Genomic DNA, 144,179 nt, shown 5'->3' with positions numbered 1-144,179 from the left:
GGGGCACCTTATTTATAGAAAAGGCTCGTAAGAGTTCATATCAAGCTCCACAAATGAATTTACTTTTGAGCCTACTTAATTTACTTTTACAAAGTTTTGATCCACTTTTAAAATAAGAGAAAATAATAGTTTACCCTTATTTTTTGAATTGCTAACTGGCCTGTTGAAGCCCCCTCCGTCGAAGCGGGCCATGTTCGCCTCAACAATCCTGAAATGCCTGCCTCATGTTCGCCTCAACAATCCCGAAATGCCTGCCTCAATAGGGGTTTTTTTCCACTAGTGAGCATGTAGGACACTTAAGGCCACTGTTAGCTACATTAAGGAGAAATTAGTTGTATGTTAAGTTCTCCAAGTGAGAATTTTGGTTGGAGAAAGTCGCATTCTTAGGACATTTCGTGTCAAAGAAAGGAGTTGAGGTTGATCCAACAAAGATCAAGGCAGTTAGTGAATGGCCTAAACCCAAGAGTGTAACGGACATTCGGAGTTTCTTAGGCTTATATAGCATGCTATTATAGAAGGTTTGTAAAGGATTTCTCGAGGATAGTGAAGGAAATAATGCCCTTGGTCCAAGTATGCATTCAATGATAAGTCTAATAAATGCGGTTCAGTATTAATTAACAAGTTAATAATTCAGTGAGATCAAGTGAGCTGAATGCCTGGCTAGAGGCCGCTTCAGTTCAAGTGGAATTAATGATATTAATCCACAGCTTACTCTTGACTGAACCCGTAGGGTCACACAAATAGTACGTAAACGGATCAAGTATTTAATGGCATTAAATACTCCATCTATGGATATTCGGAATCGACGGATCTTGGTTTCAGTGGGAGCTGAGATCGTCACAGGCAAGAAATGAATACTCCGGAAACGATGATATTGCCGGAAACGGAAATATGGATCGTGTCGGAAATATAAATATTATCCAAGTCGTAGATGTTGCCGGAAACGGAAACATGGAAATATTATCGGAAATAGAAATATTGCCGGAATCGGAAATATTGCCGGAAACGGAAATATTGTCTGAATCGGAAATATTATCGGAATCGGAAAATAATTCCGGAAACGGAAATATTAAATATTTGTTCGAAACGGAAATTAATTCCGGAATCGGAAATGTTAAATATTGTTCGTATCGGAAATGAATTCCGGAATCAGAAAATTAATCGGAAGCGCGTCGTACGAATTAGCATCGGACGAGCTTGCTAGACGAAGGCCCAGCACGAAGCCAGGCCCACGTCCAGCAAGGGAAACGCGCGCCACAACACGCCAGCCCAAGGCTGCGCCAGGCCCACCGCAAGGAAGGCCCAGCGCGCGCCCAAGGCTGCGGCAGTCGTGGGCTGCGATGCTCGGGCTGTGCGCGCGCACGCATAGCACCCCTCGTGGGCTGCTGTCTGTGCGTGGGTGTTTGTGTTCACATACGAAACCTAAAACGTACAGGATTCGTTTAATGATTAAATTCCTAATTCTATTTGATAAATTAATTAAATAAGAGTTTCATTAGGATTCTAATTTAATTAATTCGTATCCTAATTCGATTCCAATTCTCTTTCCATACCCCTATAAATATGTGGCCTGGGTTCACAATTTATAACAAGTTTTCAAGTATTCAAAGTAAGTTTTGAGAGAAAAATTCAGTCACATTCCTTGTTCAAAAGTGCCGAAATTTTTAGTACCTTAAGGGCGATTCTAGTTGGTCAATCTTAAGGCGGATCCGGACGTGCTGTGGACTATCTACGGAGGGACGACACTTGGAGTCCTAAAGACTTGTTCTTGTTCGGTTCGGGCGCAGCTAGGGAAGGCACGCAACAAAGAGTATGCATCTAAACTATGCTAAATGATTATGTGTAAATAATATGTATTCCTGGCTAAATGGTTTTTCCGCATGATTTATGAATAGTCATATGTATCATAACCTAACAGTGGTATCACGAGCCTCTTATTATTTTCATAATCTAAATTGCATGAACATGGTTAAATATTACAAATTTGCAAGAATTAAAAGGGGTGATTAATTTTCGTAATTGTTAATTAATTGCAAATTGCGTTTATTTGATTATACGTACGCAGTTTTTCGGCAGTTTCTTCGTTACTCATCCAAATCGAGTGATTTTTGTGTCAATTTCGCATGTAAAAGGCATTCTAAAATTTTGACAAAAATAATTTTTTTCTGCCGAACCCAGAATTCTCAAATTCGAAGCCTAACTATGACTTTTCGAAGGTTTTAGTTTTTCGAATGCAAAATTTCGTAAATTTAAGATGTTAAATTAAATATTTGCGATTCTTGTTGATAAATCTTGAATTTTTGATTGACCTACTGTATATGTTTAACAAGTTTGAATGCCTAGCCTTGTTAATTATGCAATCTAATTTGTAATTATGATTAATTTGTTGAAAATTAGAATAATTTAGAATTAATTTAATTTTCATAATTAATTATAATTTAATTAGATACCTATGATTAAAAACCACCATAAAAATTGTAAATTTATGATAAATTTTAAATTTTTATGACCTAGACTTGAATCCATGTTAATCGGAAATCAATTGAATAATAAATTTTCGATTTTTCGCCCTAAAATTATGAAATTAATATTAATTTATTAATTTGTCATTTACTTTTAAATATAAATTTTAAATTTTATGCGATTCGTTCATATAACTTGCACGCACAAAGCAATGGACGCTACGTGTAACCCTTAAGGGGTGTTGTATAGTGCGGGCATGCGACGACGAGCAAGGGAGCTCGTCGCCCATGCGGCACGAATGCAATGAGCAAGGGCATGGTGCACGAGCACAAGGCAGCAGCCCTGCCTTGTGTCGTGGGCCACGAGCAATGGACGAATGGGCATGGGCGAAGGCAAGGCACGGCAGTCGCGTGTGGGCAGCAAGCGAGCTGCGCCACAACGCGCACTGCCTCGCGCAAGCGCGCGCAGCGAGCGCAAGCTCGCGTGCCACGAGTGCAGCGCCCAGCGTCGATGCCTCGCGCAGCGAGCGCTGGCGAGCGCGCGCAGCGAGCACTGGCTCGCATCAAGCGAGCGCTGGCGAGCGCGCACATCGAGCGCTGGCGAGCGCGCACAGCGAGCGATGGCTCGCGTGCATCGAGCGCTGGCGCGCGCGCAGCGAGCACCAACTCGCGCGATTGCTTGCGAAGGGTAGAAGCAGCAGCTATGCGACGCAGCGTATGGGCTGCGCGCACATGGCCAGCGATGGCTGTGTGCGTGTGGCCCATGGGCGTGCGATGCGTAGGGTGCTTGCGTTGCGATTAGACCGTTTTGAATGTTTAATTTGAAATTTTCAGTTTACGTAATTTTAATTAATTTTAAAATTAATAATTTAAATTATTTTCTTGGATTTTAATTTTGAATATTGTAATTATAATAAATTTTATTTATTCTAATTATTTTACTAAAATTAAAATCATGAATTAATTTAAATACGACTGAAATTAAATTAATCCTTTTTGGATTCAATTATAAATTTATATGAGCTTTAAATTTTAATTAAATTTGTATGTTTCCAGTTAGACTAGAAATACATTTTTATGTTTAAAATTAGTAAAGCATATGAATTTATTGGTTTGAGTGGGAGCCCTTTTAGTCATAAACTCTTGATTAGGTCTACAAATCCTTAAGGTTAAAACAACTTGATTAGAATTAATAAGGACTGAATAATTTGTAGATTATTGGTGCCCTTGATTAATTGCTGCAAATGTTTACGTGATGCATAATGTGTTTTACTAACCAGCTATGTGGGCCATTCATGATAATGAATGGGTGAATGGTATATATTGTATATGTACTGTTTTGCAGGTTATGAAGTGACTAGTATGGCCCAAATAGGATAGAAAATATGGTCTGCGTACCATTAATTTGAATGTAATTTGTCTAAAGTACCAAAGTCGTTTTTCAATTCAAATATGGTCTGCGTACCATCAAATAGTTGTAATTAGTTTTAATTATAGCTTATCCTATTTGAAGAAAATGGTGCCTCCCACGGAGATTTTCAAGACGGACTTTGAAGTCAAAGCTTCAAGATGAAGTCGGGCCATACTAGATCACATTTATCTTATGCATGTTTTAAGTTATTTATTGCTTTTAAATATGTCTTAAAATGCATGAGATCAAAAGCTTGATTATGTTGCATGATTAAGGATTTTAGTTCACTTAAAATCTAACCAACATAGTAAGAGCCTTAAGTTCCAAACTTAAAAATTGAGTTATAAGGTGCCATGCCAAAATATACACTTGCTTGGATATCCTTTACATCAATCTAGTAATAGTTTTCGCTTAGCGAGGTGTTACTTATTGGTCCTAAAGGGGCAAGGTACACAAATAATTATGAGTACATGTTAGTTTTGGTGAAACTCAACGATATAAGTAAGGAGTCCTTTTATGTCGTGGCAAAATCGATAGGTTTGCCTAATAAGTTCTTAGACGTACCTATCAACCAAGAATAGTTTCTAGACTATTAGCAAAAGGCATTTGCTTACCTAAGATGTTTTAGGATTAAGTCGACAAACTGTGCTTAGTTCTTCAATGATTTTAGGATCTTGGAATCATTTTATTCACACCTGCCGGAACACATAACTTGAATAAAATGCTTAATTAACATTGAATTATGCATGTATGCTAGAATTTAAGTTTATTAAGAGAAACTGTGAATGGTTATTTATTTGTTTATTCTTTTCAATTGTAGTTTTTAATATGGCAAACAACAATTCATTCAACATTCGATCAATTCTCGAAAAGGAGAAGTTGAACGGGAAAAACTTCCTTGACTGGCAAAGGAACTTGCAAATAGTTCTTATGCAGGAAGAAAAGGAGTATGTCCTAGAAGAGGCGATGCCCGAAGCCGCAGGCGACGGGGTCACTCAGGCAGCCCTCAATCGTTGGATTGATGCCAACAAGGATGTGAAATGTCTAATGCTCGCCACCATGAGTGCGGATCTGCAGAAAACGTTCATCAACTCAGATGCTTTCACAATCATCAGTGAGTTGAAGAACATGTTCCAAGATCTGGCTCGAGTCGAAAGATTCGAGACTCATAGGCAAATTCTTGAGACCAAGCTTAAGAAGGGCGAGCCCGTAAGTCCACATGTTCTCAAAATGATTGGACTCATTGAGAATATGAGTCGGCTGGATCAGCAATTTTCTCAGGAAATGGCTATAGACACCATCCTCCATTCTCTTCATAGCGGGTATGATCAGTTCAAACTGAACTACAGTATGAATAGTCTGGACAAAACGCTCACTGAGCTTCACGGTATGCTGAAGACCGCTGAAAAGACGCTCAAAAGTGATAAGCAGGATGTGCTTATGGTGCGTGGGGGCAAGTTCAAGAAATCTGGAAAGAAGAGGAATGCTAAGAAAGGTGGCAACAAGGCCAGCCCAACTAAGCAAACTGGCGCCAAATCTGTAAAGAGGAAGGTCAGTCAACCCACTTCTGAATCCGAATGCTTCTACTGCAAGAAGAAGGGGCATTGGAAGAGAGATTGCTTGAAGCTAAAGGAAGATCAGAAGAACGGAACAGTCGTTCCATCTTCAGGTATTTTCGTTATAGACTGTATACTTGCTAATTCAACTTCTTGGGTATTAGATACAGGTTGTGGCTCACACTTATGTTCCAATCCACAGGGACTAAGAAGAAGTAGAAAGTTAAGCAAGGGTGAAGTCGACCTACGAGTGGGAAATGGAGCACGGATTGCTGCATTAGCTGTAGGAACTTACTATTTGTCGTTGCCCTCCGGGCTAGTTTTGGAACTGGAAGAATGTTTCCATGTTCCAAGTCTTACTAAAAACATCATTTCAGTTTCTTGCTTAGATGCTAAGGGATTTTCCTTTTCAATAAAAGACAATAGTTGTTCGTTTTATTTTAAAGAGATGTTTTATGGATCTGCTAGATTAGTCAATGGACTTTATTTATTAGATCACGACAAACAAGTATATAACATAAATACCAAAAAGGCCAAAAAGGATGATTCAGATCTCACCTATCTGTGGCATTGTCGATTAGGCCATATAAACTTGAAACGCTTAGAAAGACTTCAAAAGGAAGGAATTCTAGAACCATTTGACTTAGAGGATTATGGTAAATGCGAATCATGTTTACTTGGCAAAATGACAAAGCAACCTTTCTCTAAAGTTGGAGAAAGAGCAAATGAACTATTGGGTTTAATCCATACAGATGTATGTGGACCAATGAGTACAAATGCTAGAGGTGGTTTCAGCTACTTTATCACTTTCACTGATGACTTCAGTAGATATGGTTATGTCTACCTAATGAAGCATAAGTCTGAATCCTTTGACAAATTCAAGGAATTTCAGAGTGAAGTAGAGAATCAATTAGGCAAGAAGATTAAGGCACTGCGGTCTGATAGAGGCGGTGAATATCTGAGCTATGAATTTGATGACCATCTGAAAGAATGTGGAATTCTATCAGAATTGACTCCTCCTGGAACACCACAATGGAACGGTGTGTCGGAACGGAGGAACAGAACCTTGCTAGACATGGTCAGGTCAATGATGGGTCAGGCCAAACTTCCATTAGAATTTTGGGGACATGCACTAAATACAGCTGCACTCACTATAAATAGAGCTCCGTCTAAAGCTGTCGAAAAGACTCCATACGAATTATGGTTTGGAAAGCCTCCAAATGTGTCTTTTCTTAAGATTTGGGGATGTGAAGTATACGTCAAACGATTAATTTCAGACAAACTTCATCCAAAATCTGACAAATGTATCCTTGTGGGCTATCCAAAGGAAACAAAGGGGTATTACTTCTACAATACATCTGAGAACAAGGTGTTTGTTGCTCGAGATGGTGTCTTTTTGGAGAAAGATCACATTTCCAAAATGACAAGTGGGAGAAAAGTAGACCTCGAAGAAATTCGAGTCGAACAACAAACTCTAGAGAATGCTCAAGATGACATTCAGGATGAAACTCACAGATCTTTAGAAGAATCTGGTGAGAATCATGGTCAAACTAGAAATGTTACCCCGCGTAGATCGCAAAGATATAGATCTCAACCGGAAAGGTACTTAGGTATTTTGACGAACGAGAGCTATGACGTTCTATTACTTGAAAGTGATGAACCAGCGACTTACAAACAAGCTATGACGAGCCCTAGCTCCAAGCAATGGCAAGAAGCCATGCAATCTGAATTAGACTCTATGTCTGAAAACCAAGTATGGGATTTGGTCGATTTGCCAGATGGCTACCAAGCCATTGGAAGCAAATGGGTTTTCAAACTGAAAAAGGACAAGGATGGGAAACTTGAAGTTTTCAAAGCTAGATTGGTTGCAAAAGGTTACAGGCAAGTCCACGGTGTGGATTACGATGAAACCTTTTGACCAGTTGCAATGCTAAAGTCTATTCGGATAATGTTAGCAATCGCTGCATATTACGATTACGAAATATGGCAGATGGATGTCAAAACTGCTTTCGTAAACGGCGTTTTAACAGAAACTGTGTTTATGACACAGCCTGAAGGTTTTGAGGATCCAAAGAATGCTAAAAAGGTATGCAAGCTAAAGAAATCAATCTACGGATTGAAGCAGGCATCCAGGAGCTGGAATATACGTTTTGATGAAGCAGTCAGTGACTTTGGTTTCATCAAGAACGCAGACGAATCTTGTGTATACAAGAAGGTCAGTGGGAGCAAAATTGCTTTCCTAGTATTATATGTCGACGACATATTACTTATCGGAAATGACATTCCTATGTTGAACTCTGTCAAGATTTGGCTTGGGAAATGTTTTTCGATGAAAGATCTAGGAGAAGCACAGTACATATTGGGCATCAAGATTTACAGAGATAGATCTAAAAGGATGATTGGACTTAGTCAAAGCACTTATATCAATAAGGTGCTTGATAGGTTCAAGATGGCGGACTCCAAGCGAGGCTACCTACCCATGTCTCATAGAATGACTCTAAGCAAGACTCAGTGCCCAAAAACACTTGATGAGCGTAGACGAATGAATGGGATTCCATATGCATCATTGATTGGTTCAATAATGTATGCTATGATATGTACACGCCCAGATGTTGCGTACGCACTCAGTGCTACGAGCAGATACCAGTCAGACCCAGGAGAGGCGAATTGGACTGCTGCCAAGAATATTCTGAAGTACTTGAAAAGGCACAAAGATGACTTCCTGGTCTATGGTGGAGATGATGAATTAATTTTTAAAGGCTATACGGACGCAAGTTTCCAAACCGACAAAGATGATTTCAGATCACAGTCTGGGTTTGTCTTCTGCCTCAACGGAGGAGCAGTAAGCTGGAAAAGTGCTAAGCAAAGCACCATTGCGGATTCTACAACTGAAGCGGAGTACATTGCTGCACATGAAGCAGCAAAGGAAGCTATATGGCTAAGGAAGTTCATAGGTGAACTTGGTGTAGTCCCCTCCATTAAAGGACCAATAGCCCTGTATTGTGATAATAACGGAGCTATTGCACAGGCAAAGGAGCCTAGACACCACTAGAGAGTCAAGCATGTACTTCGTAGATTTTACCTTCTACGAGAGTTCGTTGAAAGAAAAGAAGTCGAGATAAGAAAAATTGGAACTGATGACAAAATATCAGATCCATTGACTAAACCTCTGCCGCAGGCGAAGCACAACTCGCACACTGCAGCTATGGGAATCAAGCATATTGGAGAATGGCTTTGATGTCTCTGTTTAATGTTTTAAAGTTTAAATCTTTGTAAAACATTATTGGTTAATCATTCACAATAAATGAAAAGAATTCATTTTTCCATTTAATTTGTGGTTTATTAAATGACGAGTCCCTTCAATTTGACGATATATTCAAGATAGACTGTCAGGACCAGTCCTGTGACTAAGAAATGTCTATCAAGTGAACTTGAATGTCAAAGGTTGAAAATGGTCCCTAGTCGGAGTTTTCTATAAAATTGGACGCATAGAAAACATTAGACGATTAGAATGCAAGATGACTAGTAGTTCTGTTTCTTAAACTATGTGGACATGGCAATGTCATAATCATTTGCATAGATACTTACTTTGGGAAGACTAGTATCGGACAAGACCTATGAAACTTTACTGTAAGAGATGAAAATCTGTCATAAGTAAATTTCATTAAAATTATTAGACACTAAATCCTCAATACCTGAGTGATTTGAGATTACTTGTTTGAGAACTGGTTGCTTTGACGTTGACCAACCGTCGCACCGTAAAAGGAGTCTATAAAGGCAACGCTCAGGTAATCACCTATCAAACGAAGTCTAATCTCAAGATCGCAAGATTGGGATTGTCCTCCCATAAATCGGGATGAGATGCTTAAAAGTTGTACAAGGCCACTCGGAGAGCTAGAAACTGTGAAATGCATGGCCGTTCTCGGATGAATCATAGGCTATGATTATCTGTTTATTTGATCAGTTGAACTCTGAAACCGAGGAACACCTCTGGACATAATAAGGATGACAACTCTTACCTTATGTTCAAGAGCAAGCATCGAGCGACAAAGGAATTAGGAAATGCACACTTGTCCCTAAGGACAAGTGGGAGACTGAAGGAAATAATGCCCTTGGTCCAAGTATGCATTCAATGATAAGTCTAATAAATGCGGTTCAGTATTAATTAACAAGTTAATAATTCAGTGAGATCAAGTGAGCTGAATGCCTGGCTAGAGGCCGCTTCAGTTCAAGTGGAATTAATGATATTAATCCACAACTTACTCTTGACTGAACCCGTAGGGTCACACAAATAGTACGTAAACGGATCAAGTATTTAATGGCATTAAATAATCCATCTATGGATATTCGGAATCGACGGATCTTGATTTCAGTGGGAGCTGAGATCGTCACAGGCAAGAAAGGAATACTCCGGAAACGATGATATTGCCGGAAACGGAAATATGGATCGTGTCGGAAATATAAATATTATCCAAGTCGTAGATGTTGCCGGAAACGGAAACATGGTACGTATCGGAAAATATTATCGGAAATAGAAATATTGCCGGAATCGGAAATATTGCCGGAAACGGAAATATTGTCTGAATCGGAAATATTATCGGAATCGGAAAATAATTCCGGAAACGGAAATATTAAATATTTGTTCGAAACGGAAATTAATTCCGGAATCGGAAATGTTAAATATTGTTCGTATCGGAAATGAATTCCGGAATCGGAAAATTAATCGGAAGCGCGTCGTACGAATTAGCATCGGACGAGCTTGCTAGACGAAGGCCCAACACGAAGCCAGGCCCACGTCCAGCAAGGGAAACGCGCGCCACAACACGCCAGCCCAAGGCTGCGCCAGGCCCACCGCAAGGCAGGCCCAGCGCGCGCCCAAGGCTGCGGCAGTCGTGGGCTGCGATGCTCGGGCTGTGCGCGCGCACGCATAGCGCCCCTCGTGGGCTGCTGTGTGTGCGTTGGTGTTTGTGTTCACATACGAAACCTAAAACGTACAGGATTCGTTTAATGATTAAATTCCTAATTCTATTTGATAAATTAATTAAATAAGAGTTTCATTAGGATTCTAATTTAATTAATTCGTATCCTAATTCGATTCCAATTCTCTTTCCATACCCCTATAAATATGTGGCCTGGGTTCACAATTTATAACAAGTTTTCAAGTATTCAAAGTGAGTTTTGAGAGAAAAATTCAGTCACATTCCTTGCTCAAAAGTGCCGAAATTTTTAGTACCTTAAGGGCGATTCTAGTTGGTCAATCTTAAGGCGGATCCGGACGTGCTGTGGACTATCTACGGAGGGACGACACTTGGAGTCCTAAAGACTTGTTCTTGTTCGGTTCGGGCGCAGCTAGGGAAGGCACGCAACAAAGAGTATGCATCTAAACTATGCTAAATGATTATGTGTAAATAATATGTATTCCTGGCTAAATGGTTTTTCCGCATGATTTATGAATAGTCATATGTATCATAACCTAACAGATAGCTAAGCCTATGACTTCGTTGATGAAGAAAGAGTCTAAGTTCATTTGGAATGACAAGTGTGAAGAGGCATTTCAGATTCTGAAAACCAGTTTAACCTCTGCACCAGTGTTGACCATACCAGATGGAAGTGATTGTTATGATGTATATAGTAATGCTTCGAAGAATGGATTGGGTTATGTTTTGATGAAAAATGGGAAGGTGATTGCATATGCGTCTCGTCAGTTGAAGCCCTACGAAGCCAATTACCCCACCAACGATCTAGAGTTAGCAACAATAGTCTTTGCATTGAAGATTTGGAGGCATTACTTGTATGGTGTGAAGTGTAAGATCTACACAGATCATAAGAGTCTGAAGTATATCTTTATACAAACGGACTTGAATATGCGCCAAAGGAGGTGGCTACAGTTGATAAAGGACTACGATTTAGACATCTAGTACCATAAGGGAATAGAAAATGTAGTTACGGATGCTCCAAGTAGAAAGTCAAGTCATGGAAGAACTCCCTGGTAGTACCAGAAAAGTTGTGTAAGGACATGGAACGGTTAAGCCTAGAGCTTGTAGAAGGTGAGGTGTTGGAGAATGTGTTGAGCGTTCTGACTATTCAACCAAAAATCTTTGATGAGATCAAGGAGAACCAAGTAGGCGATGTTAAGTTGGATCGAACCAAAGAGAAAATTTCGCAAGGACAAGAGTTGGAATTCAAGATCCACGAGGATGGTGGCTTGAGGTATAATGTAACACCCTAATATTTCCTTGCTTTTATAAAACTATTTTCCAACTTAAAACAAAGGAATTACTAAAGTATTACAGCCACCGTGATAACGGTTAAGGCTAGTACCAGAATTACGCAGCGGAATTTAATGATAACTAACTTTCAAACCGACATAAATAATAATTGAGGCCTCCTACAAATTGGAACCATAACGGCCCAAAACCAAAGTATTGAAAATCCGACAAACTCAAAACATGATTAAAGTATAATTTAAACCACAAAGGCAATACGAAATCAAAATATTAAAATAGTTTCCAAAGCACAAAAGAATGCAACTCTCAGCCATCCCAAGCTACATGATTTCGATCGTACTTTGTTCTACCAACCTGCTAAATCAAATCTACTCCCCAACAATGCAAGTGCAATGATGGATCATCATAGGGTCATTAAGGAGAAGGCCATGACCAAGAGACATGAAGCACGTAGTCAGCAAAAGCTGAGTACTTACAAGGCTAGAGTGAAATAAAATTATAAACATGCATCACTCGCTAAAGTACTAATCCACACGCAAAAGCCATTTAATAAATAACAAGCAAATCATGAATACAAGACTCGACTCTTGACTCACAATTTAATTAGAATAAGCTTCGAACGGGCCAAAAGAAGTTTCCATAAAGGAAGGGTGTTGGGAGCCCACCAAACACCATAGTAAATAATATAATGAATATCGGACCATACCGAGTGTCGGGCCATACCAAAGGAATTCCAACATAAATTAAATGAAACAACGTCTTGTATCATTAGTAGGAAATCGAGTTTTCGAAAAGTCTCCCCCCATTGTTCATACTCGAGGTATATACGTTCCAAGAGTTTTGAAGCTTGTTCTTGTTGCACTTTACGTTTATTAATATTTTATTAATAGTGAACTCGAGACTCAAACAAACACACATACACTTAATAAACGACAACCAAAACAATCTCATTTTAATCCTTTAGGACTTGTGATCAATAAATCAAGACGTAGTGAAATTACTACCAAGTTCCTTCTCACAAAAGGTGAGATTCCACATCATGCCTGTTAACATGAGGGTTGTTCCCTAGCACGACAAATCCTAATTCATTTCATATAAAATATTCCCAACTGAACCCTACATGTGCGGTGGATCACGCGAGCGAACCCTTCACATGTGGTAAAATAAATAGTACAACGAGGTACGAATAATTGGCTCAAAAGTATGCTAGACATCCCGTACAATAGCATAACAATAAATAATCCATCCCTTGCATGTGAAAAAAACCATACATGCATAAATATTGAACAACATGATTGACAATGAAATCCATACTCACAATAGTCCCAACATGCTTGTTCAATCAACAAATCAATAACTTCAATAATAATAATTCACATGATCGTTCACCAAATCAAATATGAATTCACCAAGTTCACGTAATATAGTTCACATGAATAAACAATCACGTAATGTCCCTTGACAAATAATGTGGTCCCCCTAGACTTATACGTACCTTGAATATCTAAGCATAGGGGCCACTTTGCAAACACGATCACTCACTTAGAAATCACCTCCTATCATCAAAATAATGAAACTTTAATTATTTCCATGTTCATTAAATTTCCAGCAACTTTATGAAATATAAAACCTTGACAATAATTAGAATTTAATCGTTCTTTAATAAATTAACCGTCTCAATTTGAAAAACTACTCCCTAGTATGAAAACATACTTTTTCCACCCTTAAAATCAATAAAAATTGACACTTTAAACCTTTTTATAAATCTGAAAATATAATTGATTATCATAATTAAATCAATCACCTGATTATGCTAATCAATTGACCCTTTAGGTCTAGGTTAAAACCCTAACTTTAATCTCCAATAAAATCAATTTAACACCATAAAAATCAAGTCTTTATTAAATAAACGAATCTGAAATTTCATACTTTAATAATTAAAATACGCCTCAAGAATCAAAACATGTAAAACATCACAATACAGTGTTCATAACCGTTTCTCAGCATTTTAATTATTCAAAACAATAATAATAATAATATAATTTGAAATACGGAATTGAAATAGAATAGGTAAGGAAGAAGAGAATTATACCAATCCGGCCTATAGCACGGAACAATCACGAATTGAATGTGATTGGGCGAAAAATTGAACGAACGAACAAAAACAACACACACACACACATACAACTCGTGTGTGCGCGCGTGGACAAGGAGCAAAGGCAGCAGCAGTGCACGCAACAGCAGCGCGGCACGAGGGCGAGTGCGCAAGCTGGGCGAGCAAGAGAAAGGGGTGTGCGCGTGGCTGGGCGAGCAAGAGAGAGGGGTGTGCGCGTGGCTGGGCGAGAGGGGCAGCAGCAGTGCACCACCACCACAACAACAACAACAACAACAACAACAACAACAACAACAACAACAACAACAACAACAACAACAACGCGCAACAACACTTGCGTGCTGCGCTCCGCGAGGGCGAGAGGAGCGACGAGGTGTGGGCAGCGATGGGCAAGGCACGACGAGCACGGTGCTCGGTCGTGTGTGGGTGAGGGGGAGCCGGGCACAAGGAGAGAGAAAAGAGAGAGGAGTGTTGGGCAAGAAAGGGAGGAAGGGTTTAATGAAAAATAAGGGGATCATTTAATTAGGAGAGTCCTATTTATAGGCTCCCAAATCCCTAGTGGGCTAGGCTTAGGAATTTGATATTGGGCTTAGAAATTAAATGATTGGGCTAGCTTTAGAGTTTAGAATTAAATTCTTTTGATTGGGCTCGTTTAATAAAACGAGTTGGACTTTTATTTAAAAACCCAAACCTTTAAAATTACTTGCGACTCCATTAAATTTCCCGACTCGAAAATTAAATTCGTTTCACAATTAATTAAAATAATAAATATTCTAATTAATTAAAATACATTTAAATAATATTTAAATGCGAAATAAATTCTAAAAAATCATAAAATGATTTATAAATATAATAAAATATTTTTATAATTATTATAAAAATACGAGGTATTACATATAAAGAAAGGTGATGTGTACCACAAAAGTGTGATGAATTAAAGCAAAAACTTACGGAGGAGGGGAACAATACACCCTATTCAGTGCACCCAGGTGGTGATAAGTTGTATAAGGATCTTAAGAAGGTGTATTGGTGGCCTAGAATGAAGAATGAAGTTGCTGAATTCGTATCTCGATGTTTGACTTGCCAAAAAGTCAAGATAGAGCATAGAAGGCCTCAAGGGAAAGTCCAACCACTAGATATTCCAAGTTGGAAATGGGATTGTATTTCTATGGATTTCGTCACGTGTTTTCCGCGATCGAAAGCAGGAAACGATACCATATGGGTAGTAGTAGATAGGCTAACCAAGTGAGCAATGTTTATACTTATGAGGGAGACTTAGAAAATGGAACAGTTGGCAAAAGCTTGTATCAAGTATGTTGTGAGACTTCATGGAGTTCCAAAGGATATTGTTTCAGATATAGATTCTAGATTTCTTTCAAAATTCTGGAAGAGTGTTCAAGAGCACTTCGGTACTACATTCAAGATGAGTAAAGCATTCCATCCAGCGACAGGTGGACAAACAGAAAGAACTATTCAGACACTCGAAGACATGCTTCGAGCTTGTGTCATTGATTTCCAAGGAGGTTGGGAAGAAACTTTGTATTTGATAGAGTTCTCATACAACAATAGTTATCATGCCAGTATTGGAATGACACCATTTGAGGCATTATATGGACGGAAGTGTAGAAGACCACTGTGTTGGAGTGACATTAGTGAGATAGTTGTTCTAGGGCTTCAAATAATAAAGGATACGATGAACCAAGTAAGGGCTATTCAAGCAAAGATTCAAGCTGCCCAAGATAGGCAAAAGAGCTACACGACAATGAAGCGCAGAGAGAAAAAGTTCAAAATAGGGGATAAGCTAGGTGTTACTTAAGGTTTCACCCATGAAAGGAGTCATGAGATCTGGGAAAAAGGGAAAGCTTAGACAAAAGTATATAAGACCCTATTAGATTCTCAAGCGAGTGGGAAAGGTAGCCTACCAGTTAGCATTACGAATGGACCTTCGTAGAGTTCATAATGTGTTCCACATCTCGCAGTTGAGAAAGTATATCCCAGATAAGTCTCATGTGTTGCAACCAGAAACAGTTGAGTTAGACTCTAGCTTGACGTATGAGGAAAGACCTGTCAAGAATCTAGATAGCAAAGTGTGTAGTACACGCACGAAAGATGTGAAAATAGTGAAAGTTTTATGGTCTAACCAAGAATCCGAGGAAGCAACTTGAGAAGTAGAAGAGGAAATGAGAAAGAAATACCCAGAATTATTTACGAGGTTAGTTGAGTTACGGGGACGTAACTCTTGTCTTTTAAGGGGGGTAAAGTGCGGTAGAATTTCACGTTTTTTAGCTAAATTTTTGCCCATTTTAGACCTTTTGTTGCAAATATGCACTTGAAAGTTTTCTCTTGCACAGTAAATGTGTAAGGAATAGTAGTAGAATGTAGTGAAAGTTGTCTCTTGCACAGTAAGTGTGTAAGAAATAGTAGTAGAAGAAGTAAAATAGCCAAAAAGTTTTGGCAAAGTAGAAATCTAGCAACTAAAAGATAATTAAAGCATAGTAGTTTCCAAAGAAAGCATCATAGTTTTTCAAATAAGCATAAAGTTTTCAAGAGAGAAGCAAAGTAGCATTCAAAGTTTTCAAGAAAAAGTTGTTTTTCAAGGCCAAGTTTTAAGTGGGGTAGACTGTAATACCCCGTATTTTTAAATAACTATAAATATATTTAATTATATTTATAAAGCATTTAATAGTTTTTATAAATCAAAGTTGAATTTAAATATTTTTATTAATTAAAAATATTTACCCCCTCCGTTCTTAAATATTAGTCCTATTTTAATTATTCAACTCGTTCAACTCAATATTTTAACGTAAATATCTCCAAATTCGTATGTTAAAAAAATATAAAAATTTGATATTGTTAAACTACACATTAAGACGAACAAAATGAGATCTTGTTTTGAAGTACGTATTGGAAAGAAATTAAAAGATTCTTTTCAATTGTGAATAGTGTCAAGATTCCAGAAGGGACTAATATTCGAGAACAGAGGGAGTATTATTTTTTGGGGGAGAAAATTATTTTTATTTTAAGGTGGAGAATTTAAATTGGGTTTTTGAATAAGTGACATTTATGTCACTCCTAGGGGTAGTTTTTAGGTATTTTTCTAGGTTATTTTCTTATATTTTAGTCTATTATTATCCCTTTTAACACTTGTTTATTTTATTATTTTATAGTTTAACTTATATTTTTATCGGTTTTTATTAAATTTTAGGACTAATTTTCGTAATTTATTTATTTTCTTTGTTTCGATAATTTTATAGATAATTATTTTAGTTTTCGTTATTCATTTTGTATTTTCTCTATTTATTATTATTATTATTATTATTATTATTATTATTATTACTATTATTATTATTACTATTATTATTATTATTATTATTATTATTATTATTATTATTATCTTTTTCTTTGTTTATATTTATTTGCCTCGTGCTTGGAGTTTCGGATTATGAGTTTGGGTCGTGCATTAAGGGCCAATAAAAGTGTTGATCTTATCATGCACCACACTCCTCTATCCTACACCACACCACACAACACCACACCACACCAGTTTTCACCCACCAACCGTACCAGCCACATCATCTACCACCTCCTACAGCGCCTCCACCGCAAACACCACCGTCACACAATCACCATCGTCATCAACAACAACTATGCAACACACAACCAACAACAGCATCAATATCAATCAAAATCGAACCTAGAAAACAGAGCAAAAACAGAGTAATTGGTTCGTTCGAACCCGTAAATTGTTTCGGCCGAACCGAAAATTTAGAGTTCCTGATTGTATGAGGTTCGGTCGAACCTCAACGGTGTTCGCCCAAACTAGAATTGGGTTCGCTCGGACCTTAATCGGGTTCGACCGGACTTTTGGGCGCTCAATTGTTGTACGGATTAATGATGATCGGATGGCTGCGATTGAATGATTGGGACACCGATTTAGAACCACCGGATTACAATTAAAGCAAGATGGTGATGGAGGTTTGACGGCTTTGATTCGAATCGGAGCAGCGATTTGATGATGATGATGATGGCCGTTGATGTTGGCGATGATCGATGATGATTTAAGGTGATTGATGATGATGGGGATGCAGCGAGGGAAGCAGCGAGAAAGGAAGAGTAACGAAGGGAAGGATCTGATGTTTTGTTTTGGGGGTTTTGCCAAAATATGGTTTATACACTCGGGTGCGCAATGCTCACTGTGCACCTTGTTTTACAAAGAACATATAGTTCAAATACAAAGAACATATTATTCATACCTAAAGAACATATAGCCTATGAACATATAGTTCAAATCCATAAAACATATAGTTTAAATATTTCACTAGTACATGTACATTGAAATCGTTCTCAATGTTCATTAGATTTTCAATAAATGTTCAACAGGGTGCACAATGAACACTGTACACCCGGGTATATAATCCAAATTGCGGGGTTTTGCTCCTTTTTTTTCTTTTTTTCTTTTTTTCTTTTTCATTTTTCATTTTTCCTTTTCTTCTTTTAACTTTTTTTTTACTCTCTTACTTCTTCTTTTCTTTTCTTTTCAGATTTTCATTCTAATTTTTTTTTTAACTTTCTTTTCTCTTTTATTTTGTTTTTAAGGATTAGAGTATAAATAGTAATTTTAGAAACCAACTCATTACAATGTACATAATTAAGTTTAGCTCTCCTTTTCTCTTAGGGTTTAGGGTTTTAGTTTAGCTTTTTGAGAGAGAGAAAGTGAGGAAAATCAATGGAAAATTGGGGCTTTGCAATTTCAAGTGTGGCAATTTGTATTGAGCAACCAACAATCAATGAATGAGAAATTTCTATCTCTCTCTTCATTTATTTCTTCATTTATTGCTTTATTTATTTGTCGTTTTAATTAGTTTAATTGTTTTTGTTTATTTTAATGATTCATGTTTAGGTTAGTTGTTGTTATTGTTTAGAATCATGTTTTTAGTTGTTAACTTCAATAAATTTCATATTTTTATGATTATGGAGTAGTGTTGTTGGTTAGGGTTTTGGTGAGAACTCAACATTGATTGGTTTTGGTGTTTGTGATTGGAAATTAGGGGTTTTCATGATTAAATTATTACATGTTTGAGCATTCTCAATACTTGCTGCATTCAAATTAGCTACTTGGGTGTTGCATGATTTCTTGAGGTAGTCTAGTTGAGTTGGAAAGGGATTAAAGATCTAGCCTTGAATATTTGGTTGAATTGGACTTTGACTTACCCCGGGATGATAGTGTAGAACGGGAGTTCATGCTTGATGCTTAGGGAAATTGCTAGATATCGGGAGGTGGATGGAGCTACTCGTGAATTCAACGTTCATACATGTGGTGTTCATGTTATATCCTCTATTTCATGTCTCTTGTGCTCATTCCATGATTCGTTGTTGTTTGACCCCAATCCCTAACCTCGTTTGTCCTTGGTAGTTAGTTTAGTTGATTTAGTTTTAGTTGGTTAGTTGACTTTCCCAAAACCCCGTTCCGACCTAGCTTGTTGTTCGATTAGCATAATCTAGTGCACCTTAGTCCTTGTGGATTTCGACCCTTACTTATCACTTTGCTTGTGTTTAGTGGTTAGTTTAGGTAATTTGTTTGATTAGGAGAGACTGGTAACGATCTAGTTTTCCCCTTTTGATCAGTTTTGAATCATCAAAAGATTTTAAAGTATTATAGCCCAGTCCAATAGTTATTTCAAGCTCGAACAAACTAAAGCAAGCCTAGTCTTATGTTTAATGAAGCCCCAAAGGAAATCCTAAAGCCTAGCCCATCTTGTAGTTTCCTAAGACTATAAATATAAGTGATCACCCTAAATCATTGAATTTCGCCAAAGGTTTCTTTCTTCAAAGTTGTAGATCTCGAAAAATTATTGAATTTCGCCTCATGAATCATTTGATTTAGAGTTGTAGATTGAGAGTTATGGCTAATTTAAAATTCTGCACCCTTAATTCTTCATTTTCTTCTTCTTTCTTGGGCGCCGCTGGCAACCACCGACCAGCAGCACCTCCAGCCACCCTCGGCGACTTTTCTCTCTTTCCTTCTTGTCACTATGCCGCCGTGCACGTGGTGAGTTGTTTCCCTCTTCTCATCTTATGCGCTTTGCGCATAATTTTGTAAAAACAAAAGGGAATTTTCAAAGCTTGATTAATTTAATTGATTTCAAATTTATGTTATTAATTAAATTAATCATATTTCATAGTTATCATGCATAAAAATTCAGATTTATGAATTAATTGAATTATGCATGTTTGAAACCCTAAAGTATAGATTTTTTTTAATGTATTAATTGCATGAATTGCCTAGGATTTTGACCATGGTGATTAATTAACATTAATAGTGGTTTATTAGGATTTTTAATGACTTTTAAGGAATTAAATAGTTGCTGAAATTTTATTAAAGGATGAATAATAATTAGTTTTATTATTTATTTTAGGTGGAAGCTTTGATTGATTAAGTGATTGAACAAAGTGACACATTTGAGAACGTACACAAAGTACGTATATGTGTAGATTATGCTTGTGTATGCAGTATTATGCATAGGTTTTTATTCAAGTCATTTAATATCATGTCGTATGTGAATATGGTGATTATTTGACTCAAGGAAAGAAATATGATGCATATTTTAGTATGTATTCGTTAGTAGCATGTTTGTCATTATTTAATTATGCAAGCATGTAGTATGAATGGTGCAAGAGTCTTATTCATGCTAGAGTCGAGAGAATTAATATTTGCATGTGAGTTTATTGTCCATGTAAATCAAGGAGAAGTATTGTTTAGATGCGAGTCAAGTATCCATGTAAATTAAAGTATATCATTAATGCATGTGTGTCAAGGTACCCATGCTAAGCAAAAAAGTTTAATATCACATGTGAGTCTTTATACCCTTGTATTCCGACACGATACTAGTAGCGGGCTAGGGCTTAGCTACTTAGTAGGTGACTATCTAGTAGTAGTAATAAAAGAAGCATTTAATTAATGGATAAGCACTAAAAACTCTTGGATCGTATACCTTGAGTGAACATATGGGGGAGGTTCATATGGTGTAGCCCTTTGACTTCCGTCGTGGTACAGGACGTTGTTCCATATTTGTTTTTAATGCCCTGGAATTCCATAACCGAATTGTGACATAGTTGGTCTAATGGGTAGCTCTCGTGACTGTCGTCCCTTTTGTGGACATAGTAGTAAGAAACTCGGTTCATTGCTTATACCAATTATTCTGAATTTAATATTCCATCAAGAAGGAAACAAGTTATCAAGTAGTAGTAAAGTCAAGAGTAAAAGTCAAGAGTAAAGTCAAGAGTAAAAGTCAAGGGTATTGTTATTCATTCAATTATTCATCGCATAGTAGTAGTTGTTAGTGATAATTACAGTTGTCAAGTGAAGCATGTTTAGTTGCATTTCTATGTCATATATGTACTCATCTTTGTTGATTCGTGCTTTGTTGATTGTCTTGGTCATGGCTTGCCTTAATGACCCTATTATGGTGAGCAGTTCTCACAGGTGTTAAGTGAAGAAGCATTCCATTATCTTTGCATTCGGGTTGAGTGTGAGTGATTCATTATGCTTTGAACGCTTTTAAAGTATTTCTTTTAAGTTTGATTTCAAGTATGAATTAGGATTTTGAACAAATGTTTTGGTGGGCCTTTAATTCAATGGTTCCAAGTTGTTGATCTTTTAAGACTTTGCAAAGCATGATTAGTAGTAGTAGTTAAGTTTCCGCTGCAAAATTCTGATAATAGGCTTAACCAGTTTCAAGGTGGCGGTGATTCCTTGATAATTCCTTATATTTATTAAGAAAATAGTTTTGAAAAGTAAGGAATTATTAGGGTGTTACAAGAGAAGGAAAGCACTGGACTATTGGGTGTGTATTCTGGAAGGTGAGAGAAAGAAGGAAGGGGTATTACTTTTAGATGGGACTTCTAAGGAATATTTTAAAAAGGAAAGGGTATTTTAGTCCAAAAATCATCTCATTAAACAGGGAAAATAGCTCCCCGAGAAACACATTGGAGAAGCTCCAAATTGGTGTTTCTCCTTCTCTTCTTTCCTAGAAGCTATTTGGGGCTTTTCTAGGAAGTATTGCTGTAACACCCCGACAATTCTCCTTTTTCTAAAATAACCCTTTTTATAAATATAACTATAGAGAATTATCAAAGTATTATCGCCCGTGTGAAAACGTAACGGCTTATTCAGAATTTTGCAGCAGAAAACATAAAACAAACTTTAGGTTTATAAATAATCGATTACAGATTTAATCCCAAAAACCAATCAACGAAATTAAGGAAATGTAAATAGTACGACAAGTTTAAAGTCCAATTTAACAAACCCAAATCACTTAGCAAAACAAAAAAAATACAATCTCTCTAATCCCGATCCCAATGATGCATCATCTTCAAACTTGTAGATGGACAACGCTTATTGATCCTTAGAGACTGCTTACCAAAATGGGTCATCACAGGATCAATAAGGCATAGCCATGATCAACACACACAAACAAAGCACGTAATCAACATAGCTGAGTACTATATACTAAAACAATAATAATCCTAACATGATTCTATTAAACGAACAGCCCTAACATGATACTAATAAAACATAAGTAAGGATAACCAAAACATATTGACTTGAAGACTATATTTGACTGAAATAGACCTTTGTATCATTAACATTATTTTAATTGAAATAGTCATTGGACCGAGTTGCTACTAGAAGCCTTCATTAAGAAGACGAGGTACGAGCGCGACTCCGTAACCCCAATGACCTGCGATATCGAGGAACTTTTGAATAAAATAGAACCGATGATCAATCCGGCCCCAGAAAAAAGCTATAGGCGACCTATGACCCCAACTCCTGATTGTCCGTCACTTCAGACGTGCACAGTCTAAAGCTATTGCTACTCAGTTTTACTTTATATGATTTACAGATTAATACTTTGTTATGACCCAACAACCACATAAGTCATACAACGAACAATTAATCACAACTGTTTTTATCTTGGAATTAAGTAGGTGATCACAAAGGTATAAATCAAGAACTCATTCCAATTAATTCAGTAGATATGATTATGTCTACCTAATGAAGCATAAGTCTGAATCCTTTGACAAATTCAAGGAATATCAGAGTGAAGTAGAGAATCAATTAGGCAAGAAGATTAAGGCACTGCGGTCTGATAGAGGCGGTGAATATCTGAGCTATGAATTTGATGACCATCTGAAAGAATGTGGAATTCTATCAGATGTGACTCCTCTTGGAACACCTCAATGGAACGGTGTGTCAGAATGGAGGAATAAAACCTTGCTAGACATGGTTAGATCAATGATGGGTCAGGCCGAACATCCAATAGAATTTTGGGGACATGCACTAAATACAACTGCACTCACTATAAATAGAGCTCCGTCTAAAGCTGTTGAAAACACTCTATGAGTTATGGTTTGGAAAGCCTCCAAAAGTGTCTTTTCTTAAGATTTGGGGTTCTGAAGTATACGTCAAACGATTAATTTCAGACAAACTTCAACCAAAATCTGACAAAGGTATCCTTGTGGGCTATCCAAAGGAAACAAAGGGGTATTACTTCTACAATACATCTGAGAACAAGGTGTTTGTTTCTCGAGATGGTATCTTTTTGGAAAGAGATCACATTTCCAGAATGACAAGTGGAAGAAAAGTAGACCTCGAAGAAATTCGAGTCGAACAACAAACTCTAGAGAATTCTCAAGATGACATTCAGGATGAAACTCAGAGATCTTTAGAAGTATCTGGTGAGAATCAAGGACCATCTAGAAATGTAACCCCGCGTAGATCGCAGAGATATAGATCTCAACCGGAAAGGTACTTAGGTATTTTGACGAACGAGAGCTATGAAGTTCTATTACTTGAAAGTGATGAACCTGCGACTTAGAGCCCTAGCTCCAAGCAATGGCAAGAAGCCATGCAATCTGAATTAGACTCCATGTCTGAAAACCAAGTTTGGGATTTGGTCAATTTTTAGATGGCTACCAAGCCATAGGAAGCAAATGGGTTTTCAAACTGAAAAAGGACAAGGATGGGAAACTGGAAGTTTTCAAAGCTAGATTGGTTGCAAAAGGTTACAGGCAAGTCCACGGTGTGGATTACGATGAAACCTTTTCACCAGTTGCAATGCTAAAGTCTATTCGGATAATGTTAGCAATCGCTGGATATTACGATTACGAAATATGGCAGATGGATGTCAAAACCGCTTTCTTAAACGACGTTTTAACAGAAATTGTGTTTATGACACAGCCTGAGGGTTTTGAGGATCCAAAGAATGCTAAAAAGGTATGCAAGATTAAGAAATCAATCTACAGATTGAAGCAAGCATCAAGAAGCTGGAATATACGTTTTGATGAAGCAGTCAGTGACTTTGGTTTCATCAAGAACGCAGACAAATCTTGTGTATACAAGAAGGTCAGTGGGAGCAAAATTGCTTTTCTAGTATTATATGTCGACTACATATTGCTTATCGAAAATGACATTCCTATGTTGAACTCTGTCAAGATTTGGCTTGGAAAATGTTTTTTGATGAAGGATCTAGGAGAAGCACAGTACATATTGGGCATCAAGATTTACAGAGATAGATCTAAAAATATGATTGGACTTAGTCAAAGCACTTATATCAATAAGGTGCTTGAAAGGTTCAAGATGGCAGACTCCAAGCGAGGCTACCTACCCATGTCTCATGGAATGACTATAAGCAAGACTCAGTGCCCAAAAACACTAGATGAGCGTAGACGAATGAGTGGGATTCCATATGCATCATTGATTGGTTCAATAATGTATGCTATGATATGTACACGCCCGGATGTTGCGTACGCACTCAGTGCTACGAGCAGATACCAGTCAGACCCAGGAGAGGCACATTGGCTTGCCAAGAATATTCTGAAGTACCTGATAAAAAAGGCACAAAGATGATTTCCTGGTCTATGGTGGAGATGATGAATAAATTGTTAAAGGCTATACGGACGCAAGTTTCCAAACCGACAAAGATGATTTCAGATCACAGTCTGGGTTTGTCTTCTGCCTCAAGGGAGGTGCAGTAAGCTGGAAAAGTGCTAAACAAAGCACCATTGCGGATTCTACAACTGAAGCAGAGTACATTACTGCACATGAAGCAGCAAAGGAAGCTATATGGCTAAGGAAGTTCATAGGTGAACTTGGTGTAGTCCCCTCCATTAAAGGACCAATAACTCTATATTGTGATAATAATGGAGCTATTGCACAGGCAAAAGAGCCTAGACACCACCAGAGAGTCAAGCATGTACTTCGTAGATTTCACCTTCTACGAGAGTTCGTTGAAAGAAAAGAAGTCGAGATAAGCAAGATTGGAACTGACGACCACATCTCAGATCCATTAACTAAACCTCTGCCGCAGGCGAAGCACAACTCGCACACTACAGCTATGGGAATCAAGCATGTTGTAGAGTGGCTTTGATGTCCTTATTTAATGTTTTAAAGTTTTAGAGTTTAATAATTTGTAAAACATTATTGGTTAACCATTCACATTAATGAATAGAATTCATTTTTCCATTTAATTTGTGGTTTATTAAATGATGAGTCCCTTCAATTTGACGATATATTCAAGATAGACTGTCAAGACAAGTCCTGTGACTAAGAAATGTCTATCAAGTGAACTTGAATGTCAAAAGTTGAAAATGGTCCCTGGTCGGAGTTTTCTATAAAGGTGGATGCATAGAAAACATTAGACGACTGGAATGCAAGATGACTAGTAGTTCTGTTTCTTGAACTATGTGGACATGGCAATGTCGCAATCATTTGCATAGATACTTACTTTGGGAAGACTAGTATCGGACAGACCTATGAAACTTTACCGTAAGAGATGAAAATCTGTCATAAGTAAATTTCATTAAAATTATTAGACACTAATCCTCAATACCTGAGTGATTTGAGATTACTTGTTTGAGAACTGGTTGCTTTGACGTTGTCAACCGTTGCACCGTAAAAGAAGGCTATAAAGGCAACGCTCGGGTAATCACCTATCAAATGAAGTCTAATCTCAAGATCGCAAGATTGGGATTGTCCTCCCATAAATCGGGATGAGATGCTGAAAGTTGTACAAGGCCACTCGGAGAGCTATAAACTGTAAAATGCATGACCATGCTCAGATGAATCATAGGCTATGATTATCTGTTTATTTGACCAGTTGAACTCTGAAACCGAGAAACACCGCTGGATATAATAAGGATGACAACTCTTACCTTATGTTCAAGAGTAAGCATCGAGCGACAAAGGAATTAGGAAATGCACACTTGTCCCTAAGGAAAAGTGGGAGACTGAAGAAATTGATGCCCTTGGTCCAAGTATGCATTTAATGGTACGTCTAATAAATGCGGTTCAGTGTTAATTATACAAGTTAATAATTCAGTGAGATCTAGTGAACTGAATGCCTAGCTAGAGGCCGCTTCAGTTCAAGTGGAATTAATAACATTAATCCACAACTTACTCTTGACTGAACCCGTAGGGTCACACAAATAGTACGTGAACGGATCAAGTATTTAATGGAATTAAATACTCCATCTATGGATATTCGGAATCGACGGATCTCGATTCCAGTGAGAGCTGAAATCGTCAAAGGCAAATTATGGATACTCCGGAAACGACGATATTGCCGGAAACGAAAATATGGATCGTATCGGAAATATAAATATTATCCAAGTCGTAGATGTTGCCGGAAACGGAAACATGGTACGTATCGGAAAATATTATCGGGAATGGAAATATTGCCTGAAACAGAAATATTATCGGAATCGGAAAATAATTCCGGAAACGGAAATATTAAATATTTGTTCGAAACGGAAATTAATTCCGGAATCGGAAATGTTAAATATTGTTCGTATCGGAAATGAATTCCGGAATCGGAAAATTAATCGGAAGCGTGTCGTACGAATTAAGCATCGGACGAGCTTGCTAGACGAAGGCCCAGCGCGAAGCCAGGCCCACGCCTAGCTAGCCCAGCGCGCGTCACAGCAGCCCAAGGCAACGCCAGAACCAGCGCAAGGTCAGGCCCAGCGCGCCAAGGCTGCGAGCACCAAGGCTGTTGGGCAGCGAGCTCGTGTGGGCTGCCAGCGAATGGGCTTCGCGCGCGGGCATGGCCTGCTCGCATGTGGGACGTGCTCGTGTGCGTGTTGGAGGTTGTGCATACTTCGAATCCTTAAGTGATTAGGATTAGATTAATTTTCTGAATTACTAGTTTTTGTGGAACTCTAATTCTAATAGAGTTAGAATTCTTGAGTCCTAGTAAAATTCTAATTCCATATTCCTACTCTATAAATATGTGATGGCATTCACAAATTTATAACAACATAATTTTCAATCATACACCTAGTTTTAAGGATTAAAACTTTTGCCAAAATATTCGAACATATTCATAGAACCTTAGGTGCAATTCTAGTTAAATAAAATCTAAGGCGGATCCGAACGTGCTGTGGACTATCTACGGAGGGACGACATTTGGAGTCCTAGACTTGTTCTTGTTCGGTTCGGGCGCAGCTAGGGAGGGCACGCTACAAAGTGTATGTGTCCTAAATTGCGCTAATTGTTATGTGGCAATTAATTTGGATTCCTGACTTTATGGTTTTTCCGCATGATTTATATTCAGTTATATGTATCATAACCTAACACATTGCACCAACATGTATAAGTTACTAAAAAAATGAGCATAAAATGCATAAAATTGATATATAAATAGGTAAAAAGCGCGAATTTCTATCGCATTCTACCCCTCTTAAAGAAAACGAGTTACGTCCTTGTAACTCATCTCAGGGAATAACTTCGGATATTTCTAATTCAACGAATCATGTCCCCAATGCTATATTTCCACTAAATTCGTAGCAAGTGGGATTTCTAAACTTCTTTCCACACAATGCCTCAACAGGTGCCATCTTAAAGCTCACATAGTAACTATTTCAACCGACTCTAGGTGGTTTTCCCAATTACCCTTAAAGTCAATAACACAGGTTTTCAACATATATTTCGTTAGTAATCTCAATCTGTCTATTGATTGCATGGTGGAAAGCAATACTCATTTTCAATGTCGTCCCCAAGATTCACTGTACCTTTTTGCCAAAATTTCAGACTTTTATGGTCGGTAAAGATCTTAGTTTTATAAGGTTCTTAAGGATCTTAGTTCCAAATCTTCAATAACGGTTAGCTCTAGATCATGGGTAGGGTAATTAGTTTCATAAGGTTTCAATTGACGCGACAACAGTTGCGGAGGTCAAATGCTCTTTTAAAATCTAGAAGCTTCCTCACTTTTCTTACTTCACTCGAATTTCGATTCCTTTTTCAACAAGTTTGTCATTGGTTTTGCTCTCTTCGAAAAGTCTTTCACAACCTTCTATAACAGTCAAATAGGCCTAGGAAACTTCAGATATCAGAGACGTTCTTTGGAGTAGGTCACTCACTCACAGCTTGAATCTTAGCAGGATCTACAAAGACTCCTTTTGCTCAAATTTTCTTTTTACTAAATCTCATAACGCCTTTCATGGATGCACAACTTTTGGGCTTAACTCTTATCTCTTTCATTAATTCATATAATTCCTCCCATCTTTTCAAGACAACAACCGATTTCTAACGATCCTGGACCACCCGAATCTTCTCTTAAATTTATTCCTTTACGTAACGTAGTTTTCAATCAATTTAGTCCTTCACTTTTCCGTCGGCGTCACTTATACACACATGACTTCAAGATTTGTATGCTTCATTTAATAAAACTATATTCTTTCTAAGCGTCTCCAAAATAATCCTCAAGTGTTTGTCATGCTCTTTCTCATTCCTTGAATAAATCAGGATATCATGAATAACATAATAACGAACTTAATTCGGAATTCGTGGAAAATCTTATTCATCAAATCCATAATTATGGCAGGTGCTTTGGTTAACCCAAAAGACATTACTCTAAACCCATAATGACAATAACGAGTCCTAATGAGGTCTTAGGCCCTTATCAGCTATCCTCAATTGGTGATACTTCAAACACAAATCAGTCTTCGAGAACACACTCGCCCAATTCAATTGATCCAATATGTCATCTATCCTAGGCAAAGGATACTTGTTCTTGATGGTGTTTAGTTCCGTAAAATCGATGCATAATTCCATACTCTTTTCTTTCTCCTTAATAAACAACACAGGAGCTCCCCACGGTGATGCACTAGGCCTAATATACCCCTTAACGAAACAACTCTTGCAATTGTGTCTTAATTTGCTCATTTCAGGAGGTGGCATTCTATATGGTGATTTAGATATAGGTGTTGTTCCAGGAACTAAGTCTATAGTGAACTCAAAGGCTATAATAGGTAACATACTAGAAATTTCATTCGGAAACACATCAATGAATTCACTCACAATGGCAACATCCTCGATTTTCACTCTAACTTCTTTACTCACCTCTAACACACTACCGAAAAATAGTGCATACTCCCTATTCATCAATTTCCTCACTTGCATTACGGAAATAACTAAAGGTTCTTGGACTTCTCAAAACATCTATATGAGGTCAACCTTCCAATATGGTTCCTTAAACTTACTTTCTGAATTTCACAGTCTATCTTAGCCTTGTACAAACTTAGCCAATCCATCCCCAGAATTACATCTAGGTCCCTCAGATTAAACTTTTATCAAATCAGAAGGGAAAACGCAATCTTTTATCTTAAAAGGCAAGTTCTTAAATAATCTTATACACCTTATGGTTACACCAGTAGGCATAATAACAGGTAAATCAATCATTCAAAATCTACTAACTTCAGACTCTTGATAACAGATGACAAAACGAAAGAATAAGTTGCTCCCGAATCAAATAATGTTTTAACTCGCACGAAGTTAATAGAAAAAGTACCATGAACTAAGTCTGCAGAATGTTCAGCTTCATTCCTACTCATCACGAACAGTTTACCCGGAGCCTTATTATAGTTGTTGTTCTCATTGGCAGACTTATTGTGGTTCCCCTGATTATTGTGCGACCCTATAGGCTTTGAACTCTGATTTCCGGATTGGTTAAACCCTGGTTTCCCTTGGTTACCACTATCACTACCATTCTGCTCCCTCTTCTGCTTATTGAAGCACTCAAACTCTCTATGCCCCTTTTTCTGACAGTAGTGGCAATTCACCAATTCTCCCTTACAGTCCTTCCCAGGGTGGTTATTGTTGCACCTCTTGCAGTGGTACGCTCTCTCAGATTGGTTTTTATTGTTGTAGATATTCCCCTGGTTGTTTCTCCCCTGAAAATTCCCATGTCCATTCCCATTTCCATTCCTATTCCTTTTGAAGTTCTCTTGACTTCCCCCAGCATTAAACTCTTTTCTTTTCTCCCCAACAACATTTTTCTTGTCCCTTCTGGACTGCAAACCATAAATATGAGTAGTTCTCTCATACACATTATCTAAAGATGTAAAGGTTTCTCCACCTAATCCCAACTGGATCTCATTTGTCAACCCTTGCTCAAACCTCTGAGCCTTTATCTCCTCTGTGGCTACAACCTCAGGTGCAAACCTCGACAGCGCTATAAATTTGCTATAATATTCAGCGATGGTCATACTCCCCATCCCAAGGTTTATGAATTCCTGCCCTTTTCGTTTTGTTATAAGAGGAGGATAAAACTTTTCCCTCAATGCAACAACAAATGAGTCCCAATTAAATCCTTCAACAACACTTAGCCTACCATTCTCTTTCCACCACAGATCGGCCTCATCTTTTAGGTAAAGGACAGCTTGACCTACTTTCATGTTTTCAAGACAGTTTACCGCCCTAAATAGTTTTTCGAACTCCCTAATCCAGTTTTCTAGGAAGGTCGGATCTGCTTGCCCCTTTAAGTATGGGGGCTTAACCTTCGCAAACCTTTCAAACATGTCTCTTGTAGAATCGGGACGCTCAGTTCTTTCCTGGGTTAGATTTTCCGCCAAGAGGCGAATATCAGCAGCTAGGTCATTAATATTGGTCATCCTAGAGCGCGACCTGAAATTAATACATTCTACTTTAGGTTCGAAACATCACTTAATAGTGTCCTAGCAACGTAATATCACACCAACAGCCAGAACTCACATAAAAAGAAACAACCATTTACGAATGCGCAACAATTATTTACGAAAGTAATCCCCTCGATCATTTACGAATGATATTCACATAAAGGACATTCAATTGAGAAACAAGTAACAAAATTCAATCATCACGAATAATAAGGTAGAATAAAAGAAGAAAACATTCCCCTTTGCGTGCCCAAAATCAACTCTTGATCCTTTGGATAATCTATAATCTAACTTTTATTCCTCAAAAGAATGTTTATAACAATCCCTAAATATTAACAACACAATTGTCCTCAAAATAAAATAAAAGTTCTATGATATAGACATAAACTATTGTTGGCAAATTATGGAATTCTCAAATTGGAAACGAATACACTACTAGAATTAACATTATTAACGACAAATCTAAATTTGTGTCGCTGGTATTGAGGTTTAACGACGACTTTATGTTTTTGTCGTTATTTACAAGGTGATTAAAAAAACAGAAAATAATAATAATAAGATAATTCGTCGTTGATAGAAATCCAACGCGCAATTTGTAAAACTTTATGGCGGAAGTTCAAATTTCAAGCAAAATAAAATGAGTGAAAACCTAAATAAGAAGAGGGGAAATACCGAAATATCTTCTGGTTCTTGTTCTCTTGTTAATCGCCATTCCAATTAATCGCAAATTTCTATCATTCCAGGTAATATATTTCCTTGTTTTAAATCTTCCTCTTACTTTTTTTTTGTTTTCTTCTTGGTTGTTTAGAAATTGGTAGAATTTTATACTTCCAATTTCGTTTTCTGGGTTTTATTCCAATTTTTGTTAGTCGATTTTACCTCCAATAATGTTTTTAGGCTTAATTCCAATTACGAATCGATTTTTATACCTTTGATTTTGATGGGATTCCTTTAGCTGGGAAATTGGCTAATATTGATTGAGATTCGTAGCTGGGAAATACATCAAACTCCGAAGTGTTGGTGATGGAGTTCTAATTTACCTCGCCACCATTAATGGGTACTATCTCTGAGGTATTTTCTCTCTCCTTACAGTGATTTCCATGTTTTCATTTTGCATCGTTTTTATATTATTTTTGATGAATCTAGGGTTTGATTGTGTGAATTCGAGTTTTATTTTGCGATTGTTTAAACATTAATTTTAGGATTGATTTCAGATGCGTCTTGTTTGCTATTGATTATGTTGAATATTGGGTCTCCAGCAATTATGTGACGGTCTCTAATTTATTCAAACTCTGAATTATTGTTTTTTGGTCTTGATTAAGTTAGAAGATAAATTTGGCTTGCAAATTGCAAGTGTTAGTTAGTTAGAAGTTTTATGAATATATTGAAGTTTTGCGTAAATCTGGAGTACAAAGCCTCCAAAATATACTTCATGTTAGACTGGGTGTGTTCGCATAAACATTCCATAAAAGGATTTGTCTTTTGACTTCAATATATATTCTCGAATTATATATGGAACGTTATATTTCTTGGATGAAGTTATTTAAGAATTCATGATGTCCTTTCCTGATCATAAAACACGTTCATAAAGGATAGCATTATATCTGGTTTACCCGAGTTTGTAGCTGCAAAAATATGACATATTGGGACAGCTTATTTTTATTATTCAAGTATATATTGGGTGTATGATCTGGAATGGCAACTTAATTGATACAAACAGGTTATATAACAAGGGGTTAATTGTCCGTATTGCAGCATCAGTTGGGCGTGTTACGTTCTTCTACACGAGATAAATATTACTGAAAAATTGATCAATGTGAAAATTATATGTTCTATTTTCAGGTGAAATTAATCAGCAGCAGTAAGGTAAACAGAGGAAAATGAAAATAATTCTTTTAGTGATTGTCATTATTGGAATAGCTACAGCTGTTGTACTCATGTACTGTATATGGAGGTGGAAGTGTCGAAGAAATGGCATTCCCCCCTTTTAACTCATTTGTACTGCACTATTTTGAAACTTGATTTCTGGCTATATTTTCTGAAAGGACATTGTTGTTGTAGTAATGATGAGAGTTAAAAGCAAGGATACGCTATTGCAAAACTCAAAACCTAAAGATGGAACGTAGACACGTAGTAAAGTGGAAGTTGGACATTTTCCACTGTTCGGATTGGAAAAGTTGGCAATCATGACAGACAATATTTAGGAAATTAACAAGCTTGGGCGAGGTGGTTTTGGCACAGTATACAAGGTAACTGCAAAAAATTTGGCAATCGTGACAGACAATATTCAGGAAATTAACAAGCTTGGGCGAGGTGGTTTTGGCACAGTATACAAGGTAACTGCAAAAAAGTATAACATCCTCTCTTATGTACTACCGATTAGCCTAATTTTAACTTGCAACCCTATGTGTGTAATTTGATTTTCAGGCATTTTTGAGTGAGTTGCTTGGAGGCAAGATGATGTAGATTTTTCAATGACAGTCTAATTCATCCGCATTACTACAGTATGCTTTTGTTTGCAAAAGTACGAATCAAATTATCCTACTTGCTTGGGGTTGATTTCCTGCTCTAGTGCTCTTTGTGAACGCCTATGGAAATGTGGTGCTTAGGTGCTATTTGTAGTTTCCCAACAACAGTTCCTTATGGTTTTCTAAATTGGGGAAAGTTTCCGGTTTTCAGAATCTGACTCGAACCATTCTTGTCGTGGGTGTTTTTCTGATCTCCACCCCTATTAATCTGTTATTGTAAATTATACTACCAGTGCAATGTGTATAAGCAAGCAAGTCAGGTTGTGCGAATGTGTAATGCATGTTAATGTTGGTAAATAATTGTGACTGTAAGTAGCATCAACACTGAGTTTGTACCCATTGCAGTTGCAAATGGCCCAATACTTAATTCATTGCTAATTTGCTACCAATGGTAAACAAAGAATTTTTAGGGAATTCCTGTTCTTATGTCAGCAAGCACACAACAGTTTTTGTTGTTATATCATAATAAGTATTATATTCTGAGCAAGAAAGGATTCTTCAGCAAATATCAAGATACGTTAAGAAATAAAGGCTTACTTATTTAGCCATTATAAAAGATACATTATTAGAAATGGAAATTATTAGAAGTAATGCCAATAATTTTCCGATTCCAAGTTGGATGATCTTTTAGCTTTTGGAATAGAATAGAAGTCAGTTGTGCTTACATAATACAACACACCACAATACAAAATTTAAAATATCAACATAATAGTTTTCTTACATATGCAGATATGCTAGATTGGGCTAGTACTACTTCGTATATGATATTAGATATGATGTCAGATATGTTTGCACTCTCACCTTGCATTTCAGTTTGAGATTTAATAAACTATTTAAAGCAAACTACATTTTTGGTAGCGTCATGTGGGTAAATTTGTTGTAGGATGACTGCGTTTCTAAGAGTCTTTTCCTACCATCATATTCAAGAATAATATTATCGAATTGGAATACTTCTAGAAGATACCAGTAGTGCGATCCTTTCCTTCTCTCTTTTTGTCTTCTGGGTGATGTTTTATGTCTTTAGTAATCTTTCAATGTTGCTGCAAGATTTTCCTCATCTGGTTTCTTCATTCGTGACATTTTTATTTATATTAATTAGAACACTAAACATCATATATTCTAGATGCAAAGTATTCTAGGAGTCAAAAGGGCTGGGTGATTACATCACCTTATTCTGTTTTTCCTTTTTACCTTCCTTCTTGCTGCCGCTCTTCAACGTGACAGGGTTGCGTGAAATCAGCTTCGAAGGTTCTTGTCTTTCTTTATTCACCATTAAGGGGAATCTAGGATTATCTTGAACCTTCATTTCATCATTTGTCTCCTTGATCCTTGTTTTAGTGTTGTTCCTGTTGTAGAAAAGTTATAACCTTAAACAATGAGGGAAAATCAGATTAAGGATTCCTTTTTCGTGTCTCCTTAGGCTATGTCTTTGTAACGTACTTAAGGAATGGATTTAATATAAAGGTTTACATGACTAAGAAATACAAGTACTTCGTAACTTTTACCTACCTTCTTGACTAGTTGCATTAATTTAGTATAGTAAACTGAAGTTTAAAGTACTAATATTTATATAATCTTTGCTGCTTGTTCTCCTTCTTAAATAGATATTTTCGGAGAGCTATTCCTTTTTGTATCGCGTATTGTCTGTCTTTGTTCTGCTAGCTGCTGGTGTGCTACTGTTGCTGCTGATGTGCTACTGCTGCTGATTCTGATGTGCTACTGCTGCTGATCTTGTCAGGTAATGGTAGCGACTCTTGTGCTTTGCTATTGCTGCTTTGGTACTGCTATGCTTGTGTTGCAGCACCCCTTTGTGTTGTTTCCCCCTTTTTGTTGCGTCTGCTATACACCAAATTAGGTGGGTTGGGTTGATTCATTACTTTTTGTTGCATCTGCTATACCTTTTTGTTGCGTCTGCTTTATTCTGCTATGCTTGTGTTCCATCCAGTAGTGTTAGTTTCTCTTTGGTCTCACAATCACAGGGCATCCCCTAATATTAGCCTTGCTGATGTAAAATTCATTTCGAGATTAGAGTTTGTTTTCTTTTGCAGCTTTTAATTTACGGATTTTTCATGAAATACCCCCGAGTTTTTACAAAATTCACCAAATGCCCCTCGACTTTCAGAAATTCACCAAATGCCCCTCACAAATAACTTAATACGCAAAATACCCCTACACTTAACGGACGTTAAGTCTCCGTTAGCATAACTTTACTATTTTACCCTCATTCTATCACACATTTCAATCTGCATTCTCTCTTCTAGCTTTAAACAAACTCCCCAAAAGTCTCACTTTCTCTCTCATCAACAACTATGGCAGCAAAGGCTGGGAAGAAGCCCGCGGAGGAGAAGAAAGGCCGTTGTCGCAAAGAAAGCTCCGGCTGAAAAGAAGCCAAAGGCCGGAAAGAAGCTCTGCTGCCGCTAGAGACAAGAAGAAGAGCACAAGAAGAGCGTCGATACTTACAAGGTCCACATCTTCAAGGTTCTCAAGCAAGTTCACACTGACATTGGAATTTCCAGCAAGGCGGTGAGCATCATGAACAGCCTCATCAACCACATGTTTTTGATTTTGATGTTTTTAGGGTTTGTAAACAGTTGGATATGGGGGAAATTGAAAATAAATTTGAAGGTGTTGGTGGATTTCGGTTTGTAAAATTGATTCAGGTTTCGTTGTTTAGATTAGTAAATGTTAGCATTTTAGGTTAATGTTGATGTTTGTTGAATTTGCCATTTTGTTTGCAGTAACTGAAATGATCAGAATAGTTTTCTTTATACCGATTCTATCGCTCCCTTTCAATTGATTCTCAACATTTTCTGTTTTGAATTGGCCTTTAACATGAACTTCGTTGTTGATAATTCATCAGTTGAATAGAACTTTTCATTTAATATTTTTGTGGGAAATGAATTTTTGATCATTCTTAGTTGGTATTGATATAGGATTTTATTAACTCAGTGAATTCCCTCAAGAAGATACAATATTGATATTAACTGGTTGAATTGTCGGTTGCAGAAGAATGTCCTGTCCTCGTATGATGTCACCACCAAACGTGTAACACTTGCTGCTGGTGATCTTGCCCAATAGCAGCCAACTGATGTGTCTTGTTAACTGTTAAGCTGGAAAGGATTTATATGGGCTTGCCTCAAATACCATTGCATTGATGGAATCTTCAAAACAGATAAAGAAGCCTTAATTAATTAAAATGGTGAAAGAAATCTTCAATTCAGTTGTTTCTGCCCGATGCTTGCCAAAGATCCAATCACATTTTACATATGAATGGCACAACCACCCATTTTACATATTCAGAGTTTAAAAATTTTCTCATGATAACTTAATTGGAGTTAGGGGATGCAGCTATGTATATCGTGGTCATCTTAAAGATGGTAGAACAGTAACTGTGAAACGACTTAAAGCTTCTAAGGGACTAGCTTCTGACAGAATTCTGTAAGGGGGTATAAGCAAACCTGCTTTTGCAATCTTCCCAATCCCTGATCTATTGTGGGAAGCCTTACATATTAGTAATAATTTAACAGCAATTTAAAAACAAAATTAGCCTAATTAGTGTTATACTTGTGCAGGTTGAGATCATATCAAGACTACTCCATTACCATATTGTGCCACCATTACCATATTGTGCCATTTTAATTGAATGAGGAGCGAGTGTGAGAGGACTTGTTTTGTAATTGGGCATACCCTTAAATTAATACTTCCTATTAGTTTTGTTATTTGAATCACAATTGCTCACCTAGTCACCTAGAGATCAAGAAACTCATCAAAATGAGTAATTTTAAGTTATGGTATTTGGTGAATTAAATTTCAGAATAAGGGTATTTAGTGAAATAAGTATTAAAATAGGGGTATTTGGTGAATTTGAAACTAGACTAACGGAGGACTAACGGCGCGTCATTAGTAAGGGTACTTTGGGTATTAAGTTATTTGTGAGGGGCATTTGGTGAATTTCTGAAAGTCGAGGGGCACTTGGTGAATTCTGCAAAAACTCGAGGGTATTTCATGAAAAATCCGTTTAATTTAATCTGTTATGCAGTCAATATATACTCTATACTTTTTCATCTCATATGACTCCATCTGCATGTGTTCTCTTGTATCATATTTTCATTCTGTCTCTTATACTTCCAAAATTTCCATATACTTATAGCTATTATATAATCAAAAGGAACATTATCTTTTCGAGACGTACATCCAATATTTCATGTCTATGTTTTAACACCTTAACTGATGCATTTCTTGCTGCACTCTACAAATGCATTTTTCATGTTATTAATGTAATTTGTTTTTGTTCTGTTAGGTAGTACAACAGGTTTTTAAATCAAAATCTCGAGATCGGGTTGTAGGCTTTGGAGGAGGAATAAAGCTTAAAGATATAAAGGGACCACAATCCATTGGAGTAGAACTTCAAACTAAATTGAATGGTGACAATAAAAAGGATGAAGTTCTTGCAAATTGCATGGAGGAAGTACAAGCTGACAAAAATGAAATGAAGAAACATGTGAGTTTGGTTGAGTCTAAAATGAAAATATTTCAAGATATGTTGGTCTTCACACGCTGGATCAGAAATGCATAAATAGGCTGAAGCTGCTACACATCAGTTTTAGATATGCATAAATTTGCATAAATGATGCAAATTTTCTTATTTTTTGTTTAAGAACAAGGAATTATTTAGATTTAACTCTTAGTATAGAACAAGTTCTTTGATCTTCTTAGTTTGGTTGTTTTGACTCAGTTAATTGTTTATTATGAATATTTTATGATTGATTTGTTTAATATAAATTTAGTGTATTATTCTATATACTTTTTATGATTTTAAATAAATTGCAGGTTATAAATATTTTTCATATTAACGACAAAGTATATCTATTTTATATAGTCACATTAACGTCGAAATATTTTGTCGTTGTTGGACGATAATTAAAATTATTGTGCCAATTTGATTCTCTTTTTACGTCAACTTTGTTGGTCGTTATTTGTCGTTTGTTCGACGTCATTGAATATATAATAACGACGAACAATAATTTTGTCGTTAATAAATAACGACGAACAATAATTTTGTCGTTAATAAATAACAACGAACAATAATTTTTTCGTTAATAAGTAACGACAAACAATAATTTCGTCGTGTAAAATTCACGACGAACGTTGACGTTAATGTTATTAACGTCGGAAGCTATTACGACAAAACTAACGACGAACTTGGTTCGTCGTTAAAAGTTTTAACGACGACATTTTGGACTTATAACGACGAAAAAGTTCGTCGTTATAAACCCTTTTTCTAGTAGTGATACTTTAACTTTTATTGCTAACTCTATAAAGGTTTATTACATCCTTGAAAAGAATAAAGAATAACTCAAACTCCTATTACTTTAACTTTAAACTGTTGTAGCTTTGCTACTTATTTTCCAAAACATAAAAGAACTAACTAACTATTGCAACTTCAAATGTTTAAGGCATCTTGCCTATTTGTTCTTTCCTTGGAAACTTGATCTTCAGTATTCATCGAACTCTTCCTCCGGGTCTGAGTCTTCTTCCATGCCTTCATCTTGATGAGGCTCACTTGTCATTTCACCTTCAGCTTTAGGCTTCACATCTGAATCACTAGAGATCTCAATGGTAGGCTCATGGACCTCTAGGTTAGGATTTTCTGCCTCAATCCCTACATTCTCATTCTCAACGGCTACATCATTTCCTTCTAGATCGTTGTTTACACCAATTCCCATAGGCTCCTCAATAAATGCGTCCCAAGCATGACTCCATATGTCTTTACCCTCCTTGAAACTACTTTCTACTACTTTAATAGTGGTTGTCATAATCTCTGTGTCGTATCTCCACCTACCATTCCTAGTCCCATACTTGGCCAAATTTGGTGTTCCATCCTCAAAAAGCATGTCTTTAAACCTATCCTTGAGCTCTAGGTATGACATTTTGTTAGGTAAACAATGAACGATAGTGGATGCTATGGTGTCTTCCCTCATTAAGATGGGTTGGTTTTGTATCCTAGCAAAATATTCACATCTAAACACGACTTTCTTTACAAATAGACGAGGTGTTTCTTCGCCGATCTTCTCAAGGGATCCTATGTTGGTGTACTTGGAAAGAAACATTTTATTCCTAAAAGAGACAACTTAAGGTCTTACTAACGATTTCTCAACCAAAGCATAATCAAAATTCAATAAAACAATAAGTTTGGTGGAATCAAACAATTTCTATGCACATCTAAATGCAACACTTAAACATTTAACACATGCACGTAACAATTAACTTCTTATGCTAGCAATTAACTACTAATGCACATATAATTCTTTCCTATATGCCCTTTCCTATATTACCATCTCTCGTAATAAATCAACATAAGTAAAACATTGAAACACTTAGAATAAACAAGAACGATTAATAAGAAAGAAATTTTTATTAAACGAATAAATAGAATAAGATTCTTTTTTTAAAAAAATTTCAAATATATTTAATTTAAATTCGAAAAAAAAAACGTACTGAATTCACATAAATGAAAAGTTTCGAATAAATAAGTTAATTTCGTACTTAAATAAGAAATATTAATATACTTTCAAACAAAATAAAATGAATTTGGTCCCCCAAAAAAGGAACGCATTTTTGAATGATATAATGAGTAGGAGCTCAATTCTAGGAAATTCGTTTTAGGAAACTAGCTAGTTTAGGCGCCTAAAAATTATTGAAGTAAAACCATAAGCTTCTAGATACCACTTTGTAACACCCCGACAATTCTCCTTTTTCTAAAAAAACCCTTTTTATAAATATAACTATAGAGAATTATCAAAGTATTATCGCCCGTGTGAAAACGTAATGGCTTATTCAGAATTTTGCAGCGGAAAACATAAAACTAAGTTTAGGTTTATAAATAATCTAGTACAGATTTAATCCCAAAAACCAATCAACGAAATTAAGAAATGTAAATTGTACGACAAGTTTAAAGTCCAATTTAACAAACCCAAATCACTTAGCAAAACAAAATAAATACAAGCTCTCTAATCCCGATCCCAGTGATGCATCATCTTCAAACCTGTAGATGGACAACGGTTATTGATCCTTAGAGATTGATCACCAAAATGGGTCATCACAGGATCAATAAGGCATAGCCATGATCAACACATACAAACAAAGCACGTAATCAATAAAGTTGAGTACTACATACTAAAACAATAATAATCCTAACATGATTCTATTAAACGAACAACCCTAACATGATACTAATAAAACATAAGTAAGGATAACCAAAACATATTGACTTGAAGACTATATTTGACTGAACTAGACCTTTGTATCATTAACATTATTTTAATTGAAATAGCCATTGGACCGAGTTGCTACTGGAAGCCTTCATTAAGAAGACGAGGTATGGGCGCGACTCCGTAAACCCCAATGACCTGCGATATCGAGGAATTTTTGAATAAAATAGAATCGGTGATCAATCCGACCCCAGAAAAAATCCATAGGCGACCTATGACCCCAACTCCTTATTGTCCGTCACTTCAGACGTGCACAGTCTAAAGCTATTGCTACTCAGTTTCACTTTATATGATTTACAGATTAATACTTTGTTATGACCCAACAACCACATAAGTCATACAACGAACAATTAATCACAACTGTTTTTATCTTGGAATTAAGTAGGTGATCACAAAGGTATAAATGAAGAACTCATTCCAATTAATTCAACCTTTCCTTTAACACTGATCAACCCCTGTATATGGGTATAAGGTTTCAACTTACTAAACAAGGTCCTCGGCCCTCATAAAGTAGTGAAAAGCTAAAAGGGAACAACGATCAATCGATCTAAACCAATATATATAAAATAATCTAGTGTTCCCAACCAACATGTTTGCATCAATCATCCATACTAACATGCTATAATTCTCATAACGAAATATATGTTCAACATGTTCATCCAACAACATTAAACACGTAAATTTCAACATAACCAAGTTCATCGACAAATTCAACATGGTTTCAATAATAACACACAACTTCCAAGCACACAGGTATGTACGTACCTTGTGTAAACAAACTGATAGGCCACTTTAACACTTTCAAAAGACCATAATAACCAACAAATATTCCCAATCAATTTCTAATCATTCGCAACCATAATAAAGCATTCTAAATTCATCCTAAACATAATTAGAACCTTCCCCAACATCAAAACTTGAATATTTGATTTCCTAGCATCATAATTATTGAATTCGATGTTTGAAATTCGTTGAAAGCTTTTCGCAAATATCATACTTAAATTTTCAGCAATATAACCTTTTTTAAAAAAACTTCACCCAGACCAATTTACGTTCTAAGAACATTGAAACAATAAATTTAATAATCCACAATCGTCCTACCATGATTTACAACCATTAAACCTTGAAATTCATAATTTAAATAATCAAAAATCAATATTTCAATGCATTTATATAATCTGAAAATTAAATATATTATTTAAACATAATATATAAATCTGAAATTCTAATTAAAATCATAAAAGTCATAAATTTATTCAATCAAAGCATAAATTAAATTAACAAAATATAATCAAAATAATTAGTTTACTTAGGGTTTAAGAAATAACCAAGTAAAGCAGGAGAGAGAGAGGTTGCCGGCGGCAGGAGCAAGGACGGCGGCACACGGTGGTGCGTTGGTGGTGGCTGCGCGAATGAGTGTAGGCCAGCTACGAAAAATAAAAAAGAAAAGAAAAACGAAGGGGAAAGGAAGAAGAAGAAGGAGAAGGGGGATGCTACTGTTAGGTTATGATACATATGACAAAACATAAATCATGCGGAAAACCTCAATGCCAGGAAACATATTATTTACACATAATCATTTAGCATAATTCAGATGCATACACTTTGTAGCGTGCCTTCCCTAGCTGCGCCCGAACCGAACAAGAACAAGTCTTTAGGACTCCAAGTGTCGTCTCTCCGTAGATAGTCCGCAGCACGTCCGGATCCGCCTTAAGCTTGACCAACTAGAATCGCCCTTAAGGTTCTAAGAATTTTCGGCTAATAGGCTACAAGTGTTTGGCTGGTTTTGTTCCAAAATCTTACCTTTGAATACTTCAATCCTCGATGTAAATATGTGACCCTAGGCACCTATTTATAGAGTTTATGGAAAGGAATTATAATCCTATTAGAATACAAATCTATTTAATTATAATCCTACTAAGACTCTAGTTAAATAAACTTTATCTATTAGGATTAGATTTAATCACATTACGGATCCCGGTAGCCTTAGGATTCCGAGTAACACACACGAGTGGCACAATGCACCGCACGCAGGCCTTACGGCCCACGCACAGCGCACGGCCCAGCTCGCCGTTGCCTTTGATCCGCGCCCGCCCAAGGCCTTGGCTGGGCCTGGCCTTTGCGCTGGGCCTGGTCTTGGCTTTGGCGTGTGTTTGCGCTTTAGCTTGCTGGGCGATGGCCCGGCTTCGTGCTGGGCCTTCGTCTGGCAAGCCTCGTCCGATGCTAATTCGTACGATACGCTTCCGATTAAATTCTCGATTCCGGAATTCATTTCCGATACGAACAATATTTAATATTTCCAATTTCGGAATTAATTTCCGTTTCGAACAAATATTTAATATTTCCGTTTCCGGAATTATTTTCCGATTTCGATAATATTTCCGATTCTGACAATATTTCCGTTTCCGGCAATATTTCCGATTCCGGCATTATTTCCATTTCCAATAATATTTTCCGATACGTATCATGTTTCCGTTTCCGGCAACATCTACGACTTGGATAATATTTATATTTCTGATACGACCCATATTTTCGTTTCCGGCAATATCATCGTTTCCGGAGTATTCACTTGCTTGCCTTTGACGATCTCAGCTCCCACTGAAACCAAGATCCGTCGATTCCGAATATCCATAGATGGAGTATTTAATGCTATTAAATACTTGATCCGTTTACGTACTATTTGTGTGACCCTACGGGTTCAGTCAAGAGTAAGCTGTGGATTTAATATCATTAATTCCACTTGAACTAAAGCGGTCTCTAGATAGACATTCAGCTCACTTGATCTCACTGAATTATTAACTTGTTAATTAATACTGAACCGCACTTATTAGACTTAACATTATATGCATACTTGGATCAAGGGCATTATTTCCTTCAGTCTCCCACTTGTCCTTAGGGACAAGTGTGCATTTCCTAATTCCTTCGTTGCTCGATGCTTGCTCTTGAACATAAGGTAAGAGTTGTCATCCTTATTACGTCCAGAGGTGTTTCTCGGTTTCAGAGTTGAGCTGTTCAAATAAACAGATAATCATAGACTATGATTCATCCGAGCACGGCCATGCATTGTACAGTTTCTAGCTCTCCGAGTGGCCTTGTACAACTTTTAGCATCTCATCCCGATTTATGGGAGGACAATCCCAATCTTGCGATCTTGAGATTAGACTTTGTTTGATAGGTGATTACTTGAGAGTTTCCTTTATAGCCTCCTTTTACGGTGCGACGGTTGGTCAACGTCAAAGTAACCAGTTCTCAAACAAGTAATCTCAAATCACTCAGGTATTGAGGATTTAGTGTCATGAAATTTACTTATAACAGATTTTCATCTCTTACAGTAAAGTTTCATAGGTCTGTCCGATACTAGTCTTCCCAAAGTAAGTATCTATGCAAATGATTATGACATTGCCATGTCCACATAGTTCAAGAAACAGAACTACTAGTCATCTTGCATTCTAGTCGTCTAACGTTTTCTATGCGTCCATCTTTATAGAAAACTCCGACCAGGGATCATTTTCAACTTTTGACATTCAAGTTCACTTGATAGACATTTCTTAGTCACAGGACTGATCCTAACAATCTATCTTGAATATTTCGTCAAATTGAAGGGACTCATCATTTAATAAACCACAAATTAAATGGAAAATGAATTCTATTCATTTATTGTGAATGATTAACCAATAATGTTTTACAAAGAATTAAACTCTAAAACTTTAAAACATTAAACAAGGACATCAAAGCTATTCTCCAATATGCTTGATTCCCATAGCTGCAGTGTGCGAGTTGTGCTTCGCCTGCGGCAGAGGTTTAGTCAATGGATGTGAGATGTTATCATCAGTTCCAATCTTGCTTATCTCGACTTCTTTTCTTTCAACGAACTCTCGTGGAAGGTGAAATCTACGAAGTGCATGCTTGACTCTTTGGTGGTGTCTAGGCTCCTTTGCCTGTGCAATAGCTCCGTTATTATCACAATATAGGGCTATTGTTCCTTTAATGGAGGGGACTACACCAAATTCACCTATGAACTTCCTTAGCCATATAGCTTCCTTTGCTGCTTCATGTGCAGCAATGTACTCCGCTTCAGTTGTAGAATCCGCAATGGTGCTTTGCTTAGCACTTTTCCAGCATACTGCACCTCCGTTGAGGCAGAAGACAAACCCAGAATGTGATCTGAAATCATCTTTGTCGGTTTGGAAACTTGCGTCCGTATAGCCTTTAGCAATTAATTCATCATCTCCACCATAGATCAGGAAGTCATCTTTGTGCCTTTTCAGGTACTTCAGAATATTCTTGGCAGCAGTCCAATGTGCCTCTCCTGGGTCTGACTGGTATCTGCTCGTAGCACTGAGTGCGTACGCAACATCCGGGCGTGTACATATCATAGCATACATTATTGAACCAATCAATGATGCATATGGAATCCCACTCATTCGTCTACGCTCATCAAGTGTTTTTGGGCACTGAGTCTTTCTTAGAGTCATTCCATGAGACATGGGTAGGTAGCCTCGCTTGGAGTCTGCCATGTTGAACCTTTCAAGCACCTTATTGATATAAGTGCTTTGACTAAGTCCAATCATCTTTTTAGATCTATCTCTGTAAATCTTGATGCCCAATATGTGTTGTGCTTCTCCTAGATCCTTCATCGAAAAACATTTCCCAAGCCAAATCTTGACAGAGTTCAACATAGGAATGTCATTTTCGATAAGCAATATGTCGTCGACATATAATACTAGAAAAGAAATTTTTCTCCCACTGAACTTCTTGTATACACAAGATTGTCTGCGTTCTTGATGAAACCAAAGTCACTGACTGCTTCATCAAAACGTATATTCCAGCTCCTTGATGCCTGCTTCAATCCGTGGATTGATTTCTTTAGCTTGCATACCTTTTTAGCATTCTTTGGATTCTCAAAACCCTTAGGCTGTGTCATAAACACAGTTTTTGTTAAAATGCCGTTTAAGAAAGCGGTTTTGACATCCATCTGCCATATTTCATAATCGTAATATGCAGCGATTGCTAACATTATCCGAATAGACTTTAGCATTGCAACTGGTGAAAAGGTTTCATCGTAATCCACACCGTGGACTTGCCTGTAACCTTTTGCAACCAATCTAGCTTTGAAAACTTCAAGTTTCCCATCCTTGTCCTTTTTCAGTTTGAAAACCCATTTGCTTCCTATGGCTTGGTAGCCATCTGGCGAATCGACCAAATCCCATACTTGGTTTTCTGACATGGAGTCTAATTCAGATTGCATGGCATCTTGCCATTGCTTGGAGCTAGGGCTCGTCATAGCTTGTTTGTAAGTCGCAGGTTCATCACTTTCAAGTAATAGAACATCATAGCTCTCGTTCGTCAAAATACCTAAGTACCTTTCCGGTTGAGATCTATATCTTTGCGATCTACGCGGGGTTACATTTCTAGAGCTATGATGTTGGAATCATTTTATTCACACCTGCCGGAACACATAACTTGAATAAAATGCTTAATAAACATTGAATTATGCATGTATGCTAGAATTTAAGTTTATTAAGAGAAACTGTGAATGGTTATTTATTTGTTTATTTTTTTCAATTGTAGTTTTTAATATGGCAAACAACAATCAAAACATCATCATGGGTTCTGAGCTTATGGTCAAGCTGAACCTGGCAAATTTTCTTGAATGGGAAGCTAAGCTAGTTGAAATAGTCAAACTCAATGGACTTGAGTATGTACTATCATATCCCATGCCAAGCTACTATGCCAGAGACATGACCCCTGAGAGATTTTACGCCTGGGATGCGGATCTCAAAAAGGTTATGAGTCTCATGCTGAACAATATCCCTGATGATTGGGCTAGAAGGTTTGTAGCCTATGAACCTTTTACGCTCATCAAGAATCTGAGGGATATCTCTCGTGGAAGCACGGAGGACAGGGACCTGAACGTCCATGAGTTGATTGAATCAATGTCTGGTCTAAAGGTTAGTTCTCCCAACAGGTGTTATAGGATGGAGGTCCAAGAAACACATGTTCAGCTCCTTCGCACTAAACAGAGGGTAGGCGTCCCACTGAGGTTCCATGTGGATCTTATGCGTTCATACTTTGATCGCCTAAGTCTACTAGGAACACCAATAAGCGAAAGGATGGCATTCTCTATCTTGCTCAATTCACTACACAGTGGATTTGGTCGCTTCAAGCAACTATACCTAAGTGAACCAAGAGAAGAAACAGTTGCAGAATTTGTTCACCTTGTCAGAAAGGCTGAAATAATACTGGACTGTGAAGCCAAAGATTTACTCAAGGCTAGAAGGAGACCGTTCAAGAAAAGTGGAAAGTCCAAGGGCAATGCTACATCAAAGCAGGACAAGTCCACATCAAGCTGTCTTTATTGTGATGGAATAGGCCATTACAAAAGAGAATGTCCAAAGCTAAAGGAAGATAAGAAGAACGGAACAGTCGTTCCATCTTCAGGTATTTTCGTTATAGACTGTATACTTGCTAATTCAACTTCTTGGGTATTAGATACAGGTTGTGGCTCACACTTATGTTCCAATCCACAGGGACTAAGAAGAAGTAGAAAGTTAAGCAAGGGTGAAGTCGACCTACGAGTGGGAAATGGAGCACGGATTGCTGCATTAGCTGTAGGAACTTACTATTTGTCGTTGCCCTTCGGGCTAGTTTTGGAACTGGAAGATTGTTTCCATGTTCCAAGTCTTACTAAAAACATCATTTCAGTTTCTTGCTTAGATGCTAAGGGATTTACCTTTTTAATAAAAGACAATAGTTGTTCGTTTTATTTTAAAGAGATGTTTTATGGATCTGCTAGATTAGTCAATGGACTTTATTTATTAGATCACGACAAACAAGTATATAACATAAATACCAAAAAGGCCAAAAAGGATGATTCAGATCTCACCTATCTGTGGCATTGTCGATTAGGCCATATAAACTTGAAACGCTTAGAAAGACTTCAAAAGGAAGGAATTCTTGAACCATTTGACTTAGAGGATTATGGTAAATGCGAATCATGTTTACTTGGCAAAATGACAAAGCAACCTTTCTCTAAAGTCGGAGAAAGAGCAAATGAACTATTGGGTTTAATCCATACAGATGTATGTGGACCAATGAGTACAAATGCTAGAGGTGGTTTCAGCTACTTTATCACTTTCACTGATGACTTCAGTAGGTATGGTTATGTCTACCTAATGAAGCATAAGTCTGAATCCTTTGACAAATTCAAGGAATTTCAGAGTAAAGTAGAGAATCAATTAGGCAAGAAGATTAAGGCACTGCGGTCTGATAGAGGCGGTGAATATCTGAGCTATGAATTTGATGACCATCTGAAAGAATGTGGAATTCTATCAGAATTGACTCCTCCGGGAACACCACAATGGAACGGTGTGTCGGAACGGAGGAACAGAACCTTGCTAGACATGGTCAGGTCAATGATGGGTCAGGCCGAACTTCCATTAGAATTTTGGGGACATGCACTAAATACAGCTGCACTCACTATAAATAGAGCTCCGTCTAAAGCTGTCGAAAAGACTCCATACGAATTATGGTTTGGAAAGCCTCCAAATATGTCTTTTCTTAAGATTTGGGGATGTGAAGTATACGTCAAACGATTAATTTCAGACAAACTTCATCCAAAATCTGACAAATGTATCCTCGTGGGCTATCCAAAGGAAACAAAGGGGTATTACTTCTACAATACATCTGAGAACAAAGTGTTTGTTGCTCGAGATGGTGTGTTTTTGGAGAAAGATCACATTTCCAAAATGACAAGTGGGAGAAAAGTAGACCTCGAAGAAATTCGAGTCGAACAACAAACTCTAGAGAATGCTCAATATGACATTCAGGATGAAACTCAGAGATCTTTAAAAGAATCTGGTGAGAATCATGGTCAATCTAGAAATGTTACCCCGCGTAGATCGCAAAGATATAGATCTCAACCGGAAAGGTACTTAGGTATTTTGACGAACGAGAGCTATGACGTTCTATTACTTGAAAGTGATGAACCTGCGACTTAGAAACAAGCTATGACGAGCCCTAGCTCCAAGCAATGGCAAGAAGCCATGCAATCTGAATTAGACTCCATGTCTGAAAACCAAGTATGGGATTTGGTCGATTTGCCAGATGGCTACCAAGCCATTGGAAGCAAATGGGTTTTCAAACTGAAAAAGGACAAGGATGGGAAACTTGAAGTTTTCAAGGCTAGATTGGTTGCAAAAGGTTACAGGCAAGTCCACGGTGTGGATTACGATGAAACCTTTTCACCAGTTGCAATGCTAAAGTCTATTCGGATAATGTTAGCAATCGCTGCATATTACGATTACGAAATATGGCAGATGGATGTCAAAACTGCTTTCTTAAACGGCGTTTTAACAGAAACTGTGTTTATGACACAGCTTGAAGGTTTTGAGGATCCAAAGAATGCTAAAAAGGTATGCAACCTAAAGAAGTCAATCTACGGATTGAAGCAGGCATCCAGGAGCTGGAATATACGTTTTGATGAAGCAGTCAGTGACTTTGGTTTCATCAAGAACGCAGACGAATCTTGTGTATACAAGAAGGTCAGTGGGAGCAAAATTGCTTTCCTAGTATTATATGTCGACGACATATTACTTATCGGAAATGACATTCCTATGTTGAACTCTGTCAAGATTTGGCTTGGGAAATGTTTTTCGATGAAGGATCTAGGAGAAGCACAGTACATATTGGAAATCAAGATTTACAGAGATAGATCTAAAAGGATGATTGGACTTAGTCAAAGCACTTATATCAATAAGGTGCTTGATAGGTTCAAGATGGCGGACTCCAAGCGAGGCTACCTACCCATGTCTCATGGAATGACTCTAAGCAAGACTCAGTGCCCAAAAACACTTGATGAGCGTAGACGAATGAATGGGATTCCATATGCATCATTGATTGGTTCAATAATGTATGCTATGATATGTACACGCCCGGATGTTGCGTACGCACTCAGTGCTACGAGCAGATACCAGTCAGACCCAGGAGAGGCGCATTGGACTGCTGCCAAGAACATTCTGAAGTACCTGAAAAGGCACAAAGATGACTTCCTGGTCTATGGTGGAGATGATGAATTAATTGTTAAAGGCTATACGGACGCAAGTTTCCAAACCGACAAAGATGATTTCAGATCACAGTCTGGGTTTGTCTTCTGCCTCAACGGAGGAGCAGTAAGCTGGAAAAGTGCTAAGCAAAGCACCATTGCGGATTCTACAACTGAAGCGGAGTACATTGCTGCACATGAAGCAGCAAAGGAAGCTATATGGCTAAGGAAGTTCATAGGTGAACTTGGTGTAGTCCCCTCCATTAAAGGACCAATAGCCCTGTATTGTGACAATAACGGAGCTATTGCACAGGCAAAAGAGCCTAGACACCACCAGAGAGTCAAGCATGTACTTCGTAGATTTCACCTTCTACGAGAGTTCGTTGAAAGAAAAGAAGTCGAGATAAGCAAAATTGGAACCGATGACAACATATCAGATCCATTAACTAAACCTCTGCCGCAGGCGAAGCACAACTCGCACACTGCAGCTATGGGAATCAAGCATATTGGAGAATGGCTTTGATGTCTCTGTTTAATGTTTTAAAGGTTAAATCTTTGTAAAACATTATTGGTTAATCATTCACAATAAATGAAAAGAATTCATTTTTCCATTTAATTTGTGGTTTATTAAATGATGAGTCCCTTCAATTTGACGATATATTCAAGATAGACTGTCAGGACCAGTCCTGTGACTAAGAAATTTCTATCAAGTGAACTTGAATGTCAAAGGTTGAAAATGGTCCCTAGTCGGAGTTTTCTATAAAATTGGACGCATAGAAAACGTTAGACGATTAGAATGCAAGATGACTAGTAGTTCTGTTTCTTGAACTATGTGGACATGGCAATGTCATAATCATTTGCATAGATACTTACTTTGGGAAGACTAGTATCGGACAAGACCTATGAAACTTTACTGTAAGAGATGAAAATCTGTCATAAGTAAATTTCATTAAAATTATTAGACACTAAATCCTCAATACCTGAGTGATTTGAGATTACTTGTTTGAGAACTGGTTGCTTTGACGTTGACCAACCGTCGCACCGTAAAAGGAGGCTATAAAGGCAACGCTCAGGTAATCACCTATCAAACGAAGTCTAATCTCAAGATCGCAAGATTGGGATTGTCCTCCCATAAATCGGGATGAGATGCTTAAAAGTTGTACAAGGCCACTCGGAGAGCTAGAAACTGTGAAATGCATGGCCGTGCTCGGATGAATCATAGGCTATGATTATCTGTTTATTTGATCATTTGAACTCTGAAACCGAGGAAAACCTCTGGACATAATAAGGATGACAACTCTTACCTTATGTTCAAGAGCAAGCATCGAGAGACAAAGGAATTAGGAAATGCACACTTGTCCCTAAGGACAAGTGGGAGACTGAAGGAAATAATGCCCTTGGTCCAAGTATGCATTCTATGTTAAGTCTAATCAATGCGGTTCAGTATTAATTAACAAGTTAATAATTCAGTGAGATCAAGTGAGCTGAATGCCTAGCTAGAGGCCGCTTCAGTTCAAGTGGAATTAATGATATTAATCCACAGCTTACTCTTGACTGAACCCGTAGGATCACACAAATAGTACGTAAACGGATCAAGTATTTAATGGCATTAGATACTCCATCTATGGATATTCGGAATCGACGGATCTTGGTTTCAGTGGGAGCTGAGATCGTCACAGGCAAGAAATGAATACTCCGGAAACGATGATATTGTCGGAAACGGAAATATGGATCGTATCGGAAATATAAATATTATCCAAGTCGTAGATGTTGCCGGAAACGGAAACATGGTACGTATCGGAAAATATTATCGGAAATGGAAATATTACCAGAATCGGAAATATTGCCGGAAACGGAAATATTGTCAGAATCGGAAATATTATCGGAATCGGAAAATAATTCCGGAAACGGAAATATTAAATATTTGTTCGAAACGGAAATTGATTCCGGAATCGGAAATATTAAATATTGTTCGTATCGGAAATGAATTCCGGAACCGGGAATTTAATCGGAATCGTATCGTACGAATTAGCATCGGACGAGGCTTGCCGGACGAAGGCCCAGCACGAAGTCGGGCCATCGCCCAGCAAGCCAAACGTGCGCCCAGCCAAGGCAGCGCCCAGGCCCACCGCAAGGCAGGCCCAGCGCGCGCCAAGGCCATGGCCTCGCTGCGTGGGCTGCTGCTCGCACGCACACGCATGGGCGGCCCATCGTGGCTGCCGTGTGTGTGTGAGTTTGTGTTCATGCACGATTCCTAAAACTATTAGAATTAGTATATGATTAAATTCCTATTCCTAAAAGGATAAATTAATTAATTAGAGTTCTTGTAGGATTCTAAGTTTAATTAATTCGTATCCTACTAGGATTCCAATTCCCTTTCCATAACTCTATAAATACGTGCCTAGGGTCACATATTTTCAGAGATTAATTCAAGTATTCAAAGTGAGTTTTGAGAGAAAAATTCAGTCATATTTCTTACCTAAGAGTGCCGAAAATTCTAGTACCTTAAGGGCGATTCTAGTTGGTCAATCTTAAGGCGGATCCGGACGTGCTGTGGACTATCTACGGAGGGACGACACTTGGAGTCCTAAAGACTTGTTCTTGTTCGGTTCGGGCGCAGCTAGGGAAGGCACGCAACAAAGAGTATGCATCTAAATTATGCTATATGATTATGTGTAAATAATATGTATTCCTGGCTAAATGGTTGTTTCCGCATGATTTATGAATTGTCATATGTATCATAACCTAACATAATTCTGACAGGTTTCTATCTTTTATGATTTGCCACTTTTAGAAGTTACCTTTTACGGCAGTTTACTATTTTTAGCAGGTTTCCATAAATAGCAGGTTTCGGGTGAAATGAAATGGGGAATCGAGATTCGTTTATTTTATAGGAGATGCGTTGTCAAGTGGAGATTTATGTTTTCATCATCGAACTTTTCCCTTTCGGGAATGGGGACAAAAGTAGGTGTCTACAGTTAGCCCCCACTTTGACTGAGTCTTGGAGTAAGACGATGGTCAAAGTATTAGACGAAGTGCGTCACACAAGCCATGGTGTATGTGACCTGTTTTGCGAGGGTCTCACGAGCCCCCGAGTAATAACATTTGACTTAAGGGTCATCACTTGAAGTGTCGACATATCCCTCACGTGTCATTGGGATTTGTCAACTGATAGTATAGAAACTTCCTCACTTTGTCATTGGAAGGATCTAAAGGTGCGTAGAAACTCCCTCACTTTGTCATTGGGAGTAGCTACAGAGTTTTTCGAAATCAAAGCTATAAAGTGTAATTGGGCCTGGCCAAGCCCAATCACGAGGTAAAAACATTTTTTTTTTTTTTAAAGATTCTCATTTTTAGGGCTAGCTAAACGAGAAAACCCCCTTGTTTTTATAGGACGTAAAACGAAGGAAAATCCAGCACCCTTGTTTTTATAGGACGTAAAACGAAGGAAAATCCAGCAAAAGTTATCGCTGCAGCGACTAAGGACCTGCGCGGTTAGTGACGCAGACCCCGCCCGCTGAAGGTGGGCGAGCCTGTCCGTTGAGGGTGGACGCCCCGTCCGATAGAAGTGGACGAATCTGTTTTGATGTTTTGAAAATAAGGACCTATGCGGTTTGTGACGTAGACCCCGCCGGCTGAAGATGGCGAACCTGTCCGCTGAGGGTGGACCCCCCGTCCGATAGAAGTGGACGAATCTATTTTGAAATTTATTTTGCTTTTTTGAAAATAAGGACCTACGTGGTTTGCACCGTAGACCCCGCCGGCTGAAGATGGCGAGCCTATTTTAAATTTGAAGACTTTATTTTTGTCGAAAACTGAGGACCTGCGCGGCTAGTGACGCAGACCCCACCCGCTGAGGGTGGGCGAGCCCATTTTGAATTTCTTATTTTGCATATGTAGAAGGGCTTTTGTGATTACAACCTGTTGGTGGGTCGTAATATTTCCTGATTAGATGTGTCCTATAAGTGGGTCCACACCGTGTATATTTTTGTTTAACAATATTTTTTTTTTTTTCAAAATACCGTTTTTTTTGGGAAAGAAATATCAAGATAACGGATATCTTACACAAAATAGGGGAGTACGCGTGCCCGACAGCGAATATGCGCTGTCTGGGAAGCATTTTCAGCGCCCAGCTGTGGGCGCTTGAATTTCTAACGCCCAGAGCTGGGCGTTGAAAATGCGAAGGGGAAGGCTGGTCTTTAAATACGCGGACCGTCTCCTTCCTTTCCCATTTCCACCATTTTCGCTCAAACTCTTCACTTCTTTCTACTGATTTTTGCTCGTTTCCTTCACTTTTCTTCACGAATTCTACTCCAAATCACTTCCTAATCTTCCCAATGTAAGTATTGTTCAGTAATTTTGAGCTTTTTTGTCAATTTTAGTATTTTTGTCAAGTATGAAATTAATTTGGGGTTTTTTGATTTTGTGCCCCTTTACTTCAATTAGATAGTTGGAAATGTTCCACATAACATGTTAATTAGTTTGTGCATGTTAATTTTTACAAGTATGTTGATTTTTGTTGAATTTGGGCATTTTCATGCTAGCCCCCAAGTATACCTACGACCCTAGTATTTTCTTATAATGTAGGTATTCTTGGTATATTGCTTGCGTTCCTCATAATTCATGGGTGACAAATCATGGGAGAATTTTGATTTTGTTGGAGTTAATTTTTACTTAGGGAATTTTGCTAAGTATGAACTTAGTATCATGTTTTTAGGGAACAAAAATTGTATGACTCCATTTCATGAGTGAAATGCACTCTTTTTAGGGATCGGTATGAGTGCCGATTTTGTCAAAGGTATAATGCCTTGTTGTATGGTTGATCAGCATGTCTGACGAGTCGTTACCCCCTCCTGGTGGCCACGAGGAGCGTCGCATGACGCGTCAGTCTACTGGCCCGGGTCCCCTATGGGTGGGCCCTGAGCTCTACGACGGTCGTGATCTGCACTACGACCTAGAGCACCACGTGACTTCCCGCCTTCACGCGAGGAGAGAGACTACGGTTCGCGGCTATGGCGCAGCGACGAGTGAGACCGTTTTTATCTATCTGAGCTCGGACGCCCAGGCCTTGGTGAGGGCGAGCTCACTGTTTCCGGTGGTTGAGACCTTCTGGGAGATACTGCGGCTTAACATCTCCCTGTCCTTTCTGCGGTCGTTCATGAGGTGGTGGTGGGATACCACCAACACCTTCCATTTTCCTTGAGGCGAGATGACGATCACTCCTGAGGACTACACAGCTTTGACGGGTTTGACCTTTACAGGGAACCCCGTTCGTCTGAGGTCGGATGGCCCATCGCCGACTGTTGCTGAGGGTACCAGGCTCCTGGGCTCGTGGATGGGTAGTAGATTACCTTCGTACCAGCCCCGCGGGATACCTTTCGCTGACCTGATGTGGGCTTTGGAGCATGGGGTAGAGGAGTCGCCTTCGAGACAGGCTCGGCTGTTCTACCTCCATTTTATTACTTCCACTTTTCTATCGGGTCCGACTGACACCTTTGACCCGAGGTGGATAGGCATGGTAGAGGACGTGTCTACACTGGGTGACCATCGCTGGGGCGATTTGGGCTATGCGACGCTTGTCGGCCAGATGAGTTTGTCGGTGCGCGACTCGGACCCGAGTAGACGTCACTTTGTGATTACATTAGCGGGAGTGCCGCGCTTGATCGAGGTATGTGCCTAGACTTTCTTTTGTTTTCTCGCTTTTACCGGGCCTCTTTTTTTTTAATGTTTTATTGTCCTTTTCTTTTTGCAGCTGTTGGCCTTTGAGCACTTACCTTGGCTGGCTCCTCGAAAGGGGCAGAGGCCTTTGGAGTTCCCTGCCGGTCGCCTTTGGAGTTCCCTGCCGGTCGCCGTTGGGGTTGGAAGAAGAAGCTGACAGTGCGTCCACCGCCCGATACCGTGTGGGATCTTATCCGGGACGAGAACCCTGAGCATGTACAGAATCTTATCCTCTATCTCGTATTTCGTCATTCTTTTATATTATTTTTTATGTGCGAGATTTGACTGCGTTTGTACAAAAACAGGTGGTTTGGACCCCATGGCTCTCTTTTAGGGGTACCCATGCTTCGGTCAGTGATAGTTATGCCCTGAGCCAGATGCGGGTCTTGTTCGTTGGCCGCCGGGACCCTGTCTGGTACCTGGGAGAGCGGGTACGTATGCAGACGGTCGGGGCTTATTCGGTGCCCAGGCCTCCGCCTGCGACCATGCTGTCTACTCGCTCGATAGGCGAGTCGTGGAGGGTCCACTCGAGGACTGGCGTACCGGCGACGGAGTTGGTGATAGAGGGAGCTAGCTATTACCAGTTTATCCAGGATTCTCTTCGTCTCCCGGAGCCTGGCGCTGTAAGTTGCCTCCTCTCTTTGTATTGATTTTAGTGTTTTCATGCTCGTGCCCATGTGTTTATGCCTACTGTGTTTTGTGCAGGAGGGTCCTGGCCCTTCGTTGGGGGGATGGGTGCTTCCCGATGCTCGGATCTCGTATACCGGAGAGAGTGGATCCGAGATTGTGGAGACTTTCCCGGAAGACCGGGTTTTCCATGCTCCGCTCCCTGGGGGAGTAGAGGCGGTAAGCACCTTTTATTTGTGTACTCTTCTTATATTTTTTCTTTCTTTTTTACTGACATTCTTGTTTCAGGTTCCGGCCCGTACGGCCAATGCGATGGTGGGGGTGATCAACCGGTTGAAGTCCGCGTTGGTTCGAGCTCGGTCTGCACTTTCTTGCAGGAGCCCCCACTCTACTCGGGTAATGTGCCCTTTTTTTTTGATCTGTACCTTTTGCTTGGCTTTCGGTTATTCACTCTCTTTTTTGTCCTTTTTTGCAGACGGCTGCTGGACGTGCCAGGGCTGACGACGCGGGTCCCTCGGGCGGGGGACACGGTCGTGAGAGAGAGAGGGCACGGCACTCGCCCCTACGGCATCGCCATTCTGACGCGGGGGTGAGTTCTTCCGGGGAGAGGTCCGAGCCGGAGCGTAGGCGACGTTCCGTGTTCCGGGCCCGAGAGCCTAGCCCCGAGTTGCAGTCACAACCTCATTTTTGGGGTGACTCTGGCTGGGGGCCCTCGTACCACGGGGAGTGGAGTGGATGGACCGGCGAGGCTTGGAGACATGGAGCCGATGACGAGTCTTAGGCTTACCTCCTGTTTTGTACATATTCATTCTTGTATTCTGCATGTATATATATATATTTTTTTTGCAATTTTTGGTGCAAGAATGTTCTGAGCCTTCCGTGGGCTTTGTTTTAACATATTATAGCAATATTAGCTTTCTAAACCAACGACGAATTTTGAAAAGGAAAAGACTTTCGTAAAAATAATGAGTTCATATAAGAGTGCACACATATTTTTAGACTAACCGACTACTTGGGGTATTACATATACATGTTCACTATTTTTTTGTTTTTTGCCGACTCGTGCCATACTCCTTTGTTGGGCTTGTTCCTGGAAATTCTTGTGGCTTTGTTTTTTCATTCTATTTGGTCTTGCCCGTGCATGGGTTAGGGTAGAGTGCCCTTTGCAATATCTTTTCTTCTTGATGCATTGCATGACTTTATTATTTTTTTTAATTTTTATTGGACCGAATCCTTGAGAAGGATTGCCTACGTATCTTGTCAGAATCAGGTCGCGCGTAGTTCTAGATTTTGAAAAAAAAATTTGAAAGGGTGTTCATTACACGTCTACTTCCCCCCCCAAGTGTTCGTGGTTCTTTTGAGGGTTAGAAAAAGGAGTACGAACACTTTGCAGAAGCGGGAGGGTAGGTGGCAAGAGAGAATGACGCCCGATCAAGGGCGAAGGAAATATCGGCGCCCAGGCCTGGGCGTGAAAAATAACAGCGCCCTGTCCTGGGCGTTGATGTTTTGTCCTTCGCTTTTTCTACCTTATCGAGTTTTATGCCGTTTGCTTAGAGTAATGCGCAGAATGTTTGCTTATGAGTCTTAATGTGTTTTATTAGATGCCTTAACTCTGGACTGAATTTAAATATGGTACTTTTTTAATTGGTCTAAGTTCGTGAGGTTAGCGAATTCCACTCCATCTATGTCAGCTAGTTGGACTGCTCCGCCAGGTAGGATGGTCTTTACAACATATGGTCCTGTCCAATTAGGCCGGAATTTTCCTCGAGGGTCCGTAGTAGGTGCGCGGACTTCTTTTAATACAAAATCGCCTTCTTTGATGTTTCGAGGTTTGACTCTTTTGTTGAATTGCCTTGCGATGCGCTTTTGATACACTTGCACGTGATGTAGAGCTCTCAACCTCCGTTCGTCTAAAAGGGCGAGTTCTTCGTACCTAGCTTGAACCCAATCAGCTTCAGATAGCTTGCTTTCTAGGACGATCCAGAGGGAGGGAATCTCCAACCTCCGTTGGACTGCTTCCATTCCGTATACCAAGGAGTAGGGTGTTACTCCAATGGAGGTGCGGATTGAGGTTCGATAGCCCCATAATGCGAAGTGTAATTTATTGGGCCAATCCTTATAATTTTCGGCCATTTTTTCGATTATGACTTTAATGTTTTTGTTGGCCGCCTCTACCTCGCCGTTCATTTACGGCCTGTAGGGAGAGGATTTATGGTGTTTGACATGATATTTTTTGAGCAGGTCTTGGACTTCGGCCCTGAAGTGGGAACCTTGGTCACTTATGATTTCATGTGGAACCCCGTATCGACAGAATAAGTTCTTTTCTAGGAATCGAGCGACATGTTTGGCTGTTAATTTTGCATAGGAGACTGCCTCTACCCATTTAGTGAAGTAATCAATTGCGACTAAAACGTACTCGTGTCCCCCTACGCCTGTTGGTGTTACCTTGCCGATTATATCTATACCCCAGGTGGAAAAGGGCCATGGAGAAGTGAAGGTGTATAGTTCTGAGGGAGGCAAATGGTTAAGGTTACTGAAGATTTGGCATTTTGGGCAAGTTTTTACAAAGTGATGACAATCAGTTTCCATAGTGGTCCAATAGTACCCTGAGCGGGATATTTTTCGGGATAGCATTTTTCCGTTCATATGGGGTCCGCACACGCCGTTATGGTATTCTTCCATCAGTCTTTGGGCTTGGTTTTGATGGACACAAAGTAACTTAATTTTATTCGGCGTGTATTTGTACAGTTCTCCCAGAATTATGCTATATTGTGAAGCGAGGAGGCGTAGGGCCTTTTGTGCTCGCGGGGAAGTGTTTGGGGGGAATTCCCCACTTGTTTTGTAACGAAGGATGTCCGTGTACCATGGTTCTTCTTCGGTGTTTTCAGGTTCGGAGTCTATGGCACAACAATAAGCCAACTCTTTCCTTCGCTCGACCCGAAGGGTCATTCCGTCCCATTCATTCGGGATGTTGAGCATTGAAGCTAGCTTCGCTAGTGCATCCGAGAATTGGTTGTCGTCTCTTGGCAAGTACGTATACTCGATTTTTTCAAATTGCTCGACTATTTGGTCCAAGTGAGCTTGATATTTTGAGAGACTAGTGCTTCGGACCTTCCATCTTTTGGATATATGGTTGATTATTAGGGAAGAATCCCCGAAGACTTGTAGGTGTTTGACTCCGAGGCTAACTGCGGTCTCTAGCCCAACTATGCAGGCCTCGTATTCGGCGGCATTGTTTGTGGCCTCGAAGTCAAGTTTGACGGAAATTGGTATATGGGCTCCTTCGGGACTGACTAGGAGAACTCCGACGCCGCATCCTTTTTGGTTGGACGCGCCATCGAAGTATAGTGTCCAATAGTCGTCTCGTATCATCAGAAGTTCCTCGTCGGGGAGGAGGTAAGCTTCCGTGGTTTCCTCATTCGTGGCATGCTCGGCCAGGAATTCGGCTACCGCTCTTCCTTTGATTGTTTTTTCCGGCATGAATTTTAGGTCGAACTCTGAGAGCATGACTAGCCACCTGGACAGGCGACCACTTAGGGCGGGCTTTTCGAACATGTATTTTAAGGGATCTAGTTGTGACACTATATGAACAGTGTGGGCCAATAGGTAATGTCTGAGTTTTTTGGATGCCCAGACGAGGGCGAGACAGGTTTTCTCAAGTTCTGTGTATCTCGTCTCGTACTGTATGAACTTCTTGCTCAAGTAGTAAATGGCTCGCTCGGATCCATCTACACACTGTGAGAGCATAGCTCCTGCTGCAGTATCCGTGACGGTTAGGTATAGGCGTAAAGGGATTCCAGGTAAAGGCGAGGAGAGAACGGGTGGTTTGCTTAGGTATTCTTTGATTTTATCGAAGGCAGTTTGGCATTGTTCATCCCATTCGATCTTTTCTTCTTTTCTTAATTTTTTGAATATTGGCTCACAAGTCATAGTAAGCTTGGAAATGAACCTACTAATGTATTGCAGCTTTCCTAGGAAGCCCCTTATCTGTTTTTCAGTTTTTGGTGGGGGCATTTCGGTAATGGCTTTGATTTTAGATGGGTCAATCTCGATTCCTCGCGTACTAACAACATATCCTAGCAATTTTCCCAAGGTTACCCCGAACACACATTTTTGTGGATTTAGTCTCATGTTATATTTCAAGATTCGGGTGAAGAACTTTTTAAGTGCCGGGAGGTGACCGCGCCGGTGTTTAGATTTGACGATCATGTCGTCCACATAGACCTCGATTTCTTTATGTATCATGTCATGGAGTAACGTGGTGGCTGTTCTTTGATAGGTGGCCCCCGCGTTTTTCAAACCAAAAGGCATTACAGTGTAACAATATGTTCCCCAAGGGGTAATGAAAGTTGTTTTTTCCATGTCTTCTTCTGCCATGAGTATTTGGTTATATCCGGCGTACCCGTCCATAAAGGAGAGGAACGCGTGTTCTGCGGTGTTGTCTACTAGTATGTCAATGTGAGGTAGAGGGAAGTCATCTTTAGGACTGGCTTTGTTGAGGTCTCGAAAGTCTACGCACATTCGCACTCGTCCATCTTTTTTAGCTACGGGGACAATATTGGCCACCCATTCTGGATAGTTGGAGACTTTTATAAAGCCGGCGTCTAATTGCTTAGTGACTTCTTCTTTTATTTTCAAGGCTATCTCTGGTTTGAGCCGCCGTAGCTTTTGTTTTACTGGCGTCATTTTGGGATCTAGCGGAATTTTATGCTCAGCGATTTCTCGATCTATTCCTGGCATGTCTTTGTAGGACCAAGCAAAGACACCCTCGAATTCCCGCAAAGTGGAGATTAGATCGGCCTTTTCAGTGGGAGTTAAGGTGAGGCCAATTTTAATAATTTTAGGATTTTCTTCTGTTCCAATATTTACCGATTCTGTGTCCTCAATTATAGGAGTTTTGAGTTCTTGTTCACTTACATCTTTTATTAGTTCGGTATATTCCTCTTCTGACTCTTTTTCCTGCTCATTAGTGGCGAGACATTCTGCATTATTACTCGAAATTTTTAAGCGGCACATACTCAAAAGTTTTGTTTATCTTGTTAAAGTCATGAAGCATTACATCAAAAAGATCTCCCGGAGTAGAGATTTCCGGGTCTAAACTATTTTTGGGAGGGGTTGCAATTTTGCTAGGTTCGGACTCAGAGTCGGACTCGGATTCAGACTCTAATTCTTCGTACATCGGACCCTCTCCCACAGATATCTTGAACTTCATCCCACGAGCGTTAGTCCATTTGAAAGTCTTGCGCCACCCTCGTTGGATTTGGTCATCTTTTGAGGGTGATGGAGCGATCAATTTAGTAGGATCGAACACTTCATCTTGGAGAGCTAATGCCATAATTTCTGTTTCTTTCTTCGCTCTTTTCTTTTCTAACCCAAACAATAGCCCGAAAGCGTGTGAGTTGGGGAGCGTTTTGGGCATAGCATGGTTCTTTGGGGCGAGTGGCCTTTGAGAACGTAAAGGGTCGTGTCCCAGAGCATGCATTTCTTGGGTTTGTGCGACCTCTAGGTATAGATGTTCGGGATATGCTTCTTCCATCGCGTTCCTTGATGGCTATCACGGGCAAGTACTCAGGGGTCCTGCATTTTTGTTGTGGAGTAGGAGACACATTAGTTTGTTTCGTGAGTCGATTTTTTTTAGACATTCTATGACTACCCTTAAGTCGGACTAGTATATTTGGACTGTTATGTGTGCACTTTGAACTCTTTATGTTTTTGAAAATCTCTGCCCGTGTGACATTCATGATTATTTGCATGGTCGACTTTTAGTGTCGAGCATTGCCGTCGTAGGAGGCCTAACAACGACGCAAAGAGTTATTAATTTTTCGCGAGTCGCTGTTGAAATCGAGTGCTTTTCTTACGCCCTCGTAGCAATTCTTTTCATGAACATTATTTTGCGCTACGTATTTTCCTTTCGTGCGGGTACCGAGGCTGCTGCTCCTGACCAGAAGGCCAAGCAGCAACTTCAGCGCCCAGCGAGGGGCGTGAGAAATTCTGGCGCCCAGACAGGGGCGTTGAAAATGCGTCCCTGGCTGGTTCTCGTTTTCTGTCTTCTGTTTATGCGACTTCGATTTGCGTGCTTGCCTAATAACGTCCTTTACGCGTAACAGCGTTTGTGGGATTCGTTACAGGCCATCCCGAGCGTCGCTTATTTTGTGGCGATCATTCGGGTTTGCGGAACACGTGTTTCGGTATAACTCTTTGGCAAATTAGTCTATGAACGTTTGGGCAATTTTTAAGGTCGTTGGTTTTCTAAGATAGTTTGTCACACACAATCACATATTTCGCTACACATAACTACATTACAAACATGGATTTGAAAATTAAATATGCCACGTAGTTTATGATAGGCTTCTATGGGTAGTTTATTTGCGCCTTGCTTGGTACCGCTTCTATCGTAGATCCAACACATGCCCCGATCGAGGTAGTGTCTTCAACAGACGAATTTCGCTCAAGAGGCCAACCCGCAAGTGCAAGCCAAGGGGGCATGCAGGCGAGAGGGAGCTAATGGGCGAGCGATTGGGTTCGGGATAGGTGTACTACCTGCACAAGTACCGAGTGGGAAACATGCGCGGCGTATGCACAATCCCGAGGGAGCCGAGATTCGTTATGATGTTCTGCCCGTTCACATTAATATGCTGATTTTCAGGTCGTCCCAACTTGATGGGGAAATAAACGCGGGGTAGGATCGTTTCACCCTTCGGCTATTTTGATTACCTACAAGCACGAGTATTTCCTTCACTATCCCCAGTGGAGTCGCCACTGTGAGGGGGTCGAAAAAGCGCGAGGCTAATGCGTGACCTCGTCCCTCGTGGGTGTGACGATTCTTTTTATTCAATCAAGTGTAATTGGATTTCCTGTGAGTATACACCCAATTGACTAGTAATATAGGAGTCGCCATTCAGTTTTTAACGACAATGAGAAAAACTGACAAAACCCGGTTATCGTGACATAAAGGGAGTGCAATTATGTTTGACCACGACGGCCGTAGGTTCCCTTGTGATCCCTGGTGTGGGGATCTCTCAATATACACCCGCAAGGTAGAGATTGAGGGTTCGGGGGACTGTAACTACCGAGAGGAGTACTTCGCTCATCGATAACTCCAGAGGCAGGATATCCTTACTAGCTCAGCATAAATAATTGAAGGGACATGCATTAACTATTAAACTAATCTGAGTTGATTTTAGCAATATGCAACATATAACACTAATTCGATCGTGATTATCTGATTTAAATAGAATTAAGGGACCTAGCATGATAATCCGATTTCCCAAAAATATTATATTTGTTAGGCGTGATAGAACAATCAGATTAGGTTAGTTTAACAGTTTATAAAAAGGGCGAGGAAAGCAGTTAAATCATCGAAAAGGGACACATTACGACGCACCCTTGAGAGGTGCGTCACGGTTCTCAGAAAACTAACCACTTTGACTTTGCTATTTCTCCTTTTTATTTAACGAATCTAAATTATGGGACAGGATACGTTCTATTCGATTTATGGATCGATTGCGACAGAACGCGTGAACAATTTCGCAGCGAGAGGCTTAGGCTAAGGGTTGGAGTCAATACTCAGAATATAATTGTGTGTTGTTGTGTGTTCTTTCACGTCGAATTTAGGGGCCTATTTATAGGGAAGAGTTCGTGGAAAGATAGAATTGCAGAGTTCTAATCCACAAAGAATTAGGAAAAAACACGTACCCAGGTACTTTCAGCGCCCAGGCCTGGGCGCCGAAGATTTCGGCGCCCAGAGCCAGGCGTTGAAAATAGGGTCTGGGCTGTTTTCTTTAGTCAGATTCGGATTCCTGAAATCCGTAGAGTTTGAGATTAATTCGAGTCTTTTAGCGCGTATCAATTTTGTGACGGAATGCATCCGGGCCCGTTACGAACTCTAGGCTCGTTAGGATTTCAATTAATACGTAACTCTTATTTCCGAATCATATTAGGAATAGGATTCTCGCAGTTTTCTATCTCATTTAGGATTTATGTTGGAATGCAACACCTAATTCTGACAGGTTTCTATCTTTTATGATTTGCCACTTTTAGAAGCTACCTTTTACGGCAGTTTACTATTTTTAGCAGGTTTCCATAAATAGCAGGTTTCGGGTGAAATGAAATGGGGAATCGAGATTCGTTTATTTTATAGGAGATGCGTTGTCAAGTGGAGATTTATGTTTTCATCATCGAACCTTTCCCTTTCGGGAATGGGGATAAAAGTAGGTGTCTACACAATCCGAATTGATTTTTGATGCATACACTCAAACCCAAATCCTAATCCTAGCCCAATTTTGGAAAAAGCCCAAATAGATAAAACCCAAAATTGACTCACAAGTTTCACTCCTCTCAAACCCACATACAATTCACGTAAAACCCAAAGCAACCAAAACCCTTCTATTTCACGTGAACAGGAACCACAAACCCCTGGCTTCAGCCACCAGCCCTCCTCCACCGTCGCACCACAGTACCTGGTTGCAGTCGCCAACCCGCCGTCGCCACCCTGCCCAGCCGCCGACCTTTCTTCCCTACTCCATTCTCCTTCGCAAGCACCATTGTTCCCTCCTTTCCCTCTTTTCTTTTTCTTCTTCACTGCTTGGACCAAAAGCCACCTCCGACCACTTTGGCAAGCCTCCTCTGCAAACCAGCGTCGTCGCGTCAACCACCGCCACCACCTTCAGTTGGCCGACGTCGCTGCCCTTCCAGCCAGCAACACCTCTTCTCCCCTCTCGTGTTTTCTCTCTTTTGCCCTCTTCCTTTCTTCTTGTGCGGGTCAACTGCAGCCCCCAACGCGACCCTGCACCGCAGCGGCACCAGGCGTGCACGCCACCTGTTGTCGCCGCCCAGCTTGCTCCGGCCAACCTTCCCTCCTTCTCTCTTTTGGTTAATTCTTAAACCCTAAACTAATTAATGTTTTAATTACGTTTTATTAATATAATTCATGTTTTCCTTGAATTAAGTTATAGTTTTTATGGGTTAATGATGAATTTTAGATTTTATGTTTTGCATAATTAATAATTTTAATTTCAGATTATATGATTGAATTGAAATAAGCATTTTAATTATTAAAATATGAATTTTTAAGGTTTTTAATGATTTCAAATCATGGTAGGATGTTTATGAATTATTAAAGTTATGATTTTATGATTTTAAGCATATTGAATATATTTTGGGAGTAGTTTGAAATTAGTTATATTGCTGAAAATTTAAAGTACGATGTTTGCAAAGAGTTTTCAACGAATTTCAATCACTAATTCAATAATTGTTATGCTAGGAAATCAAATATTAAAGTTTTGTTATTGGAGAAAAGTTCTAAATATATTTAGGATGTAGTTAGAATGTGTTATTATAGTTGTGAACGATTAGAAGTTGATTGGGAATCCTTTTTGGTTGTTGTTAGGTGGAGAATTCTCCGTAGGCGACTTTTGAATTATTAAAGTGGTCTCGCTGTTTGTTTACACAAGGTACGTACATACCTGTGTGCTTGGAATGTGTGTGAATTGTTGAAACCATTGTTGATGAACTTGGTTATGTTGAAATCGTTGATGAACTTGGTTATGTTGAAATTGCATGTTTAATATTGTTGGATGGACATGTTAAACATATATTTATTTGTGAGAATTATAACATTTTAGTATGGATGATTGATTCAAACATGTTTGGTTGGGAAACTAGATTACTTTATATATATTGATTCAGATCGATTGATTGTTGTTCCCTTTTAGCTTTTCACTACTTTATGAGGGCCGAGGACCTTGTTTAGTAAGTTGAAACCTTATACCCATATAGAGGGGTTGATCAGTATTAAAGGAAAGGTTGGATTTAATTGAAATGAGTCTTGTTTGATACCTTTGTGATCACTTACTTAATTCCAAGATAAAAACAGTTGTGAATAAATGTGGATTGTATGCCTTATGTGATTGTTGAGTCATAACAGGGTTTCAATATGTAAATCATGTAAAGTGAAACTGAGTAGCAATAGCTTTAGACTGTGCACGTCTAAAGTGACGGACAAACAGGAGTTGGGGTTCATGGTGGTAGCCCATGGCCTTTTATTCGGACCGGATTGATCACCGTGTCCTATTTTTATTCAAAAGTTCCTCGATATCGCAGGTCACTGAGGTTACGGAGTCGCGCCCGTACCTCGTCTTCCTTAGTGAAGCCTCTAGCTAGAAAACTCGATCCATTGTCTATTTCAACTAAAATAATACTATTGTTATAAGTCTAGCCTAGTCTAGTCAAGTATGGTCGTCAAATTATCGCGTTTTGTCTGCCCTTATTTATGTTCATTAGTATCATGTTAGGATTGTTCTTTTAATAGTATCATGTTAGGATCTTTATTGTTTTAGTATGTAGTACTCAGCTTTGCTGATTACGTGCTTTGTTTGTGTGTGTTGACATGGCTATGCCTTATTGATCCTGTGATGACCCATCTTTGGTGAGCAGTCTCTAAGGATCAATAATTGTTTCCCATCTACAGGTTTGAAGATGATGCATCATTGGGATCGGGATTAGAGAGCTTGTATTTAGATTTGTTTTGCTAATTGATTTGGTTTGTTAATTTGGACTTGAAATTTGTCGTACTATTCGTATTTCCTTATTTCCGTTATTTGGTTTTTGGACTTAATATGTAATCGATTATTTATAAACCTAAAAGTTAGTTTTATGTTTTCCGCTGCAAAATTCTGAATAAGCCGTTACGTTTTCACACGGGCGATAATGCTTTGATAATTCTCTATAGTTATATTTATAAAAAGGGTTATTTTAGAAAAAGGGAATTGTCGGGGTGTTACAAAGTGGTATCTAGAAGCTTATGGTTTTACTTCAATAATTTTTAGGCGCCTAAACTAGCTAGTTTTCTAAAACGAATTTCCTAGAATTGAGCTACTATTTATTATATCATTCAAAAATGCGTACTTTTTTTTGGGGGGACCAAATTCATTTTGTTTTGTTTGAAAGTATATTAATATTTCTTATTGAAGTTCGAAATTAACTTATTTATTCAAAACTTTTCGTTTATGTGAATTAAGTACGTTCTTCTTTCTTTTCGAAATTAAATTAAATATATTGGAAAAAAAAAATTATCTTATATCTTAAGTATATTTATTCGTTTAACATTTATTCGTTTAATAAATAGTTAATCGTTTAATAAATATTTATTCGTTTAATAAATATTTATTCGTTTATTATTTATTTGTTTAATATAAATTTCTTATTATTTATTTGTTTTACAAAAAAAATCTTTATTTTATTAATTCGTTTATTATTAATTCGTTTAATAAAAAAAAATCTTACTAATCGTTCATGTTTTATTCTTTAAATTCTTCAATGTTTGACCTATTATGATTTATTATGAGAGAAGGGTAGTGTAGGAAAGGGCATATAGAATAGAAGCATTATGTCTGCATTATGTCAACATGATTGTACTTTCTCTGTCTGCTAATTGTTTATGTCTTTCCTATGCTTTACGATTGCTAGTTAGTCTTACTTATTATGTATTGTGGGATCGTACGGTAAGTCGAGAGTACTAATTACTAACATAAGGACTATGTTTAACTGTTATAGATCACTAACCATGTCTGGCATAGAAGAAAATAGAGTAGGGAGCCACTCCAACCCAATCGTTCTGAGCGATGATGAAAATGTGATTAATCAGGAATCTGACAACGATAGAATTGAGCGAGAGCGCACTTGGCGCGAGACAATGAGAGTAGGTGTGTTTGATAGTGATGATGAGTCAATTCGTGAATATGACCGTGCTGTAGGTCAAACGAAAAGGGATATCTACAATGCTTTTATGAGGGTTGTAACTTATTCTGAACATGAAGAAAGCGAGGATGAGGACGAGCCTCAACTTGAAGTTCTGCGGAGGTCCGCAAGAGGAATAAGACGAGTTTATTATTATAATGCTGACGATGAGGATGAAACTGAATATGATCTATTTATCTCAGAAAACTACGATGTGTCAAAAGATAAAAATGACGATGTTTCTCTCTAGATTGTTTATTTATTTAGTTGAGTTTGGGAAAAAGGTTTGACAATTCGTCCAACAATAGTTTATGTTTATATCATAGAACTTTTATTTTATTTTGAGGACAAGTGTGTTGTTAATATTTAGGGATTGTTATAAACATTCTTTTGAGGAATAAAAGTTAGATTATTGATTATCCAAAGGATCAAAAGTTTATTTTGGGACGCAAAGGGAATGTTTTCTTCTTTTATTCTGCCTTATTATTCGTGATGATTGAATTTATTCCTTGTTTCGCAGTTGGATGTCCTGTATGCGAATATTATTCATATATGATTGTTTATGTTATGAGAATCCTGGATGTTGGTGTGATATTACATTGCTAGGATAATGTTAAGTGAAGTCTCGAACCTAAAATAGAATATATTACTTACAGGTCGCGCTCTAGGATGGCCAACAATAATGACCTAGTTGTTGATATTCGCCTCTTGGCGGAAAAACTAGCCCAGGAAAGAACTGAGCGCCCCGATTCTGCAGGGGACATGTTTGAAAGGCTTGCGAAAGTTAAGCCACCATATTTCAAGGGGCAAGCAGACCCGACCTTCCTAGAAAACTGGATTAGGGAGTTTGAAAAACTATTTTGGGCGATAAACTGTCCTGAAAATATGAAAGTAGGCCAAGCTGTCCTTTACCTAAAAGAGGAGGCCGATCTATGGTGGAAAGAGAATGGAACTAGGCTAAGTGTTTTTGAAGGATTTAATTGGGACTCATTTGTTGTTGCGTTGAGGGAAAATTTTTACCCTCCTTTTATAACAAAACGAAAAGCGCAGGAATTCATAAACCTTGGGATGGGAAGTATGACCATCGCTGAATATTATAGCAAATTTATTGCGCTGTCGAGGTTTGCACCTGAGGTTGTAGCCACAGAAGAGATAAAGGCTCAGAGTTTTGAGCAAGGTTGACCGATGAAATCCAGTTGGGATTAGGTGGAGAAACCTTTACATCTTTAGATAATGTGTATGAGAGGACCGCTCATATTTATGGTTTGCAGTCCAAAAGGGACGAGAAAAATGTTGTTGGGGAGAAAAGAAAAGAGTTTAAGGTCCGGGAAAGCCAAGGGAATTTCAAGAGGAATATGAATGAGAATAGGAATGGAAATGGAAATGAAAATTTTCGAGGAGGAAACAGTCAGGGGCACAACAATAGGAGTCAATCCGAGAGAGTGTATCACTGCAAAAGGTGCAACAATAACCACCCTGGGAAGGACTGTAAAGGAAAATTGGTGAATTGCCACTACTGTCAGAAAATGGGGCATAGAGAGTTTGAGTGCTTCACTAAGCACAGGAGGAAGCAGAATGGTAGTGAGAGTGGTAACCAAGGGAAACCAGGGTTTAACCAATCCGGAAATCGGAGTTTGAAGCCTATAAGGTTGTAGAATAACCTAAGGAACCACAGTAAGTCTTCCAATCAGAACAACAACCAGAATAAGGCTCCGGGCAAACCGTTCATGATGACTAGAAATGAAGCTGAACATTCTGCAGACGTAGTTCATGGTACTTTTTCTATTAACTTCGTGCTAGTTAAAACATTATTTGATTCGGGAGCAACTTATTCTTTCGTTTTGTCATCTGTTATTAAGAGTCTGAAGTTAGTAGATTTTGAATGATTGATTTACTTGTTATTATGTCTACTAGTGTGACCATAAGGTGTATAAGATTATTTAAGAACTTGCCTTTGAAGATAAAATATTGCAGTTTTCATTCTGATTTGATAAAAGTTTAATATGAGGGACCTAGATGTAAATCTGGGGATGGATTGGCTAAGTTTGTACAAGGCTAAGATAGACTGTGAAATTCAGAGAGTAAGTTTAAGGAACCATTTTGGAAGGTTGACCTCATGCAGACGTTTTGAGAAGTCCAGGAACCTTTAGTGATTTCTGTAATGCAAGTGAGGAAATTGATGAATAGGGAGTGTGAACTATTTTTCCGTAGTGTGTTAGAGGTGAGTAAAGGAGTTGGAGTGAAAATTGAGATGTTGCCGTGATGAATGAATTCATTGATGTGTTTTCGAGTGGAATTGCGAGTATGTCACTAGCTAGAGCATTTGAGTTCACTATAGAGTTAAATCCTGAAACGACACCTATATCTGAAACACCGTATAGCATGACACCTCCTGAAATGAGCTAATTAGGACACAGTTCCAAGAGTTGTTTGGTCAAGGAATATATTAGGCCCAGTGCATCACCGTGGGGAGCTCCTGTGTTATTTGTTAAGGAGAAAGATAAGAGTATGGAATTATGCATCGATTTTAGGGAGCTAAACACCACCAAGAACAAGTATCCCTTGCCTAGGATAGATGACATATTGGACCAATTGAATTGGGCGAGTGTGTTCTCGAAGACTGATTTAGGTTTAAAGTACCACCGATTGAGAGTAGCTGATAAGAATATACTTAAGACCTCATTAGGATTCGTTATTGTCATTAAGGGTTTAGAGTAACGTCTTTTGGGTTAACCAATGCATTTCTGCATTAATTATGGATTTGATGAATGAGATTTTCTACGAATTCCGAATTAAGTTCGTTATTATGTTATTGATGATATCCCGATTTGTTCAAGGAATGAGAAAGAGCATGACAAACACTTGAGAATTACTTGGAGACGCTTAGAAAGAATCTAGTTTTATTAAATGAAGTATACAAATCTTGAAGTCATATGTGTATAAGTGACACCGGCAAGAAAGTGAAGGACTAAATTGATTGGAAACTACGTTACGCAAGGGAATGAATTTAAGAGAAGATTTGAGTGGTCCAGGATCGTTTGAAATCATTTGTTGTCTTGAAAAGAAGGGAATGTATGAATTGGTGAAAGAGCTAGGAGTTGTGCCCAAAAGTTATAAATCCATGAAAGGCATAAGAGGTTTGGTAAAAAGGAAAAGTTGACCAGAAGGAGTCTCTGTAGATCCTGCTAAGATTCAAGCTGTGAGTGAGTGACCTATTCCAAGAACGTGTCCGATATCTAAAGTTTTCTAGGCCTAGATGACCATTATAGGAGGTCGTGAAAGACTTTTCGAACAAAGAAAAACCAATGACCAGCTTGATGAAAAAGGAATCGAATTTCGAGTGGAGTGAGAAATGTGAGAAAGCTTTCTAGATTTTAAAAGAGTGTTTGACCTCCGCACCTTTCGTCGCGACAATTGAAACCTTATGAAATCAATTACCCTACCCATGACCTAGAGTTAGTTGTTATTGTGTTCACTTCGAATGATTTGGAGACATTATCTTTATGGGGCAACATTTGAGATCCTTACCATAAATTCTGAAGCTTTGGTAAAAAGGTCTAATGAATCTTGGGGACGACTTTGAAAATGAGTACTGCTTTCCATCCTGCGATCGATCGACAAATTGAGATTACTAACGGAAAATATGTTGGGAGCCTGTGTTATTGACTTTAAGTGTAACTGGGAAGACAATCTAGATTCGATTGAATTTTTTTTTTTTTTTTGCAACAATAGTTACTATGTGAGCTTTAAGATAGCACCTATTGAGGCATTGTGTGGAAAAAAGTGTAGAAATCCCACTTGCTACGGTTTTTGTGGAAATACAGCATTGGAGACATAATTCTTGAAGTAGAAATATCCAAACTTATTCCCTGAGATGAGTTACGAGGGCGTAACTCGTTTTCTTTAAGAGGGGTAGAATGCGATAGAAATTCGCGCTTTTTACCTATTTTTATAGCAATTTTATGCAATTTATGCTCATTTTTAGCAACTTATACATGTTGGTGAAAAGTAAATAGATTCTCCGCATAAGAAAAAGGTGTTCATGAGTAACACAAGCAGCTTTGACTTGGCAAAAGAGTCACATAGGTGGCATAAGTACTTCTCTAGTAAGATTAAGTTAAAAGCTTTTGGGGAAAATGTGTGAAATTTCGTGTCAAGTTTCGGGACGAAACTTCTTTTAAGAGGGGTAGATTATAATCCCCCGTAAATTTATAAATTTTATTAATATATTTCAACGTATATTATTTATATTTAAATAGAATTTATGAATTTTAGTAATAAATATATAATTAACGTATATTTATTTTATTTTAATTACGTTCTAAATATTTAACGATTTATGAAATCAAAATAGTTTTGAATTTTACTTTGAAAAGAATTCGAATTCAGAAAAAAATCCGAATTGATTTTTATTGCATACACTCAAACCCAAATCCTAATCCTAGCCCAATTTTGGAAAAAGCCCAAATAGATAAAACCCAAAATTGACTCACAAGTTTCACTCCTCTCAAACCCACATACAATTCACGTAAAACCCAAAGCAACCAAAACCCTTCTATTTCACGTGAACAGGAACCGCAAACCCCTTGCTTCAGCCACCAGTCCTCCTCCACCGTCGCACCACAGTACCTGGTTGCAGTCGCCAACCCGCCGTCGCCACCCTGCCCAGCCGCCGACCTTTCTTCCCTACTCCATTCTCCTTCGCGAGCACCATTGTTCCCTCCTCTCCCTCTTTTCTTTTTCTTCTTCACTGCTTGCACCAACAGCCACCTCCGACCACTTCGGCAAGCCTTCTCTGCAAACCAGCGTCGTCGCGTCGACCACCGCCACCACCTTCAGTTGGCCGACGTCGCTGCCCTTCCAGCCAGCAACACCTCTTCTCCCCTCTCGTGTTTTCTCTCTTTTGCCCTCCTCCTTTCTTCTTGTGCAGGTCAACTGCAGCTCCCAACGCGACCCTGCACCGCAGCGGCACCATCCGTGCACGCCACCTGTTGTCGCCGCCCAGCTTGCTCCGGCCAACCTTCCCTCCTTCTCTCTTTTGGTTAATTCTTAAACCCTAAACTAATTAATGTTTTAATTACGTTTTTATTAATATAATTCATGTTTTCCTTGAATTAAGTTATAGTTTTTATGGGTTAATGATGAATTTTAGATTTTATGTTTTGCATAATTAATAATTTTAATTTCAGATTATATGATTGAATTGAAATAAGCATTTTAATTATTAAAATATGAATTTTTTAGGTTTTTAATGATTTCAAATCATGGTAGGATGTTTATGAATTATTAAAGTTATGATTTTATGATTTTAAGCATGTTGAATATATTTTGGGAGTAGTTTGAAATTAGTTATATTGCTGAAAATTTAAAGTACGATGTTTGCAAAGAGTTTTCAACGAATTTCAATCACTAATTCAATAATTGTTATGCTAGGAAATCAAATATTCAAGTTTTGTTATTGGAGAAAAGTTCTAAATAGGTTTAGGATGTAGTTAGAATGTGTTATTATAGTTGTGAACGATTAGAAGTTGATTGGGAATCCTTGTTGGTTGTTGTTAGGTGGAGAATTCTCCGTAGGCGACTTTTGAATTATTAAAGTGGTCTCGCGGTTTGTTTACACAAGGTACGTACATACCTGTGTGCTTGGAATGTGTGTGAATTGTTGAAACCATTGTTGATGAACTTGGTTATGTTGAAATCGTTGATGAACTTGGTTATGTTGAAATTGCATGTTTAATATTGTTGGATGGACATGTTGAACATATATTTAGTTGTGAGAATTATAACATGTTAGTATGGATGATTGATTCAAACATGTTTGGTTGGGAACACTAGATTACTTTATATATATTGATTCAGATCGATTGATTGTTGTTCCCTTTTAGCTTTTTACTACTTTATGAGGGCCGAGGACCTTGTTTAGTAAGTTGAAACCTTATACCCATATAGAGGGGTTGATCAGTATTAAAGGAAAGGTTGGATTTAATTGGAATGAGTCTTGTTTGATACCTTTGTGATCACTTACTTAATTCCAAGATAAAAACAGTTGTGAATAAATGTGGATTGTATGCCTTATGTGATTGTTGAGTCATAACAGGGTTTCAATCTGTTAATCATGTAAAGTGAAACTGAGTAGCAATAGCTTTAGACTGTGCACGTCTAAAGTGACGGACAAACAGGAGTTGGGGTTCATGGTGGTAGCCCATGGCCTTTTATTCGGACCGGATTGATCACCGTGTCCTATTTTTATTCAAACGTTCCTCGATATCGCAGGTCACTGAGGTTACGGAGTCGCGCCCGTACCTCGTCTTCCTTAGTGAAGCCTCTAGCTAGAAAACTCGGTCCATTATCTATTTCAACTAAAATAATACTATTGTTATAAGTCTAGCCTAGTCTAGTCAAGTATGGTCGTCAAATTATCGCGTTTTGTCTGCCCTTATTTATGTTCATTAGTATCATGTTAGGATTGTTCGTTTAATAGTATCATGTTAGGATCTTTATTGTTTTAGTATGTAGTACTCAGCTTTGCTGATTACGTGCTTTGTTTGTGTGTGTTGATCATGGCTATGCCTTATTGATCCTGTGATGACCCATCTTTGGTGAGCAGTCTCTAAGGATCAATAAGTGTTGCCCATCTACAGGTTTGAAGATGATGCATCATTGGGATCGGGATTAGAGAACTTGTATTTAGATTTGTTTTGCTAATTGATTTGGTTTGTTAATTTGGACTTGAAATTTGTCGTACTATTCGTATTTCCTTATTTCCGTTAATTGGTTTTTGGACTTAATATGTAATCGATTATTTATAAACCTAAAAGTTAGTTTGATGTTTTCCGCTGCAAAATTCTGAATAAGCCGTTACGTTTTCACACGGGCGATAATGCTTTGATAATTCTCTATAGTTATATTTATAAAAAGGGTTATTTTAGAAAAAGGGAATTGTCGGGGTGTTACATTGTCTTTTATTAAAAAAGAAAATCCCTTAGCATCTAAGCAAGAAACAGAAATGAAGTTTTTAGTAAGACTTGGAACATGGAAACAGTCTTCCAATTCCAAAACTAGCCTAGAGGGCAACGACAAATAATAAGTTCCTACAGCTAATGCAGCAATCAGTGCTCCATTTCCCACTCGTAGGTCGACTTCACCCTTGCTTAACCTTCTACTTCTTCTTAGTCCCTGTGGATTGGAGCATAAGTGTGAGCCACAACCTGTATCTAATACCCAAGAAGTTGAATTAGCAAATATACAGTCTATAACGAAAATACCTGAAGATGGAACGACTGTTCCGTTCTTCTGATCTTCCTTTAGCTTTGGACATTCTCTTTTGTAATGGCCTATTCCATCACAATAAAGACAGCTTGATGTGGACTTGTCCTGCTTTGATTTAGCATTGCCCTTGGACTTTCCACCTTTCTTGAACGGTCTCCCTTTAGCCTTGAGTAAATCTTTGGCTTCACAGTCCAGTATTATCTCAGCCTTTCTGACAAGGTGAACAAATTCTGCAACTGTTTCTTCTCTTGGTTCACTTAGGTATAGTTGCTTGAAGCGACCAAACCCATTGTGCAGTGAATTGAGCAAGATAGAGACTGCCATCCTTTCGCTTATTGGTGTTCCTAGCAGACTTAGGCGATCAAAATATGAAAGCATAAGATCCACATGGAACCTTAGTGGGACGCCTACCCTTTGTTTAGTGCGAAGGAGCTAAACATGTGTTTCTTGGACCTCCATCCTATAACACCTGTTAGGAGAACTAACCTTTAGACCAGACATTGATTCAATCAACTCATGGACGTTTAGGTCCTTGTCCTCCGTGCTTCCACGACAGATATCCCTCAGATTCTTGATGAGCGTAAAAGGTTCGTAAGCTACAAACCTTCTAGCCCATTCATCAGGGATATTGTTCAGCATGAGACTCATAACCTTTTTGAGATCCGCATCCCAGGCGGCAAATCTTTCAGGGGTCATGTCTCTGGCATAGTAGCTTGACATGGGATGTAACAGTACATACTCAAGTCCATTGAGTCTGACTATTTCAACTAGCTTAGCTTCCCATTCAAGAAAATTTGTTAGGTTCATCTTGACCATAAGCTCAGAACCCATGATGATGTTTTGATTGTTGTTTGCCATAGTAAACTACAATAGAAAAGAATAAACAAATAATCATTCACAGTTTCTCTTAATAAACTTAAATTCTAGCATGCATGCATAATTTAATGTTCATTAAGCATTTTATTCAAGTTATGTGTTCCGGCAGGTGTGAATAAAATGATTCCAAGATCCTAAAACCCATTGAAGAATTAAGCACATTATGTATTTAGACTCAATTCTAAAATCTTTTAGGTAAGCAAAAGCCTTTTGCTAATAGTCTAGAAACTACTCTTGGTTGATAGGTACGTCTAAGAGCTTATTAGCTAAACCTATTGATTTTTCCACGACATAAAAGGACTCCTTACTTATATCGTTCAGTTTCACCAAAACTAACATGTACTCACAATTATTTGTGTACCTTACCCCTTTAGGATCAATAAGTAACACTTCGCTGAGCGTAATCTATTACTAGATTGATGTAAAGGTTATCCGGCCAAGTAAGTGTTATTTTGGCATGGCACCTTTTAACTCAATTTTTAAGTTTGGAACTTAAGGTTCTTACTATGTTGGTTAGATTTTAAGTGAACTAAAATCCTTAATCATGCAACATAATCAAGTTTCAATCTCATGCATATTTAAGACATATTTAAAAGCAATAAATAACTTAAAGCATGCATAAGATAAATGTGATCTAGTATAGCCCGACTTCATCTTGAAGCTTCAACTTCAAAGTCCGTCTTGAAAATGGATTGGAAACTTCGTCTTGAATTTCACCGTGGGAGGCGCCATTTTCTTCAAACATGATCAGCTATAATTAAACTAATTACAACTATTTGATGGTACGCAGACCATATTTGAATTGAAAAACAAATTTGGTGCATTAGACCAATTACATTCAAATTAATGGTACGCAGACCATATTTTTTATCCTATTTGGGCCATACTAGTCACTTCATAACCTGCAAAACAGTACATATACAATATATACCATTCACTCATTCATTATCATGAATGGCCCACATAGTTGGTTAGTAAAAACACATTGTATGCATCACATAAATATTTGCAGCAATTAATCAAGGGCACCAATTATTCAGTCCTTATTAATTTTAATCAAGTTGTTTAACCTTAAAGGATTTGTAGACCTAATCAAGAGTTTATGACTAAAATTGCTCCCACTTAAACCAATAACTTTATATGCTTTACTAATTTTAAACATAAAAATGTATTTCTAGTCTAACCGGAAACATACAAGTTTAATTAAAATTTAAAGCTCATATAAAATTATAATTGAATCCATTTATTTAATTTACTTTTCAGTTGAATTAAATAAATTTAAATTAATTCAAGGTTTAATTTTAGTAAAATAATTAGTATAAATAAAATTTATAATAATTATAATATTCAAAATTAAAATCCGAGAAAACAATTTAAATTATTAATTTTAAAATTAATTAAAATTATTTCCGAACTGAAAATCTCAAATTAAATTCAAAACGCGTCAATCGTAACACGACGAGGCACTTGGGCTTGCGCCCAAGCCCCATCGAGTCATGAGGCAGCTGCGCCCCATCGACTGATCGCTAGGCGCGCACGAGCAGGCCACACGCATCCCAGCCATGCCAGGCCACGCTGCGCGCAGCCCGCATAGCACAACGCTACTGCTTTGCTCGCTGGGCGAGGCAGCGCGCGCTGTGGCGCAGCTCGCTTGCTGCCCACACGTGACTGCTCGCCTGGCACACGCTACGCCCTCCGCCCATCGCCCATTGAGTCGCACACGCCCAGCTCCCTTGCTTCGCGCGCGCGCCTCCTGCTTGTTGCTCGTTGCATTCGTACCGCATGGGCGACGAGCTCCCTTGCTCGTCGTCGCATGCCCGCACTATACAACACCCCTTAAGGGTTACACGTAGCTTCCTTTGCTTTGTGCGTGCAACATTTATGAGCGTTTTCATAAAAATTTAAAATTTTTAATTTAAAATTAACGACAAATTAATAAATCATATTAATTTCATAATTTTAGGGCGAAAAATCGAAAATTTATTAATTAATTAATTTCCGATTAACGTGGTGTTATTCGGATGGAACACTACAAGAGGGGGGGTGAATTGTAATATGGAACTTGCTAGCCAATTTTTGCGAAATTATAAAGAACATAAGCAAGTAGAGAAACAATGCAAGAGAGATTTTACGAGGAAACTTTCCAGGGCCCAACTGGAAAGAAAACCTCGACCCACTAGGGATTTCAACTCAAACTCTTTTCACTATAGGGCAACAACTCAGTTACAATCCTATAAGGAACTCGGCCATTACTTGAGTTCCTCTACGAACTCAAGTTCCCAATAGTTGTTCCCTCAAACAACTATGCTCTCACTGACTTCCCTAGAAGTCTCTCTTGACTCTTAAGACTTCACTCGAAGCCTCTCTGCTTCTCTCTCATAGAAAAGCCTACCCAAATACATATTAGGAACTCACTCAAGTTCCTGCCCCATACACATCAGGAAGTCACTCAAGTTCCTGCCCAAAACTTGATACAAGAATTCACTCCAACCCTTGACCAATTCCCCATTACAAGAGTTCACTCAACCCTTGACCAACTCTCAAAATATTGATGATTGATAATTGATTAGTATCCCTCTAGTATGTAGCACGTGAAAGAACAATGGGGAACTTAGAACTTCGAGGAACTTGGAACTATTGGATTGACTCAAGAACGTGGAAACCAAAACATATTTCTATAAAAACGTTTTTCCACTTAAATCAGACCTACTGGAAAGACTGCGAGAGTCAGACACTTTGGAATGAATGATAAGATCTTCTTTTATAGTGTTGGAACTCCTAACCACTTCCCCCTTAATCTCCTCAACTGACGGCCATGTTTCCATGATTCTAGGCATGTCCCCATGACCTATTCAGTTGCTGAGAACGTGGGAGTCAAGGCTAGAAGTGCCTGAATTTTCTCAACAGAATTTCCTTTTGAAAAAACAGAAAATAGGAAAACGTGATTAAATAAAATCCTTGGGGAAAAAGAAATGTTTTGTAAAATAGGATCCAAGGTGTATTTTCCAAAACATAACTATTTCATTTTATTTCTTCACAGTAAAATTCTATTTCTATTTTATAAAATCTTTCTTTATAAAATATTATATTTTATAAAATCTTTCTTTAGAAAATATTCTGTTTTATAAAATCTTTCTTTAGAAAATAATAATCTTATTAGAGAGACTTTATTTTACTATTTTAAGATCACATTCAGTTCCTCCAAGTTCCTTTTAGTACCTTGTTCCATAATCTTTCAAGCTACTACATACTTACATGAATCCTAGAAAATAGACTCTTATTTCCTGTCTTCATGTTCCATGCTGCTCCGCATGTTGGTTGTTCCACCTCTGGAACTTCTCGAACCATGTTCCCATCAGGAACTTCTCGAACCATGTTCCCATCAGGAACTTCTTTATGCCTGCTTGACCAGCTTCTCTGATTGTCTAAGTCTTCATGCTTTGGCCTTCTCTTGTTCCTACTCTGGAACTCCTGGTTTTCGTAGCATAGAAACTTAAACATTTATTAGTTAAGTTTGCTTGTCATCATCAAAACCATATGGGTCAACACGTGGATTCAAATTTGGGAATTCTGGGTTCGGCCGAAAAATACTTTTTTTGTCAAAATTTTAGAATGCCTTTTACATGCGAAATTGACACAAAAATCACTCGATTTGGTTGAGTAACGAATATTCTGCCGAAAAACTGCGTACATATAATTAAATAAACGCAATTTGCAATTAATTACGAAAACTAATCACCCCTTTAATTCCTTGCAAATTTGTAAAATTTAACCATGTTCATGCAATATAGATTATGAAAATAATAAGAGGCTCGTGATACCACTGTTAGGTTATGATACATATGACAAAACATAAATCATGCGGAAAACCTTAATGCTAGGAAACATATTATTTACACATAATCATTTAGCATAATTCAGATGCATACACTTTGTAGCGTGCCTTCCCTAGCTGCGCCCGAACCGAACAAGAACAAGTCTTTAGGACTCCAAGTGTCGTCCCTCCGTAGATAGTCCGCAGCACGTCCGGATCCGCCTTAAGCTTGACCAACTAGAATCGCCCTTAAGGTTCTAAGAATTTTCGGCTAATAGGCTACAAGTGTTTGGCTGGTTTTGTTCCAAAATCTTACCTTTGAATACTTCAATTCTCGATGTAAATATGTGACCCTAGGCACCTATTTATAGAGTTTATGGAAAGGAATTATAATCCTATTAGAATACAAATCTATTAAATTATAATCCTACTAGGACTCTAATTAAATAAACTTTATCTATTAGGATTAGATTTGATCACATTACGAATCCCGGTAGCCTTAGGATTCCGAGTAACACACACGAGTGGCACAATGCACCGCACGCAGGCCTTACGGCCCACGCACAGCGCACGGCCCAGCTCGCCGCTGCCTTTGATCCGCGCGCGCCCAAGGCCTTGGCTGGGCCTGACCTTTGCACTGGGCCTGGTCTTGGCTTTGGCGTGTGTTTGCGCTTTGGCTTGCTGGGCGATGGCCCGGCTTCGTGCTGGGCCTTCGTCTGGTAGGCCTCGTCCGATGCTAATTCGTACGATACGCTTCCGATTAAATTCTCGATTCCGGAATTCATTTCCGATACGAACAATATTTAATATTTCCGATTCCGGAATTAATTTCCGTTTCGAACAAATATTTAATATTTCCGTTTCCGGAATTATTTTCCGATTTCGATAATATTTCCGATTCTGACAATATTTCCGTTTCCGGCAATATTTCCGATTCCAGAAATATTTCCATTTCCAATAATATTTTCCGATACGTATCATGTTTCCGTTTCCGGCAACATCTACGACTTGGATAATATTTATATTTCCGATACGATCCATATTTCCGTTTCCGGCAATATCATCGTTTCCGGAGTATTCACTTGCTTGCCTTTGACGATCTCAGCTCCCACTGAAACCAAGATCTGTCGATTCCGAATATCCATAGATGGAGTATTTAATGCTATTAAATACTTGATCCGTTTACGTACTATTTGTGTGACCCTACGGGTTCAGTCAAGAGTAAGCTGTGGATTTAATATCATTAATTCCACTTGAGCTGAAGCGGCCTCTAGTTAGGCATTCAGCTCACTTGATCTCACTCAATTATTAACTTGTTAATTAATACTGAACCGCATTTATTAGACTTAACATTATATGCATACTTGGACCAAGGGAATTATTTCCTTCAGCTACCGTGCTGGACGGCGGAGCTGCGGCGAGGTGGTGGACGTCGGCGACAATGCTCGTGGTTGCTGTTGTGGCTGCGTGCGAAACTGACACAACAGAGGGGAGAAGAGCAAGAACGAAAAGATTGTGAGATAGCAGGAACTCAATGAAAGAGAAAGAGAGAACGAAGGAGAAGGGGAAGAAGCTTACCGGCGACGAGGAGGTCCGGCGGTGGTGGCGGCTGAGCAGCGGCAGCAATGGAGGCAGCGTGAGGGAGAAGGAAAGTTTTGAGGGTTTTGGATTTTCACATGAATTGCTGAAGGAGAGGATGAGGGTTTTGAATGTCTTTCTTTTCACGTGGAATAGAAGTAGAGAAGAGAGGAGTTTGGGTCTTATTATTTGGGCTTTACCCAATTGGGCTAGCATTAGGATTTAGTTTTAGGATTTGACTCCAAAATCAATTAGGATCGTTTTCTAAATTCAATCGGTTTTCGTAATTCGATTTCTTTTCAACGTCGGATTCTTAAATTATTTTAATTTCATAAATCGTTGAAATATTTAAAACGTATAAAAATAAATATTCGTTAATTACATATTTATTTCTAAAATTCGTAAATTCTATTTAAATATAATTAACTATACGTTAAAATATATTAACAAATGTATAAAATCACGGGGGATTACAATTTCTCCTCTTTATTCACCCCCTGTTTGGCCCAAAAATTGTTTCTCATGTGGAGAAATAGCTAGAGAAGTTTGGCCAAACACCCTCTATATATTATTCTTTTGGAGTGTTTTAGATGTGCATATTGGTTGTATTATTCATCACACTTAGTTCATTTTAGGTTGCATGGCATTATGATTTATTATCTTCAATCGTGTTGTACCTCGTATTCCTTTTTGTTTCCTTGTTTGTGATGTTTTTAGTGATTTGGATGCATTGCTAGAACTGATAGGAGAGTTTGCTAGAGGGCGTTTGGTTCACATAGTGGTATTAGGTTGAAATCAGAAATGATATTAAGGTGGAGTTGAAACTTGAATCTTAATATCACGTGTTCGATTAAACTTGAGAATTTCAGAAATGATTTTTTTTTTTTTTTGACAATAGCTAAACCATTACATTTAATTAATGAGGAACTACATTAAAAATTAAAACACGGGGGTTGAGGCCATAGAAATTCTTTTTAACAGGATACCAAGAGTCTTCGGTGAGGCAAGACGAGCTTCTTTTGGAGCCAACGCTCATCCTGCAAAACCAAGAGTTAGTAAAAATTTGAGGGACTTCTACTTTTAAGAGTACCACCTTTTCTTCTGATCATGAAGCGGTGAGAAGATACAGTCTTCTTCATTTCTTTGGAGGAATAAGCGGCAGGACGAACAATAGACTGCAACGGGGAAAAAACTAATGCACTGGGAAGGATCTTCGACGTAGCTTCATATGATGGTGATAGAGTTTCCATACTTATGGCTCTGTCTTCTTGCGCCATCTGTGGAGTTGTTCCACACTATCTTGCCCTTCAACAGGGGGTAACTAATCTCAATAGGTGTAATAACTTCACGAGTTTTACTACAATCCATCCTCTTGAAGGATCGAGAACTCGGATGCTAATCATACTCTCATGGGAAGAACCATAGTAATGTAAAGTTCTTCCACTGGAAATCACACCATACATTTATGAAGTGAGATCCAAAAAGGTCTCACGTCATTTTCGATTTGAAAATCGAAAATGGGACCCTGTAAGATTTGGGTTTTTGTTTCTGAAGTTGGCTTCAGAACAGAATTGTTTGATTAACGTTAGGTCCTCTCTCCACAACGTTCTTTTCCATGGGTGTTATATTTCACACCACGACATCTATGAACACTCCGATCTCCCTCCTTTCCTTCTCCTTTCTTTCTTTTCTTTTCTTTCTTTTTTCTTCCTCCTTCCCATTGTGGGCATAGTTTTTGAATAAGTCATCCTCTCTTTCTACTTCAAGTGCGTCTTCAAAAATATCTGGAGACCATCCTAACAAAGATATCACCTCCTTAAGTTTTTGTTGAAATTCTCCATTTTTTGGATCAATCTTTAGTGCTTGCGCGAGATCCATGAAAGCTAAGTCGGATTTTTTAAGCTCCACAGCTGCCACAACCCTTCTATAGTAAGCTTTCACATTAGAAGTATCATAACGCAACACCATCGAGCATAATTGAGCCACTCTTTCAAAGTCTTTCTTCTTGATGAAACATGCACCCAAGTTCAGATTAAGACACACCGCAAGGCCTAAGAAAACCGATTATCCTCATCAGTATGAACCGAAATAAATGATAAGATCTTGAGTGCAAATGAGTACTTTGTGATAGCCAAGCTAGTACTCTGTTTGTAGAGCTTGTTTCCCTCATCTTTCAACCTTCTAACCGGATTTAGAACCCCAATGGAATTTTCCAACTGACTAACTATTAGAATCAGATTGCCAGAAGAAATATAATCCTCTTCAAAATGAGATAAACACAAATCCCCCCTAATTTCTAAGAAATTACTCATAAGAACTTGTAGATGCTAAAGACAACTGACAATACTACCACAAAAAGAAACTACTACGAAACAATGAAAATTATGTAATACTACAACTACAACTAATAACCTATACTTCACGGCAAACCATCACCCCTTTTAAAGGTCCAAACAAATCCATTATATTCATTCCCTAAAGATAACAGAGTATTAATTGAATAAATTCAAGGGAAACAATCAATACTAACCTTGAGACCCAAGAACCTCTGTCGGAAATGGAAGGGACGAAGGACAAGCCAGACCCGCACCAGAACACTACGGTCGTCGATGAAGAGTCTTTAGTAGGTGATCTGTGAGATAGGGTACGATTTCGTTGAAAGCGGACTCGCCGATAATCGAAAGGGCAAAGATCGGTTGGTGGCGAGTTTTGATGGATGATTCTTGAGTGGCGGCTTAGGGCTGGTGAAAGAAAGAACTTTCTCTCTCTAGGGCCGGTTCTAGACGCCAACATTATAGATATTAGAAGTTGAAGTATGTTTGTGGTGTACCTAAGTTCATCAAATGATGTTTTTTCTGCATACTGATCGAATTTTGATTATTTGAAGATTTTAAAATGAGCAATAATTTTATTTTCTGCATATTAAACGAACTTTGATTATTTGAGGATTTTAAATTGAGCAAAAACGGATAACACGATCTAAATCACCCATGTATAGAGGACACAACAAGTTGTTATTTTTTTCCCTAAAAAAAAAAAGTGAAATTTTGCAAAAGCTCCAAAGAGTACCCAACCAAATTGAAATACGTAAAGGTTCTGGAAGGGAGAAAAGGCAGTGGCTGAGAGCTCACGAAAGCGTTATCTAAACAACTCCAAGAGACACTACACACGATTACAATTTACACCAACACTTCTTCCCTAAACTCCTCTCTTTCTCTCTCCTCCTTAAAGACTACGGAGAGGCTGAGCTTCCAACTTGTATGGTCGGAAACCAATGATGACCACTCGGATAATGGGCCTTGGACTCACAACTCAGCCTCCTCCAACCTCCTCCTCCTCCTCCGCCTCATTTTCTCTCTCCTCCACCCTCTCACCCACCACCATCACTACTGGCAGCACTCTGCTCTTTGTAAACACCTGGTTGAATCGTCGATTATCCTTCCGAGTTAACTCACTCCGAGCTTCCTCCTACTCGCCGGGTTTCAATAACTCGTCTTCTACTTTTCGCATTCGAGCCTCTGCTCCTTCCTCCCAAGACCTCCAATCTCTTCAAGGTTACCTTTTTTTTTTCTTTTTTTTTGGGATTTTTAATTTAATTTCTGGCTATTTTTTGCACAATGTTGAGAACTATATATTAAGGAAATTTAGATGATAGAAATAATGGCGGGGTTTATTGGAATTAGTGTATTACTTGATATGCTTTCTTAACAAAACATCATACCCAGTGGCCAGTTCTTTGAATATTATTGAAATAGTGGCGCGGTTTCTTGGAATTGGAATTAACCATGGTATGATATTCATGTTTAGGGGCGATGAATTGATGCGATAACGTCGAAAAAGAGTAATGTGTGTGTACATGAGTGTCTCAAAATGTGCACATCAAGAAATGCGTTCCCTAAGCAAGCGTGTGTTATTCCCTCATTTTGATAGTATGATGATGTTTATTTTATTGCCTGGCTAATAATTGACAGTTTTAGAAACATGTGAAATTGTGAATATGTTTTGTTTCGATTGCTACATGATAGAATGATGATATAAAGTTTAGGTAAGGGTTCTTAATTTGAGTGTGTACTTTGGAGTTGGTAATAGAACTAAATCTACTTTTGTCTCTTGCTGTATCCACTATAATTCGTTAGTGCAAGAAGCCAAGAAGTGCCTGGTGTTATTTGAATCCTGTGTTGTTAAAATGACCATGGTGAGTTCTTTTGGAACATAGGCTGATTCCTTTTACCCAATTTACGGGCACTAGTCCTTTGAGTTCGTTGATTATGCTTAATACTTTCGACACTTATAAAGTTGGCGAGTCGGAATTTTGACTTCTTTGGTAAGGGTTGCATTAAGATGACGAGTAGCTTTTGTTCTACCAAATATTTGCGTCTCAAATTACTTACGGAGATGTGACATAATATGACTAGTAAAGGCAATTGACAGTCAAAGAGATTTTGGGTTTTATATTGATCATGTTGCGAACAGTGATTTTGGATATTGTAGTTGTGAAAATTTTGGTAGATCAAGAGTTTCCATTCTTTTACATTGTATGCTCACTTACTCATTATTCTGAAACTTATGACCAACTCAGGATGATGAACTGCGGTTCCTGATGCTGTGATATATCGCACTTGCATATAAGGATGTTGTTGTATAGACATTTGTGCGGTGTTATTATTAGAAACGACTGCGTAATTTTGAGTTCAACCGATGTATTCCTTGACACTCAAATTTAAATCCGTAAGATGCTGATTGGGAAATTGGAGTACTTGGCAGTGAACTAACTTTTTGAGCTACTGATTATAGTGAAGAAACTGTTATGTCTTTATCTTCATGCTCTTAAATGATGAATTCTGTGTTCCAGTTGTTTAGTCTTTGACTTGACAGAGATTGTTTGGACACTGTAACTTATAGAGCTGCACTGCCTTTTAATCTAATTTTATAATTGATGAACTTTATTGAGAAGTGGAAAGACTATGCTTCCTTGTATAATGCTAGCTACTTTTAACTTACAGGCTCAGGTGTTGAGAATGTGGTGATAATTGGCTCAGGTCCTGCTGGATATACAGCAGCAATTTATGCTGGCCGTGCTAACTTGAAACCAGTGGTCTTTGAGGGGTTCCAAGCAGGTGGTGTACCTGGTGGACAGTTGATGACTACCACGGAAGTGGAGAATTTCCCAGGGTTTCCCGATGGAATCACTGGCCCTGATCTAATGGATAGGTGAAGAACTGAACTATGGACTTTTCTAAAATTTTGAAATCTAATTCTGCGTCATAATACACATAAAGAGAAACTTAATTGTTGATGTTCCAAAATTAAAAAATTTCTGGCTGTAGAGTGCGGCGACAAGCTGAAAGATGGGGAGCAGAGTTACATCAAGAAGATGTTGAATTTCTTGATGTGAAAAATAGTCCATTCACCGTGCGAAGCAGTGAGCGTGAGGTAAAATTTTCTCACCTAGACTTAAGTCAAACAAAAATGGGAGAGTGCTTCACATGTGCTCTTTTTTGTGAATGATTTTTGTTTTAACTTTTGTATTATTTTGGGGTGGTTTTGGGTGGCTAGTACTGTGCTTATCTGTGTAGTTGTGATGCTTAGATAACTAAAGATTATTGATCAGCTTACTTCATGAGCTCCCCTGAAATTGTTGCTGTATTATCAATTTATCATCTCTTTTATTTTCTTTGATCAATTTTCAAGATGATAATGAACAAAGTGTTGGGAGGATTTTGGGTAGGGACCGCAAAGTAACTTCGTTCTCTCCTTTTTGCATTTTCCCCAACCTCTGACTTCTATCTACTAAGCAAAACACAATATCTCAGATTTCTCGATTTGACAGGATTCTTGATTCTTGAGCTTCCACATCCAGATTAATCCAGTTAATTGAAGTAGGGGATCTAACAGTTTATTTGAGGTGGTAAATGAATCTTTTCTATAACTCACCTAACTACCTGATAAGAAATCTGGGCAAAAATTCTTAGGTGTCTTCACTGGTAACATATTCAATGAACAACGTTTAAGGATTCTACTTCTAAACCTGTCTATTGAAGGTCCCCAAAAGGGTGAAACTTTGTACTCCCTCCGTCTCAGATTACTTGCAAGTTACAACACTTCCCTTATATAGCCGTCTCATATTACTTGCAACACTTTTATAAAGGGCATAGACCCATTAATTTTTTTTTTTTTTTCTCACTTGTTTTGGGACCATTATACTTACTACTTTCTTAAAGGACATTAAAAATAAGAAGCCCCCACTAACACCTTTCAAAATACCATGACCCATTTCCCACATACCCCACTATTAACTAACAGTCTAACACTCATTAAAATATGAAGCCAATTATTTTCCATAAAATTTGCGATGGACAAAGTAGCGCGACTAATTAGCGGTTAACGATAAATTTAACGCCAATGGCTGGTTAAGACCAAGTAAAAGTGATACTACCTAATTAGCATTTTATTGGTAAAGAGTGAAGAAACAGAAGTCATATTTTTCTCAGTTTCTGTATTTCCAGGTTAAGTCCTCTTCTGTGGCATACACTTCTTCTGGTGTGTGCTTCTTGTGCAGAATTTCAGAAAGAACTAGTGCATTTTTGGGAAGAGTTACTGAGTTTCCTAAGGATCAGATTGTTTTCTTGCCTCTCTCTGGTCACTTGCCACTGGAGCTTTTATGAGGCATTTTTTTGCTACTCTGTAGGCAAACTCCTGATACACTAACTTGTGTATTTTCCTTTGAATTCTGAATTTCTGATAATATCTTCCTCCCAAGTCACTGCGCTATAAAAAGCCACTTTTGATATCAAAGGATTTACCTACTGTTAAGTGGTAGAAAGAATCATAATTTTGTATAGGGTCTGTGAAATGGGCTTATCACTCTGATTAAGGAGGCATTTCCTGTCCCTTTTAAATTTATGACCCTGTAGAGCACATATTTTAGCTGTATGTAGATTTTCTTTTTGTCTCCCCTCTCCCTCTTGGCTGTAACAACCTTTGTAATTACCATCTTTCTTAACATTGTGCTGTAGCTGGACTCCCGGACATAGTGACATGTATATGAGAATATGGCAGTTTTTCTGGATCTTTTGCTTTCCTGAAGTGAATTGTTTGCCGTGTTATTTAAAGGAGATGAATAAATAGAGTGAAAATATGGAATTATTTGCGATGATATGGTACCAACCCATATGATAACGAATGAAATAGTGGTTTCATGGACAGCATTTCTAGTAGGACAGTACATACTACATAGTCATAAATTATCTGTAAATTTTGGCAGAGTTTAGTGATTCAGATATTGCTGGATGTTTAGGGTTAGATAGAGAACCAAGAAAGGACTTCTGAAGGAATTGAATACTAGAATTGTTGAGTAAAGTTGGTACTCAAATATGGAAGGCAGAGAACAAAATGGAAGGGTAAAATAATTCTCATTCCAACATCACTATTGTTTCGTACATGAAAATGGTAGCCTGCCATTGTCTACCTTAAATACATGACCTACAATTTACCCCTGCTTGTCTAGTTGTAAAAGATGAAAAAAGGCAGGTGAAAAAAGGCAACTTACCTAGGATCACTAAAAAGAATATGCTATACATGTAATCTAGGATGTGATCATGGGTGATCAATTGATCATATGCGCACAGGGGGACGTGGTTGTAGCGTTTTCCTCATGATTCTGAGTCTTTGTGGCATCGATTCATAAAAAGAAAATATGGTTTGCAACCAAATGGGCGGGATGCTAAAAGTGCGCTTAAAGTAACACATGGTTGTCCTTGGAAGTTCATCTCCCAAGTTTTCAAACTTTCTTTCCTTTGGTAAAGTTTTAAGTGGGAAATATTTGTCGTGTTCGTGTCGGGGAAGATGTTTGAAGGGGAGAGAAACCTTTATGGGTTCAGTTTCCTCGATTATCCCAGTTGTCATCTCTACACAATACACACTTGTCTAGTTTCTATGGTGATAACGCATGATAACCCCATGATAGGGAGTTAGAGGAGCCTCCTTTGCTACCAGGGGCTCTGGATCTACGATTAGCTACAGTAGCGGATGCTAGTGGAGTGAGGATTCATCAGGTTCTTTTCTTGCAATTCTTTTCTGGTGATCGACTCCCTAAGTTTCAAAAAATCATATGCACACAGTAAACAGAATTGTACACCATAATTAGACTATCTAAATTGACTGTTAATTGTCACCACGGGAGACTTTATCTTTGATGAAGTGGCAGTCACTACTATTGACAAAATAGTCTTACTATCACACTTAATCACCTCTTGTTGAAGTGACTTAAGATCAAGTTCTTTCAGCAATTGAGCGAAACAAGCGACTCCATAAGTAGTTAAAGCCATGTATTCAGCTTCTGATCTTGATCTTGCAACCACCTGTTGCTTCTTAGTTTTCCATGGTATAATTGACTTGTAACTTGTAAGAGATGGACAACTTGCCCAATCATTATCAGTGTAGGTTGTTAGTCTTGTTATACATTATAATAGCTGGTGATCTGAAAGCAAGTAGGGCGCCACCTTGCTCTGGAGATGCTGCTAGCCTGCTAGGTACCCTAGCACCCTTTTGGCAGCCTGCACTGATGTAGGTTTCTGCATAAACTGACTCAGTGTATAAAACGAGAAAGCAACGGTTGGCTTGGTAAATTGTAATTGTTAAATAAATCAGTTTCCCAATAAGAGGCTGGTCTATGGAATGTGTTTTTTACATCTTGATATAATCCTTAAAAGCTGCCATAGATAGACGTAATCTCACTATGGTCATTTTGGGTACAGGGCAAAAGGTTTGGTCATAATCTACCCTTTCTCTCTTTCTGCAAAGTGCACCCTAGTATCACCAGCCTAGCCTGCTCCATATCCACTCTCCCATGTGTTAATTTGGTTTATATAAACATTTGGATCCTATGATCTGTTTTCTTGGGGATATGTGTGTGTGGGATTGCAGTTTTAATGTTGTAAAGGTCTTGCACAGTTGCACTGTAGGGTCTGTTGTTGCTTTGGAAGGATGAGGTTGAGCGAACATCAATGCTACGTTTGTTATTGGTGCAGGTTCAACTCTATTGCTTTGAGTGTCCACCTCAAGTCACATAATTAGTCACCTCACTGATCTCCTAGAACAACTGTAGGAGACATGTCTTCCATTTGTGCCTTCGTTTATTGTATACCAGGTTCCAGTCTGAAGGGATCTCTATTTAGGTGCTACATCGTTGCTAGGTGACTGGGAGGCATATTCACAAGTTGAGGTTGGAAATGTGTATTGGCGACATACTGGTTGCAAGGGAATATGTGCTCATGGAACCTTACTTTACTGGACACAAATGTTTGTTTGGTCATCATATAACACGACTAGTACCCTTTTTGTTGTAATGATACTCTAGGAGATCACAAAGAGTATGATTAGGATTTAGGATCACTGCAAAGAACACGCTAAACATTTATTCTTAGGACTCTGATCCTGTGCAGACACGGTAAAACAAAATTATGGTGTATATTATGCATTTATGCTTTTATAACACAGTTTTAGTGATCCTAGGCATATTGAAGGGATTCTAAGTTGGTATTTTCAGTGTAAATCTGTCATTTTAAGGTAGCCGATTAGGGTAAATTGTAGCTCATGTCCATAAGCTGGACAGTGACAAACTACCATTTTCATGTACAAAGTTATAGAGTGATTAGGTTGAGAAAAATTATTCTCCCACTTTTCTCCCATTTCTATTTAAGATTTGCGTATCACCTTAACCCATGGAATTAAAACTCGGCCGTTCCGTTACGTAACGGCCGTTATGTAACCTATTTTGGATTTGCCGTTCCGCAAAAACCTGTTACGTTACGGTTTGACAAAAATCACGTCTTTCTCCCCGCGTCGTCCGTTACGTAACGGTGACTCGCCGCATTAGACGTTTTTTTCTCCGTTACACCGTTCTTTTACATAAATTGACCAAAAATATTTATGTAATTAGTTATGTAGTTTATGAAACATGATATCTCGAGTGCTTATTTGTTCACAGAAAATAATACTCACTCATATGGATAGATTTGGTTATATTGTGTTGATATAATGCTTTTTAGACCAAAAATATAATAATAAGGCTTAGACATGTTAATGTGGTTTTTTTCAAAAAATTCACACCGCGTCATCCGCGATCCGTTCTATTCTTCCGTTACAAGCGGTTTCCGCGACAACGCGACCGTTACCGTGAACGCGACCGCATCCGCGTTTTTTTTCTATGCCTTAACCTTGATTATTATACTGAACATGGAGTCAAATTCGGGTTAGATTTTAAAAAAGTTTATGGACAACTCAGATGTGAGGCGGTGTGTTGAGATCCCATGAACAACATACATGTGAGTGGGAGAGAAATAAATATTTTATAATCTTGAGGAGTTATTCCTCTTGTTGGCAATTGGTTTTAGTATGAAAATTCCTTTGGGCTTGGAAGTGGTATGTAATTTGAAGGTCAATGTGTGAATTCTTTTCTTTCCCATGTGCCGTATAAATCCTGTGACTTGATGTCATTGTAACTTCATCTGCTAGATGAACTTCTGATACTGGTTTGGGTTTCTTTCATTACGAGTTTAGTAATTTCTGATTTTCTTTCTTTTTAAGTAAGTCAGCATACATATTTTCTTGTTCAAAGAGGTTTGAAGTTCTTCTCTCCGTGTCCTTAGAGTCATTTAACTTTGTAAATAATGAATGAGTAATTTAACAGGCCTTACATGAGTAGATAATTGATGTGTGTCTTGATATTTTAGATTAATTATCTGGCGTTAGGATCTTCTGCTGCGTTAGGTATGCTTGACTACTGATTGAGTTTAATGAAAAATTCTTTGTCATATTCATTATCAGATAAAATGCCATGCTGTGATTGTTGCCACGGGAGCTAATGCTAAGAGGCTTCGATTGCCTCATGAAGATGAATACTGGAGTAAAGGGATAAGTGCATGTGCAATATGTGATGGTGCGTCACCATTGTTCAAGGGCCAAGTTCTTGCTGTGGTTGGAGGAGGTGATACAGCTACTGAGGAAGCAATATATCTGACCAAATATGCTCGTCATGTTCATTTACTTGTGCGAAGAAGTGAATTGAGGGCATCTAAAGCTATGCAAGATAGGTCAGTGTTGATGTACTCATTTATGCCTTCATGTAACTTCGTCACGTATTGCATTTTATATAAGTGTCTGAACAGAGTTTATGCCTTGATAAAAATGAGCTGTGGTATTTTTTACTTCTTTAACTGTGTTTCTTCCCAGTTTTGAGATGAGGTATAGTATGTAAGGCATTTTGATATCCTGATGAGAAGAGGTGGGTTAGTTTACTAGTTCTAACAGTAGATATCACTGGGACCTACCCACAAAGGGTCTTGTGTTCTTAACTTCTTACCCCTGTACCCCCTAGTTTCCAGGTATTTAGATACATCATCTGATTGAAGCAATTGCATCAGAAGTTATCCCAATGCAGGTCTTTTTTGTTTCTCCCCCACTTATTTATCATTGTAGTCTAATCATCAAGTTGCTATTTCTTATTTTCTTTCAATGGGGAAAGTAGAGTGGTTAACTAAGGAGAACCAAGAAAAGGACAGAAAACTAAAATGAGATTTGTACGATTGAAGAAGAAAGCAACTTCCACAAGTTTCATAAGGTTGGAGTTTGAGAAGGAACGAAGATAAAGGCTGAACAGAGAGAGAAAGGTGTGAAAGTAGGAATGACTTTGAAGTGTTTATAGGTTATAGTTTCTAATATTCAAATGATAGGAGTTCTAAAAACAAGCGATTGCCATCCCTTATTTTGTTAGAATCATGGACTTACCAAAGTGCCATAAAACGTAATCCCTTTTGTTGTGGTGTCCTTCACCCTTAAACGAGCCTAGATTATTTTAGGTAATGACATTGTGATCTACGTATAGCATTAAACAAAATAATTTATTTTTGGAAATTTAACATTTTTCTTATGTGGTAACAGACTTATAGGAACATGTAAAAGTGAAGAGAAGATAGCTTAACGTTTAACAAGCTCGTTATTTTTTTCTGTTTTTGAAAGATAAACCATAATTGATGTAGTTGAGTTTACTAAATGTTTTTTCACTGATGGGGAGTACAAAAAGTTTTTGAATTACTGATGTATAACTTTTGCTCAGATGGGAAGAAAAGGATAACTCTGCTAGCAGATTATGTTCCTAGTTTGGAATGCGTAGTTGAGTGTTTTTTGGCACTGCTCCTGAAAATTGGGATTTCTGACCTATAATATAAAAGGCTTAATTACTCTTTATCCAATTAAATATACAAACCGGAGGAGAGGCTGCACCGTAGTTTGTAATATTGAAAGCAAACTTTCCTTTTTACTAATTATTTTTTGGCAAATGTCGTTTTCACGACTTTGTGTGTGTTTGTCACATCTCACACAATCCACATTCTTATATTCGAACAGTTTTATTCGATAGCCACTCCCTTAGTCCCTTTCTTTTCCATAGTTTGCGTGCTAGTAAGATCCACCTAATATTCCTGAGTCGTTTTGCATGAGCAGCCTGTAGAGAAAAAGGATTTAGTCCTAACTCATGAAAAACACAACTTCGACAATCCTTGTGTATGACAAGGGTGTCATGCATAAGACAGTTAATTAGCACATTCTCAACTCTCTATAACACATGTGCATCCTTGCAACACATGAGGATTAGTGGAGATAGGATCATAAGAGTGTGTGACGGAAACATTTGACACCATCCTCATGAATTCAATCTAAGATAATAGAGGCCCACCATAAGTATGCCATCTCTCTCAAGCCTTTAACTGAATAGCATTGGTCTCACCATCTTAAGTACAATAAGAAAATTGCAAAGGAAAAAGGGAGAGAGATCGTTTGCGTGGGAAAGGGAGATTGTGGAAGTGGGCTTGGTTTATGGGTGTGTGCCTCTTTTTTATGTATTTATTTAGGGAGATGAAGGGGAGAGTGTATAGGAAGTGAGGCAGGGGATTGGAAATGGAGGTGAGAGGAAAAGTTTGGCAAAGTGGGAGCACTTGTATCAATTTGCCTTCGAAAAAAGTTAACGTGTTGAACAATTTGAGAGTTTTTCTCGTTTATAATTTTGGGTAAATTCTAATTTTTTTATAATTATGTGTTTACACTTGTCTGACCTCAAAATGATGAATACAAAAAATAAAAATAAAAATGTAAAGGGAATTGGCTCATTAAGGAAATGTGGCTCTATTGTAGAAAATTTCGACCTGTTCATGGTGTTACCGCCTGGACTTGGATCGTTGTGTCTAGATTAGTTTTAGTTTACTAGAAAAGTTGATTTATTGAGTTTTCAACTATCTGAACACTTTGTTTAACAGGTTGCTTATGGCGAATGTTTCAGAGTTTTCAACAACCCAAACATCACTGTGCACTACAACACAGAAACTGTGGATGTGGTTGGCAATGCCAAAGGCCAAATGTCTGGCGTAATGACTCGAAGAACTGATACTGGTGAGGAATCTGTGCTCGAGGCCAAAGGTTTATTCTATGGTATCGGTCATTCTCCAAACAGCCAGCTGCTGGAAGGTCAAGTTGAACTTGATAGTTCAGGTTATATTTTAGTGAAGGATGGCACTGCTAGCACCTCAGTAGAAGGTGTATTTGCAGCTGGAGATGTACAGGTACTGTTCTATCTAAATTTATCCGCAATTACATTGGTACTATTGGAATCTCCCTTAGCTTTTTGACCTAGAGAACTTGTTAAATTTTCTAAAAAATGATGATATTGAGCTTGTTTGGGAGAAAACGAGAGTTTTGTATGTGGGACAGTGCTGCTGCTGTTTTCAAGGTCCTCATCCATGGTTGAGAATATTGCAACAATCACATCTAATCGGGAAAGTAAAAGTTCAAAATGTTCTTCAATTTTTTATTTTATTATTATCTTTTTACTTTAGCTATTGTTTTTCTGAAGCCTCTTTGGTTTATAGGTGATATGTACGATACTTTGGTGAATTTTCACCCTTACGGTTGGTGGTGATTGTTTTTTGGCTCAAAATATTTTAATTGCATTGTGTTCAAGCTCAACTTTACCTGTCGTCTCCGTAAATGTTCGGAATTATACAGTCCTTGTATCTATGACATTGCAATCTTTGACTCTGCCTACTGGATATCTGGATGCCACAGCAGATCCAATTTTAAGACATCTTGCAAGCCTGTGCTACTTAAGAGCTGTCTTGATCTTCTGAACTTTAGACGTTTTACACAAATATGAAAAGCTACTAAGCTAGAGTAGATAGTCTTTTTTATTTGTTCTCAAGAATGAGATTCAGGAATTCAACATGATATGGGTAATATTTGATTCTGACATAATTCGTTGAAAAAAAATTCGAAACAATTTATTTGGTTATGCATGATACTTTTAAGAGATACTTCAAGTTAACTGTCTTAGTCTGAAAAGTTCTAACATGAGAATTTGGACAAGCAGGATCATGAGTGGAGACAAGCAGTTACTGCTGCTGGATCTGGGTGCATTGCTGCTATGTCAGCTGAAAGATATCTTACAAGCAAGAATCTTCTTATCGAATTTCATCAGGTACTCAATTAACTATCTTTGTTCACTCATCTTACATACTCCATGGGACTCGACTGCATATTTTATCAAATAAAAGGAAGTCCTCTACTAAGCTCTATAATCTATTTCTGATCAAAGATTGTTTGTTTGAGCCGTAATTCTTGACACAAATGTCCATGAATGTTTCTAATGCCAGAAAAATGGCATATACTGTACTGACTTCTATGTTTCATATGTGTTGTTTATTGTACAATCTTGTTCACCTATCCTATTTAAGTAATAGCAAAATCTATTTCTCTGACTTTTATCCTATGTTGACAGAAAATATATATACCTTGTCACTTTTGGTTAAGTGAAGTTCACATTTTAGAAACTCATGCTTCAATCATAATTATTTTCACAGCCACAAAGAGAAGAGGCTAAGAAGGAACTCACTTCTCGTGATGTTAATGAGGGTTTTGATATCACCCTTACCAAACACAGAGGCCAGGTGTCTTTTCACATCCTTGTTACTCGAATGTGATATCTTCTGTTTATTTCTCAGCCCTGTAAGTTAGTCAGTTAGTTACTCCTGTTGTTGTCCATTGGCAGTATGCTTTACGGAAGTTGTATCATGAAAGCTCGAGGCTTATATGTGTTCTCTATACATCACCAACTTGTGGGCCATGTAGAACTTTGAAGCCAATACTTAACAAGGTAATGTTGCTCTCGATCTATATTATTTTCAGGGATATGTCTAGATAACACTTTGAATTGCAAAGGGATAATGGTAGCCCACCTTGTACACGTTTCTTAGTACTTCTGAAGTTCTGATGCATCGGGTTGAAAAAAGTCAATTTTTGGATTAGGAAGACAGGTAAGTGGGAAAGATGTTTGTTTTCGGGTCTGATACTCCCTCTTTCCCAATTTAACTGTCAACTTTCCTTTTAGTCCGTCCCAAATCCCAATCTAATTGTCACACTCCCTTGAATGGAATGGACCTATTGATATTTGATTACCTCTCTCCTCCCACTACCTAAAGTTAGGGTCCCACACCCTCTCCCATTCAATTAAAAGTTCCTCCACTATCTTTTATCACATCTACGCTTCTATTTAAATATAATAATAGACAAGTCACCATAAAACTCTATGCAAAGCTTGGTGCGGAAATTAAATTGGGACGGACGGAGTAATATACTTTGTGAAATGTTTTTCTTTTGTTTTTGAGGGAATATATTTTCTGAATGTTGTGAGTCATTTGCTGGTTCCCATCTGTCAGACGTAGTGAACAAGCACAATCACGTCTAGTTTTATTAGCCGATGGTCAAAGAGTGTTCTCTGAAAGATTTGGGGTCATTGGGAAGTCTTATACAATAGTGCAATTACTTGCTTTTATCTTATCTGCAAGGAATTTTTGTCCTTCTATTTAATGTATTTCCTTTTCCTTTCACAAAAGAATCAAAATCTTCTCTTGAAATGGCAGGTAATTGATGAATACGACCAGAGCGTTCATTTAGTTGAAATAGACATTGAGGAAGATCAGCAGATAGCCGAGGCTGCTGGAATCATGGGTACACCATGTGTACAATTCTTCAAGAACAAGGAAATGATTAGGTTGGTCATCTAACCTGTAGAATAGCTTCCTTAACTGCTATTTATCGTTCTCCAATCACAATTTTGACTGGTATTCTTATGACCTGACCTTTTTCCACACTGTTCATAATTATTTTTAACCATTAAGAAGTTCAACGTTTGACCTTGAAAATTGTGGGTGCTAATTTGAAAAGTGTGGACAACTCAATTCTTGTTCAATCCTGCTTTTAGACCATTGCAATAGTTAGGGGTGGAGAATTTGTGGTTGTCGCAGCTAGTTATAAACATGTCATTTGCTGCTGTTAACTATTTCTGTTACGCATATCTCCAGGTCTATTCCAGGAGTCAAAATGAAGAAAGAGTACAGAGAATTTATAGAGGCAAATATCAAATAAGGTCCCTTCATCTTGGCACATACCATTTCTTTGCGGTTCAATTTTGTACCTCTTCAGCCACATTCTTGACAAAAAATGGTGTTGTATTTGTACATTAACGAGAATTTTTGAACACCATATTCGTATATTAGGCATTTTTCGCCCTCATTTTTCAATTGTGGGTTTGCAAATTCTTGTCATTTATTTGGACAAATCAACAACTTTGTGAAATCATTGATATTATAGCAAGCAATTGCTGTGGCCTTTAGAGCAAATATGTCAGTTTTACGACTTTTATCTGATTTGCGCAGAGTATGCTCTTTATTAGCCTTTTGGGTGAGAATTCTAAGGTTGTTTATGGTGTGATACGGAGTACTTCGGTTCTGCCAAGTTTACATTTTTTTTTTTTTTTTTTTTTTTGACATTCCAAGTTTACATTTAAGAATCAAGGAAACTGTATTTCAGACCATGGGTAATAATTTTTATTTTATTTTTTAAAAGAAAAGGTACACAGGTACACATAAGTTAGGATAGTTTTCTCTCGAAACTATAAGACCATGAGTAATAATGCTACTTGCAAGATAGATTAAATTTGAGACGGTTTCCTTCAAGTTGTTTGATGGTATTGTGAGAACCTTGATGAAAATTCGACATGTTCTGGAGCTTAAGATAATTATAATTTTGTTTAATATGTTCTTTCAATGTACATTAAGGTACTGTATTTCTATTTTCTTTTAATACTTCATCCATTTCTTTATAGTTGGAACGTTTTACTTTTTGCACTATTCACATACTTCGTACTTAATGGAAAACACATTCATGTGGGATCTTATTAGATTCATCTTAATGTATATTTTCGGAATATTAAATTTTTATACTCCGTAATTTTTAATTATCGAAAATGATATTAATTGTTCAAGTTATGTATTGACAAGAGTGAAAAAATATACGATGAACCATATACATGTATCTATTACTAGGGCTGTTAAAAATTGACTTGATCCAACTGATTTCTAACAAAAATCGAAGTGACCCGAATATTTTTTTTTCTCACATTCAATCCGCATAAGCACAATGACCCCGTACAACTACATTATCCGATTATACCCGAACCGATTATACCCGACCCGTAACCGACCGATGACCCGATTTGACACCCCTATCTATTACTCTCGGTGTAAACATAGCTAGCCTAAGAGCTATAAGTGACCAATGCATCACAATTACTATCGGTGTCTACTCGGTCAATTCCCTCAAAAACTGTACTCAGTAATAATAAGAAAGCAGAGAAACGATCGAACATGAGGATTGTAGTCTGTAATTGTTATCAAGTTTTGAATTTAGAACTCTTTAAGTAGGATATAATATAAGGATTGTAATACAAATAAATCTAGCGACTCTAGCCCCCTTGTTCTTCACAATTCTCCATTAGCATTCATCGATGAAGAAGCACAGGTTCCGTTTATCATTTAATATAGAAGTAACACAGATTCGTTCAACGGTTCTGATTACAATACAGTTTACAAAATCTTTGAAGATACAGGTTTGTATGTATCAGGAACATGATCCAGGTTTGATACAGGTTTGCATGAATCAGAAACATGATCAAGGTTCGATACAGGTTTGCATGTATCAGGAACACGATCAAAGTCTGATACAGGTTTGCCTGTATCAGGAACATGATCAAGGATAAAGGAACCAAGTTTTCCCATCCTGAACAAAGTGAGAAATTTTTTTGACACCTTTGCACGACATTCGGAAGCAGTATGTGGTATTTTAAATGCTTTCTGTAGTGCTTCAAACTGCAATTCTATGAGGTCCTCCATGTCATTTTCATCATCAACATTCCCATCAAACTTTGAGAAAGAATCACTGAGTGCACATTGCACTTCTGTTACAACGTCCTGCATACATCAGATTAGCGGATTAATGTTACAAGTTAGCACTTTATACATCTATTGTTGACCACTCAAAATAGTTGAGGAAACTAGCAACATCAACCAACACGACTAAACATAAAGAAATTATATAAATAAACAAATAGGAAACACAATTTATTAGCTCACAGCGCGGGATGGGCCAACTTCTTCTGATGTTGAATCCTAAAACACTCACTAAAAGATGATTCCAGCAGGCAAAGGTTCCTCCTTGGAGCCTCTTAACCGGTAACCATTGTTCAATATAGGCGATAGAAATTACGCTATTCGTGATGTTTAAAACGGGTGCTAAATACAAGACAGTACAAGATACACGAGTGATGAATGAAAAATAACATTCCAGCAGCCATGGAGGATAACCAGTATGGAGCTGAGGAGCCAACTTGAAAATCTTGAAGACAAATTGGAAACCTCATTACTCCCTCCATAAAATGTTCTTAGCCCTTATTTTCATTCTTAACAAAAGCTTCACTTAAACAAGTAAACTAATACACCATTTGACTATGAACATAGTAAATGATTTTCTGGCTCCAGTGCCTTCAAACGTAGACGTCGAAAAGTTCAGGATAGTAGAAATTCACAAGTTCACCACCGATGCATTTAAGTACGTAAAGATGAATTTAAAATAAATGTGTTTATTTTTATCATTTACTAGTACGCCATCCGTTTCTGAATACTTGCACCACCTGCCTTTTCAGGCCGTTTCTGAATACTTGCAACACTTCCTCTTTTAGCATGGGGTCACTAATTCTCTATTGTTTATCTCTCCTACTTACCCCACTTGCATAAATTATTTTCTCTCTCACACAAACAATTAAAATATCTCCATTAACCCCACTTGCACATTATTTTATTCATTTCTGTGTATTTCCCCAAATCAAACTACGTGGAAAAACAAGTATTGCGAGTATACAGAAATGGAGGGAGTACTATGATGGTATAGTCAAAGACCATTAACATGGTGGGGCACAAGGATATTTCGTATCTCAAACTCCCAATTCATGACCAATTTCTAACAAACATAATTCTAGCTATAGACACCAATTCCGAATTTATAATAGCCTATTCAATATTGTAGTACATCAACCCCCCCCCCCCCCCCCCAACCCTATCTCTTCCCTTGTTAATTTATCCAGCTGTTTCACTCATTTCCATTGTCAATACTTGCCATCTAACAATTTGGTGTTCAGGTCTGTAGAATATAATTAGAAAAATGGACAAGCCAGACAACTGCATGGTAAATTGGTAACTACACCTATGGAACAAATAAAGGACTTGCAAAACAAGGGTGTATTATCGGGGGTTGTGTTAAATTGTCAGCTTCACATTGACATAGGTTTTAAATTTATAGACTACATCATGGGCATCAATGTCATAGAAGAATCTCAGTTCAGGAGGTTCTCATTGGAACTCAGAAAAGTACAACCCTAATTCATCATGGTACCCTAGTCTAGGTCTGAAAACTACGAGTCGTACAAGTAGTAAGTTATACCTCAATATAATAAACAGCAGAATCATCTGGTGGCTTCCTTCTGTTTGGCAAAAGATCTTTTACATTGTACTCATGCTTTCCCTCAGAGCCATTCCCCTGAAGTTCTTTCTTCCTATCATTTAAATTCTTCCAATAAAGTGGAGTCCCGCGACTGTTGAACACAGCAAGGAGATATTGAGCGATACGCTCTTCACCCACAACCGAATCCTTCACGGATCCTGCAAATATGGCAATGAATTAAATAGTTCAGACGTTAGAAGAAATGTGATGACTGATATACTTTCTAAGAAAAAATAAATTTAATGACCATTTAACTTGATGGCGAGTCAACAAACTCCAAAATGTCATCATTCCTCTAATGAGGAATTGTCAAACATAATTAACACATGGTTAGTCTATGCCTAAGCGCACAGCTGTGCAGCTCGGGTTTACTAAAGGAACATGACTGGGCCTCATCACACGGGGGCACAATCGCACATGTCCAGGATTGTTTCCTGAAAACCAGTTGGGTCTTTGTTTTTGTGTAACTAGTATTTATATGATGTTATGTAAATTTTACACTTACTTATATGAGAGGTGCATTAATGGAATAATATTTTTCTAACCGGGAAACTGGATTTATTATTAGGTCCAGGAATTGTCTAAGAGGCTCGTAGCAAGACAGTATTTCCTAATTCTAACTGTAATAGATTAGGAGTCTGTGAAATTGAGTTTTACAAGTTGGTGATACACTAGTTTGATTTCAACCCATTGAGGAATTCTAACTTAAAGGGACTTAATGTGAGAAACCAGTTCAGGGCTCTCTCCAAATGTTTCGAGTGTCTAAGAGTTCTCGGACAGTACAGTACTAGATGAGAGAGCAATTTGTATCACAGTAATCTTTCTGCGGTTTTGTTGAATTGCTGCTTGTTGTACAATTTATAAATAGTGTGAGTTCAAATTTTCTTTTTACTATTTTTATTAATGACTTCAAAATGTTTCATATTCCCAAATAGTTGGAGAAAATTATCGGCATATACCTAACTCAAACATTTTTTTTATTAGCAGGGGTCTGTGGCATTTCATGATGCAACTAAGTAGCAAAGTTTTACAATGTAAGAGCGATATGTATCTTGCGCATCTAAATCTGGAAGCCCCCCTTTTGTTCATCACTTTAACTCAATGGCAGAGTAAATAAGCAAAATTAAACAGCCTCTAAAACGAATTTTTGAAAAAGGGGAAGTATACTTCAGATTGTCGTTGAGTTTTAAAAAAATGAAAACTCTTAACAAAAGCATATACTAGGCCAGTTCTGGGAGAAGATTGAGGACAATGCAACCAGGAATATGAAATTAACCTTGATTAGTGGTTTGGTGAATGGAAATAAAGGATTGCAAGAGAAAGAGATGGTGTGGAACAGCATAAGTGAATATATTTAGGTCTAGGATGAGCAAATAACTACAAGAAAGCACTTTTTGAAACTTGCAAACAGAGTAAACATATTAAACATTTTCAAGCATGAACTACTGTGCAAATTGCAGCTGATGGCTACAGTACATATCAAGTCTAAAATGTTAGTTAGTTATAACTTAAAGCTGAAACATAATGCAGAGGCACAGGGAGATGAACGATCCACCACAAGCATAAGTAACATTTAAGGCTCTGTTTGGCTCACCTGAAATTAAATTATATGAACTTATCTGAAGTTCCGAACTTAACAACTTATATGACCTTAACCGAGCTTATCTGAAATCTTAACTTAACATAACTTATTTTTGTTGAAAAAACTTATTTTTGTTAAAATAACTTATTTGTGAGTTAAGTTGTCTGAAAAAAACTTATTTTGCAGAAATAAGTTAAAATAAGTTGAAACAATCAGGACCTAAGGAAGAAACTAACCTGTTGCAGCTAATTTCAAGCCTGTCTCTATATCTGGAATACTCGGAACCAAAACTCCTGGTGTATCCAGTACATAAATGCTAGGCTGATGTGCAATCTGTGCAAAAAGAAAACAGTTTCAGAGTGTTTACCACTTGGAAACATCCTCATCCTCTATACTTTGTATGATCAAAATTGTAAGAGTGTGTGGGAGGGTATGGAACTGACAAGATGCAAAAAAGTGAAATCTGATGTAAAACAAGTTAAATATTGGCCTGTTGATCATCTGCAGTACTCTGTACTCGACAAGATTTTACTGGTAACTCTAGATAATTTCTACATAAAGACATGGAAAATAAACAGACCTTGAATCCAGCAATATCCTGAGTAACTCCAGGCAGTGGTCCAACTACAGCTTTTTTCATTTTCTCCTGCACTATGAGAAACATCCAGGTAATTATTCAATTGGGAGTAAGGACCTTAAGAATCAACCAGAAATATGCTAGTTCAGAAAGAAAGGAAAAAAAAAGATTAAAATTACCTGGGAAGTGTTCAGCTGAAATCCGATGGATGCAGTTAATTAAAGCTGACTTGCCAACGTTAGGAACACCAACTACCATAACAAGTAGTGTAGGTTCCCTTGAAATGACCTCCTTAAGCTTCAGCTCTACAAGTTCCAGCAACTGAGACATGAAAAGAAGATCAGAAAACCAGAAAATACATTCAATTGATCACAAATCGCGGGGGGGAGAAAATCAAATGAGTAGGCAACAAGTTCAAATAAACACTGAAATTGATTAATACATATTACCAACTAATCAAACTTAAGGGTGAAGCAGGAAAGGAAACAATGCCAACTTATCAACCTCGGAGTCCGTTCTAGCTAAAAGGCAGAACTGGAATATTAAATACACAAGCTTAGGAAATATTTTCTTATTAATGGTAAATCTGATCCTTCTAACATTAATACAGGGTTCTCGGGGAGCTTCTTCTGTGTGTTTATTCTATAATGAGAGTGAGAGCGTGTGTATTTGTGTGCGAGAGATAGAGCCGTTCCCAGTACCTTATACTACAAGAACCGTAAAAATATAAAACTGCACAGTACTATTAGTTATTTGATGCTAGTCTGTCTCATAGTATGGCTTTCTTTCAGGGTCACTCGTCACATAATCTAGGTGACGATGAAAATTGGTGTCATTTAGGAAGTTAAACTATTGTCCCACTATGTGAATAAAATTGCACAAGGAACACCATTTGTGAAATCATCCCCGGCATTGGATGCTCAACCTTCTGTAAACAAATAATGAATGTAGCAGTCGCACAGATGAAAACTACAACTGGAAAAGAAAATTACACAAGGATTAAGAAGTACTTGTATATGTCATTGATATAAAAACTTAAAAAGTTTCAGATTGTTTTCAAATAACACACTCGCTGCCAAGATGAAGTTTATTACTGAGAAAGTGAAGTACTCTGTAAAATGGCTATTTTTCCAGGGCATCCCAATACAGTAAGTCAGTAACAGAACATAACATCTTCAGAAAGTTTATGCCACTCAAAAAACCCTTGTAAGACAAATCAAAAAAACCAAATGAAGCAAACCAAACTGAACTTTACACAAGTAATTAGTACTTAACTAACCTTCCTCACAGAATGCTTGCTATGTGCATTAATGGAAAGGCAATCTTGTTTGTCAGACTCAAAATGTCGCAACCATTTCTGTCATACAACATCAACAAAAAACTGAATAAACACTAAACTCGATTACAATGACCCGATAAATAATTCAATCCTCTTTTACAGTTTACAATTAAAAGACCTAATTTTAGCAATAAATAATACTCATTTCACAAAAAATACAACTACAAGTCACCCCAACAACCACCATATCTATCTTCCACCACCATCACCATTACACCAACAACAACATTAACCAAGGTTTATCTACTGTAGTCATCCACAAATATCCTCTTCCTCCATTCACTATCTATATTCCACCTAGCCACATACCGTGATTTCCTCCAAACATTTTAATACATAAAAATTCACCAATCATTCAAAACACTAACGCCATTATAATAAATTTACACCAACAAAAAAAAATTGAAGAAAAAAATAACATACAGGTAAAATGTTAGGATTGGCCAAGTCTTTCTTGTTAAGTGCAATGAGACGCCTTTTACCAGCGAGAAGCGGCTGAAGCTCCTCATTTGTCGACGACAAGGGTATCTGTAATCACATGCATTAACATCAAACAATACATTTCAAACAAAAAATCAATTCATAGGAAGACAAAGGAAAGATTACACGAGAGTCGCGAACTTCGATGACGAAATCAGCGAGCTTAAGACGGTCGCGAATAGCGCGGGAAGCGGCGGCCATATGACCGGGGAACCAGTTGACGGGACCACCTCCTTTGTTAAACCCCATTTCACCTAAACCCGTCTTCATTACCTTCTTAATTACCCCCATTTTCGGAGGTTTTTGAGTGAGGTTTGATAATGGCGGAAATGGTGTAACAGTGTAAAACCCAAACCCTCCTTTTTGTTTTTTGGGGAAGGTTGAAGACGAAGAAGTGGGAGAAGGAAAACAGAAGTACAGGAAAATTGTTTACCTGGGCTGGGCTTTTCTGAGAACTGCGGCCAACTGCCCAGGAAAAGATTTTTTTTTCAAAATCAGATTGGATCAGATTGTTTTGCAAAATTGGATTTTCTAATCTGGTCGGGTTGAGAGGATTTGAATCCAAATAAACCAAAATAACCATACTTTGCAGGGTCTTAGTTTTTATCTTTAGAATACACTTCTTTGCTGCTAGTCTCAATTTTTTAATTCAGCTAGATTTTGGACTCGAACGATGTCTCGAGTAGCCGAGTCATTACTTGAATAAATTGGAACTATGCCTTTTTGCAATAAAAAAATAAAAATAATTAATAATTAACTCGTATTTTTATTAAAATATTTTTTCTTTCTTTTATTATCATTTTATTATATTTCGTTTGCAAAAGATAACACGTATTGAATAGCCAAATGGATAATTTATTAGTGTTCAAATTATAAAGTCATGGGTTCAAATCTTGTATTCCAAATTTTTGAATAATATGTGGATGACATGCATGTAATGGCATATATTAAAAACTAATTGGATAAAAAAAACGTTAATTTTACTTAGGATTTATGATCAGGTCCAAACTGCTTACTTTTAATTAGGATAGAATAATACTGGATTTGGAAGAAATTCGGATCGGATCGGATTTCGAACAAATTCAGATCGGATTTTAATACAAATTGGTTTAAATTATGCACAAATTCAAACCGAACTCATAATTAATAGACACCCCGTTTGTACATATGAATTTGACACGCTAGCTTGTTTCTCGTAGGCCTATTAAAATTGAATCGACTCAAAAAAGGGAGATTCCAATTATCCAAATATGTTATATCCGATATCTTATCACTACAAAATTATGCATCAATTAGAGATGGATTTTGAGACGGATACAATAAACGTCTCAAACTTGAGACGAGTTATTAAAACTTGATCTCTAAATTAAAATTGAGATGAAATTGTACATAGTGTTTCAAACATTCCGTCTCAAGTTTTTAATGGATTAGCAAAAATTCCGTCTCGAATTTTTTTGAGACGCCCTCTATAGAGACGCCCTATTTATGTCTCAAATCCGTCTCTAAGCATGATTTTGAGACGGATTTGGACTATATAGAGACGAAATTCCTAGTCTCTATAAAATAATTATTTTGTAGTGTATGCCATATTCTAACTTTGTAAGTTAGAGGTGGCTATTAGGTTAGGGTCGCACATGACCCCCCTTAACTCGCACGACTGAAGGATCAAATGGGCAAGGCCCAACTCCACACACGTGTCTAAGGTCATGTGTCAGTGTGTTGTGGCTTTAATTTTCAACCCATTCCAACTGCCAACATATCCCGCCATGACCTGTCCTGAGTCCTGAGTCCTGAGTCCTGACACACTAACCCACCCAGCGCCCACTTAATTCACTCGGATCAGCTCACATAACACAAACTACAACTCATGTAACACGTACACAGACATATACGCGCGCCCTAGCCGAGTTGACCGTTCCCGACCCAGCCCACAACATGGACGCCACCTTAATACTTAACCGCTTCGATCCTGGATAACCCAACTATCCAACTCCAACTCCAACTCCAACTCCAACTCCAACTCGTGGCCCTCCTAACCGACAATGACACATCGATCTGACCAGCCACGGTTACCATCTATATTGTCCTTATGATATTAAAAGAAACTAACAAGGTCAATAGGCCGGTCATACACTAATACCAAGTATATTGTTAAAGGACAAAGGGACTAGACTCCCTCTCAAAAACATAATCCGCTAACTCGAATTAAATTTCTTACCTCTTACTTACCAACAAAATATACTCCATACTTGGTAGTCTGTACGTAGCATATAGTACGTACTAGTGTATATTGCCAATAAATATGAGGAAATATCTTATTGTAAGTATCAAGCCAACCAGAAAATATCGCAAAATATCTCAGCAACTTTCACTCAGCAACTTTCATGCCTCGTGAATTCTGATCTAGTAGAGATTAGTTACATTATCATAAGACATAAGGCAATGAACCATAATGTTAATTGCAATACTATATAACTATATCTATATACTCCGTACGTGATTTCATTAGATCGGGAGAGCATGTGATTATGGGATATGCAATCATCCAAATATGGACACATTTGCCCATTTTCAACATAACTAACTAAGATTGTGTCTGTTCTCTGTGCTGTACAAATTACTCGCTTCTTATCTAATCGTTATCTAACCAACCTTTTCGATCTATAACATTTTTATAACTTAATCGCCCTAATATCATTATCATATCATTATATTTCATCTTTTGGAAATATATAATCCTATGGGCTATGGCCACCTGATATAGCTGAGTGCAAATTAAAGCAGTTCATTTTGCAGTAACACTTGCTCGAAAGTATGGCTTTAAGAACGTGATCATTGAATCTGATAGTCTGGTAATCACCTCTAGACTACAAAAGGCAGCAACGTTCTTCTCTGATCTCGATCATGTATTATTTTTTAGCTCTTTTTTTGAATTAATAGCTTGGTCTCATGTTAGGAGGAATGGGAATTGTATTGCCCATCACCTCGCTAGGTTAGTGCCATTCGGTGTAGAACAATGGATTCGCCAGTGTCCTACATATATATTTCCTCCATTACCAAATGTATCTCTTTGACGTTTACATTATTTATATATACTTCATCTGTTCCGAACATATCGCACCATGGTTCACTTTTATCCTTTTATCATTACTTTGACTATTAATATCATCTCAAATCGTGTGCAAGTAAAAATTATAATAAAATTAATATTTAGAAAATATATATATCGATACAAATCTAACATGACCTGTAACGCCCCGACCTCTAACTCAAGTAATTAAGCAGCGGAATTACCCTAATTCGGTCGAGACATTACCGCCGTAACTCCCTCTTGGGAATTACAAGGCTATTATCCTCATAATACTTTTATAAAACTAATATAACTATGTTCTATATTAATATTCAAAAGTGACTTACATAACTTAGTAGAAAATTCTTACTTGAACTTAGTACAAATTAAGCTTAAACTAGGTGAACCCTAATAAGACGAAATCCTTGCCACTATTCGCATCCGTCGCCCCGATCGCCACCTAAAACATAAAACAAAACGGTGAGCCGAAGACTCAGTAACGTACTATTCTAGCAACGTAAAATCATTTCAACTCATTTTAGTTACTAAAACAGGGAGAATAGAATATCATAAAACATTTAATAAAAACATCATATTAGTTTATTCATAACCTTTTCTTTTTATTAACATGCTAGTTGTTGGCAAGTATAAACTGGTGGAACGTCTTCCACGATGGACCGGTGTCCATAAGAGCCTGTGCTCAACTGTGGGCCTGTGCCCCTAGGTACATGCATGACCGAAACTGTAAACTGTGAACTGTAACCTGTGAACTGATACTGCCAACAAAACTAGGTCTTTCACTTTTATTTATCATGTTTTAATGAGTTTTATAATTCTCAACCTCTGTACTTCAGTTGAAGTAAAATAACTCTTGAGATCAAGTGATCAATAAAACATAATTGTTTCATGATTCTCATAAATATCATATAAATATGAAATAGTTTACTTAAAGCATACTTCTTTCCCGCAAATCATAAAACACGATAAAAATGATTAAATAAATCAAATGTAACGTCGTAATTTTATAATCTCATTTAAAAGGGACTTGCGGGTACTAGCAATAGCCGTTACCTCTATTCGTGATTGACTAGGCTTTTTCTCTATCCTTAATTATCGTCCTTCCTGAGCTCCGAGGGTCGAGATCTTTATGAAAATCAATATGGACAAGTTATTACTTTCTTTTAATAATAATAATAATAATAATAATAATAATAATAATAATAATAATAATAATAATAATAATAATTTAAAGCTAATAAGAATAATTAGTTAATAAATCTTTACTAATACGTTAATTCTAGTAATATGCTCTAAAAGTCAACTACAAAATGAAATCCAATATAAGTTTTTAATGAAAACAAAGGCCTACTATATTTTAATAGAATCAAAAGCCCAACAACCAAAATAAAGATGTATAGTACCTAAGTTCCTGGAGTACTGTTGCAAACCGAGAAATAATTAAGGAAGAGGAGAGCAGATCGTAATTTGGATTATACACCCGGGTGCACAATGCTCATTGTGCACCCTGTTGAACATTTATTGAAAATCTAATGAACATGGAGAATGATTTCAATGTACATGTACTAGTGAAATATTTAAACTATATGTTCTATGGATTTGAACTATATGTTCATTAGCTATATGTTCTTTGGGTGTGAATAATATGTTTTTTGTATTTGAACTATATGTTCATTTAAAAATAGGGTGCACAGTGAACATTGTGCACCCGGGTGCATAATCCATATTTTGGAGAGCAGACTGCTTGGGCGACGATCCGCGGAAAATTGGTAGCTGGCTACTGGGGCGGAGGTGGGTGGTGGTGGCTGCAGATTGGTGGGTGAAGTATGGCTTGATTCGGGCGGCAGAAGTAGCACGCTGGCAAGGGGTGGTTCTGGTGGTGGCTGAACCGACGTGGGAGGAGGTGTGTGAAAGAAGGCTAAAACAGGGGAGTTGGTCGCGGAGAGAAGGACGGCGAGAGGGGGTGGTGTCGGACTGATTTCAATCGCCGGAGAAATAAGGAATGGTGGTGCGGTGGTTGTAGGCGACCAGAGTGGTGGTGACGGTGGTTCAATTTGAAATTACAGGGAAGGTGAATAATTTTGAATGGTGAAAATTATAATTGATGGTTAATCTGATTTGTGTTGCATTTGGGGATGAATTAACAGCTATTTATAGGAGGTTGGGTGCTCCATTGATGCCACAAATCAGCTTGTTTGCAGAGACAAATGTAGGAGATTTGAGCCATTACATTAGTGATTAGGATTAGCTAGTCTAGTTTTAGGTAAATAGGTTTGATGAATTAGCAAGGAGAATGAATTATAGAAGAGACACATGGATAGTCATGGGTTTGAGCTTCATATTGAAATGGTGACACGGAAGAGGGAGAAGAAGGGGAGTTTGAGAACCTGGTTTTCCAATTTCTGTGAATCACATAGGGGTATTTTAGTAAATATATATTTAATTCTCCTTTTTCTGAAAAATCAAATATCTAAATAAAATTAAAGTAATTCCTTAATTAATCACAAAACCTGAAAATAATATTTATCATTAAAACATTTAAAATTTTCAAAATAAAATATTCATTAATCGGGTTAAAGCTTAATTAGAAAGGCTAATTAGAATAATTAGCATAATTAATCAAGTTTTAAAATCTGGGGTATTACATGACCCCACATGACTAAAATTTCCTTACGTACGGATCACAAAAAATAGCCAAAGTTGTAGTGTAAATAGCGTAAACAACAAATGGTGCGATATTTCCGGAACGGATGAAGTATCAACTTTGACCACATTTATTTACTAAGTCATTATTTAATACTCCCTCATTTCCTTATTGTTTGTCCTATCCACCAAAAGTGTTTTTGTTAAGAATTGGTTTGAGTGGAATTGAAAAAAGACAAAGTGGTGAGACCAAATGTATTTTATGTGAGACTAAAAATGTGGTCCCTATGATCATTTTTATTAATGAGACAATATTTTAGGAAGAAATCAAAATGAAAAATGGGGCAAAAATAGAACAGATGGAGTATAGTTTGGTAATTTCAATGAATATTTTCAAAAGTTATACTACTTTTTTTTACTAAATTTTTCTAATAAAAAACAAAAAAAATATTGATGGTTAAAGTTGTGCGTTGGTAAACGTGCGAGTCAAAGTGATGCATATATTGGAAAACGGAGGATGTAATACATGAAGGAAATATGTCATTGGTCCAAATTTGCATTTAATGCGAAATCTAATAAATGCGGTTAAGTTTTAATCAAACAAGTTAATTATTCAGGTAGATTAAGTGATCTGAATTCCTAGCTAGAGACATCTTCAGTTCAAGTGGAATTATAATATTAATGCCACATCTTACTTTTAAGTGAACCCGTAGGGTCAAACAAATAGTGCGTGAACGGATAAAATATTTAGATGAATATTATCGGAAATAGAAATATTTCCATAATCGGAATTACTACCGGAAACGAAAATATTGTTCGAAATGGAAATATTGTCGGAAAGGGAAATATTGCCTGAATCGGAAATATTGCCGAAAACCGAAATATTGTTCGAATTGAAAATATTGCCGAAAATGGAAATATTTTCAGAATCGGAAAAATTATCGGAAACGGAAATATTTTCCGAAACAATATTACCGGAATCGGAAATACGAAGCTCGATCCATGAGCCTGAAGCATGGGCCGAAGGGCCGCGTCCAACACAGCGCATGGAAGAGGCATAAAGGTCGACCAAGCGCCAGAGCATGGGCCATCGCAAGTTAGGCCAATGCCATTGGACCAATAGCATGGCAGCAGCGCAAGCCCGCAAGTAAGCAGGCCACCGTCGCGCATGGGTTGCGCCTAATAGGGCCTTGCGCCTTGGCAGCCAAGGTAACTTGCTAGGAAAGTTACTTGGGCCACAAGCAACCGACTTTTGTTGGGATTTGGATGCTTAAGTATTAGATTCCTAATCTAACAAAAGTTAATAGTTTCCTAGTTCTACCTAATTCTAGTATCCTAATCCTAATGCAATTGAGTTAAGGATATTCTAGAATATTCTGTACACTATAAATATGACCCTATGGTGAAAAATTTACAACACATTAAAACACACAATTCCACACGTGTGATCTATAATTCTAGAGAGAATTGAAACTTTGTCAATCCCCTAAAAGTGAGATCCCGAAATCCTAAATACCTTATACTGAGATTTTAGTTGGTCAAATTTAAGGCAGATCCGAACGTGATGTGGACTATCTACGGTGGGACGACACTTATAGTCCTGACTTGTTCTTGTTTGGTTCGGGAGTAGCTAAGGGAAGGCATGCATCAAAGATTGTTTGTATTCCTAAATTATACTAATTGATTATGTGATTGATCCTGGCAATTATGGTTTTTCAGCATGTCGATTTGATTGTTCAAAACCTAGTGGTATCAGAGCCTCTTGTATAATTGCATAATCAATTAAAACATGGATTAAAGTTTATAAATTTGTAAGGAATTAAAGAGGTGATTTGATTTCGTGGTAACTAATTGCAACTTCTAAGCGATTATTTAATTATATGTTCGTTGGAATTTCGGCAGTTTTCTCAATAATGATCGGAATCTTATAATTTATAGTAAATTTCGCAGGTAAACATCGCTTTAAATTTTGACAAAATTAAATTTTTTCGGCCGAACCCTGAATTCCCAATTTCGAAGCCTAACTATGACTTTTCGGAGGTTTTAGTTTTTCGAATGTAAAATTTATGATTTTAATGATGTTAAATTAACATTTGCGAATCTTGTGTATAAATCTTAAATCAGTAATTGACCTACTGCAAATGATTAACAATTTCAAGATTCAAATTCGTTCATTATGCTACCTAATTTGTAATTATAATTAATGTGTTGAATTTTCAAATACATTAAAATTTGATTCAATTTTCATAACAATTGATAATTTAATTAGGATCTATGTTTAAAATACCACCTAAAAATTGTTAAGGTTTGAAATTTTCAGTTTTTGTGAACCCTAGATTTTAATCCCTAAAATTCATGGTAATCGGAAATTAAATTGTTTAATAAATTTTTGATTTTTCGCCCAAATTCATGAAATTTATACGATTTATTTATTTTTCATGAATTTTGAAAATTATAATATTTTTTTAAATAATAATACGTTCACGAACTTGTACGCACGAGCAAGATTGCAAGGTCGAGCAAGTGAAGCGCCCCATAGGCGTTGTTGCTTTGGTGTGCAAGCATGGCATCCGAGCAAGGGCGCTCGTACCGCTCTGTGCAAGGGCGCAAGGGCACTCACGGTGTGTGGGCTATGGCATGTGCGTTTTGTGGTAGCTTGCACGCGTGAGTGTGGGCGAGCAGCAGGGAAGGCAAGGCACGAAGCCAAGCACGTTGCCCCTGTTGTGCAGGAATGCCAGCGTTGGGCGATGAGCCAGGCGCACACAACCATGGGCGTTGCGTCGTGGCTTCGTGCTAGCGCGCACATCCCTATGTACTGTTGTTGCTGCCTTGTGCGAGCAAGCATGGGCTCGACGCTCCTTGCTAGCACATCGTGCGCATGACACCATCGCCCCATGCCATTGTGTGCTTTGTGCATTTGGTTTTTATTTTCTATTGAGCGGCGAACTTAATTAATTTTTTTTGTGCTTATATTTTTCTCAGAATTTAATTTTTTAAGTTTAAATATTATAATTAATTTTGGTATTTAAACATAATTATAATTAATTAAATTTAATCAACTTAAATTAAAATTTTGGTATTTAAAAATAATTATTATACGAGCTTTAAATTTTAATTAAATATAATGGTTTCTGGTTGGACTAGGAAAGATAAATATTTATGTTTAAAATTAGTAAAGCATATAATTCTTGGTTTTAGTGGAAGCTTTTATTCATGATTGGTTAAATCCTTGATTAGGTCCTTATATAGGATTAACAACTTCATTAGAACTAATAATGTCAAATAATTGGTAGATTATTGAGCCTTAATTAGTCGATGCAAATATTATGTGATGTGTTTTTCTGCCAACATGCTAACTGGGTCATTTATTGATAAAAGAATGTTATATAATGCATATATATTATTTTGCAAGTTGTGAAAATTAAGTTACTAGTATGACCCAAATAGGATAGAAAATATGGTCTATGAACCATTAATTTGAATGTAAAATATTGTCTAAAGCACCATAAGTTTTATTTAAATATGGTATGTGTACCATTAGCATGTTGTAATAATTAGATTAGGTACTAGTATAGTATATTTCAATCTTGCAATTCTTATTTGGTGAAAATGGCGCCTCCCATATTGAAGTTCAAGAACGAAGGTTCAATGCCATTTTCAAGACGGAGTTTGAAGTTGAAGCTTCAAGATGAAATCGGGTCATACTAAATCACATTTAATTATGCATGCTTTAAGATATTTATTGCTTTTAAATATGTCTTGAATTATGCATGAGAATATGTTGCATTATTAATGATTTTAATTCACTTAAAATCTAACCAACATAGTAACGTCTTAATTTCCAAACTTAAAATTGAGTTAAAAGGTGTCATTCCAAAATAACACTTATTTTCTCACCTTTATATCAATTTAGTGATAATTTTCCGACAAAGAGAGGTGACACTTCTTGATCTCAAAGGGGTAAGGTACACATTAGTTGTAATACCTCGTATTTTTATAATATTTATAAGTATATTTTATTATATTTATAAAGCATTTTACGATTTTTGGAATTTAATTCGCATTTAAATATTATTTAAATGTATTTTATTTAATTAGAATATTTATTATTTTAATTAATTACGAAACGAATTTAATTCTTGAGTCGGGAAATTAAATGGGTTGCAAATGATTTTAAAGGTTTCGGGTTTTAAATGAAAAGTCCAATTCGTTTTATTAAACGAGCCCAATCAAAAGAATTTAATTCAAGTCATAAGCTAGCTCAATCATTTAATTCCCTAAGCCCAATTCTATTTTCCTGAGCCTAGCCCATTGAAAATAGGGAGCCTATAAATAGGACTCCTCATCATTAAATGAACCCCTAAAATTTCATAAAGCCTCTTTTGCTTTGCTTATCCCTCACTCCAACTCCCTCTCCTCTCTCTCTTTGCTCGGCACCCGCACGGCCTCGTGCCCTCGATCCCTCGTGCTCGCCCGCCTCTCGCCTCTCCTCTCTTGCCCGCAGCCCGCAGCGAGCACTCGTGCCCTGCGCTGCTGATGTGCCCTGCTGCTGCTTCGTGTGCTCGCGCACACCCCTTGCTCGTCTCCCTTGCTCGTGTGCTCAGCGCACACCCCTGCCTCGTCCCTCTCTCGCTCGCACGTTGCGCCCAGCCGTGCGCGCTGCCCTCTTGTTCGTCGCCCCTTGCTGTGCGCGCACACACACGAACGTGTGTGTGTGTGTGTTGTTCGTGTTCGTTATTCAATTCTTTTTCGCCCAATCACCCTAATTCGTGATTGTTCCGTGCTATAGGTCGGATTGGTATAATTCTCTTCTTCCTTACCTATTCTATTTCAATTCCGTATTTTAAATTATAATATTATTATTGTATTGAGTAATTAAAATGCTGGGAATCGGTTATGAATACCGTGCTTTGAGGATTTACGTGTTGTGATTCATTAGGGTTGTTTTAATTATTAAAGGATGAATTTTCAGATTTAAATAAAGGCTTAAAGTGTTGATTTTTATTGATTTTAAAGGTGAAAAAAGTATGTTTTCGTACTAGGGATTGGTTTTGCAAATTGAGACGATTTTATCATTGAAAAACGATGGAATTCTAAAGTTTAAATGAAGTTTTAGATTTTATAAAGTTGCTGGAAATTTAATGAACATGGAAATAATTTAAGTTTCATTATTTTGATGATAGGAGGTGATTTCTGAGTGAGTGCTCGTTATTGCAAAGTGGCCCCTACGCTTAGGTATTCAAGGTACGTACAAGTCTAGGGCGACCACACTTTTGTCAAGGACATTACATGATTGTTGATGATGTGAATTATATTATGTGGATTCATATATGCTTTGGTGAACGATCATGTGGATTAATATTATTGGAATTATTGAATTGTTGATTGAACAAGCATGTTGAGATTATTATGAGTATGGATTTTATTGTCAATCATGTTGTTCAATATTTATGCATGTATGGTTTGTTTCACATGCAATGGATGGATTATTTATTTGTATGCTATTGTACGGGATGTCTAGCATACTTTGAGCCAATTATTCGTACTTCGTTGTACTATTTATTTTACCACATGTGAAGGGAGCTCACTAAGCCACCACACATGTAGGGTTCAGTTGGGAATATTTTATATGAAATGAATTAGGATTTGTCGTGCAAGGGCACAACCCTCATGTTAATGGGCATGATGTGGAATCTCACTTTGGTGAGAAGGAACATGGTAGTAAATTCACAAGAGTCTTTCTTGGTTGATCACAAGTCCTAAGACATTAAAATAAGAGTGTTTTGGTTGTTGTTTATTAATTGTATGTGTGTACGTTGTTGAGTCTTGAGTTCACCTCTAATAAAATATTAATAAACGTAAAGTGCAACCAGAACAAGCTTCAAAACTCTTGGAACGTATATACCTTGAGTATGAACAATGGGGGGAGTCTTGCCGGAAAGCTCGTACTCCTACTAATGATACAAGACGTTGTTTCATTTTTATTATGCGCAGGAATTCCGTCGGTATGGCCCGACACTCGATATGGCCCGATTTTATTATTTATTATTTGGTGTATGGTTGGCTCCCATCACCTTTTTCCTTTATGGATTATTCTTTTGGCCCGTTCGTAGCTTATTCTAATTATATTGTGAGTCAAGAGTCGAGTCTTGTATTCACGATTGATTGTTAATTATTATATGGCTTTTGCATGTTGATTAGTACTTAGCGAGTGTGAGGGGGTCGAAAAAGCACGAGGCTAATGCGTGACCTCGTCCCTCGTGGGCTTGACGTTTCTTTTTGTCAAATCAAGTGTAATTGGATTTCCTGTGAGTTTACACCCAATTGACTTGTAATATAGGAGTCGCCATTCAGTTTTTAACGACAATGAGAAAAACTGACAAAACCCGGTTATCGTGACATAAAGGGAGTGCAATTATGTTTGACAACGACGGCCATAGGTTCCCTGGTGTGGGGATCTCTCAACGTACACCCGCAAGGTAGAGATTGAGGGTTCGGGGGATTGTAACTACCGAGAGGAGTACTCGCTCTTCGATAACTCCTGAGGCAGGATATCCTTACTAGCTCAGCATAAATAATTGAAGGGACATGCGTTAACTATTAAACTAATCTGAATTGATTTTAACAATATGCAACACATAATACTAGTTCGATCGTGATTATCTTGTTTAGATTGATTTAAGGGACCTAGCATGATAGTTCAATTTCCCAAGATATTATCTTTATTAGGCGTGATAGAACAATCAGATTTAATAGTTTAACAGTTTTATAAAAGGGCGAGGAAAGCGATTAAATCATGCGAAGGGACACATTACTACGCACCCTTGAGAGGTGCGTCACGGTTCTCAGAAAACTAACCACTTTGGCTTTGCTATTTCTCCTTTTATTTAACGAATCTCAAGTTTCCGGGCTTAATTCTTCAGCTACAAGGGACAGGATACGTTCCGTTTGATTTTTGGATCGATTGCGACAGAACGAGGGATCAATTTCGCAGCGTGAGGCTTAGGCTTAGGGGTTGGAGTCAATACTCAGAATATGAATTGTGTGTTGTGTTCACGTCGAATTTGGGGCTGTATTTATAGGGAAGAGTTCGTGGAAAGATAGAATTTTAGAGCACTAATCCAAGAAGAATTAGGAGAGAACACGTACCCAGGTAATTTCGGCGCCCAGGGCTGGGCGTTAAAGATTTCGGCGCCCAGCTCTGGGCGTTGAAAATGGGATCCAGGCAATTTCAGCGCCCAGGGCTGGGCGTTGAAAATGATGTTTGGGCCGAGTTCTTTGTCAGATTTGGACTCATAGAATCCGGAGTGTTTGAGATTTATCCGAGTCTTTTAGTGCGTATTAACTTTATGACGGAATGCGTCTGGGCCCGTTAGAAACTCTAGGTTCGTTAGGATTTTAATCAATACATAACTCTTATTTTCGAATTATACTAGGAATAGGATTCCTTTTGCAAATTCTATCTCTTTTAGGATTTATGTTGGAGTGCAACACCTAATTCTGACAAGTTTCTATCTTTTATGTCTTGCCACTTTTAGCAACTACCCGTTACGACAGTTACTATTTTTAGCAGGTTTCTATAAATAGCAGGTTCAGGTGAAATGAAAAGGGTGATCGAGATTCGTTATTTTATAGGAGATGCGTTGCCAAGTGGAGATTTATGTTCTCATCATCGAACCTTCCCTTTCGGGAATGGGGACAAAAGTAGGTGTCTACAGCGAGTGATGCATGTTCTAGTTTCATTCACTCTATTCTTGTAAGTACTCAGCTTTTGCTGACTACATGCTTTGTGTGTTTTGGTCATGGCCTTTGCCTTAATGACCCTATGATGATCTATCATTTGCACTTGCATTGATGGGGAGTAGAATAATATAGCAGGTTGGTAGATCGGAATCATGTGGCTTGAGATGATCGAGAGAGTTGCATGTTTTCGTATTTTGAACTATTTAATTATACTTTAATTATGTTTGAAATGGTTGAACTATTTATACTTTGTGTTTTGGGCCATTATGGTTCCAAATTGTAGGAGGCTTCGATATTTCATTAATTATGTTTTTAAAAGTTAGTTGACATTAATTTCCGCTGCGTAATTCTGGTAATAGCCTTAACCGTTATCACGGTGGCGGTAATACTTTAGTAATTCCTTTATTTTAAGTTGGAAAATGCTTTTATAAAAGCAAGGAATTATTAGGGTGTTACATTAGTTGTGAGTACATGTTGATTTTGGTTGAACTCAACGATATAAGTAAGTAGTTCTTTTATGTCGTGGCAAATGGGATAGGTTTTCCTAATAAGTTCTTAGACGTGCGTACCTATCAACCAAGAGTAGTTTCTAGACTATTAGCAAAGGATTTGCTTACCTAAAATATTTTAGGATTAAGAAAAGCCAAAACATGCTTAATTCTTTAATTATTTTGAGGGTCTTGGATTCATTTTATTCACACCTGTCGGAACACAAATTCGAATAAAATGCTGAATGACTTTTTAAATTGCATGTTTGCTTTTCAAGTTATTACTCATGATAAATGTTTGACTTTGCATGCTTCAATGTATGTTTTAAAAATTGTATATAATTAAATATCTTCCAATGCAGTAAAATCTTTTAGAAGGTAACAGTAAATTTCTTTAATTGGTAGTGAATCCAAGAACGATTCACGGAAATGAGAGAAAATGAGCAATTTAAATTGTACGTTTCTTGTAGATAATATATGGTTGTTTTCAACTAGTGAAGTCGAATGGCAAACCATTTGGTGCTAAAAGAAATCAAAATACAATGTAGTTTTGGCATCATTCAGCATTGAGTTAAAAGACTCAAGTTTACCAATGGTTAACAACCAAATCACCTACTAGACATTCTGGTGATACTCAGAGAACTTTAGAAGCTTCCGGTGAGATCATCTTTAGAAGCTTTTGGTGAGATAGTCTAGTTGAAGCAAATGTTCAACGTGAATGAAAGGTAAGAACTTTGTTGAAATGACATTGGACATGTCTAACAAAGTATAAAAGTAAACACTTAAGAAGTCAAAAGACTATAAGAAATGGTACAAGAAATAGGAAAATAAGGAACAAGTGAAAGGAATTTACAATTTCGTTTCTACCTGTAAGTTTATGTTTAAAGAGAAGTAACCTAGTAATCAAACTTCCTTGGTATCATATACCGCTTGAGGTTCTTACTTCGGTAATAACTCAAACTATCACTACAAGAATTTGTATCTTTAATGACAACCTAATTACGACTGGTCAAAAATCCCACCGCAAAAGGCTTTTGCGACAGGGCTAACAACCAAAAAAGACGGGAACAACCATCGCAAATGTCTTTTACAACCGGTTAACGACATGATTTTCCATTAATGACGGCCCCCTTTTATGACGGGTTCGCGACAGAAAATCCTGTAATTAATCAACGATTATTGGCCTTTAGCGACGGAATTTCCCGTCGTTAATGGTACAATTTCTTGTAGTGTATGGAAGCTAGGCTACACTAATGACCCACAAGTGGGAAATGAAGCATGGCATTGATACATTTGTTGTAGGGTCATATAGTTTGTTTTAAGTCCTTTCAAGGCAAGAACTTAATGACTATTTTGTTCCACAATCGACAGAGCTAAATTTCTGTTTCAAACACAGAAAGACTCACATTCAAAGTAAAGAAAAACAATGTTTGTTTGTTTATTTGAATGAAATGGTCATTTTCGAGTTGAGTCGTGTATGCTTGATCAAAACAAACAACACTTTAACAATAAAAGCCTTACTAGGTTCAAATCAATATCTTGATTTGAGTTTCGCAAATCTTTGGCATTGTTGCTTAGACCATATCAACAAGTTAACATTCTAAAGCTCCATTTTGATGGACTTTTAAAAGTTGATTAATTGATTTCTAGATCATTCAAGACAAGCTAGTCTTACTTGTTGAAACTTGAAAGTAAAAAAAGAAATGAACTACTATTAGAACTCATAGACAATAGAGTTCAAAGCTAAAGAAAGATTTTATGACTTAATTATTTCACACGAGGTTTAAGTGAATAAGGGTTTATTTACTCAATGTGATATAAGTTTGAATATGTTGGCTAGTTCAAAGATTTATAGAAAAGTATAAAATCCACTTGGCAAAATCGAGTTATAGGTCTCCTCGGGTTGCTCGCAGGTCCGGTTCGTATCTTTTAATCACGGGTTACATCGGATTTCAGGTCAACAACGGATGGGTTCGGGTCGATTTTAGTCTGTCTATTTATCGGATATATTCGATTCGAATGTCGGTTGGTTTCGGTCGACGTTTTGAATCGGGTCAATTTTTGACCGCCTATTTATAATTACTGAAAAATGGAGGAACGATATTATTGATCAGAGGTCGGGTGTGAAATCAATAAGATCAAAACACCAGTAAAGATTAAGAAGAAGAATTCTTGAAAAGTTAGGCAACAAAACACTAAAGAAAGAACAAAACTAAGCAATTATTGGGAGAGATGATAATTGATCGAGAAGGTGTGGTGTGCATGCGCATGCACCAAAAAAAAGCATGAAAGATGATGCTTACACTTATAAACAATTCCAAACACCAACTACGTACAAACTAAAAGTCTACCAACGAGATTTTGAACTAATATTTAAGGTACGTATATTATACAGTAACTCCAAAGTTCAAGTCTTTCATCTCTTTATTTAAAATTTATATTGTCTTTTAACTCGTTAAAAAAAAAAAAACACAAATCTTTCTCAATCTTGAGTACCTTTTTGTAATGAGGTAAAATCCACTAATTAAAGTTCTGTCATTAAACCCAATCAAAAAACAAAAACTATATATTTATACGATCCCAAAAATATAAAATTAAGAAAAAGAAGGTATTAGAAGTATAAACAAATTACAAGCACATGGTCACACCAACACCCTTTATAATAAATCACATAATAGAAAATGTCAAATGGTTGATCGATCTCTACTTTACCCAATCACTCTTCTCCATTTGGCATATTAATTATCCCTAATCATTACCCTAACATCCCTTTTCTTTACTTTTTCTTGTATTAATCATGAATGTTAATTAACTGATGAATGACGATTATAACCTAAGAAGAAATATACTGAGTTCAGGTCCTCCATTACCATCTGGGTTAAGCATGTAAAATGCCTCCGAGTCACGGTTTCCCACGACTCGTTCAAACTTGGCTCTCATGTATAGCAACTCGCCTTCGGAACCAGAACCGGTCCCGGCTCGGTTTTCCACTAGGGGGATAACACCCGCCCCGACCGATACGCTTTGGACCGTACTAAGCACGTGCCAATCAAAATCATTACACGCGCGTGAGGTAGCGTACCCGCATTTTCGGGCATTGCAATACATAGTCCATCCGGGCTCAAGGAACAGCTTAGGCCCGTGTTTCCCACGCCCCGTCGTGTGCTCGCACTCGAGGGCGATCCTCACAAGGCCCGAGGACATCTCGCGTACGAGAGCAGATGTGGAGATTGCTAACTCAATTAACAAGGCAGGGTCAGCCTTAGGATCATCTTGTACAGCAAACGTTACATGACCTTTTCTGTGTCCAAAAAGCGTGCCAGTCACCTTCCTCCCTAGGGGAATAGGGGAGGAGGAATAAAGAACACGATTCGGAATAGTCAACCACCTACACGTGGGGACGGCGGAGGAGAACGACGACGTAGAGAAGGAGAACACTTGTACAAGAGACCGGAACAACGCGGATAACGTGAGGCGCGTTTGTTTCACTCGCGACACAGCGAGTGAATTGTGACTAGTTGTAGTATTAGTATCCCTACGTACAAGAGGCTTATTAGAAATCTCTCTCGGACTTTCAGGAGAGAATGTAGTAGACGTCGACCGGCTAAAATTCGAAGGGATTATCTTAGAACTCCAAGAGTTGCAACTAGTACTTCTACTAAGGGAGAGTTTTTGATCTTGCTTCATGTTTAAGAGAGAGAAACGTACTAGTGTTTTTTTTAGTGAGAGAAAATAATTAAGAAATTAGAATTATGTATTGTAGAATGAGTAAAATGTATTTTGGGGGAGACAAAGGAAATGATGAGTAAAGAATGAGAGTGGAGAGAAATGGAGGGTTTGTGGTGGTCCAATATGTTGGAATGTTTACGATCAATTATATCATATGCTTTTCAATTATATTTATACTCCTTTTTTATATAACATTTTAACAATAACAAACATAGGTGTGACTTTCAGAGAGTTGAATATATTATACGAAGTATGTAATTGTGATTATCTTTTTGAATTAATCAATAATTAATAAATTGTACTTAGGTCATCCAATCTCCTTTGTGTTATTTCCCTTGTCTTAACCCCAATTAAGAAAAAAGTTAGCCTTTTGTTAATGTTGTGGCTTTACCCTTTAACAACACGCTTTAGATCTCAATTTGTAAGATCCTCGTCACAAAATCATATGATGACTAAGTTTATATATATATATATGGCAGTATTATTATTTTCGGATGGCCAAGAGTTCGCATGTTACTAATATGACAATATACTCGGTTAATATATGATTGAATTTTTAAATGCTTTAATTTGACTGGAGAGTCTAGGGTGACTCAATTGTTAAATTTATTAACTTTTTTGTGTGCGTAAAAGTGTCAAAATTTACAAGCACAATGGTGTATATTAAATTTGGGCATAGGACCAGTATATCACTTTTACATACTTTAACATACTCAGTCAGTTGACATCTAAGTCATATTTTAATGATGTCGCCGTATTCAAATGCGGTTTTTAGTTATACGTGGGTGGGCTTAGCCCCCAGCGAAAAATGGAGTATGAGCTATAATAATTGATCTTAATTGGTTTGGCTATGCTTTATTAACATATATACTCCATAGCCCATTGGAAATAATATCTAATTTCAACAAGGAAAAATGAAATTGGCAAATTAAAGGGAGCAGCGTGATTATGAAAAACTAGTAATGCTTTCACTTTGTGACTTTGTTGTGATAAAATGATATCATTGGCTGTTAAGACGTGCCATGTTTAACAAGTATAGCATATACAAGTATACAATAGAGTACTTGGGAATTTAAGATAACCTTAGTTAGTACTCCCTCTGTCCCTTAATACTCGCACTGTTTTGACTTTTTGCACTATTCACATAATTCACTTTGACCCTAATTTATTTATAGTATATGAAAACAAATGTTAGTATATAATATATTGTTGGCTTCATCTTAATATATATTTTCAAAATATTAATATTTTTATAAGTTTTTATAATATGTAGTTAAAGATTTTGGTGGTCAAAGATGTGCACTGGCAAGCGTGTCCAACAGAAACGGTGCGAGTATTAAGGGACGGAGGGAGTATTCCGTATATACGTAGTAGAGCCCTAGCTAGAAGCTTAAATAGTTTTTGTACATTGTGTACCTGTGAATTGAATGGGTTGACCATAACATGTCAATTTTGTTGTCATATACTTCCTCCACTTCTAAAAGACGGCCTCAATTCTTTTTCCAGCCGAACGCATATAAACATATTGATTAAAAAGATAAGAATTTATTTAAGGGGTAAGATATTGATTAAAATGCTTCTTTGACCTTTTCTTATTGGGTAGATTATCATTATATTCTCTATTCCATAAGTGTGGAGGGTATTTTAGTAATACAAGGGGACACCAAAAGTGGATTTATTAAAATAACATCAGTTCTTCAGTTATATAATAGAGATATTGCAGCATGATTGACTTTTACTCCCCCGACACATTATTTTGACTCTAAATATCTCCAATTATGTATAAATAAAAATTATAAAATAATGATATTATAAAATAAATATCGATACGAATATAATAAGACACCACATGACTACAATTTCTTACGTATAAATCACAAAAAATAGTCAAAGTCGTAGGGTAAATAGTGTAAAAATTAAAATGGTATAATATTGAAGGAACGGATAAAGTATTTTAAAATGATAATGTCTGGTTTGATCGGGTCTATTTATAAGGTCACATTAACATTCCAACGAAGTGAATATTTTTCTGAAATAGATGGTGAAAAGGCATTATAAGTATGCCACAATGTCACCATTCATTTTTTTTTTTTTTTTTTTGCTAAGCAAGTAATGATAATATTAATTTCCACAAAACAGAATACAACCTAGGCTAACTCAAGGGGAACAAACCAACTAGGTTGGACCATTCCTCACAAGAGCAAGCACAACACAACTAAGTTTCATTACTTGCATTAATTCATTTAATTTGGGAAAAGATAATAAATTGAATACATGGATTTGGTTTAATGATGATTTTGATACTCCTACTATTTTATTGTAAACATAAGGACGGTTCCAAACCTCTTATCATTTTATATTTCTATGTATATTTTATGTTTGAGGTAATAAGGTATGTGACCATATATATTGCATGTTGGTGGCCTAACATTTACTAATTTTTTTATGACAAGATTTTTGCTACGTGTATACTACTATAACCATTAGCAAAGTATAACCATATGTTTGTATACAAATACATGTCACCATCTTCGTTATACATTTACATCAGCATCAATTTCACTGGCTTATGAGAGAGAGAAAGAAACTTAGAGAGAGAAAGAGAAAAAAGAAAAAAAAGCCATATGAGATTCCAAAGAACAAAACAAACCCTAGCCCCCTACACCTCGGTTCATCCGCCTCCTTCCCCTCTCCTTCGCATCCATTGTTGAACCTTGATTTTGTTCGATTTGCTCTCCAAATCCAAAACCAGAAAAGCTCCTCTAGTTTACAGGGTAATTATTACCCTACTTCCTACATTAATGCCTTTTTAATTAAGATTAATGAAGAGATTTTTTCAGTCTCTTTTTCTCCACCTTTGGATCTTAATCTGAGGGTTGAGTTTTTCGTCTTGGGCGGCGACCTTGGTTTCTCCGTCTGTAATTATGAGGGAAATCCACTTTTAATGGATTTAATCTTAATTGAGAATCCTTGCTACTCCATCTTGCCCAATCCTTTGTTTGGTTTGTCTTGGTTGACGAGTTCGGCGGCCTTTGCTTGCTTGAGTTGCCCTAATCCTTCGAAATTCTCAGGGAAGTACCTATTTTTAGCTAATTATTATCTTGGAAATTGTCATATTCGTTTTATCGTTTCTGATCTGGTGTTTTCTTGCTCTGTTCGTTTTCATGATGCCTTTGGTTTTGGTTTTTGGTTTAATGTGTGTTATTTATCTCACCTTGATGCTCACGTTTCTCTTAATCTCCTGTATAATCGCCCCTTAATTGCCTGTTCTACCCTCAGATCTAATATTGATTATGGATTATTGTTAATTGGTATTAATATTATCTACTTTCTCATTAACTATGTGTTTTTTTGCCATGGGATTCTGATTTTTGTGGTTAATAAGATGTCTCTTAATATGTCTTTCTGTATGGTCTCAGTAATTACCTTGGTTGTTTTTCCCCGCCCTTTTTTAAATCACCACCACTATAAATATGAACCTCAATTGCACTGTTGTGATCACACCATCACACTCTCACATCTCCTTCTCCTACACTCTCACTATAATCACAACTACCTGTTAATTTCATTCATGTCTGATAATCTTTCAACCTCCAACTATGCCTCACTTTTCAAGACAAACAATCCTACAGTTTCCTCTCAACCTCAACCTGCCTGTCTTCTTGGTAGTTCAGTTAACACCATCCCCAACACCTTCTCCCACTCGGACTCAGAGTCTGTGGGAAGTCACAATTATATTGATGCTCCCAATTCCCCACCTTCGCACACTTCACACACTGTCCCTGCAGAGATTCACAGTGAATCTCTCGCTGTAATCTCCCTCAATGCCCCTCGTCTTGCTGATGATGAGGTCTCTCTTATGGAAAAGTCTTGTTTATTTGGGAAAGCTTGGGGGGAGTTCATTCCTCAAGCTGCTATTCTAGCTAGACTTAACAAAGACTGGAATAACACTAAGGGTGAGATTAAATTCAGATATTTGGGCAATGGGTGGTTCTTAATTCAGTTTGATAACCCTCTCACTAAGCTTGATGTTTGGAATGGTCGACCTTGGTTTGTCCAAGGTCTGAACTTTGTGTTGATGCCTTGGTATCCAGGGTTTAGAGCTCAGTTTTGTCGCATTACTAGTGTGGATCAATGGATTAAGATTCCATTTTTACCTACTGAATATTGGGCTTGGAGGTATCTTAACCAAATTGTGTCTTGTATTGGTCACCCCATCAGACTTGACCGCTTTACCCAACAAAATGTTGAAAAAGGGCAATTTGCTCGTGTTTGTGTTAATCTCAATATCACCAAACCTGTTCCACGATCAATCACTCTTAACTTTGGCTCTCATTGTCAAGAGTATTTCTTATCTTACGAGGGAGTGTGGGAAGTGTGTCCGCTTTGCGGAGATCCTAAACACACTATGAACTCATGCCCAAACAAGCCCCCTCCTTGCCTTGAATTAGTTGTTGCAAAGCTGGATTCTGCTTCTCTCTCTGCTCCAACCCACACTGATAAGGCAACCTCATCTGATTGGTGTACTGTCCTTCCTAAGAGGAGAGCCAAACCTCGTATTTTTGTTAAGGGCAACCGCTCTAGGTTTCACCCTTATGTCCCCCCAGTTACTGTCAAACCTACTGATACGAATTTGGTTGTTGCTGGTGAGCCCATTCCTGTTGCCAATCCCTTCACAAAGTTGGCTGATTTTCAAGTCTCCACAGGGGAGACTGTGACTCTCAAACCACCTACTATGACTACTGAATTCTGTGGTGTCATCAATGACATTGATGCTACCAATGTTGCTTCTGCTTCTTTGCCTAATCCGGGCAATGATGACATCCTTCCTGATCTCACCTCTGATGATATTATGCTTGCCCCCGAAAGGCATGATGTTCCTCTTAATATGGTTGATGATGATGAGATGGATAATTGGGAGAATCATGATGATTTTCTCAATCCTGGAACGCCCCCAAGGCTGCCTGATCTTCAAAAGAGGAGAAAGAGAGACTCATCTAGCCTCTCTCCACCCTCTTCTCCTATCAATTAAGTTATGATAGGCCTGCATTGGCTTTTTTGGTCTACTTTTGCTTCCTGGTTCTGCCCAGACTTTTGCAGCTGCTCGCTCCTCAATCCTATTGTTACTATGCAGCCTTTGAATTTCAAATGGTGTAGTTTGTGGGTTACTCTTTTTAACTGGCTATGTAGCATGTTTTCTCTAAATTCTAGACTTCGTTTCCCTTATTGTCTGTATGTTCTAGATTTAGGTTTCTTTATGGCACGTTCCTCAATCATGTACTGGTTTTCTGGGCTCCAATGCAGGCTTCTTAATAGAATTTTAGTTTAGGTTGTTTTTGTTCGAATTGCCCCTCTGTTACTTCAATCTTCTGCAGTATTACTCCTGGATGATTGTTTTTCTGCTCTCTTGTCTTGTGTTGCTACCTTTATTCAGGTTGCCACTGGGTTTTTTATGTTTGTGGTTGCCTTCCCCTTCGTCCCCTTGGTTACCTGTATGAGGTGGACTCGTCTTGAAGGTTCAGTTCTCCAGACTTGGCTCCCTTCCATGTTGAGGTACCCATGCTTTGGGATGCTGCTTGGAAGGTTGATGCCTAATTCTGTGAGGCAAACCTTCTTTGAGTCCAAGTTCGATGATGCAACTAAGAATGCTCTTCATTCTTGGCCTGAGAACTATTTTAGTCTCCCCCTAACCAGTTTTATTGCAAGCTCTTCCTTGTTATGCCTGGTCATTTGGGTTCTCTATACCTTGTATTACTCTAATTTGTGTTACGGTGTTCTGTTAGCTGCAGAAGGTTCAACTTTTCTCTGGTTCTTGCTGATAGTACAGGGTGGTTGCTGCTGGATTGCTCTTTTTCAGGAGCTCTTCCAAGATTGGACCTTTGCGAATTTCCTTTTATGTTCGCTCTCAAAGTTTGATTTTTTATTCCGCTTGTATAAGGACTCTCTTTGCTTTGAACTTTTTTGGGTTTTTATTTTGTCAACTCAGACTTTAAACTCTGCTACGGACTTGCCTAAGGACTTCAATCCTTATCGGAACCGGATTTTAAAATCCGCCTTGTTTTTGTTTAATATTGTGAACCAGAGCCAAAGCTCTGCTATTGAATTGCCTAAGGATTCTACTCCTTATCGGAACCGGATTTCTAAATCCGCCTTGTATCTTTTCTTTCTTTATTCCTTTGTGCTTCAGGAACAACACTTCACACCTATTAGTACACATTATGTCAAAAACTGTATGTCAACGAACAATTTTCTCATTTCCAAATTATTATGAAAATTTGTGCATGGAATATCCGAGGTGGTAAACGTGATCACGCCATAGCAGAACTAATGAACCTAAAATATCAAGAAAAACCGGACTTATGTTTTGTGATTGAAACACTAACAAATAATATCAACAGCCAAACTATAACTAAAGCGACTCGATTCCAGAAACATCTCATTATCGACCCTGTCAATCATTGTGGGGGTATTTGGGCGCTTTGGAATGAAGATAACATCAAGTTTTTGAATACAACTTTAACACCCAGATGTGCACATTTAACAATTCTATATAAACCAACTCACACCACTCTCCTCGTATCAGGTATCTATTGCCCAACAAAAGAGGAGGAAAAATCGCTCTTTTGGGATGATCTCTCCTCCTTCTATGCAAACACCACTCTCCCATGGCTCCTTATTGGGGACTTTAATGAACTCCTCTCCCCAATTGATAAACTGGGGGGGAACCCCATTCACTCACATCAATGTAAACGCCTCCCGACCTTTCTGTCTAACCACCAAGCTGTCGATGTTCCTTGTGTACAAACGGCGTACTCCTGGAAATCTAATCAAGACTCCTCCCTCCTTGAACGTATTGATCGCGCCATTGTTGATTCACTTTTTTACAACCTTTTTCCTAAGAGCACCGTTAAGTATGGTATTTTTTCGGTATCTGATCACGCTCCTGTCATATTTGACTCAAACTCTGAATACATCCATTCTAATCGCCTTTTCCGCTTTAACAACATGTGGACGCTTGATCAAGACTCTCATGACATTGTTAAAAAAGAATGGAGAGTCCGACAGGAAGGCTCTCGTTTTTACAGGATCCGATCTAAACTTTATAATATTAAGCTTCGCCTTCGGGATTGGGCAAAAACAAAATATGGGAATCATATTACTAAGTTACAAAAAAATAGCGACAAAATCACGGAATTGCAAACAAAATTAATAATTCAACCTTTCAATAATATCCTTCAGGATCACCTCCTACGAATGATTAAACAACGAGAAAAATTACTTGCTTTCGGTCAATCCACCTGGAAGAGTTTTAGTAAAAAACAATGGCTTACCCAAGGTGATCGAAACACCCGTTTCTTTCACCAAAAAATCAAATCCCAGTCGGCCAGGAACACGATCTATCGTCTACAAAACGATTTAGGACAATGGGAATCCGATCCCACCACGGTCCAAGATTGTCTTCTTAAATCCTTCAAACATCGGTTCGTATCCACTTCAGATCCTAATAGACAACTTGATCTCTCCTTTCTGCCACATTGGATTTCTCAGGAACAACAAAACGATCTCATCCAACCCTACTCTGATGAGGAAATTAAAGAAGCTTTCTTCTCAATGGATCCGCTCAAATCTCCGGGATCGGATGGGTTTGGTCCGCAGTTTTTTAAAGCTTACTGGCCAATAATTGCTCCAGAAGTTACTACTGCAATCAAGGGCTTTTTCTACCATGCCAAACTCCCCAAAGCCCTGAATCACACCATAATTGCTCTTATTCCCAAAAATGATAACCCAGAAAATCCCAATCATTTTCGACCCATCAGCCTATGTAATACCATCTATAAAGCAATATCGAAATTATTAGTCAACCGACTAAGACCTATTCTCCAACATCACATAAGCCCCTATCAGAATGCCTTTACGGCCGAACGTTCTATCCACGATAATTTACTGATAGCACAAGAAATTTTAAATACCTTCCAAAAATCCACTTCAAAGGTTGGATGGTGTGCGCTTAAACTCGATATGGAAAAAGCTTATGATAGAATCGAATGGGACTTCCTTTGGGCCGCCCTTTACGCCCTTGGATTCCCGGACAAGTGGATTACCTGGATTAAAGCTTGTGTTACAACAGTCTCTTACTCTCTTAAAATCAACGGCTCTACAACGCATCACTTCTTACCTTCGAGAGGTATCCGCCAAGGAGACCCTCTATCCCCGTATCTCTTTCTTATCTGTATGGAAGTTTTCATTTTTATGCTTTCCCAAAGTAGCACACTTCCGAACTCAGGAATTGGAATCCGTATTGCCCCTCTCACTCCGAAAATTCCCTGCCTCCTGTTTGCTGACGACAGTCTTCTGTTTGTTAAAGCTACTTCATCAGCTACAAATCATTTAAAATCTGTGATAACTTCCTTCTGCAACTTATCAGGTCAACTAGTCAATTTTCATAAATCGGCGATCATCTTCTCAAAAAAAATAGAACATTCCCGTAGAGATTTACTTGCTGGGAATTTCTCTATGACTAAATCTGCCTCACTCGGAAGATATCTAGGTGCCCACTTCTCTTCATTTAAACCTTCCAAATCAGACTATAATGCGATAATCCAGAAAAATATCTCTCGGATCAACCATTGGCATGCAAATTTCATTTCTAAAGCAGGTAGGTCTACCCTCATTCAAAGTAATCTCGAAGCACTACCGGCTTACGTCTGCTCCTCCTTCTTATTACCTCAAAAAACATGCTCGAATTTAGACTCTATCCATCGTAACTTCTTCTGGAAACAATCCGCTTCCTCTAACCATACCCCGCTTATCTCATGGAACAAGATTTGTCAACCTAAAAGTCTAGGGGGTCTAGGGCTCAGGAAAACAAGACCTCTTAACCAAGCCTTCCTTGCGAAGCTTGGCTGGAAAATCTTAATGAACGAAGAAAACCTCTGGGTCTCATTAATTAGGAAAAAATATCTCTCCAACTCAACCTTTTTTGAATATATTCCTAAACCAAAAGACTCCTCTATCTGGCGTCATATCCTTTGCCAAAGAGAGATTCTGCGCAAAGGTATTCGTTGGAAACTCGGGAACGGCAAATCTATTAATTTCTGGCTTGACAACTGGGTTATCCAGGATAATCTCCTTAGTCACATAAAATTGAATATCAATACAGTTAATTCGAATCTACGTGTTGCTGATTTCATCCTCCCTAACCACGAATGGGATAGTGATAAATTAAAATCTATAGTTCCTCCCGCCTTAGCTATGAAAATTAAGGGATTACCTATTCCAACTAGAGACCTTGAGGATTCTCCAATTTGGGGAGCTACTTCGACGGGAGAGTTTTCCGTCAAATCCGCGACTTGGATAGCTCATGGGTTACTTTTCTCTTCCTATACTTGGAACTATAACTGGATCTGGAGCTTAGACGTCCCACCTAAAATTGCTATTTTTATATGGCAAATTTGCCATAATAGCATTCCTGTACGAAGTACACTCCAGAAACGTAATATCCTGCCTTTTGATGTTTGTCCACTTTGTGATACTTATGCTGAAACTATGAATCATCTTTTCATTCAATGCCCTTCCTCTAAACTCTTGTGGGATCTCCAATTAACTAAACACTGGCTGGATTATTTTATCACCTCCCACGACCTTCTTGAAAATCTAACCCTTCTCAGGAAGTACCCCTCTGCTTTATGTAAGTTCACCTTCCTAATTTGGTCCCTTTGGAAGGAAAGAAACGATTGTACTTTCAACAATGCGTCCTTCAACCCATTCCGGGTTTTCTACAAGGCAAACTCTGCTTACCATGAATGGCAATCTCGTCTCCAACTTGACTATCACCAGCTTACGGGCACCCCTATCACTACCCTCAATTCCACCCCTCCACCTCTCCCTTCCCCTCCAATCATGGTTCGCTGGTACCCCCCTCCACTCGGCACCTTCAAACTCAACTTCGACGGCTCCAGTAAATCTTCTTCAGCAGCAGCAGGAATCATCATCCGTAATAATGAAGGAATTTCAATTTCAGCATGTACTTTTAATCTTGGTCAAACTCAAGCCTTCATGGCTGAAGCCATCGCTCTCCACAAAGGTCTACAAGAAGCTAGGCGTCTTCAGATCGATAATCTCCTTATCGAAGGTGATAATCTTCTTATCATTAATGCAGTTAAAGGGGTGTGGTCTACTCCTTGGAAGATCAGTAACATTATTTCTGATATCAAACATCTCCTCACCCTCTTTACCACGTGGGATATCAAGCACATTTTCAGAGAAGCAAATTCGGCTGCAGATTGGATAGCGAATGTCGGTCACCTAATTGTTGAAAATATGTATATAGATCCTACTAATAGCCAGAGATTAGCTACTATCTTGTGTAATGATTACTCAGGAGTGACTCTCGTGCGGAGAGGCTCCTAAGTATATTCTCCTTACCTTTCAAAAAAAAAAAAAAAAAAAAATTTCACTGGCTTTTGTCAATTACATGTGACCTAGTATTATTATTTTAACTTCCACGTATGTTTTACAATTCAGGGTTTTTTAGAACTATGATTGTAGAATATTGGAGTACGAGAGCAAGCACACAACAAGCATAAAAGTCAGATCATTACAACATTAGTGGCTTAATTGTTAAGATTAGTAGATCATGATGCACATATTGATGACTTGTCAACAATGTGCATGGATTATTGGATTGTTGACTTGTCATAATTTGTTACAAGCTGCAAAGAGTTAGTCATAACTAACTCACTGATCCTTAGATCAGTTCTTCCTCATAGCTAGCTAGTACACTACTATAAAGCCTTGTAATACGCTAAGCTCTCATTGTAATAATGATTTCATTTTTTTTCTCTAATCAATAACCTGTTTTCTCTCTTCTCTCACCTTGAGTTCTAAGTATAGAACTTCTACGTGGTAGCAGAGCATGCATAGATTCTTCCATTTTTTGTTTGATAATATATCCGCAATTTCACTGTTGGAAATTCAACAGAAAACTGATCTGATTGTTGTTCATGTTCAAAATAACTTGAAATTTGTTGTTGACCAAGTTAAAAGTAACTTGACATTTGTAGTCAATTCTTCTTGGTATCTTTGGTTTCTGATTTCATGATCCAAAATGGCAGCATCAGAAATAACACCAATTCCCCTAATGCAAGATCCTAACAGTGTCCATTCCTCTGAAAATCCATATGCAGCAGTTGTCTCTGATAAATTCGATAGAGAAGGGTATGCAGAATGGAAAAGAGGTATTCTATTGGCTTTTGCAGTCTAAACAAGGTTCGTTTCATTGATGGTTCTTTGCCTAAATCATCTATTAATCATGCTGATTACCAAGCTTGGGATAGGTGCAACAATATGGCAATTAATGTCACACTTATTTAGGTCGTTGAGTCTTACAATTGTTAAGGGTATAGTGTTTCTAACAACTGCAAGAGAAATCTGGAAAGATTTGGAGGAACGATATTTAGTGACTACAGGTCCATAATTCTGTGGTTTGCAACAGAGTGCGAGTGAGATTTCTCAAGGTGACAACAATATTACTGATTTTTTCACTAATATCAAAATGATCTGGATGAGTTGAGCAGTGCTAAATCTGTACCAATGTGTGTTTGTATTGGTTGTACATGTAATTTCAGTCAGAAGTTCTTGCAAGAGAAGGGGAAGAAAGACTGGTTCAACTTATAATGAAGCTACACAAGAAGTGTGCACAAGTGAGACTGGTTCAACTTATAATGAAGCTACACAAGAAGTGTGCGTCGTAATGTGTCCCTTCTCGATGATTTAATTGCTTTCCTCGCCCTTTTTATGAACTGTTAAACTAACTAAATCTGATTGTTCTATCACGCATAACAAATATAATATTTTTGGGAAATTGGATTATCATGCTAGGTCCCTTAATGCTATTTAAATCAGATAATCACGATCGATCTAGTATTATATGTTTCATATTGCTAAAATCAACTCAGATTAGTTTAATAGTTAACGCATGTCCCTTCAATTATTTATGCTGAGCTAGTAAGGATATCCTGCCTCTGGAGTTATCAACGAGCGAAGTACTCCTCTCGGTAGTTACAGTCCCCCGAACCCTCAATCTCTACCTTGCGGGTGTATGTTGAGAGATCCCCACACCAGGGATCACAAGGGAACCTACGGCCGTCGTGGTCAAACATAATTGCACTCCCTTTATGTCACGATAACCGGGTTTTGTCAATTTTTCTCATTGTCGTTAAAAACTGAATGGCGACTCCTATATTACTAGTCAATTGGGTGTATACTCACAGGAAATCCAATTACACTTGATTGAATAAAAGAATCGTCACACCCACGAGGGACGAGGTCACGCATTAGCCTCGTGCTTTTTCGACCCCCTCACACCCACTGTTTACAGATAGTTGGTTTTGGTGACCACTCTCTATTCGTGTTCACTTTCCCCACTTGAACTAATGATTAAGTTGGTTAACCGAGTTCCAAATTAAAGTCAAACAACTTGTACTTGAGTCGATTTGGGTCTTAGGAAGTTTATGGCCAATGTTCACAAATACTAATTACATATCTTTTTATTTATTACTTATGAAAAGGTATGTTTTGAGAATAATTCAAGACTTTAATTAGAGTTCCTTTCGGCTACCTTAATTTTTATTTTATTCTATTTTATTTCTTTATAAAAAAAAACTTGTGTACTCAGTTTGTAGATGGTGTCTTGTTTTTTTTCTTCTTTTTGCTTCGTCTCTTTGAACCTGTCCTGGTGTAGGCAACTTCTGTGTGTAATTATGCAGGTGAAGATTGTATTTTGATGTGGTTTGGGGTAACCTAGTTGTGGTGGATGTGTGTTTTGTATCTACTTTGTTATTTTTTTTATATTGGCTAAACGTGCAAAATTAAAATAGTACTACTAAAGCTAACTCTATCCTTTCTGCATCTGTTTGCTATTAGATGTGCCTGTTCCACTGCCATTCTACCCATCTTCATGACCGTATAAATCTCAAAAGTTCGCGCAATCCTCTTGATCTCTTCAGTTATCCAGTTTATCTGGATTTCTTGGTCGGTCTTTCGTTGGGACAGCACCAATGTTGTACAATCTGTAAGGATCATAATACAATTAATATTCTCCCTTTTTTCCCATTGTAGTCCATGTAAATAGGCTTGTGATTCTGCTTGTAGAGCTGATTTGGAACATCCATAGCTCCCCCCCATCCACATATTGTATGCTTTCCTCTCTTTTATATGGCCAACCATGTAAGATTTTAAGTAAATATCACAACGTTCAAAGTGCCTGTCACCCTTGACACCCCTATCCCCGCCACGCTGCGCTGCAAGACTGCCATTAACGCGATCTCTTGTGTGGTGAACTGTAAAAAAATCTTACACAAAAGTTGCTAAAATAACAATTGGAAATCAAATACTATTCCATTGGAAATTGTTGTTCCTTTGGCGAAAGCGACTTAATTTTTTTTAAAGAAAAAAATCAGGTCAATTTAAGCCACCTTCAAGAAAAATGACGTGAAAATAAAATAAAAAAACATAAGCAAAAGCAAAAGCAAAAGCAAAAGCAAAAGATGAAAGAACTAAAATTTTCTATTAAAAAGGGAGGCATGAATGCATCTCCAATTAACCACTATAGAAGTTTTTTGTATAAAACCCAAACTGCCACTACTATAGAACTATATTGAATTTGTCAACTTACTACTAAAACTACATGAAACTCAACTAACTGTACTAACTACGGAGGCTAGTTGGGACACAACCATGGCTAATCAACATAGATCTAGCTATCTGTTGTTTCATGATTCTAACACTGCATTTGGAGCAATAGAATTGTCCGAGGTACTCTCTGTCTTTGGCATCACCTGATCACAGCATCCCCCTACAGTTGACAACCTGCATATTTTGTACAAGTAAATATCACAACTAATTTCAGATACTACTTAGAAATCGATTAGTTAACTTATTTTATGTAGTAGCAGTATTATTTACCCTAAGCGCAGAAAATGTTCAGACTCAACTTCTTTCTCCATAGTGGCACCTTCAGTGCGCTTTCTTTTCAACGAGTTAGATTCGGAGCTGCAAGATGACTTCAGAAGTTGTTTAAGGCCCATGATCTATAACGACAAAAGCTTATTTACTGTTAATCATCTTTCAACTGCCTAAGTGCTTTGTAGAAAGGAATGCTAAGAACAGCAAAAGATAAAATCAGAAATTAGTGTTTTTAACAGACATACTTCTTGGTGAAAACCTATGTTTTCTCTGTTAAGCTTCTCCTCCTGGAAAAGAAAAATGGTATACACATTAGTGTGGTTAGAAATGGGAAGAAATTCATGCAACACAATTTCATAGGGTATAGTCTGGAGATTTCTCACTTGTAATTTGGATTTCTCAAGCTGCTCCAGTAGTAAGTGATCCTACAGATTACATGTTAGGAAATTGATCAACCAAACATATTGATAAGTAGTTGTAATGTTTTCAAGTTAATCAGTATCCGTACCTTCTTATTTCTGACAGAAGAAATCCCATCAAGTAACTGCTGCTCCAACATTTGAAGTTCCCTGTGATTCAAGCCTTCCAATTCTCTCCCTTGCAGCTGCCTACAGAATCAGACAAATCTTAGCACTAAATTTATGCAAACTAAAGTACGTAAATTCTATCCATTCGGAATTAGTTGTTATTTTGTTTGAACCTTTAAATGAAATATGACAACTATTTCTGTGTATGAATAATGTTTGAGTAGCATAAAGTGTGACTTACAGGCATAAAGTTCGTAGCCTTGAAATTTCAGCCCTCATAGTATTCACATCAGACTCTGGATTGTACTGCTGTTCCAATAATTATTAATCAGACAATTAATTAACCCTTAGCTTAGCTTAGCTTAGCTTAGCTTAGCTTAGCTTAGGTTGGAGTAAAATCTAGTGCATTTACCTCAACCAGTTGTTGATGCTCAACAGTAGCTGCATTGGAGGAGCTTGATAGGGCGGTAGCAGGAGAGTTGGCCATGAAATCCCTATACCTTCTCAGGATTCTATCCATGGAACTGCAGATTAAGCCATAAAATATTCAGTATGCACATGTTAATCAAATACTTCAAAGTTGCTAAAGCTAATTTTCAGGGTACTTTTATACCATTACTCTATTAGTATGCACATGTTCATGAAAGAAAGTCGCATTATATTCTCTAGGGCATCCAAATTATTTAAGAAAATTCAGACGAAAATCAAAGAGGCAGTCGATTAACTTATTTATATTGATATCACTGCAACTAATCGTATAAACCTATCAAAAAAACACGAAATTAGATCCTTTAGACAAAAGACCCTATAAAGATGTTATCATTGGCGCGTTATCTAAATTATAAGATTACACACGGGAAATGCACCCAAAAGAAAACAGGGGGGTAAAATTAAAGTAGGACAAAAAAATGGCATAAGAAAGAAAAAGATAAATTTTACACTAGTTTACATGTTTGGGTGCAAAAGTAAATCTGGAAATATGATTAACTATTTATTTATTTATTTATTATTTCAGATAAATAGCAGGATTCATGTCTTCAGCAAATCTCTATGTACAGATTCAACTCCCTACCGTACGTATCAAGCAAAACCATCCATGACCAAAACTCTAAAACACATCCAAATTTAAATTACTGTAAATAATTCCCAAAAGAGAGTAAATTTTTCAAACACCCATTTAAATTCCAAATTCATAGAAATTTATCAAACCCATTTAAATTCCAAATTCATATAATCAGACTAATTCAACCAGACACGACGAAATATCATACAAATGTTATTAAACCATAAAATTCACAAACAAGAAAAGTAAATTAATCGTCAATAATTTCATACTATTTCAGGATATATCAAATTACCATCATTAAATTTTACGGCAATAATTAACAACACTCAAAATCCAGTAAGAAAATCATGAATTAATGTACCAAAAATAATACGATCATTAAACTTTACCACAATGTATTAACAACAACAACTAAAAAATAAAAATAGAGTAAAAAAAATTCATCAACGTGACAAATTTACCCAAAATAACTCATGAAATCATTCGGATAAAATAAAAAATTCCTTACGTCTTTCTGCTGACAAATTCATGCTTCTTCCCGGTGCAAGAAAAGATAATAAGAGCAATCTCACAATCACACAAGACAGAGAGTTCATCCGCCTTCTTTATCAACCCGCCTCGCCTTTTCGAGAAGGTAACTTGACGGGTGTTGACATTCTCGATTTTCTTGATCATAATCTTACCTCTTCCCATGGTAGAAATCGGAAACAAAGATCGAAGAACAATTTTTTTGTTTTTTTGTTTTTTTGGGTATTTTTCTCTACTACAAGAATAGAGAATGAAGGAAAACAGAGAAGTCAAAAAAAGAAGAAATTGTTGTGGGTATTATGTTTATTTTTGTGAGGTATGTTTATTTATATATATATATATATAAATAGAGAAATAGAATTAGAAATTAATTATAAAATAATTAAAAAGTAGGGTGGGAAATCTGATATATTTGTAGTAAGTATATAATTAAATATAATAAGGTAAGAGTCCTGCCCATATATAGGTACTTTGCTAGTTTTTCGCATACATTATAATAGGAAAATATATAGGAAACTTATTAAGGAGTCACCCTGATTTGGGAAAATACTACTTTAATTTTATTGGACTTTTCTTTTATGGAAATATTTGCCAGATTTCTAAATGAGAGTCTTTGCCAATTAGGAAAGATATCATTAGATAAGAGATTTCATGCTGTGCGGGAAAGCAGCTAAACAAATTTCTATCTTTGTAATTGTAATACGACGCGGGTGGGAATCTTATCATTTGCGGGTTTGGTTCCAGTCATATTTAAGTGATGACTTGTTCTGTTTTTAGGTTACTTTTTTATTCATATAAGTCGGGTTATATGTAATTCACTAATTTGTATTGTCTTTCTTACTCATTACTACAAAAAATATAAAAATATAAGACGGACATTATTTGGATTATAAATAAATCAACATTGGTCACAATAACCGTTATGTTGTGTGGGTTGGGCTAGCTGCGTTGATTTTAAATCATATAATCTATTATTAGTTGGGTTATCTGACACGGGGTTAGGTTTACCAAGTCAAACTCACAAATTCACAATGCATAAACACTAAGGGGTGTTTGGTTGGGAGTCTTCAGAAAAGAGAAAGGGAATGATGGGGTTTCATTCCATTTGTTTTATTTGTTAGGTAGTTTTGTCATTCTCTTTACCCTCTTTTCTTTTTCACTTACTCCTAAATCTCTCTACAATGATACATTACCCATTACCCCCTAAGGTTTGTCATTCTTTTTCCCTTGACCACCCTCTTTTTATAACAAATAATAATAATAATAATAATAATAATAATAGTAATAATAATAATAGTAATAATAATAATAATAATAATAATAATCCTTTCAAAATTAGGCGATTAGGGCACGTTCATGTGCGTTTAGGATCCTTTCAACGTCGATCATCCGGGGGCTCCGGCGTCGGCGTCGGCGGTCCCGTGTCAGGCGACGGTGGTCAAGTGTCAGGCGTGGCAATCTGACTGTGTTGCTCCCGGTTTCGTGCTCGACGGTTTTGATCAGGTTCGTTTGAAGGGTGCGGTTTTACTCTTCGATTGGTTTGCTCAGGTGGTGTACATTCGTCGAGTGGTTGCTTGTGGTTTCGGGCTGTGTTTACAGGTGGTATCAGGTGTCTACCGGCGGTTCGCAGGAGGTTTTCGGTTGTGGTATCAGGTGTTTACAGGCGGTTTGCAGGGGGTTTTTCAGGAGGTTTCGGGCTGTGTTTGCAGGAGGTTTTTCAGGCGGTGCAGGCTGTTTTTCAAGCGGTGTTGTGTAGGTGGTGCAGGCGATTTCGTTTGTGACGTTCGTTTTCCGGTGGTACAGCAGGCGGTTATTATTTGTGACGATCGTTTTCAGGCAGTTTCAGTCTCCAGCTGTTTCAGTTAGTCGGATTGGCAGTGTTTGGTGCTAGAAGTGTTTGGCAGTGTTTGACTGTGTTTGAGGCCTTGTAGGTGTAGGTGTTTGGTCATTGTGTGGTGGTCAGTGTATGTTTCCGGCAGTTTGGCAGTTTCGGTGGGTTCCGTTTCAGATTCAGTGCGGTTGGAGTGCTTTGATATGGCGGCTTTCGTGGAGAAGTTTCATTGCCCTTTTGTGGGTCTTAGCGGGTGCCAGGATGGAGGTGGGCGTGGTTTGGTGAGGAGTTCTCTGATCACTCACTTACGGGATCGTCATTGTTGCTCTGGTGTGCGGGATGTAACCCGTCATTCCCTTACTACCAATTTGCAGGTTTTTTCTACGGCTGAGGTGACCTTTCGTCGTATGGGTATTTGGCTATGTGGAGATTGTTTCAAGACACATACTCAACGTACTAGGTGTCGACATGGCAGTGGTTCTAGTACTGTTTTTGTGGACCCACCTGCTTCTGGGGATGGTATTTTTCGTTTTATTCTCTATGGTATTCAAAAACCGCAAGCTCCTGCTTCCGAGCTGTCTTCTTCTGATGCGCCTCGAGAACATCATTTTTCTTTTGATGTTGCTCTTCTAGACACTTTATTGTCTAAGCGATTGCGCTCTGTGAAATCCATCCCTCCCAGATGTCGTTTGGGTTTTTCGCGAGTTCTAAAAGGGGCGCTTGATAAGGTGATTTGCAGACCTGATGACATCGCTTGTTGGGTTCAGTTGCTTGTGTTACCTCTTTGTGTCCTCACGACTTTTTCACCGCGAAGTAATCGTGAGTGTTCCTCTGGTGTTCGGCGGCGACGACAGGAAGAGTGTATCACCTCTGCTATTCGTTCTTGGGGTGAGCCTGGTGGTTCCGAGCAACTAGTCATAGACACATTGGCTAGTGTGTCTCCATTGGATGTTGACGAAGACCATGATTTGGCGGAGCATAATATTAAGCAATGCAAGAGAAAGATTTCTGATGGTCACTACACTGCTGCAGTTAGGGTTCTTTCTTCCTCGGGTCTTGCCCCTTACAATGATGCTACCCTTGCAGATTTGCGAGCAAAGCACCCTTCCGTTCCGGTCCCTACCTTACCGGATATCCCTGTTGATCATCACCTTACTGCTTCCTCCGCTGTTGTTTTGGAGCAGATTAAGGGCTTTCCGCGTGGTACTTCGTGCGGTAGGGATGGCTTGCGTGCCCAACACCTTTTGGATTGCTTGGGTGGTGCTGCTGTAGCTGTTTCTGATGGGTTGGTGGATGCTATCACTCAGGTAGTTAATCTCTTTCTTGCTGGAAAGTGCCCTGCTGTGCTTGGAGGATACATTGCTAGTGCTCCTCTTACGCCACTTGTTAAGCCTGGTGGGGGTATTCGGCCTATTGTTGTGGGCACTATTTGGAGGCGCCTTGTTTCTAAGGTCGGGGCTGCTTTGGGTGGTCCGCGTTTAGGAGCCTACTTGGAGGTATTCAGTTTGGAGTTGGGGTTCCAGCAGGTGGTGAGGCCATTCTCCATGCTGTCAATCGGTTGGTTGAGGCTCGTGGGGCCGATGTTGGCCTCTCTATGTTATTGGTGGGTTTTCAGAATGCGTTCAATTTAGTTGATCGATCGGCTTTGTTGCGTGAGGTTCGGCTTCATTGTCCTGCTCTTTCGCGTTGGGTTGAATTCTGCTACTCTTCTCCAGCGCGGCTGTATTATGGGGAGCATACCTTGTGGTCTTGTCAGGGTGTGCAGCAAGGGGATCCTCTCAGCCCTTTGCTTTTTCTTTGGTTCTACATCCATTGGTGTGTCGCATCAGAGACTCATTTGATCTATCTCTTCAGGCTTGGTACTTGGACGATGGCACTATCGTTGGTGACACTTTGGTGGTTGGACAGGTCTTGGAGTTGATTTTGGAGGAGGGTCCTCATTTAGGTCTCCATGTTAATGTTGAGAAGACGGAGGTTTTCTGGCCTTCGGAGGACCCACGCAGTCGTCTGGAGGGTGTCTTTCCTACGGATATTGCTCGTCCTGCGCTCGGTGTTAAGTTGCTTGGTGGCCCAGTCAGTACGGATTCTTCTTTTTGCAAGGAGTTGGTTTCGCAGCGTGTGTCGAAGACTGTTGTGTTGATGGATGCTGTAGCCAAGCTTAATGATCCCCAGTGTGAGTTGTTGCTTCTTCGTGCGTGTACTGGAGTTTCTAAACTCTACTTTGCTATGCGCACTTGTCCGCCTCATCTTTTCGAAGCGGCCCAATTATCTTTTGATGTGGCTCTGCGGGCTTCTTTAGAGCGCATCGTGACTGCTTCGGGACCTGGGTTCGGTGACTGGCAATGGCGCCTTGCCACCTGGCCTTATTCTTATGGAGGATTGGGTGTTTATTCAGCTGGTGATGTTCGGCATTATGCTTTTCTTGCATCCCGTTTGCAGTCTTCTGCTTTGCAGGATTCGCTTCTTCGGCTTTCAGGTGTTGATGGACCGGGCCCGGCCTTTGATGATGCTCTTGGTCTTTTCAATAGGACCGTGGAGTCCGACCTTATGCGTATCCCTAGTGAGATCGCTGCCCCCACACTCATGAAGAAATTGGCAGACATATATTTCACGAAGGTTACTGCTGATGCGGAATCCGCCTACTCCTTATCTTCACGTCTTGTTGCCCTATGGAAATCGTAGCAGGGGGATCACTCCTCGGCTTGGTTGCGGGCAGTCCCCATCTCGGGTTTAGGCCAGACTATGAACGGTAAGACTTATCGTTCGGTTCTTTGCTATCGGTTGGGTATTCCGTTGTTCACTGATTCGACGCCGTGTTCTGCTTGCTCTCGGGTTTTCGACGGGGACATTTATGGGGATCATGCCGTGTCTTGTGCTGGGATTGTGGGTATCAAACATCGACATAATGTTGTTCGTGATACCCTTTTGGATATTTGCTATCGGTCGGAGATTTCTGCTCGCAAGGAGGTTGATGTTGGGCTGACTAGTGAGAGTGATGGAGCTCTTCGTCCTGCAGATATTTTGCTTTACTCATGGGATGGCGGTCTAGATGTGTGTGTTGACTTGACTGGGTCTTCCCCTATGACGCAATCGGGGTTGTCAGGCTTCGTTCCGGGTCGGGTTGTGGCGGTTGCAGCGCAACGGAAGCAGGATAAGTATGCGGCACGTTGTAGGGCTTTGGGTTACGGTTTCTTTCCTTTTTCCTTCTCTTCTTTTGGGGAATTAGAGAAAGGGGCTGTTTCTTTGCTGAAGCGGGTCCAGACGTACTCCAGGGCTCAGGACATTGGGGCGCGGGCAGCTGCCCACATTTTCAGCAGGATCGGGTTCGCCATAGCTAGAGGAGTGGGGGCCCAGATTGTATCTCGGCTCCCCTCCAACTTCTTGTAGTTCACTTGTTCTTTGTAGCTTGTTAAGCTTGTAACGTTTTGGTGTTTTCCTATAATAATAGTAAT

The 144,179-nt window shown here is 38.0% G+C and overlaps 5 protein-coding genes across 6 annotated transcripts; 2 read left to right on the top strand and 3 right to left on the bottom strand.

Moving 5' to 3' along the window:
* Positions 1-84,321: 84,321 nt before the first annotated feature.
* Positions 84,322-97,954, top strand: LOC110779291 (thioredoxin reductase NTRC). Its single transcript, XM_021983824.2, has 10 exons — positions 84,322-84,757; positions 86,207-86,414; positions 86,531-86,636; positions 92,031-92,296; positions 94,537-94,816; positions 95,620-95,727; positions 96,110-96,196; positions 96,298-96,402; positions 97,169-97,299; positions 97,610-97,954. The coding sequence occupies exons 1-10, from the start codon at positions 84,478-84,480 to the stop codon at positions 97,671-97,673; spliced, it is 1,635 nt and encodes a 544-aa protein (XP_021839516.2). The 5' UTR covers positions 84,322-84,477; the 3' UTR covers positions 97,674-97,954.
* Positions 97,955-99,090: 1,136 nt separating this feature from the next.
* Positions 99,091-105,564, bottom strand: LOC110779301 (short integuments 2, mitochondrial). The gene is made up of 8 exons (XM_021983834.2): positions 105,246-105,564; positions 105,063-105,167; positions 104,580-104,657; positions 103,480-103,621; positions 103,304-103,374; positions 102,960-103,056; positions 101,082-101,299; positions 99,091-99,556 (listed from the first exon to the last, which is right to left on the bottom strand). Exons 1-8 carry the CDS (start codon positions 105,408-105,410, stop codon positions 99,173-99,175), a joined length of 1,260 nt encoding a protein of 419 aa, XP_021839526.1. The 5' UTR covers positions 105,411-105,564; the 3' UTR covers positions 99,091-99,172.
* A 15,849-nt stretch (positions 105,565-121,413) lies between these two features.
* Positions 121,414-123,048, bottom strand: LOC110779050 (protein MIZU-KUSSEI 1). The gene has a single exon (XM_021983582.2). It carries the CDS (start codon positions 122,766-122,768, stop codon positions 121,908-121,910), a length of 861 nt encoding a protein of 286 aa, XP_021839274.1. The 5' UTR covers positions 122,769-123,048; the 3' UTR covers positions 121,414-121,907.
* A 4,890-nt stretch (positions 123,049-127,938) lies between these two features.
* On the top strand, positions 127,939-134,382 carry LOC130469619 (uncharacterized). The gene is made up of 6 exons (XM_056839009.1): positions 127,939-127,996; positions 128,186-128,720; positions 129,209-133,176; positions 133,925-134,027; positions 134,069-134,159; positions 134,305-134,382. The coding sequence occupies exons 1-6, from the start codon at positions 127,939-127,941 to the stop codon at positions 134,380-134,382; spliced, it is 4,833 nt and encodes a 1,610-aa protein (XP_056694987.1).
* Positions 134,383-136,358: 1,976 nt separating this feature from the next.
* On the bottom strand, positions 136,359-139,287 carry LOC110779061 (MADS-box transcription factor 23). 2 transcript variants are annotated; one of them, XM_021983592.2, is made up of 8 exons: positions 138,877-139,287; positions 137,715-137,826; positions 137,544-137,611; positions 137,284-137,383; positions 137,159-137,200; positions 137,021-137,062; positions 136,776-136,900; positions 136,359-136,679 (listed from the first exon to the last, which is right to left on the bottom strand). In XM_021983592.2, the coding sequence occupies exons 1-8, from the start codon at positions 139,059-139,061 to the stop codon at positions 136,583-136,585; spliced, it is 771 nt and encodes a 256-aa protein (XP_021839284.1). In that variant the 5' UTR covers positions 139,062-139,287; the 3' UTR covers positions 136,359-136,582. The 2 variants fall into 2 exon arrangements, with proteins under 2 accessions (XP_021839284.1, XP_021839289.1); XM_021983597.2 differs by having other exon boundaries at positions 137,544-137,608; positions 138,877-139,280.
* Positions 139,288-144,179: the final 4,892 nt, after the last annotated feature.

The sequence above is a fragment of the Spinacia oleracea genome, chromosome 3, assembly GCF_020520425.1.
Source record: "Spinacia oleracea cultivar Varoflay chromosome 3, BTI_SOV_V1, whole genome shotgun sequence".
Taxonomy (NCBI): domain Eukaryota; kingdom Viridiplantae; phylum Streptophyta; class Magnoliopsida; order Caryophyllales; family Amaranthaceae; genus Spinacia; species Spinacia oleracea.
The sequence above is the reverse complement of the archived record's forward strand: the minus strand, read 5'-3'. Positions and strand labels throughout refer to the sequence as shown.

Bases quoted from the DNA above. Each gene is read 5' to 3' on its own strand.
- LOC110779050 (XM_021983582.2), bottom strand. From the start codon at position 122,768: ATGAAGCAAGATCAAAAACTCTCCCTTAGTAGAAGTACTAGTTGCAAC.
- LOC110779291 (XM_021983824.2), top strand. From the start codon at position 84,478: ATGATGACCACTCGGATAATGGGCCTTGGACTCACAACTCAGCCTCCT. The intron at 96,197-96,297 runs GTGTCTTTTCAC...GTCCATTGGCAG, and splicing joins TTACCAAACACAGAGGCCAG to TATGCTTTACGGAAGTTGTA. The intron at 97,300-97,609 runs GTTGGTCATCTA...GCATATCTCCAG, and splicing joins AAGAACAAGGAAATGATTAG to GTCTATTCCAGGAGTCAAAA.
- LOC130469619 (XM_056839009.1), top strand. From the start codon at position 127,939: ATGCAGCCTTTGAATTTCAAATGGTGTAGTTTGTGGGTTACTCTTTTT. The intron at 127,997-128,185 runs GTAGCATGTTTT...AATCTTCTGCAG, and splicing joins TACTCTTTTTAACTGGCTAT to TATTACTCCTGGATGATTGT. The intron at 134,028-134,068 runs GTATGCAGAATG...TGGCTTTTGCAG, and splicing joins GATAAATTCGATAGAGAAGG to TCTAAACAAGGTTCGTTTCA.
- LOC110779301 (XM_021983834.2), bottom strand. From the start codon at position 105,410: ATGGGGGTAATTAAGAAGGTAATGAAGACGGGTTTAGGTGAAATGGGG. The intron at 101,300-102,959 runs GTTAGTTTCTTC...CCATATTTGCAG, and splicing joins CTTGAAATTAGCTGCAACAG to GATCCGTGAAGGATTCGGTT. The intron at 99,557-101,081 runs GTATAACTTACT...TGATGTATGCAG, and splicing joins CTGCTGTTTATTATATTGAG to GACGTTGTAACAGAAGTGCA.
- LOC110779061 (XM_021983592.2), bottom strand. From the start codon at position 139,061: ATGGGAAGAGGTAAGATTATGATCAAGAAAATCGAGAATGTCAACACC. The intron at 137,201-137,283 runs GTACGGATACTG...TGTAATCTGTAG, and splicing joins CTTCTGTCAGAAATAAGAAG to GATCACTTACTACTGGAGCA. The intron at 137,063-137,158 runs GTGAGAAATCTC...TTTCTTTTCCAG, and splicing joins TTGAGAAATCCAAATTACAA to GAGGAGAAGCTTAACAGAGA.